This window comes from Pongo abelii, chromosome 12 (genome assembly GCF_028885655.2).
Source record: "Pongo abelii isolate AG06213 chromosome 12, NHGRI_mPonAbe1-v2.0_pri, whole genome shotgun sequence".
Classification (NCBI taxonomy): Eukaryota; Metazoa; Chordata; class Mammalia; order Primates; family Hominidae; genus Pongo; species Pongo abelii.
The window spans coordinates 24,893,820-25,035,099 of NC_071997.2; the positions used below are offsets into that span (position 1 = coordinate 24,893,820).

The 141,280-nt window shown below is 47.3% G+C and overlaps 5 protein-coding genes across 11 annotated transcripts; 3 read left to right on the top strand and 2 right to left on the bottom strand.

Moving 5' to 3' along the window:
- Positions 1 to 4,350: 4,350 nt before the first annotated feature.
- TMEM127 (transmembrane protein 127) lies at positions 4,351 to 18,736 on the bottom strand. Of its 2 annotated transcripts, none has more exons than XM_063713323.1 (3): positions 18,616 to 18,736; positions 7,540 to 7,704; positions 4,351 to 6,822 (listed from the first exon to the last, which is right to left on the bottom strand). In XM_063713323.1, exons 2-3 carry the CDS (start codon positions 7,694 to 7,696, stop codon positions 6,515 to 6,517), a joined length of 465 nt encoding a protein of 154 aa, XP_063569393.1. In that variant the 5' UTR covers positions 7,697 to 7,704; positions 18,616 to 18,736; the 3' UTR covers positions 4,351 to 6,514. The 2 variants fall into 2 exon arrangements, with proteins under 2 accessions (XP_063569393.1, XP_063569392.1); XM_063713322.1 differs by lacking the exon at positions 18,616 to 18,736 and adding an exon at positions 17,881 to 18,124.
- Positions 18,737 to 18,787: 51 nt separating this feature from the next.
- On the top strand, positions 18,788 to 25,137 carry CIAO1 (cytosolic iron-sulfur assembly component 1). The gene is made up of 7 exons (XM_024242576.3): positions 18,788 to 19,234; positions 20,061 to 20,209; positions 20,365 to 20,476; positions 20,576 to 20,664; positions 21,193 to 21,394; positions 22,013 to 22,100; positions 23,863 to 25,137. The coding sequence occupies exons 1-7, from the start codon at positions 19,096 to 19,098 to the stop codon at positions 24,101 to 24,103; spliced, it is 1,020 nt and encodes a 339-aa protein (XP_024098344.1). The 5' UTR covers positions 18,788 to 19,095; the 3' UTR covers positions 24,104 to 25,137.
- Positions 25,138 to 28,076: 2,939 nt separating this feature from the next.
- SNRNP200 (small nuclear ribonucleoprotein U5 subunit 200) lies at positions 28,077 to 58,520 on the bottom strand. The gene is given in 45 exon segments (NM_001131084.2): positions 28,077 to 28,502; positions 28,604 to 28,696; positions 29,930 to 30,011; positions 30,107 to 30,267; positions 30,565 to 30,741; positions 30,833 to 30,976; positions 31,263 to 31,384; positions 31,573 to 31,737; positions 31,835 to 32,024; positions 32,477 to 32,585; positions 34,839 to 34,947; positions 36,204 to 36,355; positions 36,538 to 36,716; positions 36,815 to 37,006; positions 37,360 to 37,587; positions 38,178 to 38,338; positions 39,311 to 39,484; positions 39,688 to 39,877; positions 40,006 to 40,160; positions 40,440 to 40,558; positions 40,864 to 40,970; positions 41,661 to 41,744; positions 42,035 to 42,115; positions 42,222 to 42,374; positions 42,793 to 42,990; positions 43,322 to 43,510; positions 43,678 to 43,809; positions 44,398 to 44,508; positions 44,757 to 44,906; positions 45,981 to 46,104; positions 46,325 to 46,518; positions 48,499 to 48,669; positions 49,548 to 49,703; positions 49,945 to 50,082; positions 50,375 to 50,548; positions 50,649 to 50,732; positions 51,293 to 51,429; positions 51,611 to 51,710; positions 51,823 to 51,975; positions 52,335 to 52,433; positions 53,989 to 54,044; positions 54,515 to 54,707; positions 56,149 to 56,320; positions 57,695 to 57,858; positions 58,382 to 58,520. Coding segments are annotated over 45 exon segments (6,411 nt in total). The 5' UTR covers positions 58,427 to 58,520; the 3' UTR covers positions 28,077 to 28,358.
- A 20,147-nt stretch (positions 58,521 to 78,667) lies between these two features.
- Positions 78,668 to 83,375, top strand: ITPRIPL1 (ITPRIP like 1). Of its 2 annotated transcripts, none has more exons than XM_009236183.4 (2): positions 78,668 to 78,765; positions 79,558 to 83,375. In XM_009236183.4, the coding sequence occupies exons 1-2, from the start codon at positions 78,756 to 78,758 to the stop codon at positions 81,213 to 81,215; spliced, it is 1,668 nt and encodes a 555-aa protein (XP_009234458.3). In that variant the 5' UTR covers positions 78,668 to 78,755; the 3' UTR covers positions 81,216 to 83,375. The 2 variants fall into 2 exon arrangements, with proteins under 2 accessions (XP_009234458.3, XP_054403116.1); XM_054547141.2 differs by lacking the exon at positions 78,668 to 78,765 and adding an exon at positions 79,011 to 79,224.
- A 5,265-nt stretch (positions 83,376 to 88,640) lies between these two features.
- On the top strand, positions 88,641 to 126,734 carry NCAPH (non-SMC condensin I complex subunit H). Of its 5 annotated transcripts, none has more exons than XM_024242552.3 (18): positions 88,641 to 88,754; positions 94,588 to 94,840; positions 94,994 to 95,084; positions 95,711 to 95,803; positions 96,121 to 96,259; positions 97,048 to 97,172; positions 104,692 to 104,881; positions 106,171 to 106,262; positions 107,043 to 107,248; positions 111,880 to 112,028; positions 112,979 to 113,085; positions 113,424 to 113,546; positions 117,276 to 117,386; positions 118,775 to 118,864; positions 120,140 to 120,256; positions 121,853 to 121,944; positions 122,309 to 122,384; positions 126,188 to 126,734. In XM_024242552.3, exons 1-18 carry the CDS (start codon positions 88,736 to 88,738, stop codon positions 126,245 to 126,247), a joined length of 2,133 nt encoding a protein of 710 aa, XP_024098320.2. In that variant the 5' UTR covers positions 88,641 to 88,735; the 3' UTR covers positions 126,248 to 126,734. The 5 variants fall into 5 exon arrangements, with proteins under 5 accessions (XP_024098320.2, XP_024098318.2, XP_063569394.1 ...); XM_024242550.2 differs by having other exon boundaries at positions 88,642 to 88,754; positions 94,621 to 94,840; positions 118,682 to 118,864; XM_063713324.1 differs by having other exon boundaries at positions 88,642 to 88,754; positions 94,621 to 94,840.
- Positions 126,735 to 141,280: the final 14,546 nt, after the last annotated feature.

Here is a 141,280-nt window from a genome sequence, read left to right on the forward strand (position 1 = left end):
AGGGCAAGGGTCATATGTGTTAGAACCTCTGCATCCCCCACAGGGCACTTGTGTTCAGTGTATTTGCTGAATGAATGTCACATAAAAAAGCATGACCCGGCCGAGTGTGGTGCCTCATGCCTGTAATCCCAGCTTTTTGGGAGGCCAAGGCAGGCAGATCACCTGAGGTCAGGAGTTCAAGACCAGCTTGGCAAACATGATGAAACCCCATTCTCTACTAAAAAATACAAAAATTAGCCAGGCGTGGTGGTGTGCGCCTGTAATTCCAGCTACTCAGGAGGCTGAGGCAGGGGAATTGCTTGAACCCAGAGGTGGAGGTTGCAGTGAGCCAAGATCGCACCACCGCACTCCAGCACTCCAGAGTGCACTCTGTCCACTCGCAACAGAGTGAGACTCCGTCTTAAAAAAAAATAAAAACAACAACACATGACTCCTGGCCTAATGGACTGATAAGGTAAACAAGAAGAAAGACACAGGCCTGTACACATAATAGAAATTGGGTGTGTACCAGCCTGGGCAACATGGCAAGGCTCTGTCTCTGCAAGAAATAAATTAGCCAGAGGTAGTGGCTCACACCTGCAGTCCCAGCCACTCAGGTGGCTAAGGTGGGAGGATCACTTGAGCCTGGGAGGTTGAGGCTGCAGTGAGCCATGATTGCAGCACTACACTCCAGCCTCCAGACAGAGCAAGATCCTGTCGAAGAAAAAAAAGAAAAAAGAAAAGAAAAGAAAGAAGGAACGAAGGAAGAGAGGGAAAGAAAGGAAAAAGAAAAAGAGAGAGAGAGAAAGAAAAAAAAAGAAAAGAAAGAAAAAAAGGAAAGAAATTGCAAGTGTGTACATGCAAGCAAATTTCCCATACCCTGTTAGAATATGAGGAAGCAAACAGATGGAAAGAATCAATAAGGGGGCAGGGCGCAGTGGCTCACCCCTGTAACCCCAGCACTTTGGGAGGCCGAGGCGGGCGGATCACCTGAGGTCAGGAATTTGAGACCAGCCTGGCCAACATGGCGAAACCCCATCTCTACTAAAAATACAAAAATTAGCTGGGCATGGTGGTGCATGCCTGTAATCCTAACTACTTGGGAGGCTGAGGTTGGAGAATTATTTGAATCGGGGAGGTGGAGGTTGCAGTGAGCCGAGATCTTGCCACTGCACTCCAGCCTGAGCAACAAAGTGAGACTCCATCTCAAAAAATAAATAAATAAGTAAAAATGAATGAGATATTCTTCCTTTATTAAAATAAAACCCATCCACCACCCCAAGATTATTCCAGAAAGAAACTCTCCACCAATAGTGGTGGCACTAGACATATACTGAGAGACCCCCAAAAGGGAAGTGAAGCCAAGGGGGCGTCTGGGGCTACATGGTCTATCTCACCACACAGGGAGGCCCTTTACAAGGCTAGCTGCCATTTTCTACCAAGACAGAAGGACAGGAACCTTCCAAACAGGGCAGCCTGCAGGCCCTGCACCTTCAGGCCCCATTCTCAAACACCCGTACAACCCCTTAAGCCAGACGGACTCACAGCTGTCTCTGGAAAGTTCTTCGTTACCTGACTCTTTAGACACAGGGTTGGCTGGAGGGGCCTCTCCCTCACCTTGAACATCTTATGAAGCCCCTTGCCACCACCGTGTTGCCGTCCCAGTCAGCTGAAGGGGCTGGCCAGTCCCGCATAAACCCTCCAGCTCTGAGATCAGCCAATCTTCCCTGGACACTGCTCTCACCCCCAGCAAAAAAGCCAAGAATTTTCCCTAAAGCTTATGGTGAGGAACCGGTTTTTTTTGTTTTTGTTTGTGTGTGTGTGTGTGTGTGTGTGTGTGTGTGTGTGTGAGAGAGAGACGGAGGCTCACTCTGTCAGGATGGAGTGCAGTGGCACGATCTCAGCTCACTGCAACCTCTGCCTCCCGGGTTCAAGTGATTCTCCTGCCTCAGCCTCCCGAGTAGCTGGGACTACAGGCACCCGCCACCACGCCTGATTAATTTTTGTATTTTTAGTAGAGATGGGGCTTCACCATGTTGGCCAGAATGGTCTCGATCTCCTGACCTTGTGATCTGCCCACCTCGGCCTCCCAAAGTGCTGGGATTACAGGCGTGAGCCACTGCGCCCGGCCAGAACTGAGCTTAATTCTCAAACCAGTGACCCTAATAAAGCGTCTTCGTTTCAGGTGGGCTCATTCAAAACGACATTTTCAGGCTCGGTGCAGTGGCTCACGCCTGTAATCCCAACCGTTTGGGAAGGGAGGCAGGATTGCCTGAAGCCAGTAGTTTGAGACCACCCCGGGCAACATGGTGAGACTCTGTCTCTACCCACCCCCACAAAAAAACATTTTCTCTTCTCCACAAACCTCCTGCCTCCCATTAAAATGTCACTCTCCCAAAAAAATGCAGAGGAAGAGGTAAGATTGCAGGCTATTTGAAAACAGGGGCATGAAGTTTGTCAGTTCCCTTGTGTCTCCCCACAGCATCTGTGTTCCATTAGTGTAGTGGCTGAGAGCGTGGATATTTCAGGCGAGATGCCAGCTGAAGATTCTCTAGTCATCTTGGGAAAGCCGCCCTGCCCCAGATGCACCACCTCTTCCTGTGTCCCAGGGTCCTATCCTTGCGGCCCTTCACATCCCAGGGCTTCTCGTGTGCGGGCCCCTCTTCGCCTGTGCAGTTGATGCCACCTTCCAGCTGCCATGTGACAGGTGGGCAGAGACTGGGGCTCCCACATTCCCAACTCCAGCACCTGGCTGAGACACTGGGCCCCGGGATTGACTGTGACCGCCCTCTTCCCCTTTGGCAGGTCCTGTCTCCCAATTCCGACACCCTCACTTAAGGCCAGGCAGACCCCTTCCTACGGTCACCAGTCATTAAAATAAGGCTGCATCCCTCCCTTCCCTTCTCAAAATCCTTCCAGGGCTGCTTCTGCTGTTAGTGCCTTAAATGAGCACCCTCACCTTTCTAACCTCGGCTCTTACCACGTCCTGGCCATCAGTGTGCTTTTGCTCTTGCCATTCTCTCAGCAGGAGTGTCCCTACCCCAGTTCACTCCCACATCAAGTGTGGCTCAAGCTGCATCCTCCAGGAAGCCTTTCATTATCACTCAGGTCAGAACTGGCTCCCTTCTGGGCACAGGACTTTTCCGAGCCGGCCGCGCACTTCACTCTGCCTTTCTGTGGACAAGTCCATCTCCTGAACTAAGGACATAAAATCCTTGCAGACAGGGTCCTGTCAGTCACTGTATATTTCATGGTGCCTAATGGTGCTTTTTCTGGACATGAAATGAGAGAGAACACACTCCCAGCTTCCAAGAAAGATGTGTATTCTCCCTAACAACAACAAAAGAGACCTAAATGGGGTGCTCCCTGAAGACAGCCCTCACCTCTTTTACCGTGATGCACACTCGGGGCTGGGTGTAGGCTGTGTGACCGAATGTATGAAGGAAGAAGGAATGGAGAGAATGTGGGTAATCAAGGCCTGGCACTGCCCTACAGGAGGCTTACAGGTCACACTCCCAGAACTGTCTCTATCTCCATGCCTCTCCTAGTAAGATTCATTGCCTATGATTTCAAAGAAAGTGCAGTTTCTAGGGAGTGAAGGAAAATGTGAAATACAGAAAATAAAGAGAGAAAACACACAAATTATTAAATAAAATTTAAAAAATAGAGGGAAAAAAAGTGTAGTTTGTTCTGCAAGCCACAGCCCAAAGAAGTCTATTTCCTCCCACAGGATGGCTAGAGTTCAGGAGCGGCATTCTCTTCTATAGCTCACCAGAGGACGCAGCCTGAAGAGCTCAGGGTTTGAAGGTTGGGCCTTGGGTGGGAGTCAGCTACTATTTCTAGCTGTTCTAGAAAGACCTAGAAACTTCCTGGGTGAAAACAGGATTAGGAAGCTCTGGGGGTGAAAATGCCATGCACGGAGCTGGCCCATGCCAAGTCCCTTCTAACTATTTTAAATTACATCTTTGGCCAGGCACGGTGGTTCATGCCTGTAATCCCAGCACTTTGAGAGGCCGAGGTGGGTGGATAACCTGAGGTTAGGAGTTCCAGACCAGCTTGGCCAACATGGTGAAACCCTGTCTCTACTAAAAATACAAAACAATTATCCGGGCATAGTGGCGCATGCCTGTAATCCCAGCTACTCAGGAGGCTGAGGCAGGAGAATTGCTTGAACCCAGGAGGCAGAGGTTGCAGTGAGCTGAGATCATGCCACTACACTCCAGCCTGGGTGACAGAGCGAGACTCTTGTCTCAAAAAAAAAGAAAAAGAAAAAAAATTACAACCTCATCAACGTCTCCTGCTTCTCTGAGATGAAGGGAACAAACCAAATCAGGAAAGTTGTGACAGAAAAATGACAGGCAGCCATTGTCATTTCCATTCCTATTCGTGGTTTCTGGTTTTTTTGGTTTTGTTTTCCTTTTTAATTTTTTTCTAGAAAAAAAAACACAACCAGGGGAATTTATATGACAAACTATCAGTGTCAGGATGGCAGAGGGAAAGAGAAAGAAGAGGAAGGCCAGAGACATGGGGAGTGAATAAAAAGTGGGTTCCGGATCGTGCGGAACAGTCCACAGGGTCATGTACAGGTCCTCAGGAGATGACCAGTCCCTTTGGCATGCATGTCCGGTGCCTGGTCTTGTGGTCTGCCTGCTCAGACACCCAAGGGCAGAGAGAGCTGGCCACAAGTAAACCTGCCAACGACAAACTCGGGACTTAACAGAAAGACTTAGTTCAGCTCCTTGGCTTTGTGCTCAGGCATCACATAGCAGGCAGCCAGCAGCCTTTCTTGCCTGAGAGAAGAGTCCAGAAGAGCAGGAGAGTCACCTTTGAACACACTCTGGCATCACAGCAGTGAACTACAAGCAGCCACCGGCTCATGTGCAGATGTGGCCCTCACCACCCACGCAGGCATCTGTCCGGACATCCCCAGTCAATCTGGCCAAAGGATGGGACATGACAGTCCCTTTCTAGCCACAGCTTCGTAGTGTTGTCCATTCTCCAGTCTTGCTCAAACTATCTATCACCTTAAAGGTTGGAAGAGATTGGAATCCATTTCCTTTTCACCTCAGCAATGGACACTGATTCCCAAGAAGCAAGTAACTTAACAAGGACAGGTTGGCCATCTGGATCTACACTGAAGGTCTTTCAAGTTTCATCCACTCAATGCCCAGATCTCAGGGCGGAAAATTCAGCCAGACCCAGAGCAAACAGGGTGGCCAGAGTGATGGCTGAGCAAGAAAGTCCCAGCAGCACACTGCAAGACCAGAGTACATTCAAGAGGGGAGAGGGCATGCTGCAGGCTGGAGTCCCGAGTCAGAGTCTAGGGCAGCACTGGGTCTGAAGGACACAGCCCGGCCTGCTGGGCTGACAGGGTGGGTCTGACGCCTCACATGATGGGGCCCCACTGGTTGTATTCCTATGTGGGGGTTGGTGGGTTCCTGCCCTGTTGTGGCCCCTGTTCCTAAACTGAGGCCAGGTTCCATCTCAGTGCCGCAGTCCTGAGGAGCACCACGCTGGCCCGCCAGCCAGGCCACAGTCCTCAGCCCCTCTGGGTTCCACGAGAAGGCCCCAGGGAGTCACTGTCACTGGGAGGGAAGGGGCCAGGGAAGGGAGGCCGCATTCTACTGGGAGACTCAGGGAGGGACTACCATGGGCTTGGAAGGAGCTACAGCCCCAAATATTGCAGAGCCAAAAGGAATGGGATACATGTCTAAAAAGTGACAATAGTCTTGTCCCTATTTTAAAAACAGAATATTGTTGCTGTTGCCTGGTTTCGTTTTTTTCCTTTTAAAACCACTCACATTTAAAAGGTGAAGGGCTGGGAGACGTAGTCCCCTTCACTCTGGTCCTTGATAGGCACCAGGGGGCCTCAGTCTCACGCTGGCTCCTGCTCTCCTTGCCTGGGCTGCAGCCACATGAAGCAAGGGCAGAGAGGGTAGCAACTGCTCTGCCTTCCCAACAGCGATTCCCTCTCCCCATAAAACCAGGGCACACGTGAGGAGAAGTCCAAAGAGTAAAGTGCACAGAACTCCCCGGAGCAGGTGGCCTGGGGGCGGATCACTCCGAGAAGGAAGGGGTCTGGGGGGCGTCAGCCCAGAGCTACAGCTGTGGAGCAAACACTGATCCCTGTGAAGTGAGCCTGCAGGGCACAGTCCCCCTTCCCTTGGGCCCTTTGACACTTCTTTCTGGGACTGTCCACTCTCAGCAGCTCTTCAAGGAAAGTCTCGGTCCCAAAGATATGGCCCATGCTGGAGGAAACTTGGATGACCTTCCCTGGCTGGTAATGACTCGTGAACGTGAAGGGGCAGGATGTGGCAGGAGGGAAAGAGTACATTATAGAAAACCAGTGGACCTCCGGTTCTGAGAGCAGGGATACATGGATGACCCTAAAGGCAGAGTCTCTCCTGGGGAAGGTTTGGAGAAGATGGTCAGGATCCTACCAGTGAGGCCTGCTGGGGAAAGGAGCTCCTCTGGGTGCGAGAGGAGCTGCAGAGTTGAGGGAGGGGCTGCCGAGGAAGAGAGCCCAAGGCTGGCATTAGGGTGTGTAGGCAGGGGGTGGCTGGAACTGGTTGATGACCTCATATTCCGCCGGGTAGGGCTCGTTCTCCTCCATCTCTGAGAGCAGCTCCAGTGCCTGCTCCTCTTCCTCTGTGGGGTAGTGGCGCAGGAGGTTGGCTGCCGTGGCCAGGATTGAGGCTCCACCAGCTCCTGCCACCAGGTAGAAGCTAACGGCGAAGGTGACATAGACCTGGGATCCATGGTACTTCTTATGCTGCTGCTGCTGGGCCAGGATGAGTTCAGAAGCCCAATAAGAAAAGCCAATGACGGTGGCACACTGCAGGACTAGGGGACAGAGGGACAGCATAGAAGGAGAATTAGTGAGCACTCCACAGCTAGGATGCTTGAGGACCCAATCACAGCCTCTCCACCCAAACCCCATTCTCAGAGAACCTGCCTGGCCCCAGACTCTGCAAGGAGGAGCTCTCTTGGCCATGGGATTCCTGGCCTGAGGTTGGGGACAGCAGTCTGACCTGATCTAGGCCAGTCAGATTCTGTCTGTCTTAAGGAGCAAATAGGGTCACGCAGCTTGGGAGCTGGAGTAGGCACACCACAATTCAAACCAACACAGCAGTGCAGGCATGAGGGAGGAGAGCAGCTACATACAAGAAAAGGCGGGTCTGTAGGAAAGCAGGAAGGTGGAAAGGAGAGAATCCGACCAGGAGCTCCAGGGGAGACACAGGAGACTGCCTGGTTCCTTCTTCACTCGTGTCAGGTCTGAGCTTCAAATGCCATTTTAGAGAGCTGTGAGCTTCCTTGTGGAATTTCTAGCAACATTTCCCCTCTACAGCTGGGCTGAGTGGGTTTGTGATCCTGGCAAGTTAGCAGCTAGACTGGAGCAGGCTGCTGACACCCTGACACTCTGGGAAAGACTGGAGCTTGGCACATGAGCTCCTGGAAGAGTGTCTGCTCGGAGAAACCAGAGCCCCCACCGACAACTCAGACAGGATGCCCCCGCCCTGTAGCAGTTCCTCCCCGACTCTGAGCAGGCTCACGGCTTACCCGTGAGGATATGGGCGAAGGCATAGCGACGAGTGATCTTCAGGGCGGGATGCTTGGGCCCAAAGACATCCAGAAGGAAAGCGGAGAGACTACACAGGATGCCCAGGAAACAGAAGGCGGCGATGACCCGCAGGAGCAGCACTGTCTGGGGATTCATGCAGAAATCTGTAGGGGGAGAACCAAATTTTCAGGGCCCCAAGTAACACCTGGTGTAGGAAGTTCCCACCTAGAAGGAGTTTGATTCCCCTCCACCACAGTCCTGGGAGCCAGGGCAGTTCTGGAGGACACTGTCTTAGCCCCTGCTCCTGCGTGGTCTGCAGGGGAGCTGAAACAAATTCCACATTAGCAAACAGAAGCCCTCTGGGCCACTGCTCTCCTGTACCTCAAGTCCTTCTCTTCCAACAAGACTAGCCTAAGTGCAGGATTCTACTTCATTGTGTACACCATGCCCTTCTAACCATTTTTAAAGACACTGACAATTAACCTGACATGTTAATGCATTCTGCTAAAGGATACTTTGAGCTGGCAGGAAAAGCCTGACTTTGGAGCTGAGACAGCCAGAGAGGCTAAGACCATACAGGTCAATTAATGCTGATTCTCCATTTACTCACTCATTCATTCCCTTTTTGTTCCAAAAAGAAGTTGAACTTGAAGATACTATGCTAAGTGAAATCAACCAAATGTAGGACAAATATTTTATAATTCCACTCATATGAGATACCTAGAATAGTCAATTTATAGAGACAGAAAATATAATGGTGGTTGCCAGCAGGTAGGGAGAGGGGAGAACAGGAAGTTATCATTTAATGTGCACAGAGGTTCAGTTTGAAATGATGATAAAGTTTTGGAAACAGACAGTCATGTGCTTAATATCAATGAACTCAACACTTAAAATGGTTATTAATATTTTGGGTGGCTGAGGCAGGAGGATTGCTTGAGGCCAAGAGTTTGAGATCAGCCTGGGTAACATAGTGAGACCCGGTCTCTTTGAGGAAAAAAAAAAAATTAGCTGGGCATGGTGGCGCATGCCTATAGTTTTAGCTCCTTAGGAGGCTGAGGCAAGAGGACTGCTTGCGCCCAGGAGTTACTGTAAGCTATAATCACACCACTGCACTCCAGCCTGGATGACAGAGAGAGATCCTGTCTCTTAAAAAAACAAAATATTGGCCAGGCTTGGTAGCTCACGCCTGTAATCCCAGTACTTTGGGAGGCCGAGGTGGGCAGATCACGAGGTCAGAAGATCGAGACCATCTTGGCTAACATGGTGAAAACCCCGTCCCTACCAAAAATATAAAAATTAGCCAGGTGTGGTGGCACGCGCCTGTAGTCCCAGCTACTCGGGAGGCTGAGGCAGGAGAATCGCTTGAACCTGGGAGGTGGAGGTTGCAGTGAGCTGAGATTGCACCTCTGCACTCCAGCCTGGTGACAGAGTGAGACTCTGTCTCAAAAAAAGAAAACAAAAATGTTGGCAGGGCACAGTGGCTCACACCTGTAATCCCAACACTTTGGGAGGCCAAGGCGGGTGGAACACTTGAGGTCAGGAGTTTGAGACCAGCCTGACCAACATGGTGAAACCCTGTCTCTACTAAAAATACAAAATTAGCCAGGCGTGGTGGTGCATGCCTGTGATCCCAGCTACTTGGGAGGCTGAGGCAGGAGAATCACTTGAACCTGGGAGGTGGAGGTTGCGGTGAGCCGAGATTGCGCCTTCACACTCCAGCGTGGGCAACAAGAGAGAAACTCCGTCTCAAAAAAAAAAAAAAAAAAGTTAAAATGCTAAGTTTTATGTTATGTATATTTTACCACAATAAAAAAAAAAAAAAAAGTAAAATAAAGAAAAGAGGAAGAAAGAAATTGCGGCAGTTTAGAGAAATGTGCAGCTACAAGATAGTATTACATAGATTAGGAAAGTTGGTAGACTATATCATCACATTTAGTTTAGCTCCTGCCCTGAACTCTACAAGAACAAAAGAATGATTTTAAAAGGCAACCCACACAAAAAGAAAGAGAGGTATAAAACAAGGTTCCAAAAACTGGAAAGTAAAGGGAAATGGACCTACCTAAAAGGGACTCAGCAGACTCGGCAGAGCTGGGGACAAGCTATCAACAGGAAAAGCTAGGAAGCCACCACATTTATACCGCAAAAGCCCCAGAAGCCTTGGACAGTGCCAACGTGCACACGTCAAGGGCATGAATGAAGGAAAAGGAAGAGGCTGAAAGAAAAGACACAGCACTCAAGGGGTTCCTGGGGGTCATGGTGCAGGGAGAGCCCATGACAACAACCACACAGCAGACACACAGAGCAACCTGTATTTCCCTCCAGTACATTAGCCATTCTTTAAAAAAACATTTCAACTAGACGACACTGCCAGGCGCAGTGGCTCACCTGAGGTCAGGAGTTCGAGACCAGCGTGGCCAACATGGTGAAACCCCGTCTCTACTAAAAACATAAAAATTAGCCGGGCGTGGTGGCGTGCGCCTGTAATCCCAGCTACTCGGGGGGCTGAGGAAGGAGAATCGCTTGAACCCTGGAGACGGAGGTTGCAGTGAGCCGACATCGTGTCACTGCACTCCAGCCTGGTGACAGAGTGAGACTACATCTCAAAAACAAAAAACAAAACAAAACAAAAAAACAAAAAACTAGACGACACTGTCTGTCTCCTTTGATAACTATGCAAACTGCAAAAGCTCCCAGAAGCATAGGGTGGAATAAAGGCGGAACCAAAAAGAAACCAGGCCATCATTAAGTGTTTTAAGCTTTAATAAAAAGTAGAAATGGGGTCGGGCATGGTGGCTCATGCCTGTAATCCCAGCACTTTGGGAGGCCAAGGTGGGTGGATCGCCTGAGGTCAGGAGTTTGAGACCAGCCTGACCAATATGGTGAAACTCTGTCTCTACTAAAAATTTAAAAAATTAGCCAGGTGTGGTGGCGTGCACCTGTAGTCCCAGCTACTCAGGAGGCTGAGACAGGAGAACTGCTTCAACCTGGGAGGTGGAGGGTACAGTGAGCCAAGATCACACCACTGCACTCCAGCCTTGGTGACAGAGTGACTCCGCCTCAAAAAAAAAAGTAGGAAATGGGCCTTAACTTCCTCTCCTTCTTCTGTTACAGCCACTGGCAAGTTCTTCTTTTATTTAGGCCATGGGTCACCAAGTGATTTAGGAAAATTTGGAAAGGGCTGGCAAGACTCAGGCTATATAGCGTCCTTTCCTGAACTTGATCTCAGGCTGAGAGGGTGTGGGGTGTGATCATCAATCTCTAGGGCATACCCACATCACTGGGGCACTGGCTGAAAGCGTGTTCCCAGGTCCCCAGAGAGTCCGAGTTCTAGGTCTGGAGCAGGGCCTAGGAATCTGGATTTTACCAAGCAGCCCAGGTAATCCCCATGCAGGTGATCCAAGCCCCACACTTCAAGTAACACTGGTTCCAGACCTCAGAGGAAGGGGGACTGATGGGGGAAAGTCCAAGAACCTGGGGAGGGGACCTAAACCCAGCAAAGCTGACTCAGCCCAACAGAGCCAGCATCACAGGCTCTGGGTAGAGAGAAGCCCTGGGCCTCTGGGATTGAGCACGCATACCCTGCCTCAGGCTCAGAGTTCGCCCGGCAGAGGCTGGCTGGGCCCAGACAAGGCTCATACACCTCTGTCTGGCTTTGGGTCACCCACGAAGCAGCCCTCAGAGCTATCTGTCATGATCTCTTGTCTGCTGACCATCTGTTTTGGGCCCAAGCATCCAGCCTGGGTAACTGTCTACTGCCAGAAAGCCTGCCTGTGTATGAGCCCTGCTAGCAACTGGGACCAGCCTTTATTGAACCCAGCCCTGCAGAGCCGTAGTGCATGGGGCCTCACTGAAAGAAAAGCTCTAGGAGACGGGCTATCTCCTGGCTTTATTTTAAATCTTATTAAAAGCTAAGAGAGTTCTTCTTGGGGTCCACATGGCATGTGGCAGGGATGGGGCAGTGTTCTTATAGTGCTTCCAAGAATAACCTGCCAGAGGTCACATGCCACTCTGCAGCAGGCCGTGTCAGATTCCACTCACATTACTAATGAGGCCAGGCACTTGGAGTAAGAAAAGTAATACGTGGGGGCTTCAAGGAGCCTGTATTGTTTCTTTGGCTGGATGGTGAGCACAAGGATGTTCATTTGATTATCCTTAAAAATGTACATCCATGACATATACTCCTATTGTCTTATGTTTCATTATACATGAGTTTTAGTAGTAAGGAGACATGCACATGATAAAAAGCTTCCGAGAGGACGTCCCTCCCCTTGCGGATGTCCACCTGCTCCTCTCCAAAGGCAAATATTGTTGGAGGGGCCTTGTATACCCCTCCTGGAACAGCCTGTGCACACAGATGGGTCAAGTGCCCCCCTGGGGGATTTACCACACAGCTCAGATGAAGAGTCGGGGGCTCCAGAAGGTGAAGTGGCTTCCTCCAGGCCACACGCTGCAGAGCTAGATTCCAAACCATGATCAGGCTCCCCTACACTGTGCTGCTCGGAATCACCAAGTACCAGAGTCGGCCACTGTATTTTTCCCTGGAGATAATCAATCAATTCCTAAAGAGTTGTGCGTGAATGAGGGGTCAGAAGCTAACAGAAATAGTGTTGGAGCCATCCTCAGAGCCAGCTGCTAAGCTCACTAGAGGAACAGCTTGAAGCAATGAAATCTCTCAAAGAAGCAAAAAAGGTCTGGGTCATTAAGTCCTCACATGGGGAATTATTGGGCAAAACCTGCCAGGCTTGGTGTCTAAGCTCCTGCAGCACTGCAACCATCAGAGCCTGCTCTAGGAAGTGGTCAGGACACCAGAAAGGCTTGGGACCTGGGGCCGAATCCTAGCTCTAGCAGAGACGGTGTTACTTTGAGCAAGTCCCTTGAGTGCACTGGACCTCTGTTCTCTCATCTATCAAATGAAAACAATAACATCTGCCCCACCCACCACCAGGGCATGCTGGGTCAGCTGACACCATGCCCATGAAAGAGCAGCCACGTGTACTGTTATTAACCCGAGGCTGTTTCAGCTGGGCCGGTGTGTCACCTCAGCATGCCTTTCCTTCTTCTACTAAGACTTCCTTGACCACACATGTCAGCCCGTGTGGACCAAAGCCTACTAAAGCCAGACTAATGGCCTACCCTACAAGTGTGACAATATGATAGAGAGAAGAGACTTTTGACTAAAACTCCAACAGGTTTTGTTTCAATGTAACTGCCTTTCTCCACTCCAAAGCTGTGAGTAAACCCTCAGGGTTAGTGAGAAAACCAAATATGAACTTCCCTTTGGGTAACATTAACAGATACCCCAGGGGCCTAACCCATGTAACAGGTGGGTTTTCCTCAGAGGGTCTCAGAGCACACTGGAAGAACAGGCTGTTATCCTAGACAGGCTTGGAGCCCAGCTCAGAGGCTCTTCTGGAGTCAGTATCTCAATGTCTTTCTCTCCTCCCTTCCTAGACATCAGTACAGCAGGGAAGGCAACAAGCACCTGCTCCCATGAGGGGATTGCTAAAGAAAACCCCTGAAGGTTATGTATGTAGGATTTTATTCGAGAGAGAAATGGCAAGGCAGGACCCTAACTTGAAATTCAAGCCAGTGGTGTAGTCCACGATGCCCTGGCTAGACACAGAACACCTCCTACCCTCCAGCTGTGCTGTGGCCTGTTTATTTTGGTAAACACTGCTTGGTGGTGCCCTCTAGTCATCAGGGAAGTAGGCAGCTGTAATAGGATCCCATGGAACTGACTTTGCTCAAGGTCACTGGTGAGTCACCGGGCTAGATTTGTTTTGAAGGTCCTGCCTCTTCCTGTCTATCTGCCCATTGCTCTAACCACTCCTGACCCAAACAGTCTGCAGGCAGAAAGGCTTAAAGGGACTTCTGTCCCACCCCGCCTCCCTCCTTGCTGGAGTCCCTGTGAATTAGAGACACTTCCCCAATGCCCCAATCCCTCTTTATGCATCTGTGCAACCTGCTCAGCCTCTCCTCACTGTGACCTTTTTAGCTTCCAGACAGGCCTGTGACACAGGCCTCTTAACAGAGCCCTCTAGTGCCCAGCCAGGTTATCCCACAGATACCAACAGGCCTCGCAGGACCTGGGAGTGTCAGCTGTCCCAGTCACCACCTGTCAGGCACACAGGCTCTCCCTGAAAGGCCCCTGATCTTCCAGTGGCTGCTGTCAATTGTGATTCACCTGACTTCTACTCCCCAACTTCCTCATTCTCCAAAGATGCTTCCTGGGGCTGTTGCCAGTGCCCTTTGGTGGCCACACTTGAGAAGCAGAAAGGCTCAGAAGAAATGACTATCTGCGGCCCCTCTTTCTGGGGCCTAGAGGTGTGAGTCTATCTCCACCCAGGGCCAGGTTGAGAGGTGTGTGAGAAGCAGGCACCGCTTGCAGGGGCAGTGGAGAATACCCAGGATGAGGTTTTTTTTTTTTTTTTTTGAGAGAAAGGGTCTCACTCTGTCACCCAGGCTGGAGTGCAGAGGCACGATGATAGTTCACTGCAGCCTCGAACTCCCGGACTCAAGTGATCCTGCTGGCCTCCTGCTTCAGCCTCCCAAAGTGCTGAGACTATAGGAGTGAACCACCACACCCAGCCCAGGACTCCAAAGCTGGGGTCTTTAGAGCCAGCTTTCATTGGCTAAAGCCTCTGAAGCTTTGTGAATGACAATGGGAGTGGCTTTGCCCTCGGATCACCAACTAAAGCTTCAACACTGAGGTGATGAAGTTATGACAAAAAGCACAGCTTTGGCTGGGCTTATGATAAAACTCAACTAGAATAGGAAAGTGATAAGCCTCAGGCAGCTTTGATGGGAAATAAACTCGGAGCTCGCTAAGGTGTTGCGGTAAGAGTATGGACTTTGGAGTCAATGTCCACTCGGATTAGCTGAGCAAACTACCTAGCTTCCCTGAGCTGCGACCTTTGTGAAGTGGGGCTGATAACAGTACCTACCAAATAAAGATACTGTTTAGGAGGAAAAAAGCAGGCATGGGGTATGCTTAGCATAATGTCAAAATGTGGCACTCAGGCAGGGGCTGAGAAATGGTAAGGCTGCTCCAGGGCCTGCTGGCTGCCCGACTCCCATCACCTGCAGAGACCTGGCAGGGTCTGTTCTCCCTCTGGAAGTATCTATATGTGGCCAGGAGTGGTGGCTCATGCCTGTAATCTCAGCACTTTAGGAAGCCAAGGTGGGTGGATCACTTGAGGTCGCAGTTTGAGATCAGCCTGGTCAACAAGGTGAAACCTCATCTCTATGAAAAGTACAAAAATTAGCCGGGCATGGTGGAGCACCTGTAATTCCAGCTACTCGTGAGGCTGAGATAGGAGAATTGCTTGAACCCGGGAGACGGAGGTTGCAGTGAGCTGAGATGGCGCCGCTGCTCTCCAGCCTGGGTGACAAAGCAAGACTCTGCCTCATAAAAAAAAAAAAACTCTATAGCACCACATCTGTGCTTGACAGCTCTGCTCCCTCTTGAGATGTGGAATACTCCAGGCTCCCAGGTCAGGACATCTGTTAGGCCCTGAGGATCAGCACAGTCACACAGGATACTACATGTCTGGGGGCCCACTGGGTACCAAAAAACCAGTAGGTACAGAGAAAAGGGAGAGAAGATGCAATCAAGGACCTCCTGATTCCTTACTGATTCTTCTGTGATAGCTCATGAGGCACCACTGCCAACTCTCCTATTAATGGGCACAAAGTGCTCTTAGGAGATGGCCACAGGCAAGCAAGTAGAAATTATACACGGGTTAAGATCTCTAAATATGTGAGCAAATGTAATGTAAAGGTTAAGAAAATATGCTTTGCAAAAGACAAAACGGAGCCTGAATAATTTCTTTCTTTTTTCTTTTTTTTTTTTTTTTTGAGATGGAGTCTCACTCTGTAGCCCAGGCTGGAGTGCAGTAGTGTGATCTGGGCTCACTGCAACCTCACCTCCAAGGTTCAAGCGATTCTCCTGCCTCAGCCTCCTGGGTAATTGAGACACCAGCCACCAGGCCTGGCTAATTTTTGTATTTTTAGTTGAGATGGGGTTTCACCATGTTGGCCAGGCTGATCTTGAACTCCTGACCTCAGGTGATCCATCCGCCTTGGCCTCCCAAAGTACTGGGATTACAGGTGTGAGCCTCCATGTCTGGCCTGGCCTGAATAATTTCTTAGAAAGGGTAAATACACATGTGAACAAAGAACAACGTGCACCAAGAATTTACTTTTTTTTTTTTTTTTTTTTTGAGATGGAGTCTTGCTCTGCTCTGTTGCCCAGGCTGGAGTGCAGTGGTGTGATCTCGGGCTCACTGCAACTCCTCCGCTTCCTGGGTTCAAGCGATTCTCCTGCCTCAGCCTTCAGAGTATCTGGGACTAACAGGCGTGTGCCACCACACCCAGCTAATTTTTGTATTTTTAGTAGAGACAGGGTTTCTTTCACCATGCCAGGCTGGTCTCCAACTCTTGACCTCAGGCAATCCACCCGCCTCGGCCTCCCAAAGTGCTGGGATCAGAAGTGTGAGCCACTGCTCCTGGCCATCTTTTTTTTTTTTTTTTTTTTGAGATGGAGTTTCACTCTTGTTGCCCAGGCTGGAGCGCGATGGCGCGATCTCAGCTCACTGCAACCTCTGCCTCCCGAGTTCAAGCGATTCTCCTGCTTCAGCCTCCCGAGCAGCTGGGATTACAGATGCCTGCCACCACGCCCGGCTCAAAAATTTACTTTTATTTTTAACATGCCTTCGACAAGGATGCACACCAAAGTGAAATAATTATGAGATTGTTCCTTATGACAGCTGAAGTAAAACAAAGGATAAAAACCATAAATGACACAGCATCATTTTATATTGGCATCAACAGATGTGGGGTAGTCCCAGCTCTGCCACCCACAACTGGGTAGCCTCGGGGAGATCCTTCATTTTTCTGAGCCACAGCTAAGCACACCCCATGCGGTGCTAGACTTCAGAGATCTAGCTTTCTAGATCTGATGGGTCTAGTGGTGGGAAGGTGGTATGTGTGCTTCAAAGAAAGCAAGTACACGGCAATGTGCTAAAAGAAAAACCACCAAGACTCACTCAAGCTTAATGCTCTTTGTGCCATTAGCAACATGACAGAGAAAAGGCTGCATATAAGGCCTCTGTCATGTTCATAACTTTGGCTTTAATGAGCCAACCCAGCAAAGAGTACCATTAAGGTGAAATCTGGAAACAACCAGTTGTCCCCAACCTTCTACAAAATCACCCTACAGCTTCTAAAACTCAAGAGAGATGCAAAACAGTAAGAGAACACTCAGAGAAAGGCAACATTTGGCCACAAGGATGAGGCTTTTCAGCCTAGACCTGCAGAAGCAGAGTATGGTCCGACGCACAGCGGGGAACTTGGACCTTTTCACCAAATCCCAGTGCCTGAATTCTTCAGGAGGTAACACGCAGATATCTAACAGGAAGTGCTTCTGATAGGCGGTGCAGTAAACATCTGGAATGCATAACAGCCAGGGAATAGCACAGAGAGGATAGCACAGAGAGGATATAAGACCTTCAAGATGGCTCAAAAGACCTTGGGGCTGATGAACTATGCTGTTACTAAGAACTGTTTGGGGTACATTGATCATTGTTAGGATAAAAAGCAGGTGATACAGTCCAGTCCTGTCCTCACATTTCACAATTTTTACTGGAGACAAGACTGGGCAGAATAAACTATGGGGCCCATAGGACCCTCCCCATAGTCTGCTGTCTATCTGACCGGAAAGCATGATGATGAACAAAGCAACCTTGCCTCTGTCAGGCACACTTATAATGGTTCCAAGAGCCACTTTCCGACTGTTGTACTGCAGGTAGCAATGGAACGGTCTTACGATTACCTAAAATGCCACAGATTCCCTTCTTCTCTAATACGCATCCAATTACCATAGAACTCTAAGATATCTTTTAAAACCTAGTCATATTAAAAGTTCCTTTTTCTCCATTAATCAGTCTGCCCCAAAGAAGCTTTTCTATATCTCACAGGCTCCTTAGAAGGGGCCAGCTAACTGTGATACCTAGCACCCTTATCTTTTCTCGATACACAGCGTCCTTCCTCCAGCAGAATCCTAAAATAGCAGCAGTCCGGATTAACATGGCTGTGAGGAGTAGGTGCTTAGCTGAATAACATCAGAATTAATGAGGGGCCGGACCCCAAACAGAGCCACCTGCTGGGCATGAACACCAGGCAGTTATGGGGCCGTTTCCTTCAACCAAGTGTCTGGTCCCTGGCTATCTCTGCTTCAGCCAGAACACATTCTGTCCCTCACCCAGGCCTTAAGGGCCAGCGTGCCAGAACACATTCTGTCCCTCACCCAGGCCTTAAGGGCCAGCGTGCAGCACCCTCACCTTTCAGCAGGTCCGGGTGCACATAGCCCAACACGTCGGAGACCCCCAGCTCCTGGCGCGAACAGGTGCCTCCGTGGATGTGCAACCAGGCAGGCTCGGCGAGGGCAGTGCACAGCGCCGTGATAGACAGGGCGCCAGGCAGGGCCGAGGCCAGGCTACGCTCCGGCTGCTTGGGCAGAGCGCTGCCTCCCGGGCTCCTCCGCCGGCGCCCGCCGGGCAGCCCTGCGCCTCCGGGGGCGTACATGCCCGGGGCCGCCCGCCGTCGCTCCGCAGTCGCTGCTGGTCGCCGCCGACCTCCGCGGGGCGCGCAGAGCCTGACAGTCCGGTGGAGGATAGCAACGCTCCGGGTTCGCTGCAGGTGAGGTCGGCACTGGGCTGTCAGGGTTGACACCAGAGGATAGCGGGGTGGGACCCAGGGCTGACGGAGACGGGGAGGGCTGCGGGGATTCGGGGGGCGGAGACAGGAGACTCCGGAATGGGACTGCGGGACGACAACCGGAGAGGGCCAGGGGCCAAATGGGGTCTGGGCAGACTCGAGTTGGGGGCGGAGGGATCGGGCGGGGATCGGCTACTGCTAGAGCAAAGACCCGGAGTCAGGGTCTCGGCCAGAGGATGCCGAGAGGCGGAGGACCGGGCTGGGCCGCGGGGATCGGGGACCCGTGATCTGGGACCGGCGGTTTGGGGTGCGACCTGTGCGCAGAAAAGACCCTCCCCACGCCGCCCATTGTTCCTCACCAGTCAGCAGGCCCCAGGGCTGGGATGGTGCCGCTCAGCCCAGTCACGGGTTTCTCGGCTGCCGGGGGCCGAGCGTTCCCAGGCCCCAATCCCGCAACGCCCGGACAGACCCGGGTCCGAGGCACTTCCGGCTTCCTCCTCCTCTGCCTCCGCCTCCTCCGGCTCCCCGCCCCATCCCCCGCGAGCGACACAGCCGCGCGCGTCACGGCTCTGCGCAGGGCCTCACGGGACTGGTAGTTCGAGGCGGTCCCGCGATGCTTTCCCTGCCGAGGTGAGGGGAGCGACTACAACTCCCAGAGGGTATCGCGGCCGCAGCAGTGGGCAGTTGAGTTCCCAGGGCGACCCAGGTCCTCCGGCGGAAGAGGGAGCCTCTGTCGGCCGCGGTACCCTGGAGTGGGCGGTACGCAGACGCGCACGGTGAGACCCGCTGTCTGCGCAGGGGACCCTGCCCGCCCCCACCTCCCCCTGCGTCGGGCCGCCATGAAGGACTCGCTGGTGCTGCTGGGCCGTGTGCCGGCGCACCCGGACTCCCGCTGCTGGTTCCTAGCCTGGAACCCCACGGGGACCCTGCTGGCCTCGTGCGGCGGCGACCGGAGAATCCGCATCTGGGGCACGGAGGGTAAGGCCCAGCCTGGCTGCGCGGCCCTCGGCGCTGAGGGCTCAGTCTGCGCGTAGTGCGGGCGCTTAGCCTGCAGGGGAGGCTGAACCTGTTCCTGGCGGAGGGAGAGTCGGATGTTAGCCACCCCGAGAAGGGCTTTACAGGCAAAGAAGTCTGCGACTATTGGGAGGAAAAACGTCAGCAGACAAGCTGAAATGTCAAGGGAATTGTGTTAGCTGCTGAGGCAGGAAAATGGGAAAAGAGAGGTGTTAGGAAAGTGGCCTTCAGAGTAACTTGCGACTGGATTGTCACATTTTATCCCGAGGGCATTGGGGAACCGATAGCAATTTTAGATGAGATTTGTTTTAGAAAGATGCCTCCAGAGGTTGGGCGCGATGGCTCACGCCTGTAATCCTAGCAGTTTGGGAAGCAGAGGCGGGTAGATCACCTGAGGTCAAGAGGTCGAGACCAGCCTGGCCAACATGGTGAAACCCCGTCTCTACTAAAAATACAAAATTAGCTGGGCGTGGTGGCAGGCACCGGTAATCCCAGCTACTCGGGAGGCTGAGGCAGGAGAATCCCTTGAACCCAGGAGGCAAAGGTTGCAGTGAGCCGAGATTGTGCCACTGCACCCCAGCCTGGGCATCAGAGCAAAAACTCCGTCCCAAAAAAAAAAAAAAAAAAAAAAGCCCCAGAGGAAGTAGATTCAGTTGCATCTTTGTAAAAGCTGTGAAATACACTCCCTGAGCTTTCCCCCACTAGCTTGACTCCAGCGCTAGCCCCCGATATTGAATGGCTTCATGGTGCTGCACCCAGCTCCAGAGCCTGGCCTGCACTCCGCCTTTAGGTGACAGCTGGATCTGCAAGTCTGTCCTTTCTGAAGGCCACCAGCGCACCGTGCGGAAGGTAGCCTGGTCCCCCTGCGGTAATTACCTGGCCTCTGCCAGCTTTGATGCTACCACTTGCATTTGGAAGAAGAACCAGGATGACTTTGAGGTACCCAGGCTGGTTGGGACCAGAATTATTGCCTGTTTCCTCCCCAGGGCTGGTTCAGGAACCTGAGCCAGCCTGTGCCAGTTGGGCTGTACCCATGGGAAGGGCCTTAGGGGTGTTCGCTGCTGTTAATTCTCATTTTCCTTCCCCTTTCACAGTGTGTAACCACTCTCGAGGGCCATGAAAATGAGGTCAAGTCAGTGGCTTGGGCCCCATCTGGCAACCTCCTGGCCACTTGCAGCCGAGATAAGAGCGTTTGGGTCTGGGAAGGTGAGTCCAGGTCCCTCCAGGTGGATTGGGAACCACCTGACAGCCCCCTCTGTGTCCCTGACAGGGTCAGCTCTTGGGTCGCCTTTTTCTCTCCCACAGTTGATGAAGAGGATGAGTATGAATGTGTCAGTGTTCTCAACTCCCACACACAGGATGTCAAGCATGTGGTTTGGCACCCAAGTCAGGAGGTAAGAGTCAGGCAGGGTCTCTTGTGGGAAGGGCTGTAGTGTGCAGGCTTGTGCCCAGCCTTCCTCTGCTTTTCAGCCTTAATCTAGCTTTTATGGAGACCTCCATCTGTGAACAAAAAACATTAGTCCCTTTATAAAAATAGATCCGGCTGGATGTGGTGGCTCACACCTATAATCTCAGCACTTTGGGAGGCCATGGTGGGTGGATCATCTGAGGTCAGGAGTTCGAGACCAGCCTGGCCAATGTGGTGAAACTCCGTCTCTACTAAAAATACAAAATTAGCCGGGCATGGTGGCACATGCCTGTAATCCCAGCTATTCGGGAGGCTGCGGCAGGAGAATCACTTGAACCCAGGAGACGAGGGTTACAGTGAGCCGAGATCGTGCTATTGCACTCCAGCCTGGGCAACAAGAGCAAACTTCGTCTCAAATAAATAATAAAATAAAAGCAGATCCCTGGGACTGATCTGTCCTTTACTTCCTGGGCCACACAGACACATGTTAGGTTTCCTTTCCCTCTTCCCCCAGCTCTTAGCTTCTGCCAGCTACGATGACACAGTGAAGCTGTACCGGGAGGAAGAGGATGACTGGGTATGCTGTGCCACCCTTGAGGGCCATGAATCCACTGTGTGGAGCTTGGCCTTTGACCCAAGTGGCCAGCGCCTGGCGTCTTGTAGTGATGACCGTACTGTGCGCATCTGGCGTCAGTATCTACCAGGCAATGAACAAGGTGAGGTCCGTTAGTAGAGCTAAAGAAGACCCATCTCTCAAGGGGTTCACAGTCTGCTAAGACACGTACATGAGTCAGAGCAAATGGGGGTAAAAGGTAAGATGTGCCACAAGAGGGGTCTGGATAGAATGCTGGAAGAATCAGGAAAGCTTTGTACAATGGGCCGTTTCATCTGAATTTAAAAGGGTATGTAGGATTTTAACATGAGAATTTCATGTGAGAATTCAAGTGAAAACTCAACAGTGTGAGTAAAGATAACAATGGCGGGAATGCTTAGACTTACGTGAGGGGTGGTAATTCATTTAAATGGGGCATAGGACATCTAGGGTTTGGAGAGGAATAAAGTGGGTTGGGTCAGCTGGTAGGTGGCCTTTACAGGCATGCAAAGTAGTTACATACAGTCTGCAACAGAACAGGGACGTTTCCTTCTCAGAATTCTGCTTGAGAAAGGCCAGTCTGGCTGTAGTGTGTAAGGCAGGTCAGCGGGGATGGGGACACGAATGGAGACGCGGACTCATAATCAGTTGAAGATGAGGGTGAGGGAAGGTATGTTAGGTTCTCCTTTGAGGTGCCCAGGACATAGGAACGTCTTAAGGGTAAGAGAAGTCTGTCTTGCAGGGGTGGCATGCAGCGGCTCTGACCCCAGTTGGAAATGTATCTGTACTTTGTCTGGCTTCCACTCAAGGACCATTTATGACATTGCTTGGTAAGACTCCATCCCCCACCCCCATCCCATCCTCATAAATCAGGGATTTTAGAGAAGGCATGCCCTATGCAGTCCTCTGCAACCCTGGGGGAGTGCTTGGGAATTGAGGGCAGCCACCCCCATTCCTTATCAGGCCTGACTCTACCATGCTGGTTTACAGCTGGCCGGGCTGGCATTCACAGGAGCAGAGAACAGTCCTAGGCTGTGAGGGCAGCACCAGCGCTAGGGGTTCACACAGCTTGTGCTGTCCAGAAGTTATTATTGAATCTGTGCATTCATGGCTGAGGTTTTTTTTTGGTTTTTTTTTTTGAGAGAGTCTCACTCTGCAGCCCAGGCTGGAGTGCAGTGGCGTGATCTCAGCTCACTGCAAGCTCCGCCTCCCAGGTTCACGCCATTCTCCTGCCTCAGCCTCCCAAGTAGCTGGGATTACAGGTGCCCACCACCACGCCTGGCTAATTTTTTGTATTTTTAGTAGAGACGGGTTTTCACCGTGTTAGCCAGGATGGTCTCGATCTCCTGACCTCGTGATCGGCCCACCTTGGCCTCCCAAAGTGCTGGGATTACAGGCGTGAGCCACCACACCTGGCAGTGGCTGGGGTTTTTATGGGTAACACTGACTCTGCCCTTGTGGTAGCTGGAAAAGCTGCACCGTTCATATAGGAGAGTAGGTCAGAGGGTAGTTCTGGCCCTGAGAATTGATCCCTAGGAAATCCAAAACAGTGAAAAAAACTGAGCACTTAAGCTTGCTTTATATTAGCAAACATTTGGGAATCACCTATTCAGCAACAGTGAACTTAAGTAAATTATGGTAGAACTCAGCTTGTTATATCACTGTTTAAAGAAAGGGGTTAAGAATACTTTATGATGGGGCCGGGCACAGTGGCTCACGCCTGTAATCCCAACACTTTGGGAGGCCGAGGTGAGCGAATCATGAGGTCAGGAGTTCAAGACCAGCCTGACCAACATGGTGAAACCCCGTCTCTACTAAAAATACAAAAATTAGCTGGGTGTGGTGGTGCGCGCCCAATCCCAGCTACTCAGGCTGAAGCAGGAGAATCGCTTGAACCCGGGAGGCAGAGGTTGCAGTGAGCCGAGATTGCGCCACTGCACTCCAGCCTGGTGATAGAGCGAGACTCCGTCTAAAGAAAAGAAAAGAAAAAAAAAAAGAATACTTTATGATGGCCGGGCCCAGTGGCTCATGCCTGTAATCCCAGCACTTTGGGAGGCTGAGGCGGGTGGATCACTTGAGGTCTGGAGTTTGAGACCAGCCTGTCCAACATGATGAAACCCTGTCTCTACTGAAAATACAAAAATTAGCCGGGCATGGTGGCACATGCCTGTAGTCCCAGCTACTCAGGAGGCTGAGGCAGGAGAATCGCTTGAACCTGGGAGGGGGAGGTTGCAGTGAGCCAAGATCGTGCCACTACACTCCAGCCTGGGCGACACAGCGAGACTCCATCTCAAAAAAAAAAAAAAAAAAATACTTTATGACATGGGAAACTGCTTATGCCAAGTGAGGAAAGTGCAGTTCATAATTGCATGTCGTTTTTTAGGATAATCATAGTAGGGGAAAGAACTAGATTGCAGCATCTGAAGATGTAAGTGGGTGATATTTGTGACTCCTTATTAGTTAAGGAAACATTTTAATAAGAGGTTTTTAGCTGAGGCCTGAAGTTAGGGAAGAGAACAGGCCAGGAACTATGGAACAGGTCTTTCTGGCCTAATTAGTCAGGTATACCCGCTGATGTCACTTTCCTTCCAGGTGTCAGCTGACAGGGGCTCTGGCCACAGCTTGTGGGGATGACGCGATCCGCGTGTTTCAGGAGGATCCCAACTCAGATCCACAGCAGCCCACCTTCTCCCTGACAGCCCACTTGCATCAGGCCCATTCCCAGGATGTCAACTGTGTGGCCTGGAACCCCAAGGAGCCAGGGCTACTGGCCTCCTGCAGTGACGATGGGGAGGTGGCCTTCTGGAAGTATCAGCGGCCTGAAGGCCTCTGAGCTACCTCAACTTTGAACAGAGTAATGACTCCCCAGAAAACGTTGTAAGACTTTACCAGCCCCTGAGAGGACCAGGAGGAGCGTCCTTGACCCTCATTTAACTGGCTCACTTCTCTTCAGGCTTGAGCTTCATGTAACTGGCTCACTTTTCTACATCCTTGAGCTTCATGTAACTGGCTCACTTCTCTTCAGGCTTGACCCTCATGTAACTGGCTCCCTTCTCTTCAGGCTTGACCCTCATGTAACTGGCTCCCTTCTCGTCAGGCTTGACCCTCATGTAACTGGCTCCCTTCTCTTCAGGCTTGACCCTCATGTAACTGGCTCCCTTCTCTTCAGGCTTGACCCTCATGTAACTGGCTCCCTTCTCTTCAGGCTTGACCCTCATGTAACTGGCTCCCTTCTCGTCAGGCTTGACCCTCATGTAACTGGCTCCCTTCTCGTCAGGCTTGACCCTCATGTAACTGGCTCCCTTCTCGTCAGGCTTGACCCTCATGTAACTGGCTCCCTTCTCGTCAGGCTTGACCCTCATGTAACTGGCTCCCTTCTCGTCAGGCTTGACCCTCATGTAACTGGCTCCCTTCTCTTCAGGCTTGACCCTCATGTAACTGGCTCCCTTCTCTTCAGGCTTGACCCTCATGTAACTGGCTCCCTTCTCTTCAGGCTTGACCCTCATGTAACTGGCTCCCTTCTCTTCAGGCTTGACCCTCATGTAACTGGCTCCCTTCTCGTCAGGCTTGGGTAGAAGTGCGGAGCCACAGAATTGCTCTCCTTCCCCTCCTTTGACGCGAGGCCTTCAGTAAAGAGCTACGGAACAGCAGTACATTGTTATACCACAGATTTTTCTTGCATTAGGGCACAGTGTTAAATTTTTTGGAGGTAAATATACTACTTATAATCACTATATATAGTAGGAAGGCGGTATGTGTCTCAGGCCTTTCTGAAGTTGCAAGACTTAAAGAAATAATCCATCTGCATCCCAAGTCCTATTTTATAAGGATATTCATAAAAATTCCATGGTGAATCCTTGTCTGAAATAGGTCCTGCCTTCCCCGTTTCTGTGTAAGTCTTTGCATTTAAGACATCCAATCAATAATGAAGGAAATTTTTTTCTGAATGTAGGTTTGAGTGAGGGGCACCTCTGCTTTCCCTTAGAAACCCTCATATAACTCCTGCACCGTTATGCTGTGATGGCAACTGGGGATAGAAGAAAAAGGGGAAAGACAGGAACCCTAAAAGGGGGAGTTATTACTGGCCACAAGCCCTATATTCTCAACAGGGATGCAAATTGGTTCTTCAATAAGGATAAAAAAAAAATCAGTTGTTTGTGGCCCTCCTAAGGCCCACAGCACATATAGTGTGGCTGTGATATTCCATTTTCAGGGCAGGGAGTGATCAGGAAGAAGGCTCCCTAGGGGACTGGCGATGAAAACCAGTTGAGAAACACTGCCATCAGCAGGCAGTTTCAGGCTCACTCAAGTTGTCTCTTGACAGTCACTTCTAAATGGGTTCTAATGTGACAGTGGCCTCCAAAACTACAGCCTTCCCTGAAGTTTAAGCTGTGACCTTAGATTTTAGAAAGACAGTGGGGCGGTACCTAGAGTAGTGGTTCTCAAAGAATGCAGTCTGCAGATCCTGGGAGTCCGAAGACCCTTTCAGGGAGGATCTGTGAGGTCAACTGTTGGCACTGCGGCATGAATCAAGGTGGTGGCAGCAAACTTGTAGTAGTTTTGACATGTCCTTGATAGAACAGATAGCAATCGTTAACTATTAAATGTTGACCTAGCCAGCGCAGTGGCTCACGCCTGTAATCCCAGCACTTTGGGAGGCTGAGGCGGGCGGATCACCTGAGGTCGGGAGTTCGAGGCCAGCCTGACCAACATGGAGAAACGTCTCTACTAAAAATACAAAATTAGCTGGGCATGGTGGTGCATGCCTGTAATTCCAGCTACTCAGGAGGCTGAGGCAAGAGAATCGCTTGAATCTGGTAGGTGGAGGTTGCAGTGAGCCGAGATCACACCATTGCACTCCAGCCTGAGCAACAAGAGTGAAACCCTGTCTCAAAAAAAAAAAAAAAAAAAAAAGTTGACCTTGAGAACTTATAATATTCTGAGAAAATTGGAAGCATGCATAAAGCCACTCTGCTGTGCACTGAAGTATGGGTGCCTTGAGGAAAAGCAGTTATACAGTTGAGTTGCAAGCCGAATTGGCTGTGTTCAAGGCATGCCCTTTAGAGTTGAAAAGAACTAGCAGATTGTGGTATTTAGACTTGAATATTTGGCTGTTATTTTCTGGAAAATGAATGAGCCTCTCACTTCAAGGGAAACAACTGATAGTGTTGCCAGTGATAAAGCTTTCAAGCAAAAATTAGAATTTCTGAAAATCTGTATTCCACCATCTTTATTGTTGGGGATGTTAACAAATGTGATTTACATAATGAAATGCATTTCCTTTGGAAGAATTCAGTGAACCATTTTTCCAAGTGACCAGTACGTGATGTTACAAAATCATGCATGGCTCAAAGATTCATTCAAAAGTGTAAGACAGGCCAGTGGATTTTAATGTATTAACAATATAAGAGTGCATTAAGTTTTCAGAGTCCACGTTGCCTTTAAGAAACTACGACTTGTAGTAAGCCGGGCGTGGTGGCTCATGCCTGTAATCCCAGCATTTTGGGAGGCCAAGGTGGGTGGATCACAAGGTCAGGAGTTCAAGACCAGCCTGGCCAATATGGTGAAAGCCCGTCTCTACTAAAATTACAAAAATTAGCTGGGTGTGGTGGCAGGTCACTTGTAGTCCCAGCTACTCGGGAGGCTGAGGCAGGAGAATAGCTTGAACTCGGGAGGTGGAGGTTGCAGTGAGCCGAGATCGTGCAACTGGACTCCAGCCTGGGCGACAGAGCGAGACTCCAAAAAAAAAAAAAAAAAAAATCACTTGTAGTCTTGGTGTGGTATCGAAGAATAGCCACAATTAGCTGAGAAGGCTATTTTAAAAACTTTTCCAACTGCATATCTGTGTGAAGTCAGCTTACTTCAACAAAAAACAGTTTGGATGTAGAAGCAGCTGTAAGAATTCAATTGTTTCTTATTATAACAAGATACTAAAGAGATTGTAAAATGCCACCCTTCTCCTTGGATTGTTTTGGAAGTTATTCTTCTTCATAAAAAATGTTAACGTGGGCTGGGCATGGTGGCTCATGCCTGTAATCCCAGCACTTTGGGAGGCTGAGGTGGGCAGATCACTTGAGCTCAGGAATTGAAGATCAGCCTGGGCAACATGGCTAAACTCTGTCTCTATTAAAAAAAAAAAGTTAACATGATTTAAAAGTGCATTAACCTTAACCTAGATAATAAAAGCTTTTTGGGGCAACCTCCAGAACTGTGAAAAATAAATTTGTTATTTAAAAAGAAAAAAAAAAAAAACCTCTTTGCGTTTCTTAGTTTTTAGTAGCGTAAAGAGGTCCTAAGACCAAATCATTTGAAAACTGCTACCCTGAGGAAACTGCCCTTCAGAATCATCTTTCAATTTTGTGTCCATTTAATCTAAAGAACAGAAGGTAAGAATTTGAAGATAGTCGGAAGATCTGGATTAGAAAACCTGTTTATTAAGACTGGGTCACATCCAGCTAGTACATTTCAGTGCCCTTTCTGGTGCTGCCTCCCAGGAGCAGACACTGCAGATTTCAGAACCCCCATCAAGAGAAACCCCTAACCTGTGATCTAGCTTCCGAGGCTCAGTGTTGGTTCTTGTGGTAGTGCTGATGTGTGGGTACCACTGAGGCCAGGCCACAGTCGCATATTCCCTCCTCTGGGCTGACTCACAAGGCTACAGGGGACAGCACACCTAAAGAGCAGGTCTGTCCTCCAGACGTACTCATTACAAGCAAGTTCCTAGCAAAAAAAAAACCAGATTTTTATGGCCATGCCCTCAGGTTGGAGAAAGAAAACTTTTAATTTGGAATCACTGCAAAGACAAATGGTTTCTACAAATTATTTTATTAGAATGTCAGACTCAAAAGAATTACCAGGAACATGCCTGAAAAATGCTATATATGATTTATGCTTGACCCATGACACCTGCTGTCACTGGATCCAGAGTGAGCAAGGGAAAGGAAGTGGAGGTGGGCGGGGAAAGCACCAGCCCTGGCTGGCTAGACCTGAGGCCCACAGACCTGGTCCCTACAACCAGGATCCCTACAATGTACACATTCCTAATTCAGGCTCAACTCTCCTTTACCCAAAAGTAAATGCCTCAGGACTCAATCCGAATCACTGTCCGTCTCAGCTTCTTTCACATCCACGCTGAATTTGTACTCCTGGTCACATCCCATGTAAGCGTCACTCATGAAGTACAGTGTGTAGTTGTGGGCACCAGTGGCTGGGGCCACGAAGTCCAACTTCACCTAGAAAGAGCAGGCAGAAATCAGGATGAGCATGGACACAGGAAGCATTCTCACCCTTCCCCCATGCCAGAACAAATGCTGGGGCCAGTGGACACACTCACCTTGGCCTTCTGCTGCAAGGTCAGCCTCTTGATAGAGATGAGGCTATTGGACTTGGCGTCTCCAATCACCACCCACCAGCCCTCTTCACGTTTCTGCAGTGATCCAAAACCAAGAATTTCAGCATGTAAAACTTGATGACCATAGGCAACCATGAAAATGGTACAATTACAAAAGAAAGATAACAAAGATCAGATAGCTTTCCAAAGTTTCGTCCCAAAATACAATTAGATATAACATTTTAATACTATCAAAAGTTGTCTCAAACAGACTTAATTTTTTAAGTAGATGAACTCATTTGTAGGTTCTGGCTCATTTCCTTGTGCCAAGGTACCTTCTCCCACTTAGTACCTGCCACTAAGTCCAAGGTACTACTATTAGCGGTCTAGTCTTTGGGGCCTAGTAGCTTTGAGTTCCTTAGAGATACTTTTAAGTACAAGGCAAATCTGCCAGATAAGAAAAAGCTTAACACAGAGCTGAATGTGCACAGAGATATCCACAGCAGGCCTTGCAGCCCTGTCTACGGGCCGCCCCACTGTCACAAAGACCAGTGAGTAAAAGCAGTCTTTACTCAGAGCCGGTGAAACAATTAGTTTACAGAATTAAACATGACAGTATCTGGTTTCTGCTGTCTCAATTATTTTCCCATATAAAGAGAACCAGAATTTCTTTCTGGTGGTAAAAAACCAAGCACCCAGAAGCACAGTAAGTGGCAGTGAGAAAAAAGAAGAAACAACCAGGAAAGCCCAAGTGTCCTGCAGCCATGGGAGTTAAAGACAAATGCATCTTAAATAGTCAGAGAGATGGACAATACTACACAACTGACAGGTTTAACAATGACCAGTCATCTAAATTTTTTTTTTTTTTTTTTGAGACGAAGTCTCACATTCGCCTGGGCTGGTGTGCAGTGGGGCGATCTCAGCTCACTGCAGCCTCCATCTCCCGGGTTCAAGCAGTTCTGCCTCAACCTCCCGAGTAGCTGGGACTACAGGTGCCCACCACCACACACGGCTGATTTTTGTATTTTTAGTAGAGACAGGGTTTCACTGTTGGCCAGGCTGGTCTCGAACTCCTGACCTCATGATCTGCCCGCCTCGGCCTCCCAAAGTGCTGGGATTACAGGCGTGAGCCACTGCGCCCAGCCCTAAATTATTTAAGCAGAAACAAACAGAAAAAAAACCCCATAGCCTCAAGATTAATTCTCAGCCTTGTGAGCTCATTATCAGTCTAAAGTTCCCCTCCTTCAGGGACAGTGTGCCCTTGTACCAAGCACCTAGCCAGTGGATAGGGTGAGTTGACACCTAGCCAAGCCAGCTACCAGGACGCACCTGCGGGAAGAGAGGCGCAATGACAGGGCCTGTGACTTCCTCCTCTCGCTCCAGCTGCACCAGCACCACAACTGGCCCACCACTGCAGGGGGAGAGGAGGGGCGCACATCAGTGATGGGGCAGTGGGCTCACAGCATACTATCATGCTGTGCCCAACAGGCACCACCTCTGGCTCACCTGCGGATGCTGTCCTTATCTACCACCTCATAAGACAGTTCGATATTAGGGTAGCGGTTACAAAAGCGAGCCACATCTGCAATCTGGCTGTCAGTCAGCTGAAGCAATGCGTTCCGTTCTTCATCCTCCATCTCCATGATGTCGAAAACACTCTCTACTCCCTGCAGTGAGTATTCAGACATCAGGAAAGACAGAACACAGGCCAACAGCAAATGACAAAGGCAGCAAAGAGCTGCTAATTTTACCTCCTACACTATCAAGTCATCTAGATAAAACAGCTGCAGAAAGAACACGGCCCACAGCTGGCAGCCTCTCTAGCATCTCAACAGGGAGCACCTTCGGAGGAACCATAACTAAAAGTTTAACTTACTGAGACTCACCTCCCGCAACCCACCCTCGGTCCACAACACTAGGCTCTCAGGCTCACCCACCTGACCCTCTAGGCTGACCCAGCTCACCTTGTCTGTGCAACGTTTGATATGCTCAGAGGTGAAGTGTGGCAGTTGCTTCAGGTATGAGTCCTTGGACCACATGGCTTGGGTGACCATCTGGGCCAGTTCCATAGCTGCCAGAGCAGGGCTAAGCCACCCATTGCTGGAGAGGACATCCACGCAGGCCTGGATAAGCCGGATTGCCTGAACAGGAAAAGGCGTACAAAAGTGGGCGGAGTTGGAGCTGAGATGTTTAGAGCACCACTGGCCCCTCTGCCCCACACCCACACTCTACCTTACTAAGGATTTCCTCCGTATCTGACTGCAACTCAGCACTCAGCTGCATGCGGGACAAGTGAGCCTGCAGGAGCAGGTTGGTCTTGACGTGCGGATCATTGAACTTAGGGTTATTCAGCTTGTGGGGGACCTTCTGAGCCAACTACAAAGTGGAAGAAAAATAGCTGGTGATGAACAGGTGACCCTGCCTGAGACCAGCTCAGGCCAAAGCACCACGTGGCCCAGGCTCACACAGCCCTTCAACACCCTGAGGCACGTGGGTGGTAATGGGATGGAGATGGGTGTGAGGGAGGTATGGAGGGGGAGGACATATGGCGGGGATCGGGGGATGCGTATGGGGGTGTTGGTGGCAAGGATGCCATGTGCTCTGGGCACACAGGCCGAGTTTGTTGTTCCCAGGATGTTCTCCTGAAGTCTGCTGTCCTCACCTGCCTCAGGAGGTTGTCTTCATGGTGCCGGATGGGAATGTTCTCATACTCTGCTGCATTGGAGATGATCTCAATAAGCCCTCGCACCTTGGTCTTGGCATTGAGGGACATGCTGAAGAGCTCTGACAGAAAAAGGAAATGAGAGAGAAGCTAAAAGCAGGCAGAGAAGGAGCAGAACTGCCTGGGCTCCCCTGCTGTCCCCTGCAGTGTCATCCCGCTGACAAACACGGGCGCACCTCTCATCCCAGTGGGCTCCTGACCCGTGTGAGAAGGCTCCCACAGACAGGACACGGGCCATGCTGGGCCTCACCAATGGTGGTGTAGTTGATGTAATAGTAGGCGGCGATCATGCCTAGGTTCAGAGGCGCCACGTCCATCTCGTCCTCGATGCTGATGCACTTGGACTGCTCCAGGTCACTCAGGGTCTGCTCCACCAGCTCTGACAAGTGGTCCGACAAGTGACGATGGGAGATGCCTATGGAGGTGAGAGGTGAGTGGGGAGCCTCGAGAAGATGCCCAGCAAAGACTGTGAGAACCACCAAAGGATCACGTGTGCTCCCAAGCCCACTGACCCTGCAGGTTGTAGTAATTGGGGTTCTGTGTCATGCGGCGGTACAGAAAGGTCCAGGTGAGGTAGTCCACAGCATCCTGCTTGTTCTCAATGGTCTTGGTGACGATCTCAGCATTGAAGTGGTCATGCATACAGTGGTCCAGGTGAGATTCTACTGGCAATGGCTCATATAAGAACTTCTTGAAGAAATCCTGTGGGTTGGAGAGGGAGAAGGAGTAATAAAGAATTAGTGACAACACGGTCACAAAGGGCCAAGGGCAAATCAACAGGGCATGGTCCCTGTGTGAGACCTAACTAATACCAAAATGGAAGAAGCCACACATTTAGAAAGTGCATCACTGGTGACAATATGCAGTGGGAATAGAGGTACAGCAAGTCACGAGGGCAGATCAGTGAGCAGCCCAATGAGGAAGGAGGGAACCAAGTAGAGGGTGAAGACCTCAACACGTGGAGCCAACGGCAGCAGCAAAAGCAAAAGGCAGCAAAATTCCACGTGGGTGGCAGGCTCGTTACAAAAGAATTGTGTAAATAAGAGAGGCAGAAGTTAAGAGACTAAAGTTACTGAAGACATCCATCAAAAGAAAGATTAAAGAATCCATTCTGAGGCTCCGGATCCAAGAGGCTGCATGAGTCCAGGACTGACCTTCTTGGAGCCCTGACACATGATGACACAACGCCCCTCATCGTCCTGCAAAGGGCGGTTGGCGTGGCCCACCATCTGAAGCACGTCGTAGATGGGGTAATCCACATAGCTGGTGACAGAAGCAGGGAAAGAAGGAAAAGCCACCTCAACACAGAGACCATGCTCAGGAGGCCCAACTCCCTTCGCCAAGTAAGAGTAAAACGTAAATACGGGGAGACACGGTCAAATCACAGCACGACTCTGTTTATGAATCTCTGCACTTAGAACTAGCTTCACTGGCTGGCCTGTACATCATTTTAGTATTCAGTGTAAGGGCCATGAATTCGCTGCTCAAGTGCCATGAACCAAGCTACAAAACTATCTAATGCCAAAACCAAAATAACTCCCTATTCGAGGATCAAATATGTAAGTCAAACTTCCCAAACTTTTCTCCTTTAATTAAAAAAAATTGTTGTTTTTGTTTTTTGATACAGGGTCTTGCTCTGCTGTCCATAATGGAGTGCAGTGGCACAGCCACGGCTCACTGCAGCCTTGACCTCCTAGGCTCAAGTGATCCTCTCACTTCAGCCTCCAGAGCAGGTGGGACTACAGGTGCATACCACCACATTTTCCAAACTTCATAGCTGTGTATCTCATGAGTCATCAAGTCACCTGACTTTAACGCTACCTAGAAGCAGGTTCAAACATTAAAAATGAACCCGTAAATAAAATTCATTTCAAACTAATCTGCATTTCAGGAAAAAGTTATTAAGCGCTGGGCCAGGCACCATAAACTCACGCCTATAATCCCAGCACTTTGGGAGGCTGAGGTGGGTGGATCACTTGAGCTCAGGAGTTCAAGACCAGCCTGGGCAACATGGTGAAAACCCATCTGTACAAAAAAAAAAGGCAAAAATTAGCTGGGAGTGGTGGCACATGCTGGTAGTCCCAGCTACTTGGGAGATTGAGGCAGGATGATTGCTTGAGCCTGGGAGGCAGAGGCTGTAGTGGGCTGAGATCATACCACTGCATTCCAGCCTAAATGACAGAACAAGATTGTCTTAAAAAAAAAATTATGCAGGCTTTTTTCTGAGAATGATTGACTCTTCTTTTTTTTTTTTTTTTTTGAGATGGAGTCTCGCTCTGTTGCTCAGGCTGGAGTGCAGCGGCGCAATCTCGGCTCACTGCAACCTCCGCCTCCCGGGTTCAAGCGATTCTCCTGCCTCAGCCTCCCAAGCAGCTGGGATTACAGGCGCATGCCACCACACCAGGCTAATTTTTGTATTTTTAGTAGAGACAGGGTTTCACCATGTTGGTCAGACTGGTCTCGAACTCCTGACCTTGTGATCCACCCGCCTTGGCCTCCCAAAGTGCTTGGATTACAGGCATGAGCCACCACACCTGGCGTGGTTTTTTTTTTTTTTTTTTTTTTTTTTTTTTGAGATGGGATACCACTCTGTTGCCCAGACTGGAGTGCAATGGCGCGATCTTGGCTCACTGCAACCTCTGCCTCCCGGGTTCAAGTGATTCTCCAACCTCAGCCTCCCGAGTGGCTTGAATTACAGGCGAGTGGCTTGAATTACAGGCACCTGACATTAAGCCCGGCTAATTTTTGTATTTTTGTAGAGACGGGGTTTCGTCATGTTGGCCAGGCTGGTCTTGAACTCCTGACATCAGGTGATCTGCCCACCTTGCCCTCCCAAAGTGCTGGGATTACAGGTGTGAGCCACCACACCCAGCTTTTTTTTTTTTTTTGAGTTGGAGTCTCACTCTGTTGCCCAGGCTAGAGTGCAATGGTAGGATCTCAGCTCACTGTAGCCTCTGCCTCCCAGGTTCAACTGATTCTCCTGCCTCAGCCTCCCGAGTAGCTGGGATTACAGGTGCCTGCCACCACACTCAGCTAATTTTTGTATTTTTAGTAGAGACGGGGGTTTCACCATGTTAGCCACACTGGTCTTGAACTCCTGACCTCAAGTGATCCGCCCGCCTCAGCCTCCCAAAGTGCCGGGATTACAGGCGTGAGCCACTGCGCTCAGCACTCCTCTAGCTTCTTACTTGTCACTATATAGGTGTATGACCTCGACCAAGTCACTTTTCCTAATCTACAAGATATTTGAGGTTAATGACATAACGTCAAACATTCCTCCTGGCTCTAACTTCCTACCTCTCCCAGCTGCTGAATAAGGAAGCACAATGACTAAAAAGCAAATGTGAGCCTAGGTATTGAGACACAAAACTCTCAAACACTTGGCTCTGGTGGCATCTCAGCTGTTGACTTCCCTAACACCTTTTCTTCATCCTAGCTTACTTTCTGTGTATCTGCAGACTCACATTCATTTTAGGAAGGAGGTCTGTGCTAACACAGAGCACCAGTTGTACTCACGCGTGGATCTTGCCATTGTAGTACTGGGTGTCCATGATGATTACCAGGTGGGCAGCCACGTTCATGCCCCAGCAGAGACTCCGAGAAGCCACCACCACCTGGATAGCCCCTGAGCAGTAGAGGGGAGAGGAAGGCTGAGGGCAGGGGTCTCTGGGTGAAGAAGGCTCACTGCCTCATGGGCAGGCCGTGGCTTACCCTGTGCTATGTTTCAGAACTCACAGCAAGGCTGGCTAGGAGCAAGGTTTAACATGAATGAGAGCTAACACATTGCTATGAGGTAGCTCCATGCTACTGGTGCCTTGCTCTGGGACTATCCAGGAGAAAACAAGTCATCATAGAACAGAACCCAAAGCCCAGGAACACCAAGGCAAAACTACTGCTGATGGACTGCTCCTCTGACCAGGAAGTGCTAACACTCATGCAGCCATGGGCTGGCTCAGCCGTGCCAGCAAAACGGAGATCACTCTAAGCATGCCCCAAACAGGCAGATTCAAGGGCCAAAGAGTGACAGGAAGTGATTCTGGCAGAAGGATCTTCAATGAGGCTCCAATAAACAGCATTAAAACGTAAATCTTTGCACAAAATGCCACAGGGCAACAAGGGACAGTGGCCAGCAAGAGTGAGCTCAAGGCAGAATCAGAGCTCTCCTCTGTGCTAATCTCTAAAGTCTAACTATCTTGGTGAGATGGTTTGGATCTGTGTCTCCACCAAATCTCGTCAAACTGTAGTCTCCAGTGTTGGAGGAAGGGCCTGGTGGGAGATGACTGGCTCATGGGGGCAGAGTTCTCATGAATGGTTTAGCACCACCCACCCTTGGTACTGTCTAATGAGTGAGTTCTCACAAGATCTGGTTGTTCAAAAGTGTGTAGCACCTCCCCACTCACTCTCTCAGTCCTGGCTCCTGCCATATAAGATGCCTGCTTCCCCTCTGCCTTCCCTGAGGCCTTCCCAGAAGCAGATAACACCATGGTTCATGTACAGGCTCCAGAACTGTGAGTCAATTAAACCTCCTTTCTTTATAAATGACCCAGTATCAGGTATTTCTTTATAGCAATACAAGAATGGATGAATACACTTGGGGAGTCTGGTATCCATGGAGAATCAGTGGTCTGGTGGCCAAAGGTCCTGGACTCTAGAAAACCAGGTTCTGAAATAGCACAACCTGATGTGTCTGCCTGTTTTCTCACCTGGCAAGTAGGGTTAGTGTTTGTCTCACCTGTCTCACGAGGTTCTTGGGAGGATCAAATGAGTTAACAGCCAAGAGTCTTAAACAGTATTTTGAAAATGTCTAGTATGCTGTAGAGAAAACACTGCCACTCACACCCCTCAAGTCTAGCACCACCACTTGGTGATACCCTGACTTACCTGAGCTGAACAGCTGCTCCACCAGCCGTCGCTCCATGGGGCTGAGCCCCTCATGCAGGTAGCCCACCCCATTTAGCAGTGTTTCCTTGAGCGTGCTGTCACTTAGCTTCTCCAGGTACGGAATCAGATCCTTCTCGGTGCAGTGCAAGAACCTGTGCGGTACAGGCACTGGCTCAGCTCAGAGTGGTCCAATTCCTGGCAGACACCTTGCCAGCTGTGCAGAACCTGGCCCCGAGCAACATGGGCTAACCCCACCCTCATAAAGAGGACACCCTTGGAGTAGGCCAGCCTCACTTAACCTAACCCCAATCCCCGGAAGCCAGGCCCCGCCCACCTCTGCCGTTGGATGTCTGCCGCACAGGTGGTGAGGATGTCAATGGCAGTGAGGCGGGTCTGCTTGCGAGACGGGACAAAGACAATGACAGGCTTCTTGGGCGAGTGCTTGGTGATAGCATGGTACACAGGCTTGGCCATGGAGAGCAGGCGGGTTTGTGTATGGCTGATGTTGAAGCCCTGGCGACCGGGGAGAAGAAAAGACACCAAGGTTATCAGACCTGGGTCACTCAGGATCTATGTGAGACCCCACAGACGGATGAGGAGAGGGGTCCTACCTGGATGTGCAGCTCCAAGGGGACGGGACGCACATTGGGATGGAAGTTGAAGGTGGAGGTGGCACTGCAGCCCAGCCAGTGGGCCACATCCTTGGCATTGGAGAGCGAAGAGCTGAGTGCCACAATGCGAATGGGCCGCTCAATCTGGGAGGAGATGTATCGCATTCGGGAGCAGATGACTTCTAAGACAGGCTGGAAAGAGGGAGGGAGGGAGGGTCACTGCAGGCCGAGGCTCCCATCCTCTGCCTGGAGATCCCCTTTGTGAATAGCCCAACAGCCTCAAAATGACCTCATTCTTCCTTCTAACTAGGAGCTCTCATGTCTTTGGTTCTACCTCCTCCACAGCAGCCAACCTCCACTAAATAATACTGTTTTCCTAAAGTACTACCAAAAAAGTTAACATTGTCCCTTTGGAATAGGGCAGCAGGCAGAATCCTCTGGGGAGAAGCCCCGAGGCTCCGTCCTCAGACCCAAACATTAGGCCCAATGCCAAGGTCACTTGGTCAGTCCCAGTCCCTCATCTGTGCTGCAAGGTCACCCCATACCCCATTCTCGCCCCCGATAAGGTGGACCTCATCCACCACGAAGAGGTTGATGTTCTGCACGTTCTTGCGCTGCTTCCATCGCCGGGAAAGTATGTCCCACTTCTCAGGGGTGCTGATGATAATGTTCCCTTTGCCCAGCAGCTTCAGGTCTGTGCTGGTCTCGCCTGTCAGGAGTACCACCTTCTTGTTGAGCCTGTCCTGGAACTTCTCATACCAGTCCATGTATACCTGGCAGGCAGAGGAAGGAGGCAGAACGATACTAGGTCATACCAGGCATCTTTCACTTATGTGAGGAAAACCTGAGATGCCAAACAGAGAGACCTGTTGACCTGCAGATCTCAAGCTACGTTCTAATCCCATAGCAGCCTCTATGCGATGTGATGGGGCAGCTTTTTCTTTTTTTTTTCTTTTGAGATGAAGTCTCGCTCTTGTTGCCCAGGCTGCAGTGCAGTGGTGCGATCCTGACTCACTGCAACCTCCGCCTCCTGGGTTCAAGCGATTCTCCTGCCTCAGCCTTCCAAGTAGCTGGGATTACAGCGCACGCCACCACGCCCAGCTAATTTTTGTATTTTTAGTAGAGACAGGGTCACCATGTTGACCAGGCTGGTCTCGAACTCCTGATCTCAGATCTGCCCGCCTCGGCCTCCCAAAGTGCTGGGATTACAGGCGTGAGCCACCACGCTTGGCTGGGGCGGCTTTTCTTTAATACACAAACTGAGGAAACGACCCTGCAAATTTCAGGGCTTAGAAAGCTGTTACACGGAATCACAGGTGAAATGCTTCTTGGGAAATTCACATGACACAGCACCATGTCATACCTGCTCTGCCAGGGCCTCCATGGGGGTGATGTACACACAGCGCCCCTCCGAGCTCTGTAGCAGCATCCGCAGGATGGCAAACTCTGCACAAATGGTCTTCCCGCTGCCCGTGGGGGCCCCCACAAACACGTTGTCGTCACTGTTGTACACAGTGTTAAACACTGGAAACCAACAGAAAGAAGCAGTGTGAGTATCAAGAAGGAAGAAGAGACAGACTGGGACATGGATCACTTGTCAAAACAAAGGACAACATAAGAAATGAAGTCAGGAAGTTCTGGAGTGCAGACAGAGGAGCTAAGGCATCTGAGCTTCTAAATCCAGGCTGGCCCTACTGTACCCCCTCACCTGCTCCCACTTAACAGTTAAAGGGGAAGAGGCCAAGATCAAGAGCCCAGGTCCCCTGGAGATGTGTGGGATGACAACAAAAGCAAAGCAAAAGAAGCCACACGTTCTTCTTTGCTTCTCAGGGACTAGGATGCGGGACAGAAAGGAACTGGATCCCTTTCTCTGCCCCTTCAACACTCTCCTGCGCTTCCTAGAAATAGCCTAAGGTAGAAAGTAAGAGGCTTAGCCCTGGCATCAAGAATGAATTAAAATCCAAGTTCTACTATTTATCAGTTGGTTCAACTAGGGCACCCTCTGTGCCTCAGTTCCTCACCTATAAAATGGAACACTAATGGCAGTATCTCCAATAGAGATTCCTTTTAGGCTTGATGGGAGGAATAAGAGAGAAAACACCGGTGATGTACTCAGCCAAGGACTGAGAAAACAGTGCCTGCTCTGTGAATGTCCCCGTTATTTATCATGATGTGGGGGAGGAGGCCTCAATGCCACCCCATGGTTCTGGTTCAAAACTTGAGCGCCAGGGGCAGGCCTCTAAGCCTCCTGGGCCCGAGAAATGACCATGCCATGTAAGGCCGTGCTCTACTGCCCCTCCACAGTGACACATGCAGAGCAGCAAAGCAACCAAAGGCTTCTGACAAAGGAAGAAGTCCTGGTGGGTCCCAGGGGTCACACTGAGGACCTCCCAGGCCTACCAAGTGCCTGAGCACCCCCACTCCCTTGCCTCCCACAGAACACATCTGTCTCCCGGTGACTTCAAAAGCCTGCAAAGGAGGGATGGAAACACTTACCCTGGGTCTGGATGGGATTGAAGAAAGGAAATTTATCTTGGTAAAGACTCTCAAAGGCACTGTTTCTCAGAGCAGACACGGGCAAGGGCTGCAGGTCCAAAAGTTCGGTTGGAGGTGGGTACTTCTCCGGCAAGATCAGGTGCCGGAAGGAGACAGGCAGCTGGGTCTCGCAAGCTGCCAGAAAAGAAACAGGAAGGATATAAGCACTGCTCTCTTTACCTCACTGGCCTCTAGATCCCCTCCATGAACACTGGAAACCTAGGCAGCATATGTATCACTCTGTCCCCAGCAAAGGCAAGCCCGGGACAAAGTGCAAGACATTCTTCTACTGTCCTTGGAGGGACTGTTCCTGGGGACTCTGGAGAGGAGACACTCACAGAGCCAGCGGTCAGACACCACTCGGATGAAGTACTGAGGGGGCAGCGGTTCAAAGACAGGCACGAAGAACGTAATGAGGTGCTCGTCCTGGGCGTACTTGGCCTTGAGGAGAAAATACTCATGGTGCAGAATCACCTCGCTGTCCACGTCCTCCACCAGAATCCAGAAAGCCTCGGATGAACCATGCACCTGCCAACAGGAGCAAGGGTAAAAGGAATGTGAGTCAACGTAGACTGAGCGCCTCCAATCCATCTCCTCTGCCTAGCAACGTAGACTGAGAACCTCCAATCCAGCACCTCTGCCCAGCAAAGCCTCACCTTTTCATCCCACTGGAAGTCCGGCGTGATGGTCAGCTCCACCTTCAGGGTGGAGCGTGTGATAGGCTGCAGGTGCACTGACAACTCCAACTTGGGAAACAGATGGACATATTTGTGGATGGTCTTCCCCATCTTTGGCATGCGGATAAGCTCCCCTACAAGGAAATGAGAGTACTGAGGCTGCAGCCCAGCCTGCCTACTATACTGCAAACTGGGCCTGAGGGCCACTGTGGGAAAGGGGTAGGGTCTTCCCTTTATGGTCAGTGGAGCTCAGGATTCCAAGTCCCCAGACCAAGGGCGAGCCTGTACTTCAGTGGGACTTGGAGAGTGAACACAGGATACTAATGCACAGGCCTAGGAACAGGAAGACTACATAGGCAAACTGGGAGAGACACCCAAGGCAGTGAGGACAAGGGTGAGAGCATCCCACACACCAATCTCATTATGATTCAGGTCGTACAGACGCTCAAAGGGGAAATTCTTCTTTTCAATCTTCTTCACTACTTCCTCAGGGAGTTTCCGGAACTGGCGCAGAGGACACATGGACTGCCACCTATCCAGGAAGGAGGCAAAGCTGTTGGTCCCTTCTGCAGGGATGTGACAAACCACCCACTTCATGGCTTCCAATAGTTTAGCAGTGACTACACAAAACACAGTCATTAAAGGCAGACACTGACACTGTGCCAGCCCTGGCCTCCACCACAGAGGGCCTTCCCTCTTCTCAATGTGCACCAAGGTTCAGGTCATACTTCCGATGTCAGGTCTGGAGATCAGATGCACCCTGAGGCTTTCCCATCAGACCCTTGGGTTGGGGACCCCCACTCATGGTGACCAGCATCCAGCTCACTGGGTCCTTACATGCGTTTGTCGATCATCTTGCAGAGGTTCAGGGTCTTGTCTGTAAGCTGTGCCCAACCTCGGTTCAGGACAATTTCAAATATCGCTCGCATCAACCGGCCAGCCGACTAGGCAAAGAAGCAGCATTCCCACTGTTAAGTCTCGACTATCCCCAGGCCTCATGAGCCACTCTACACACGGTTTCATTACCTCCAGCTCTGACACAACCACCCACCTCAACTCAAAGGCAAAGTCCCCTCTGTCTTTAGGCCTTTCTCCGTTCCATATAGTAGATGCTTGCCGAATGGGGAACAATTAGAAGAGTGCGGCTCAAGGTCACTGCACAACATTTTAACCTAACATTCACTGCATGATTTTAAAGCTTTTGACTCATTTAGCATTTAGAGTTCTAGGAAGAGTTGAGGGTACCAGTGACCTGTTCTTAGAGGTAAAGATGAAGAGCAGTTAATAAAACCCTGTGCCATTTTTGGATTTATTTATGAGCTGTGCAGCAACAGTGGGAAATCACTTCGCTGCTGGGAAGGAGACACTGCGTGCTGTGGCTCTTCCTGTCTCTCTGAGGGCCTGTAGAGCCTCGAAGCATTCCCTCTTCAGGTCTTACCCTTCCCACATGCTCAAGATGTGTACTACAGAGTGGCTGTACCACCCATGCACCAACCAACTACCCGGCAAGAGCAGAACTAAGCACTCCTCCCATCTCACTAGGGTCGGGTCTCCTTTCCCCAGGATGCACACAGCACACAGGGATTGAACTGTTCAGGCCCCTTCTCACAGCTGCCATACAACTCCGCCCTCACCTGTGTGACATACACCATGTCAGCCATCAGTGCAAAGCCCTCCAATTTCAGCTGTGAGATGAAGGCTTGCAGAAGAACGTTGATCTATAAAGAAGCAAAATCAGCCAGCAGGAGACCAATCACTGAACAGTCCAAGAAAGGGAATTACATTTCTGCTCTAAGCATCCAGGCCAGGTGAGATTTTCTACAGGTCTTGATTTACAAATACTAAATAATTGTTATTTCATATAAAAACAACATGCGAGAAGGCTGCAAAAACTAGGAGGACTGAGCAGGAAACCACGCATGAACCCAAATTCAAGGTTCATCTTTTAGAAGATTATGAAAACCACTTAATCCTCATGCTGATCAAAGCAAAGAGGAGAGGAGCTCACCTTGGCACTGGGTTCCTCAATGCTCTCCTTTACAGGGATGGGCACCCTCTCCAGCAACTTCTGCAGCTCTAGCTTCTCCTCCTGCCACGAGGAAAAGGTCAAGGGAAAGCCTTGTGGCCGAGAAGGGACCCCATTCAGTGACTTGGTGAGCACCAACTCCCCACCCCATCGTGCTGCATAGGCTCACCTCTCTCACTGTGATGTTCTTGAACTCAGAGGACAACGAGAAGACCCTGAAAAGCTCAATCTCACTCAGGGTGGGCTTCAGCAGCTGGTTGTAAGTCTGCACTGTATCATTGGTGATGTAGTAGTGGCTGGCTATACGGCCCAGTTCTGTCACCTGGAGAGAAGGTAGACTCAATCCAGTGCCGATTATTAATGAGCTCCAACCTCTAACTGTGGACCATAAGTTATTGTCCTATAGGTTTTTTGTACTTTTTTTTGGTAAAGTATATGACCCAATGTCATTATTGTCCTAATAGGACAACTGGATGAAGTCACAGCAGTGCAAGTGCCAGGTCCAGGCACATGAAGAAAAACAGCACAATAAGCTGACCCATAGTGAAATGATGTCTGCACGGACAAGACAGCTGAATTATCCACCTCAAGTGGTGGGAAAAGCTACCCATTTTTCTGCTGTTTTAAGCAACAGGTGATTAGATAGGCAGTACTCACATCAAGAGAGCAATCTGAAAAATTTTCTCCTAGGCCGACAACTTTTGCTGAGACCTTTGCCTCAAAACCGTCACCCCACGCACCTGGAAGTTGCCCGTCTTCTTGTCATACTTGACCAGATTGTTCTTGTCCAGCATCAGGGCAGCTGTGTGAACCAGATCTAGTCGGCGCTGGTCCAGCAGGGGATCTCCCTTGAGGTCATCATGAGAGATGCCATAGAGGGTTGGGGAGCGCAGCATTCGGATATACAGGTAGGCATAGCCCAGCCAGTTTACCGCATCCTACGAGACACAGCTCATGGTTGTTAGCATGGAGAAACTCTTGATGTCCAAATGAAAGGCTCTCATGAATTGCTTAGAAATTAATCCCCAACGACAAGGATGCATATTACATCATATTCTGAATGTTTTTAGCATTTCATTATTAAAAAGATCTAAGCGTCTTCTAAGATCTTGGTAACAAGGGGAACTATCTGCCAGACCCAAGATGTGGGTGCAGGGATGGAGGGCCTCAGACGCTGCTGGCCCGCAGCACAATAGGGACCGACCCACTCCTGGTGCCTTGGTGTCTGCAGAGAAAGCACGAAGCACAACAGGTAGAGTCCTCCCCTACCTTGGCATTCTGGACATTTCCTAGCACGATTTCTGCGTTGAGCATGTCAGGAAGCTTTGAAACCATCTGGCTTTCAATAGGAAGTTGTTGATTGAGGAGGGACAGGTAGTATTGTAGCTCCCCATGAGATGTGATGAGTATGCCTTCGCCCTTGGTGTCATACTGGGGTCTTCCGGCACGTCCCAGCATCTAGATCAGACACGGCGAACCAAGAATGCTATGGCAAGAGAATGTCTGATTTTGATGCAGGGATCTACATTACAGAACTAGGCCTCTGATCGGCTAGCTTTCCAGCATCCCTGCATTTCAGGCAAGGATACTGATCCCCACTGAGAATAAACTCAAAGGCTCTGTACCTGCAGAATGTCCAGTGCTCCCAGTTCTGTCCAACGCCCCTTCTCTGGACTGTACACCTGGGTGCCTTTGATGATGACTGTATGTGCAGGGAGATTCACACCCCAAGCTAGAGTTGCTGTGGAAACTAAAACCTACAGAGGCAAAACAAGGTAATGAGGAGAACAGATGCCACCACCAGGGGTTAATATCCCTGGCTTCTCTAGGCAGTTGGCCTCAGAGCTTCTATCAGGACTAGCCTGTAGGGCGCGTGGGGTCCCAGTACTTGTCAATGTGACACCAGAATAAAGAGGAAAGGTTTCCTTGGGTTCCTCATCTATTCAGGAATGAACATTTCAAGGTTCCAGAGGCACAAGTGCAGACTTGTATTAAACAACCTTAAAGTTACTAGAAAAGGTAAAACAGAGGCTATCTGGAAAGAGGGAACGACAAGGGCACGCATGCCCCCATGAGACACTCTGGAGCTATCTGAAGTCACCAAAGTGCTTACTTCACTATGCTTCTCAGACTGTCCTAAACTCACTCATCTTCCCTCACGCAAGGTGTGAAGAGTTGGGAGAGTAGCATAAGGTTCTATTTATTGTATCCACCACAACCCTCTGACCTGGGCTAGCTGGGCCAGAAGCAATAAAGTACCAGGAGCAAACATGGCACAACCTTGACATTGCCTGTCTTCTGAAGTATGTCCCACCTGCTCCTCCAAACGCTTTGCACCCCCTCACCTGAATATGTTTATCAGCAAAAAGATCCTCCACGAGTGTTCGGTCAACCCTGGTCATGCCTGCATGATGAATAGCAAAGCCATAAGGCAGAAGATCCTTCAGCTCTAGGTTCTGTGGAACAAAGAACCGGGGATGAGGTGAGCCTTCCTGTAGGACTCATCCAAGGACTAAGGAAATCTCTTCCCATGAGACCCTGCCCCTTAACTATTATGTGGAATAGTAATAATCACATCCAGACAATCAACCTTAACCCATGGGAAAAAACAATATCACAGTACAGTCCTAGAGGAGCTGTCTGGGGCCTCAGATGGACACAGCTGCCAGGTAGGAATGAGAGAACCCAGCCGGCCCCTCCTCACCTTGCACTGCTCAGCTTCTGTTCGCAGGACTTCCGTGGAGGCTGAGCCCTCCCTCAGAAACAGACCCAGAGTATCCTTTTCTAGGCACATGTCCCGGATGGCCCTGGCTGTCTTTCCAGTCTCCTTCCGGGAGTGGACAAACACCAGCACCTAAGGAGAAGCCACAGTTTGCCAGAGTCACGAGATACTCACAGCCCCAGGGCACCTGCAGCAGGAAGCAGAAGTTGCACCATCACCACCAGAAGCCAAGGTCCCAGAGAGGGGCAAGGGCAGGAATGTGTGCAGGCTCAGAGGAAGCCTAAACACGGCTGGAAAGACTTTAAGGGAATGCACCCACCAAGTTCACAGTCCTGGAGCTGAGAAATTAAACCAACTTCAACATCCTATCTTGAACAGCAACTTTAAATGGACTACGACTACAAATTCAGGCCTCTCAACTCAGAATTTATGTTCAAGCACCTAACAAGAGTCAAAGCTGCATGTAAATGTGTCTGCAAAATAACAGCTAAAACATTACACTACTTATAAAAGGATTTAGGAAATAAGTCTGAGACTAGTACAGTGTTGTAGGAAATGAAGTCTTCCTAGTATTTAGTGCCAAGAAAAGATCTGTCTCTTCATATAAATTCATATGCTTTTCATCAGACAAAAAGAAATACAAAACCAGTCACTTTTCCTTATTTTTTGTTAGTTAACATTGCTCAACTCAACTTTCAATTTAAAAATTCTATCACACTGTCTAGTAAAATGCCCTCTTCACTAGTTTTTCATTTTCCTCTTTTTATTGTCTCGCATTTTTAGTGTAAGCGACCCCAAATCTTTTATGGAGGGACCCTGGATAATGTGAATGCACAAAACGATTATCTGGGACTGGGGATTGCTTGCTGGGGGGGATTTTTGATTCTCCAAACTCTCTAATAGTTGTAGGGCTCTTCATGTTACCTATTTCATCTGGACTGAGTTTTGCTAGTTAATTGGTAGTTGTTGGAGAACTGGTCCATTTCTTCTGAATTTTTAAAGTTATGAGCATAAAATTACTCATAGTATTCCCTTATTATCCTTCCAGTGGCTATAGGTTCTGTAGTAATATCCCATTTCATAGCTGATATTGGTGATTTATGTTGTGTCTTCTCTCTTTTAATTTCTGTCAATCTTCCCCAATTATTGGTGAATCAAACATTCGAAAGAATGGGGTTCGAGAGTAACCATAAACCATGGGCAAACCTGATTTTTTCCAGCATGTTCCATGATTTTTTCATAGACGATTTCATTCATGATCTGGAAACGCTTGATAGCTTTTTTCTCTGTGATACCCACATATGTCTGTTCCAGAGGCACTGGACGGAAGCTAGAAGTTCAACAGTTAGACAAATGAGGCTTTGGCAGAAAATACTGCGGGAATAAACAGTCTTTTTCATTGCCCCAAGAGCAATATTCCTCCATTATGATTTACACCACATCAAAACCCAAAGGCCCTTCTAAAACCCAACCCAGTAGCACTCCTTGGAAAAGGGGAAGGACAGCAGGATGGTCACCTTGGCAGAACTTTGCCCAGTCTTTTCTGATACCTGTTGTCAAAGTAAAAAAGACCCTTGGCAGGGTCAACACGTAGAAAGGTGGCTACATCTTCATAGTTGGGTAGGGTGGCACTGAGACCAATGAGTCGGACATCCTCTTGGGTCATCTCAATGTTTCGGATGGCCCTGGCCACCAAAGCTTCTAAGACAGGACCTCTGTCATCGTGGAGAAGATGAATCTCATCCTACAGAATTGGAGGACAGCAATTACCTCTAGCACTAGAGATACGTAGTCCCTTTTCCTGGAATTGTCCCATATTGTAGGCATATAACCTAATATGCCTAAGAATAAAGACAAGGGATCCCAAGCCAGAGATGCCCAAAGGATGGAGACAATATTTACCATGAAATACTCCAGAAAGTAACAGACTCTGACCATAAGTTGCTTTGGTACAGTTCAGTAACATACTTTGTATGAAGAAATTCTGAAACTCAGATAAATGAGTTTATAACTTTACTTAAAGGAAAACTTCTTTATGAAAAAGGATATAAATATGATCTGATCAGAAGCTTCACCTCTGGCAGTTAATAGTTCCCCAGAACAAAAGCTATCATGCATCAAATGATGAGTTTGAATAGTCTAAAGCAGTGCATCTCAAATTTTATTAAGTATCCCAAAGCCAGGGGATGTTGTTAAAATGCAGATTGTATTCAGCAGGTGTGGGGTAAGGCCACAAATCCTGCATTTCTAACAAGCTCCTATTCCATGCTGCTGCTGCTACGACCCCCACCATGGATCAGGCTTCAAGTAGCAAAGCTCTAAAGCAGGGGCCAGAAACGTTTTTTTTAAAAAGTCAGATGCTCCATCTCAAAAAAAAAAAAAAAAAAAAAGCCTGGTGCAGTGGCTCATGCCTGTAATCCCAGCACTTTGGGAGGCCGAGGTAGGTGGATCACCCAAGGCCAGGAGTTCGAGACCAGCCTGGCCATCAGATTGGCGAAACCCCGTCTCTACTAAAAATACAAAAAATTAGCTGGGCATGGTGGCGGGCAACTGTAATCCCAGCTAGTCGGGAGACTGAGGCAGGAGAACTGCTTGAACCCAGGAGGCGGAGGCTGTAGTTAGCTGAGATTGCACCATTGCACCCCAGCCTGGGCAACAAGAGCAAAACTCCATCTAAAAAAAAAAGGCCAGATAGTCAGTATTTCAGGCTTTGGGCCATGCAGCCCCTATTGCAAATACTCAGCTCTGCCATTGCAGCCAAAAGCAGCTGTAAACAATACATAAACAAATGGGTGTAACTATGTTCCAACAGAACAAAGCCTGTAGCCACAGACCGCCAACCCCTGCTCCAGAACACTGAAAACCAACACGTGAAGTCTCCTCTCTTGCTTTTCCCAGACTACTTAAACCATACTCAGACTTAGTCACTAATCTCTGGAAGTTTCTGTGTATATGGAATACAATATCCTGATTCCTCACTCATTCCCTCAGAGAATGGATTCTTTTACTTATAAAGCCCTTCATGATGTTGGATATGATGGTTTTTTGTCTATCTGTTTACATTTGTTTCAAAATATTTCAGACATCGCTTCTTGGCCTTTTGGCTAAGATCAAGTGTAGTAAAATATTTCAGACATAAAAAAATATATAAAGAATAACATGGCAGGCTGGGCGCAGTGGCTCACGCTTGTAATCCCAGAACTTTGGGAGGCTGACGTGAGCAGGTCACGAGGTCAGGAGTTCGAGACCAGCCTGGCCAACACAGTGAAACCCAGTCACTACTAAAAATATAAAAATTAGCTGGGCATGGTGGCAGGCGCCTGTAATCCCAGCTACTGGGGAGGCTGAGGCAGGAGAATCGCTTGAACTCGGGAGGCAGAGGCTGCAGTGAGCCGAGATCGTGCCACTGTACTCAGCCTGGGCGACAGAGCTAGACTCCGTATCAAACAAACAAACAAATAAATAAATAAATAAATAACATGGCAAACACAAGCTGACAATAGCTGTCATTATAATGTTTTGGATGGCCCTGGCCACCAAAGCTTCTAAGACAGGACCTCTGTCATCGTGGAGAAGATGGATCTCATCCTACGGAATTGGAGGACTAGTCATTACGAAGGCTAGTGCCTACAGAAAAGGCAGCAAAGAAACATTTCGCATGAAAACCCAGCAAACCCGCCCTGACACAACTAGCCTCTATATTCTACGAGTGCTCCCAACTCACCAGAATGATGAGCCGCACCAGCTGGGTGTAGGTGCGCTCGCCACCCTTGCGGGTGATGATGTCCCACTTCTCGGGGGTGCAGACGATGATCTGAGTGGCACTGATCTCTTCTTTGCACAGCTGGTGGTCCCCAGTCAGTTCAGCAACAGTGATGCCATAAGTGGCCAGGCGCTGTGGGAGGAAAACTACATTAGGCAGGAATGCTTGAAGAAGCCTGGACACCATGATTTCTGTTTGGGCAATTGGAGTGTAGGGCATTGGGAGCAGGCATCAACCCATCAGGTGAATACAAGGCGAATCAGATCTTATGAACATATCTTCCTCAAACAAATCCAAATTTAACTCAGGCAAATAAAGCAGACAAAAGATCTCTGGGGGCCAGGCACGGTGGCTCATGCCTGTAATCCTAGCACTTTCAGAGGCCAACGCAGGCAGAATGCTTGAGTCCAGGAGTTCTAGACCATGGTGAAACCCTCTCTCTACAAAAAATATAAAAATTAGCTAACGTAGTAGTACATGTCTATAATCACAGCTACCAGGGAGGCTGACGTGGGAGGATCACTTGAGCCTGGGAAGTTAAGGCTGCAGTGAGCCATGATTGTGCCATTGCACTCCAGCTTGGGCGACAGCGAGACCCTGTCTCAAAAAAAAAAGATCTCTGGGAACTGTGTACACAAGAGGAAGAAATGGCAACTTGTAGATAACAAGACCCACAATAACACCACTAGGTGTATTATCATCCACATCCATTTGATGTTTCATAATACTTCAATAACACAAATGATACCAACTGCAGAAAATTGCCATGGAGAGGATGAAAGAAAGATGCTAACCCTTGTAAAAGATGGCTCAGGACATTCTTACTTCAGAAACTCTGTACCTGAGTTAAGTTCCATCTTGGAAATGGGGAGAGAAAAATAAAAAATAAAAACAATCCCAGGAGGCACTCCAGAGATGCCCTAATACAAGAAGCGGTGAGGTCCAAGCCTGTCCACAACACTTTGATAGCTGCACCCAGTATCCTCTGGAGGAAAGTTCTACTCCCTCACCTTTCCAAAGCTGCCCACCATCTCCTGCACCAAGGAGCGCATGGGGGCAATGTAGATTATCTTGAAGTCATCCACATTGATGGTGCCATCCATGTTTATGTGTTTCCCGATCTCTCGGAGCATGCACATCAGGGCCACGTTGGTCTTCCCGGCACCCTACGGGAGAGGTCAGGGATGAGAACGCCTATTCACCTGGTTATTCTCACTGCCCTAACTTCCATGGGCTTATTTCCCAAATAGAGAATAGAGCTTGTCCTGGGCACTTTATCCTACTATTTAACCTCTCTTCCATCAAAGGGCAAAGAATTAGGGGGTAGGGGTGGAGATAAAAAACAGTCTTGCAACGGAAACTCCACACCATATTCTACAAGAAAAAAGCAGGCAGGGTGGCACTTACAGTAGGAGCACACAGCAGCAGATTCTCATCCGTCTCAAGGGCAGCACGGTAGAGCTTACTCTGGATCCGATTCAGTGTTTTGAAGCCCTCAAACCCAGCCTGGGCATACTTTGGCAGCTTTTCCACTGGAAGCAGTTGCTAGAAGAAAAGAAGTGCTATCAATATCATGTTGGCAGCATCCTTGAGCAGACTGTTATTGTGGGATTGCCAGGATTTTGTTCTCTGGCAATCTCTTTGCATAACTCTCCATTAAAGGTCAGTCCAGAGATCAATATTGTCCCCTGGGCTCAAAATCAGAATGGGAAAATTCTGTTGCAGCTTTCAGCCCTGAAATAAACCATATATGAAACAAGGCTACATTCTGGTCAATGGTTGAAATCCAAACCAGGAGGTGAACTGAGCAGAGAACTGAGGAAAGCAATTCACTTACCTCTTCTGAGCCAAAGGGCTTGGGCTTCAGAGCAGGCACATGCACCTCTTCATAGCCCTTACGCTGGCGACGGAAGGATCCATCAGGAAGCTGACAGCGTTTATTGGCCATAAAGTGGCTCCCTTGGGTAAAAACCAGGTCCTCCAAGTCCAGAACCTGCCGTGGAGCCAGTGCCTGGGAATGTGAAAGACAAAAACGCAAAGGAAGTAAGCAAGCCGAGCAAGTGAGTTTTCCGTCCATCAAGGCCTGGAAAATAAATCACCCTGGATCCTACCTCTCCACCCTGGTCAAGATCCATGGTTTCCAGATCTGTGTCCATTCGAGACTGACGCACTCGCTCTCTCCGGGACCTTTCCTCCTATAGTGGGCAAAGATAAAAATCACAGAAACAATTCATCAGTATCATAGGTTCTTGTCCTTTTCTGTCCCTGCTTAGCTAATACTTGAGTCACAGGTGCTGACCAGTAAGTCGTCAAACAGAAGGACAATGCTTTACATGGGGACCACCAGAATGATCAAAGAAAACAAACACTTTTAAAGGGGCAATGCGCAGTACAGGGATGCCACAAATAGACGTTCTATAATTAAGTACCAAGGGCTACCCCTGAGGGGTAGAAGTTTGGGTTCCATTAAGCAAGTACATGTGTTCTGTTACTCTATTTTAGTAAACGCCATGTATTTACTGTGTAAATAAACAATAAAGGTCCCCACAGTGCTGGTGAAAGACAGCAGCAGGTCACTGGTCTCATGACCAAACCAATGTGGATGTGTTGATTCTAACCTGTATGCACTGATAAACCCCAAAGAATTTAGAGAAATTACTTTTTCAACTTCCACTTTTAACATGAATTTAGCTGCATGCTGCAATCTTCTAGCCACCATTAGCTCAGAAGACAGATAAACCAACCCAGTCCTTACTCGGATCAGATCCTCCTTCTCGGTTTCATGAAGCTGGTAGAGGAACTTGGATAGCTCTGGGTCAGCTTCCATCTTTCCCATAATCCTTTCCTTTTCAGCTTCACTTTGTGCACTGGCCAGCAAGGTACAGTATAAAACTACCCACAACAAAAGGAACAAAGGAAAAGTGAGGAGGAGGAAATAAGGCAAAAAGCCATCCTCAGGGTAGAAAGAAGAAAACTAAAAGAAACAAGCACTTAGGCTGTGAAAACAACAGAATCTCTGTCACACATGCACACACGTGTACTCACTCTGCAGAAGACCCCACCATATACTCACTCATCATCCTGTGCTGCCGCAGCACTTTAATGAAATCAAAAGTGTTGAAACCAAGCAGCAGAACCAGCTGATTCTCACATTCCCGATCGTCACTGGCCGTCTGCAGAGAGAAGGCAACACCACCATTAAGGACAAAGCCATCTGCCACTTCATATGCTGTCCCCATGTGCTAAGATACACTAAATACACAACTATTGTCATCTTGGCCATACCTTCAAAATCTCCAATACTTCATCTGCCTTCTTCTGCGACACAATGGCATCATCATAGAAACGACTGAGCTGCCGCTGTAGCCAAAATGCATCAATATCCCGAGGGTGCAAATCCTTCTTCTTGGAACTCATCAGTTCACCTGAGGCTACGAGCTATAAAAGTAACCAGGCATTTAGCTCACCAGGTCTCTGCCAGCCTCGATCACTTTGCCACCACTCTGCAACCAAGTTCTACTTCACGCCACAGCCCACCTTCTTGTGAGGACTTTCCAGAGGGAAAAACTCTGGAATATTGAGTTCAGAAGCACACCAGACTAAGATTTCATCAACATACATCTTTGGGAAGGAAGAAAACCAACCGAAATCTTAAGGAACTCTAGACACTAAGTGTTTATTATAGTTCACTCCAGCAAAAGGTGGCTCAATAAATGTAACAGGACCTAGGCATGGGGAAGAAGCACTAACACCCAAAAGTAACCTTGTAGCAATGAGAAAGAGCAAACTGAACTTACATTAGCCGAGAGGGTGCAGCGCACAACAGCCTCGTCCCCTTCCATGTCATCATCAGATGCCTCTTCTCGAACCTCCCCGTACACATCTTCATCACCTTCCTGTGGAAATGGCCCCAACTCAACCATGATCTGGAGCTGATCCTACATCAGCACAGAACCTCTCCCTCAAGTCACCCTAAATTAGCTCAATGGGTAGAGAAATGGCTTTGGGGTGAAACCGAGAGCCTACTGGAAGCCTTATTCCAGTGGACATAGAATGACTGCTTAGCATGACTTATTAGATGCATCTACTTTCTATTTCTCACCTTAGGCTGCTACAATGGCAATCAACTGGATCATAGCCTCTCTCTAATACACACACAATCAACACTCAAAAACAGTGATCAGCTAAGGAGAGAAGAGCTATACAGAGGCATGCCTGGGAAAGCAGGTGGCGACTCAGGAATGAAGAGACCACACTTAGCCTGCTCACCACTCTATTTACTCATATACTGCACATTAGGCGTACTTGGCATAGTGTCAGTCAAAGCAGGTACTTCAATAATGAGCACTGTTAAATGAATGAACTGCTAAAAGCAAAGCAGTTTGTGGCTACTTAAAATCATCAAATCCTATTAACTATAGGAAGAGGCTTAGCAATCACCTATTGAAATGGCCTCATTTTATAGAAGAAGAAACTGAGGCAAGATGACCTGCCAAGATACAGGACTCAAATTCAGAAGTCTTGGCTCCTAGTCCTCTGACTCTCCCCGTGCGGCCCCTTCTTCCAGCCTTGGTATATATATACCGGGGCTCCATTTTTGCTTTCAGGAGCCACATCTACTCACTGAGAAGTCTAAGACACTCTGTAATTTTTTCAAAGTACCCCACTTATTCCTATTTAGTTATATTCAAGGAATTCTATTAGACAGTTAACATTAACCCCAGTGACTTAACCATGTACGAACTATGTCTGTGCTCTAGGGCAAATGTGCAATCTTTTGGTCGGACACAGTAATGAAAAATGGGAAAATATTGTAATAAGGTTAAAATGCAGTAAAACATAGCAGATACATTCTCAATGAAAGTATTCACTGTACTTTATCTTTTTTCTTTCTTTTTGCTGATCCACTTGGTATATTTTAAATAATTATATTGCGGCCGGGCACGGTGGCTCACTCCTGTAATCCCAGCACTTTGGGACGCCGAGGGGGGGCGGATCACCTGAGGTCAGGAGATCAAGACCATCCTGGCTAACACGGTGAAACCCCGTCTCTACTAAAAATATAAAAAATTAGCTGGGCATGGTGGCGGGCGCCTGTAGTCCCAGCTGCTTGGGAGGCTGAGGCAGGAGAATGGCGTGAACCTGGGAGGCAGAGCTTGCAGTGAGCCGAGATCACACCACTGTGCTCCAGCGTGGGTGACAGAGAAGACTCCGTCTCAAAAAAAAAAATTATATTGCTTTATATTTGTTAAATTTGCGATAGCAAAGTTAAGAGATAACTGCATTTTTTTTTAAGCAAAAGAACATATAATGCCCAAGTCTGAAACCCACACAACACCATAAAATTTATCTGGTTTAAACTAGGGAGCTTCTTTACACTAGAAGGGGTCCCTTTACCTTAATCAACTTCAAAAACAAGAACGGACTGGGTCTGTTTGCTTTATCACTCACCTCCTCATCAGACTCAAACTGCACATTCACACCATATGTCTCATCAATGTTGTCATCTGAAACAATGAAGGATTAGAAAAAGAGGGCAGTGAATGGCTAGTAAAACAACGCACTCTGGAGCCGATGTCCTCCCCAACTACCTCTCCTCAGGAAAGATCTAAGTGCTAAGGACACATACGGACACTTAGATGATCAACATGAGAGAGCCACCTATGCAGCCACTGCCAAGACCTTCTCCACCTGCTAGGCTTGGAGTCAGCCCAGCTCTGCTTGCTCAACCACTTGAGTCCCCAAGGCTCTGCCCACATTTTCTCATATTCCACACAATAAAAGGGTCTCAGAGTAAGGAACAGCTGCTGGAATCTAGGGATTCTGGTGTCCATCAATTGTAACTCTTCAAAAAACACAGAACAGATTATGGGAACTCACTGACATTAAGGTTTTTAAATGAATGATGCTAAAAGATGCATGTTTAGGGGTCAACAACAACCAGTGAACATGATCAGGACATAAAGAGCTCACTTACCCATATTTTGGATTTCCTTATCTCCACCATAGTCTGTGATCTTTTTGCCCAGGTTCACTAGCACATGGTATCTGGTATCATCTGTTTGACCCAGCAGCAGGTCAATCTCCTTTCGCCTTTCCTTGTCCCGCAGCTTTTCATTCTTTAGAACAGCTAGAACTTCATCAGCTGCCCCACAAAGGATATCACGTGGCTGGTGGCAAGAAACAACCAACCAATATTGAGAACGATGACAGGCAAAACATCACCAACCAGGTGTATGTGGTGGCAGGATGTGAAGAGCCACGCCTCTTCAAAACCTGCCGCATACTAGGCTCTGACCTTTCTCATTAATGCTGATTTAAAATGCCACAACTAAAGGAAGACTTGTCTGTTTTTAAAAAGATTAGCTAGGTGGCCTCAAGCAGCAGGACACAGCTTCCGCTTCCACAACAGCTTGCCACGTCTCCAGGTGGTAGTCACTTGGCAGACCTCCTCTAGCTTGCCACACTTTTGTAATTCTTTGTCCTCACTTCCTCTAGCACCCACCTCAACAGAGCTCCTCAGACTCATAATGGTCCCCAATCTAATAACATATGTGTAATGGTTAGGAACATAGATTCCAGAGATAAACTATCTGGATCATATCTTGGCTCTGCCAAATACTACTTCTGTGATTTGGGAAAATTACTTAACTATTCTTGCCTCACATCTCTCTTCTATAAAATGGAAAATGAATATTAACAGCACCTATTCATGGAGTTATGTGGGGTGGGGGGAAGACACATGCTGTTCACACAAATCAAGTGTTCAGTAAATATAAGCCACTTCTGCCAACCAGTACAGCCCACAAGAGGATCCAGAGAAAAGGTTCAGTCTCCCAGCTGTGACCCTCTCCCTTTCTGACACATGGTCTCATCCTCTGGCCACCTCACTCTGAGGTATAGAAATAAAGCAAACTCGTTTTTTTCTATACTCTCACAACAATTAACACAGAAGGCTTCTGTGACAATTCCTCCCCACCAGCAACCAATCCAAAAATTGTGCAGTGGACACAAGCTGGGGGTCCTCAAATTCAATTCCGTTCCAACACTAACTACATGGAGATAGCGTCAGATCCCACAGGCTGAGACTCAGCCCCACAAGCCTGCCTCTCACTTCATGATGCCAGTCACAAGCACAGGTTGTTTGACCTGTGCTTCTCACTATACAGCTATAAATCCAGGTTTCCACAATCCCCTTTTGGGGTTCAACTAATTTGCTAGAGCAAATCAGGGAAACACTTATTTTTACTATAAGGCATATTACAAAAGATGCAACAGATGGAAGAGGTACACAGGGCAGGCATGTGGGAAGGGGTGTGGCGCTACCAGGCCCTCTCAGGCGCACCACCCTCCAGAAACCTCCATGTGTGCAGCTATCCGCAAACTCTCTAAACCTAGTCCTTTTGGGGTTCTTATGGAGGCTTCATTATGTAGGCATGATTGATTAAATGACCAGCCTCCATTCTGAACTACCTAGGTGCTGCCAGCCATCAGTCAACTCATCAGCATACAAAAAGATACTTATCACTTCGAAGATTCCCAGGATCTTAGAAGCTGTATGCCAGAAAATGAAATAAAGACCTAATATATATTTCACAATATCACACTCACCTGGTCCCCAAGAGCAGCCTGGATGAAGCTGAGTAGCACCTCATAGGTCTCCCGGGTCTCTTTAGTTTTGGGCTTGTAGATGATGCCCACCATCTCATCAATGCCCTCCGACAGCAGAGTATAACCCTTCATCTTGTTGATGTCATGCCGGTCCTCATCACGCTTTCTTCGCCTTATGGACATGCAATGTGATACTGAATGGCAGAACCTTTCGTCCCTGAGGGAAGACTGGATCAAGCCCACCCTCCTCTCCTCAGCTTCATGGCAAGAAGTTAATATCTGAAAACAGGTACCTGAGCCTCAGCAAATGATTCCATTTGGTCTTAATCACATGTAGGAGTATTTCTTCATGGGACACAGTGACAGAAAGAAAAATTCCCTATCATCTTCTCACTAGATGCACTAAACGTTACAATGAAATATGTTTCTCATTTAAAAAGTACAACCCTTCGGCCAGGTGCAGTGGTTCACGCCTGTAATCCCAACATTTTGGGAGGCCAAGGCAGGCAGATCACCTGAAGCCAGGAGTTCAAGACCAACCTGGCCAACATGGAGAAACCCTGTATCTACTAAAAACACAAAAATTAGCCGGGCACAGTGGCGAGTGCCTGTAATCCCAGCTACTCAGGAGGCTGAGGCAGGAGAATTGCTTGAACCCGGGAGGTGGAGGTTGCCGTGAGCAGAGATCACGCCACTGCACTCCAGCCTGGGTGACAGAGTGAGATTCCGTCTCAAAAAAAAAAAAAAAAAATACAACCCTTATACGTTGTATGAGACTATTATATAATAGGATTTTGACTAGTTTTTCACCTCTCAAATGCATTTTCCTTTTCTAGCTAGAGAAACAAGCTCCAACAGAATCTACTGCCGTTGACTATCAACAAACTATAACAAAACTGGAAAAGAAGATATAGCACAAAGTGGAGATAATGTATTAACTCATTTCAAACATAACTACTTTAATCAAACTAAGCCTAGGAATTTTGGAAACTTCATCATAGGAAAGGGAGCAAGACACCAAGATATTCAAGATCAAAAGATAATGGTGAGGTAAATTTAAGTTTTGAAATATATCCCCAAGAAATCTTAAAAAAAAAAAAGAAAGGAAAAAAATGCAAACTAAGAAAGAAACCTGTCTTTCATACTACAGATGCTTAAATTAGGTTGTAACAACAAAATAGGTAGGAAGTGGACAAGAGTAAAGGGAAAAAGTAGGGGTAGGAAGTTAGTAATGGAAAAAAAAGGAAAAAGAATTACTAGGACATAGGAATAGCAAGGGTCTTGAAAATACCCTGAAGAAAATTAAGATCTGTCTATGGACCAGAAACACACATGTAAGAAAAAGGTACCAACAAGTTATTTTCCACTTGAGATGCACTTGTTAAGGCCAAAAAATCTTTAAACTCTCCTGGTCTGTTTTTACCTTCACTAAATTGTTTTAATGCCACTGATCTTACACCAAGCATTCCAGCAAAAATGCTGCTTGAATGTTAAAGGGAAGAGACTTTGGATCTGAAGGAAAAAATAGTATCCCCTTGGCACTCACTTGGCTCTTCTTTCCTCCTGCATCTGCGGTTTGGTCCGTTGAGCCTTGTCTCCCATACGGGTGCCCTCCAGCTTCCCAACAAGGGACAGCACCTCTCCTGTGGGTTCATCCCGGCGGGTCCGGTCAATGAGAGAACGGTCAGCTTGGAGCACAAGATTCGAGTTCTGGAAAGATCAAAACATTATTGAAGCTTTGACATGAGCAGGGCCAATTCCTACTATCATAGTTACCCCAGCTGATGGAAAAATCGTAGTAACTAGTTGCTTATAATCACTAATCGTAATAAAAATATATTTTCCTTAAGAATTGCGTAGTATAACGCTGTGCAGAAGCATACAGCTGAATAAGTCTTATGGGCTGTCGAATCAGCTAAACAATTCTTGTTCCTAACAGTGCTCATCATAACCCACACCTGCGAAAAGTGGTGAGTCGGTTGGGAGTGACGTGTGGAAGGGGGCGGGCTTAGCGTTGAAGGGACTCGAGAAACTCTTCCTAGAGAGATCTTAGCACTCCCCAGACCCCAGTAGGTTATTCACGTCATCGTATAGCCCCCACCTTCACCCCGATTCCATCTCCCCTCCATTTTCGTGGCTCTCCTGTAGGCCTTCAGACTGAAACTCCCTTTTTCAGCCTCCCCCTCCCCATTGGACTCCTGAGCCTAGAATCCTCCCCCGAGCCCAAACGCACCGCCTTGTACTCGTATTGCAGACTACGCGCGGTTACATCCGCCATGGCCGCGGCTGCTCGGAGGCTTCAGACCTCCACGCCTCCCTACCGCAAGCTGCAAACGGTCGCAGATCTCCGCTCCCGCCGCGCCGGAACGACGCAGGAAAGACGCACTGGGGAAGGAAAAGAAACGGGTTCCCTTCCGCTTCCGGGTCGCGCCCCAGAAGTGCGGGGCAGGGCGTGTCCGGGGCGTGTCCCTGTCCTGTGCGGGCGACTTTCCGCAGTCTTCTGAGCGGGATGTGTGGGCCTGGTGCGTCTGCGTCCCCGAATCCGTAGACCCCCGCACTCTGGTTCCGGCCGCCCGCTGGCACTAAGGACCCAGGGCCCGTGCTCTCCCCGACCTCAGTCTCCAGCCCCCGGCACCCCTCACATCATAACGAATGCACGGCTGCTTCGCCCCTGTCCTGTCCCAAGACCTTTCCTTCCGGTTCCTTCCTCTTTGGCAACAGTCCCATGAGGTAGGCAGGAAAAGAGGGGCTGAAAACCCCATTTCCGTTTGAGGTAACTAAAGTACCCAGCGAGCAAGGTGACTTGCGCGTGTGTGTCTGTGTTTGTGTGTTTTAATGATTGGCGCCTTGCTTTGGGTTTCTCTTCTGTGTTCAACAATTGAAAAAGAAAGCTACTATCCCCCACCCATCCCACCTAAACCTGTGCCCCCAAGACCCTCGTTTTCACCCAGCTGAACGAACAGGGCCGGGGCACCCATTTGCTCCCAGTTGTCGGTAACATTCTATGGTAGGGCCCTCTCTGCCGTCCAGGGAAACCGGTGAAGGCAGGGCCAAATCCTTGGTGACAATGACTTAATTTCTTCCCCAGCTACAAAGTCTTCCCTGTCCCACATTCCCCACCACTTCTCGCCGGTAGAATGGCGCCGTATGGCTGAAGGTGACCTCCCTCCTCACTTACAGCATGTTTGCTTTTGAGAAGATGAATGAACAGGAGGATGGGTGTTAAGCCAAAGGAATTCATCCTCAATAGTAGTCCCATAGACCAGATTTGTTCTGTGGTGGTATCGTGTTTGGCTCACTGTTGGCTCCTTCTTTAAAAATTGGGATAATTCATGCAAACTCTGGCTCTCCCCCATCAGTTGAGACACTAGGAAATCAGCCACGTTAACACCCACACTGCTGCATGGCATTACCTGCTGCTGGTCAGCAGCTGCCAAGGTCAGAGAATAGACAAGTCCTTCCCACTGCTCCTGTTTTCTCATGCCTACCCGTCTCCTTATTTTTACTTGCCCAGCTCCTGTAGGCATGGAGTTTGTTGCTTTAGTGGGTGTTTTTTTTTTTTTTTCTTCTTTTTTAGTATCTTAACTCATCTTCCCAAGGGACAGTCGAGGCCTCGTAGCTCTGCTCCTCAGTGGCTGTGTGACTTTGAAGTAGCTAGCTACCTGGCCTCTCGGTGAGCACCATTTTCCTCATCCTTAAAATTGAGGCAATTGGCTGGACACAGTGGCTCACGCCTGTAATCCCAGCACTCTGGGAGGCCAAGGCAGGCGGATCACTTGAGGTCAGGAGTTTGAGACCAGCCTGGCCCACATGGTGAAACCCTGTCACTACTAAAAATACAAAAATTAGCCAGGCGTGGTAGTGGTGCCTGTAATCCCAGCCACTCAGGAGGCTGAGATTCAAGGAGAATCACTTGAACCTGGGAGGTGGAGGTTGCAGTGACCCGAGATCAAACACTGCACTCCAGCCTGGACGACAGAGTGAGACTCTGTCTCAAAAAAAAAAAAAATCGAGGCAATAAAACCTTCCTCCCATTGTGATTAAATGGGATAGTGTGTTTAAAAGCACCTAGCAAAGTGCCTGACTCAAGGTGGGGTTCACTGAAAGTTATTGAAATCTAAATCCTTAAGGCTGACTTTTATTCCATGATGGGGCTGTGGCCCACCCACCTGACATGAAAGGGTCTCAAAGGTATTTCGGGGATTCCACTCTGTTTCTGTAGAAGGAGCATTCATGTTCACAGATGCAGCTGGGCTGTGGGCAAACCTGTGAAGCAAGAAAAAAGGAAACTTTCCCCATCTTTTCTTTTCCTCTCTAATCAGGCTCTACCAAATGTAAATCCTGCATTTAGTCATTCAGATGGACTTGTAAGTTTCCACAGTATGTTAGAACTGGAAGGAGCCTTAGAGATGGAGTAGTCTGGTTCCCTTATTTTCCACATGAGGAGACTGCAGCCCTGGAACAATCATCACACTAAAATATAAATAAGGAAGAAAATAATTATGATTTTGAAAAGAAAACAACAGGCTGGGTGTGGTGGCTCATGCCTATAATCCCAGCACTTTAGGAGGCTGAGGAAAGAAGATTGCTTGAGGCCAGGAGTTTGAGACCAGCTTGGGTAACATAGTGAGGCCTTGTTTCTACAAAAAATTAAAAAGTAGCCAGGCCTGGTAGTGTGTGCCTGTAGTCCCAACAACTTGAAAGGCCGAGGCAGGAGGATTGCTTGAGCCCAGGACTTCAAGGCTGCAGTTAGCTAGGATTGTGCCACTGCACTCCAGCCTGACCCACATAGCAAGACTCTTCCCTCAAAAAATAAAAACAATTTTTAAATTAAAAAGATAGAAAAGAAAAATGACAGCCGTGCTTCCTCACTCTGGGGAAGGGGCTCAGGGAAACTTCCTGGGCCAACTTGTTGAAAATGGAGGAAGGGGTCTAGTGAAGACAAGTCAAAGGAGTCACTGCCCCACATGAGAAAGGAAAGAGGAGCTGGGGTTAGACTGGGATGTAGAAAAGGGAAGAGAAAAGTCTTCAGGAAGCAAGAGAGGCCCAGGAAAATGACAGCCAGGACCTAAAGGAGCCAGAAGCAAAGAGAAATTTATTTTACTTTTTTTTTTTTTTTTTTTTTTTTGAGATGGGGGAATCTCACTGTGTTGCTCAGGCTGGAGTGCAGTGGCACGATCATGGCTCACTGCAGCCTCAGTCTCTTCAGGCTCAGGTGATCCTTCTTCTTCAGCCTCCCAAGTAGCTGGGACTACAGGCACACACCACACCCAGCTAATTTTTTGTATTGTTAGTAGAGACGGGGTTTTGGCATGTTGCCTAGGCTGCTCTCGAACTCCTGGGGTCAAGCGATCCACCCACCTCAGCCTCCCAAAGTGTTGGGATTACAGGCTGAGCCACCTTTCCTGGTCTGGGCAAAGAATTTGAACAGACGTTTCTCCAGAGAAAATATACACGTGGCCAATAAGCACATGAAAAAATGCTCAACAGCCATGCGTGGTGGTTCACACCCGTAACCCTAGCACTTTGGGAGGCTGAGGCGGGTGGATCACGAGGTCAGGAGTTTGAGACCAGCCTGGCCAACATGATGAAACCCTGTCCCTACTAAAAATACAAACATCAGCTGGGTGTGGTGGCATGAGCCTGTAGTCCTAGCCACTCGGGAGGCTGAGGCAGGAGAATCACTTGAACCCGGGAGGCGGAGGTTGCAGTGAGCTGAGAGCATGCCATTGCACTCCAGCCTGGGCAAAAAGAGTGAAACTCTATCTCAAACTAAATAAATAAATAAAAATAAAAATTAGCTGGGCATGGTGGCACATGCCTGTAATCTCGGCCACTCGGGAGGCTGAAGCAGGAGAGTCGCTTGAACCTGGGAGGCAGAGGTTGCGGTGAGCCAAGATTGTGCCATTACACTCCAGCCTGAGTGACAGTGCGATACTCCTTCTCAAAAAAAAAAAAAAGAAAAAGAAAGTTAAACATAGAGTTACCCTATGACCCAGCGATTCTGCTCCTAGGAATCTACCCAACGGAACTGAAAACATGTCTACGCAAACATTTGTACACAAATGTCCATAGCAGCACTACTCACAATACCCAAAATATTGCAACAACCCTAATGTTCATCAGCTGATGATGGATAAGCAGAATGTGCTATTTCTATACAATACAATATATTATTCAATCACAAAAAGCAGTGAAGTACTGCTGCGTGCCACAACATGAATGAATCTCAAAAACATATTAAGGCCAGGGACAGTGGCTCACGCCTGTAATCCCAGCACTTTGGGAGGCTGAGATGGGCAGATCACTTGAGGTCAGGAGTTCAAGACCAGCCTGGCCAACATGGTGAAATCTGTCTCTATTTTTTGTTTTTTTATTTTTTGAGATGGAGTCTTGCTCTGTCGCCCAGGCTGGAGTGCAGTGGCTTGATCTTGGCTCACTGCAACCTCCACCTCCTGGGTTCAAGCGATTCTCCTGCCTCAGTCTCCTCAGTAGCTGGGATTATAGGTGCACGCCACCACACCCAGCTAATTTTTGTATTTTTAGTAGAGACGGAGTTTCACCATGTTGGCCAGGCTGGTCTCGAACTCCCGACCTCAGGTGATCCACCCACCTTGGCCTTCCAAAGTGCTGGGATCACTGGCGTGAGCCACCAAGCCCACCCCCCGTCTCTATTAAAATACAAAAATTAGCCAGGTGTGGTGGTGTGCGCCTGTAGTCCCAACTACTTGGGAGGCTGAGGCAGGAGAATTACTTGAACCTGGGAGGTGAAGGTTGCAGTGAGCCGGGATCCTGCCACTGCACTCAAACCTGGGCGACAGAGTGAGACTCTGTCTCGAAAAATATATATACATATATTAAATTAAGTCCTGGTGCAGTTGCTCACACCTGTAATCCCAGCACTTTGGGAGGCTGAGGCTGGAGGATTGCTTGAGGCCAAGAGTTTGAGACCAACCTGGGCAACATACAGAGATCCCCGTCTCTACAAAAAAAAAAAAAAAATTAATTAGTTGGGCATAGTGGTGCACACCTGTAGCCCCAGCTACTCAGGAAGCTGAGGTGGAAGGATTGCAAGCCCCAGAGTTTGAGGCTGTGGTGAGCTATGATCTCGCCACTGCACTCCAGCCTGGGGCAAAGAGGGAGACCCTGTCTCAAAAAACAAAAACAAGTTTTTAGAAACCATATTAAATGAAAGAAGCCAGTCACAAAAGACCACATATTATGTGATTCCACATATATGAAATGTCCAAGGTAGGCAAGTCTATAGAAACAGAAAGTAGTGCTTGCCTAGGGTAGGAGGTTGAGGAGGAGAGAGAGGGAATAACTACAAATGGGAACAAGTTTTCTTATTGGGGTGATGAAGATGTTCTAAAATTACACGATGGGGATTGGTGGACAACTCTGAATATATGTTAAAAACCACTGAACAGTACATTTGTTTATTTATTTATTTAGAAACAGGGTCTCACTCTTGCCCAGGCTGGAGTACACTGGCACAATCCCAACTCACTACATCCTCAAACTCCTAGACTCAAGTGATCCTCCTGCTTCAGCCTCCCAAGTAGCTGAGACTACAGGCATACACCACCATGCCTGGCTAATTTTTTTTTTTTTTTTTTTGGTAGAAACAGGGTATTGCTATGTTGCCCTGGCTGGTCTCAAACTCCTGGCCTTAAGTGATCCTCCCGCCTTGGCCTCCCAAAGTGCTGGGATTACAGGCATGAGCCACTGTACCCAGCCCAAACAGTACATTTTAAATGAAAGAATTCTTAGGCCGGGCGCAGTGGCTCACACCTGTAATCCCAGCACTATGGGAGGCCAAGGTGGGTGGATCACGGGGTCAGGAGATCGAGACTATCCTGGCCAACATGGTGGAACCCCGTCTCTACTAAATATACAAAAAAATTAGCTGGGTGTGGTGGCACGTGCCTGTAATCCCAGCTACTCAGGAGGCTGAGGCAGGAGAATCGCTTGAACCTGGGAGTCAGAGGTTGCAGTAAGCTGAGATCGTGCCACTGCACTCCAGCCTGGCAAGAGTGAGATTACGTCTCAAAAAATAAATAAATAAACGAAAGAATTTTATAGTTTATAGCTTTTATCTCTCTAAAGTTGTTTTTAGACAATTTTTTAAAACAGGGTCTGCCTGTGTTGCCTAGGCTGGAATGCAGTGACACAGTCTCAGCTCACTGTAGCCTTGACCTCTTCTGGGCTCAAACCATCCTCCCACCTCAGCCTCCTGAGTAGCTGGGACTACAGGCATGCACCACCAGACCCAGCTAATTTTTGTATTTTTGGTAGAGATGGGATTTCGCTGTGTTACGCAGACTGGTCTTGAACTCCTGGCCTCAAGCAGTCTTCCCACCTCCGCCTCTCAGAGTGCTGGATTACAGGTGTGAGCCACCATGCCCGGCCTGTTTTTAGACAATTTTTAATAGAGGATTATCCTCAGGAAGCTAAAGGACTGGGGGCACCCTGGCAGTTACAGACCCCAGGGATGGCATTAGTTACCAAGATGGGCTCAGAGCAAGGGCCTTTAGCTTCATTTCAGTCCATGTGCTGTCTCTCTCCAAAGATGACCTTCTGAATTCACTACTCCCCAGCCCCAGGCCTGCACAGGTTACCCAGACTTCTGCCTGTGTCCTGCATTTCTGTATCTAAAGACCTGTCACTTCATTTAATTACATCTCAGATATTTGTATGTGCTCTGTGAGCACTTTTAGGGACTCAAAGAAAGACAAGGCATAGATAAGACCCTTAAGTTAATGTCTCACAGGAGAAGTAAAACTACAAATATGGTGGTGCACACCTGTGAGGCAGAGGCAGAGGCAGGAGGATTGCTTGAGCCCAGGAGTTCCAGGCTATAGTGCAGTATGATCATGCCTGTGAGTAGCCACTGCGCTCCAGCCTGGGCAACGTAACAAGAACTACATCTCTGAAAAAGAAAAAAAGAAGAAAAAGAAAAAGAAAAAGCAGAATGCAGTCAGTGCCACAAGGGGGCACTGTGGGAAATCACTTCTGACTTAGGAGAGCCTGTGAGGCTTTATAGCTGTAATGCAAAGGGTGGCTAAGGATTTCCGTAGAGGCAGGAGGTGGGGGATTTCAAAGGGACAGAGAAAAAGAAGAAGCATGAAGGCGGGAAGACAGAGGTGTATCTTGGGTACTGTTAAGAGCTCCATTAAGCTGACTTCAGGGCAAATGTAAAGAATGAAACAATGTGATGAGAGAGAGAGAGAGTCTGTAATCTCTCCATTAAAAAAAAATGCCATTGTGAAGAGTTTTTCCTTTATTTAGGAAACAACAGGAAGCCATAGCATGTTTCTTGTCTGGGAAGTTTTATTTGTTTTTCACATCTTCATAGCATGTATTTAATTAGACAGAAGAACACTTAGATTAAGCAAAAATTTAGTGTATATGTGACAAGCATTTGTAAAGTTCCACTTTAGCATACATTAACTCATTGAATCTCCATCCAGCCCTGTGAAATATATTGATGTCCCCCATTTTACCAATGAAGAAATCAAGGCCCCAAGAAGGTATTTGACTTGTCTGGCCTCATCTGCTGCAAAGCCAGGCCTTCTGTTTTCACCCCCTATGCACAGGGGCGTCCTCACAGAGCTGAGCTTCAGGAAGGTGATTCTCACAGTGCTGGGTGTGGAGTCCTAATTAAGGAAAAGGAGTCAGGCTGGCAGGACCAAAGGAAAGCAAAAAGAGAAAGCAGATAAGCCATGAGTCTGCCACTGCACTCAGCCTATCTGGTGTGTTTCTAAACAGGCTTGTTCCCTCCCAGGTCTTCACTTTAGGAGGCAATGGTCTTTTTTAACCAAGAGGCAGTTTCATGAGGTGGTTAAAAGTATAGACTCTTCTGCTAGACCATCTGGGTTCAAATCCCAGCTTCACCCCTTACTACCTGTGTGATCTTAGGCCTGTTTTTAGCTACTCTGGGCCTAACAGGGATAGTTTTACCTATGCCATAGGGTTGTCTGGCACGTAGAACTATGCCAGGAAATAGCAAGTGTAAGGTTTTATCCAACAGCACTGTTTCATAAAAACATTTCTAAACACTCTGTGTTTGGAGGCAATTTTATGACTCACAAAGGAAAACTGCCTCATTCTTGGTCATATCTATCCTTTTTTATCCCAAATGATCTTACCCAATCTGATGGCCCTTCCACCCAGTAAACTTGGTTCTGAATGACTGTTGACTGTTTCCCAAACTCCAGGCCTCATGCAGAGATAACAGGTTGCCAGCACTGGGTATATTCAATAACATGACTAGGTTGGGTGGCTGTTCCCAGAATGCTGTCAGCTGGCCTCAAGTGATCTACCTGCCTTGGCTCCCAAAGTGCTGGGATTATAGGTGTGAGCCACCACGCCCAGCCACCACCAACTTTTTAATAAGCCAGTAAGGCTGGGCATAGTGGCTCATTCCTGTAATTTCAGAACTTTGGGAGGCTAAGGCAGGAGGATTGCTTGAGCCCAGAAATTTGAGACCGCCTGGGCAACATAGTGAGACCCTGCCTCTAAAAAACAGTTTTAAAAAAATAAGCCAACAGACGTGGATACAGTGCCCTCCATGCACTGGTGACTGTGCCTATTGTGAAGAGGGTCACCAAGCATAAGCTCTTCTTGGAGGCAGACACAGGCAACTGAGGGCAGGTTTAGTGAAAGCCTCAAGTGCGAATTCCTGCCAGAGCCCAACACAGGATGGGCAATCTTTGAGCTGATGGTGTTATCCTCAGTTCTCCATGCATTGTGCCTGGCACCCCACAGTTGCCTCTCATAATAGACATCTGCACTCTTCAGACAGATGACAAGTTGCCTGCCCTTCCAACAGTGGCACAGTCTAGTGGCATTGCTTCTGGCCTTAGCCAGTGCTGCAGCATTGGGGCAATAAATATTTTGTTGCATTTCACCCTGATTATTAAATGAGTGGGATTCTTTTTGAGATGGGATCTGGCTCTGTTGTCCAGGCTGGAGTGCAGTGGTGCAATCATAGCTCACTGTAACCTCAAATTCCTGGGCTCCAGTGATCTTCCCACCTCAGCCTCCATAGCCTGTAGCTGAGACTACAGGCACATGCCACCATGCCAGGCTAATTTGTTGTTTTTGTTTGTTTGTTTGTAGAGATAGGGTCTTGCTTTGCTGCCCAGGCTGGTCTTGAACTCCTGGCTTCAAGCGATCCTCCCACCTTGGCCTCCCAAAGCACTGGGATTACAAGCCTGAGCCACCATGCCTGGCCTGAATGAGTATTTTTAAAAATGAAAATTGGTGATATTAGTGAAAAAGCAAAGGTTTTATAATTTACTATAGTTGGAAGTCAAAAAGCAGGCCAAAAGTAACAAACCTTTGCCACACTAGTTGGGGCTCATTGGACTTAAGCCAATCCCTAATGTATTCGGTTGGAGAGTAAAATGAGAGTATGAACAAATGATTTGGAAATGTCATTGAAGAAAATATCTAAAAGGCAAGATGTAATTAGATATTCTATATATATATATATATATATATTTTTTTTTTTTTTTTTGTCTCAGGACAAAAGAAACTTAAGGGATCCCTTCTCCTTTATAGTGTTTAAGTTCTTTTTTTTTGACAGAGTCTGGCTCTGGCACCCAGGCTGGAGTGCAGTGGCACAATCTTGGCTCACTGCAATCTCTGCCTCCTGGGTTCAAGCAATTCTCCTGCCTCAGCCTCCCGAGTAGCTGGGATTACAGGCATGGGCCACCATGCCCAGCTGATTTTTGTATTTTTAGTAGAGACGAGGTTTCACCATGTTGGCCAGGCTGGTCTCAAACTCCTGACTTTCAAGTGATCCGCCTGCCTTGGCCTCCCAAAGTGCTGGGATTACAGGCGTGAGCCACCATGCCCGGCTATGTTTAAGTTCTTATTCAACTAATACATGTCACTTTTTGTACATGTTCAGGAGTGTGATGTAGTCAGAACTGCCTTAATTTCTTTGACCAACTCGAATGGTTATATAATTATTGGCATTGGTTGAGTTTATTATGTGCCAGGCATTTATCCTATTTTATTCTTCAGCACCGTCTGAGGTCAGTGTTGGGAAAGGCAATCTGCATGGTCCAGAGCATGCCTGCATGCTCTTGCTGGGTGTGCCAGGAATGCAAGGCCCTGGCCACACTTTCCTAGGCCTTTTCCCAGAGCTGTATGTGTAGCGGGCAACCTTGAGGGATAAGGTAATGTCTTCCATCAGGACAAAGAGAAGAATGGCCATGAAATAGGTAGTTTCCCTGAAATCAGAATTCCTTGTCTGCAATGCAAACCATTCCATGCATAGCATCCACCTGGGCCTCTCCATGTTGCCCCTGTGGGACTTGAGAGAGCAAGGAGAATTGACACAAACAGGATGCTAGTGCTGATTGTTGTGCCATGAGTCATAAATTATTCTGTCTCTGACCCAGGAGTCTTGTGTCTTCTGCCAGCATCCATGAAACAGCAACAGTAACTATCTTTTATGTAGGGTAAAATTCCAGACTTTTGACAGTTTGTATGGAGAGGATTTAATGTTGTCATAACTATGGGGCAGCAAGCCTTGCAGCCACAGCCAAAAGGCAACATGATTGTGGGTGCTGAGTCACTGGGTCCCTAAAACTGAGACAAATGGCATCAGCAATGAGGATATAAAGGTTCCAGTGGACCGAAAGCACTGGAACGTGCAAAATCTTTTTTATTGGAACAGAGCTGCTCTCCCCCTTTGTGCGAGTGATTCTTTGGACCCCTCCCCAACCTCAGCTATGTTAAGGAAAAAGCTGAGTATGCTGGGGAACTTCACGGAAGGGGCTTTGTTACAGGAACCCAAGTCACCATCCTCCCCGGTCCTGTGGCAGGAAGCGGTGTTAGGCGCAGCTGGAGTGGTTTTAGAGCAGCCTGAAATAAAAGACACTCAGTCCCTCAGGGCCAGAATCAGAGGAGGCTGTGGCCAGAAAAATCCCAGCTACTGGATGGGCCTGAGGACAAAGCCTAGGCAGGCAAACACAGCCAGAAACTAAAGGGCACCACAAACAGGAAATCTGATGCCGGCAACATAAAGGGGTCACCACCTCAGTAGAAGCAGGGACCAGAGCCCTTCAAGAGTGAATGGATGAACACACAGATCCTCCACCCCCTCCTCATCCACATGGAGGGATCTCCACTCCCTCTACAACTCAGGGCCCCAAATTCTACCTGGTTTCTGTGGAAGCAAGTCCTCATGCATCTAGTTTTAGTCCCTGGAGAGCTGGTCTCTTGGCCCCTGGATAAGGTGAAAACCTGGTAGGCACTAGAAGAGACTGCCCTTCCCTTGTTCCCCGCTATTTGTCCTTCCCATTCCCACTTAGTTCCTTTGTCTTTTCTCCATTCTACATGCTCTGTCTCAGTGTAGGACTAAAATATATATTGTTATTAGTTACAGGGTTATTGATTGAGTAAAGTTTTGGTTTCTAAACTTGTTCTTAAAATGCAGTTGCATTGAACATTTGATTTGCCTTTATTATTATTATTATTATTATTATTATTAAGACAAAGTCTCACTCTAACCCCGGCTGGAGTGCAGTGATGTGATCATAGCTCATTGCAACCTCCAACTTCAACTCCTGGGCTCAGGTGAGCCTCCTGCCTCAGCCTCCCAAGTGGCTAGGACCACAGGCACTCGCCACCATGTCCAGTTAATTTTTTTAATTTTTACTTTTGTAGAGATGTGGGGGAGCGGGGGTCTGGCTATGTTATCCAGGCTGGTCTCGAGCTCCTGGGCTCAAACTATCCTCTGGCCTCAGCTTCCCAAAGTGATGGGATTGCAGGTGCAAGCCACCCTTCTGACTTGTCTTCCTTCAGAAAACACTGAATTGCTTGGTACTGTCTGGGTCTCCAGTACTTTATCTATAAATAGGGATAATGTTGAAAAGACCAAATGAGTTAATACACATAAAACACCTACAATGGTGACTGCTGTTGTTGCCCTTCATTGAGGTGTGATCTGTGATGTAGTTTCCCCATCCTAGAACATCCCCAGCACATGTCATATACAGTTGGGCAACATCCCATGGGAAAGCCAAAGAGATAGGAAGCAATACCAATGCAGCAAAGAGATAGGGAAAGCAAGCAAACAGCAGAGTGCCTACCACCCAAGGACCTCATGAAACTCCTGGGGGCCCTCCCCAATTGCTTCTCTCTCTCATCTCCCTCTACCAGGGGCAACCGCTGTCTTAACTTTTATGTTAGTCATTCTCATGCTTTATGGTTTTGCTATCTATGTATGAAATCGGAACAATAGACCAGCCTAGCCAACATGGTGAAACTCCAGCTCTACCAAAAAAACCACAAAAATTAGCTGGGCATGGTGGCACGCGCCTGTAATCCCAGCTACTTGGGAGGCTGAGGCACAAGAATCGCTTGAACCCAGAGTCAGAGGTTGCAGTGAGCTGAGATGGCACCACTACACTCCAGCCTGGGTGACAGAGTAAGACTGTGTCTCAAAAAAAGAAAAAAAGAAATCTGAACAATATATTGCTCAGTTTTGAAAAAGTTAGTAGCAAGCACAAACTCAGCAAAAAAAGGGCTATATGGCCCCATTATATGGAGGCCCAGGAGAGGAGATGACACAGAGTTCTGCACTGGAAGCTGGCCTCAGCATCCCTGAGAGCCTGTGGGGGTCACTCTGGCTGTGAGAAGGCGAAGCCACAAAGCAGTTCCCAGAGGCACAAAGGTCAAGGCAGTCTGGCATTGGCAGCATTGTGGTATAGACCAGGACAGTTTTTTGGGAAGGAGCACAAGGAAGATACTTGCTTCTGTTTGAGACTGAGTTTGGCTCTTGTCATCCAAACTGGAGTGCAGTGGTGTGATCTTGGCTCACTGAAACTTCCGCCTCCCAGGTTCAAATGATTCTCCTGCCTCAGCCTCCTGAGTAGCTGAAATTACAGGCACCCACCACCACGCCCAACTAATTTTTGTATTTTTAGTAGAGACAGGGTTTTGCCATGTTGGCCAGGCTGATCTTGAACTCCTGACCTCAGGTGATCCGCCCACCTCAGCCTCCCAAAGTGCTGGGGATTACAGGCGTGAGCCACCGTGCCCAGCTAGATATTTGTTTTTAAACCTGGCATGGCCCAAATTGTCTTTATTCTACTCTCACACGTGTTTGATACTTCGGCTGAGTATAAAATTCTGGACTGGATACTATTTTCCTTCAAAATTGTAAAGGCATTTCTCCTTCCTTTTTTTTTTTTTTTTGAGATGTTGTTTTGCTCTTGTTGCCCAGGCTGGAGTGCATGGTATGATCTCGGCTCACTGCAACCTCTGCCTCCCGGGTTCAAGCAAGTATCCTGCCTCAGCCTCCCAAGTAGCTGGGATTACAAGCATGCATCCCCACACCCAGCTAATTTTGAATTTTTAGTAGAGACAGGATTTCACCATGTTGGCCAACCTGGTCTCAAACTCCTGGCCTCAGGTGATCCACTGCCTCGGCCTCCCAAAGTGCTGGGATTACAAGCATTTTGCTTTCATCTTATTCTAGTGCTGTATTTAAAAATCTGGGTTGGCAGGGCACTGTGGCTCACACCTGTAATCCCACCACTTTGGGAGGCCAAGGCCGGCGAATCACTTGAGCTCAGGAGTTCAAGACCAGCCTGGCCAAGATGGTGAAATCCTATTTCTACTAAAAATACAAAAATTAGCTCAGCGTGGTGGTACGCGCCTGTAATCCCAGCAGGTTGCAGTGAGCCAAGATCATGCCACTGCACTCCAGCCTAGGCTGGACCTGTTTGAGACCCTGTCTCAAACAAACAAAAAAAAGAGAGAGAGAGAGAGAGAAAGAAATCTGACACCATTTGTCCTGATCCTGTGTATGTGATCTGCATTTTTTTGTCTCCAGAAACTTGTGGAATCCTGTTTGACCTGAGTGCTCTAACATTTCATAATGAAGTGACTAAGTGTGAGTTTACTCTCATCCATGGGCTGGGCACTTAGTTTCAATCTGGAAATGTCTTTCCTTTATAGGATGCTTGCTTTATTATTTCTTTGACAAGATTTCTTCCTCTCCATTTCCCATGTTCCTTCTGGGGCCACTAATCATGGAATGTTAGACCTACTGGGTTGGTCCTTGGCAATTTTCTTGACTCTTTCCAGCTCTTTACATTTCTACTCTAATTTTGGGAGACTTCCTCAATTTTAGCTTTCAGTTTCTGTATGGAGTTTTTCATATTTATTATCAAGTTTTTAATTTCCAAGAACTGTTTCCGGACTCTCATTGTATTGGGTCCAAATACATCTTTCATAGTTATAAAACATTCAAATAAATATTTGTTGGGACTGAGCATGGTGGCCCACACCTGTAATCCTAGCACTTTGAGAGGCTGAGGCAGGAGGATTGCTTGAGCCTAGGAGTTTGAGACCAGCCTGGGCAATATGGCAAAACCCTGTCGCTACCAAAAATACAAAAATTAGTTGCATGGTGGAAAGCATCTTTAATCACAGCTACCTGGGAGGCTGAGGTGGGAGGATGGCTTGAGCCCAGGAAGTGGCAGTTACAGTGAGCTGAGGTCACACCACTGTACTCCAGCATAGGTGACAGACTCAGACCCTTTTTCAAATAAATAAATAAATATTTGTTGAATGGAATGAACAAGTGACTGGGACAGATGGTAGACAGAATCTACTTACATCTTTCAAATCCCTATTTAATCAAGAGCACCTATGTTTTATTCTCCCAACAGTACAAGTGCTACATTGAGAAGAGAAAAACTATAAAGAAATATACGGTAAGCAAATAATACACATAGATATGCTATTCAGATTTTTTTTTCCTTTTTGTAGAGAACGGGGTCTTGCTATGTTGCCCAGGCAGGTCTCAAACTCCTGAGTTCAAGCTATTTTCCCACCTCTGCCTCCTTAAGTGTTGGGATTACAGTGTGAGCCACCGTGCCCAGTGCTATTCTTTTTTTTTTTTTTTTCTGAGACAAAGTCTTGCTCTTTTGCCCAGACTGGAGTGTAGTGTCACAATCTCAGCTCACTGCAACCTCCGCCTCCTGGGTTCAAGTGATTCTTCTGCCTCAGCCTCCTCAGTAGCTGGGATTACAGGCACCCACCACTACACCCAGCTTATTTTTGTATTTTTAGTAGAGATGGGGTTTCACCATGTTGGCCAGGCTGGTCTTGAACTCCTGAGCTCAGGCAGTCCGCCCAACTCGGCCTCCCTTAGTGCTGGGATTACAAGCATGAGCCACCGCACCCGGCCCAGATTTATTAAGCAATAGTGGTGCATTTCATGCACAGGTAGCAGCTAGTCTACTAATAATTCTCCTCCACAAATCATTGGGAAAAAGGCGGCAATTTTCTACTTTTCCTTTATGTTCAGAAGCATCGGCAATATACAACTCAATGTCCACACAGGTCTTTGTTACACAGCATGAGTCACAAAATGTTTGCCACCAGAGCAGGATAAGTTTTTGAGCTTGTAATAGCAAGAAACTGGTTTGAAGAAAATCTTGCAGTTATAAAATAAAGTGATTTTTTTGAAATGTGTTGTTGAGAGAAGTGATTTGTCATGTAGTTATTTATTGTATCAGTTATTTTGCCTGGTTACCCTGATCTCCCACCTCTAACCTCAAAACTAAACATTTTATTTGAGATCTGTTTATTTGCTTATCTGATTCTTGGCCATATATCTAATTTCTACATCCTCTTGGTCAGAATTTCGTGTGCATCTTAAGCTTGCTTCCCGTAAGTTATCCCCAACTGCCAAACATCTTATACAAAAAGAAGGTACAGTCTCTATCCCACCGCAAACGCTCTCCTATTTCTCATAGCTGGATCATCCTGTCACTCACTCATTTCATAACACTTAGCACTTGCACACCAGGAATTAAGCTAGGTCTAATTTTGGTCTTTGCCCTTAAGGATCCCAGTGTGATGCTGTAAGGACCCAGTGAACACTGTTGAGCCCAAGAGCGAGGTGACTAATCCGTGAGCCAGGTGCTCTAAATATACAGTAAAGGGCCATTTAATTTTCGCACCAACCTTAAAAGAGAAGGACTTTTATCATCATGTTTGCCAGATGAGGAAGCTGAGGCTCAGGGAGGTTCGGAACCTTGCCGGACCGAGTTGGCAGGAGGCGAGACGAGGTTCTAAGCCCGGCTCCCAGAGCTCTTTCTCCCACATCAAGCTGCGTCCACGCGGTTAGGTAGCATCGCTTGGGCCTTGGGGATGTGCAGCGGCAAAGGAGAGCTTTTTCCCGTCCGCTCTGGGAAGAGCGCCCAGGTGAAAGGGGTTGTGGGTCCCGGCATGCGGCACTACGCTCCCCGTCCCCCGCCTCGTCTTCTGCTCGGCCCGTGGGGCTTCCGCCGCCCTGGGCTTGCAGCTGGGACTCATTTCCAGATCGGTCGAAAGCAGGTCTTCCTTCTAGGGACCGGTAGCTCAGAGGAAGGACCGGCGGCAACCGCTGCCCCTCCGAAACTGCGTCTCCTTTTTCATTCTGAAATGAAATTTGTAGTTCGTTAAAACGGGGCTCGCCAGCACGATTTACAAACAAGACGAGCGCTTGCTGCAATCACATGAGGAGAAAAGGAAAGGACTAATTCATAGTGCGGTCACTAGAGCTTCGATGTGCCCAGGCGAGCGCCCGCCGAGCGCCAGCAGGAACAGCGCACTGCGGACGCTGCAGGGAGTGTGGCCCCCCCAGCAGGCGCGTGCACAGGCTCGCACTCTGGAGGGCCGCGCATCTCAGCCGTGCGCCGGATCCTTGCCACCCCAAACTCCGGCACCTAACAACGCGTCCCGGGGGTGGACCCGCGGCTGCTCTTGGAGGCGGCGGAAAAGGCGCGTCCGCGGCTTGGGGGACAGAGGCGGGGTCGGGGGCAAAGGGAGGCGGCTCCTGGGGCCTAGAAAGCTGGCGAGGAGGAGGAACCTCCCCCCACCTCCACTCCCAGCTCTGCGAACCGTGAAGACACTGCCCCGGCGCAAAGCGTCTCTAGCCGTCCTAGGCGCACCTGTTTCTGTAGAAAACGTGTTTTGTGCTCACGAGGCACAGGAGGGAGGGCTTTGGGCACACAGCCCATTCATACGGTGGACACTGCATGTTTATTTGTGTGAAAAGAATACCTCCTTATTGCTAGACACCTGCAATCAATCCCTCCACCCTCAGAAGATCACTGTAAACATTTAGGGATCCACCCTTTGAAACTTTTCCGAGGCATGTGATGCACAGACACATAATGGGAGTAAGCCATAGCATGTTCTTTTTTTTTTTTTTTTAATCCTTTTTTTGAGTTTTATTCTGTTGCCCAGGCTGGAGTGCAGTGGTGCGATCTCAGCTCACTGCAACCTCCACCTCCAGGATTCAAGCGATTCTCCTGCCTCAGCCTCCTGAGTAGCTGGGATCACAGGCATGCACCACCACGCCCAGCTAATTTTTTTTTTTTTTTTTGTATTGTTAGTAGAGACGGGGTTTCACCATGTTGGCCAGGCTGGTCTCGAACTCCTGACCTCAGATGATCTGCCTGCCTCGGCCTCCCAGAGTGCTGGGATTACAGGCGTGAGCCATCGCGCCCATCCAGCAACCACTTTTAAAACAAATCCTTAACCATGAACATACATTTTTAAGCACATGGTTTTACAGATGCTGGTGAAAATGGGGAGAAAAGGGAATTCTGATATGCTGTTGGGTAAACTAGCACAGCTGCTATGGAGAATAACATGGAGGTTCCTCAGAAAACTACAAGTAGAACTACTCACATGATCTAGCAATCCCATTACTTAAAATCTATCCAAAGGAAAGGAAATCATTATATCAAAGAGACATCTGCACCCTCATGTTTATAGCTGCACTATTCAGAATAGCCAATATGGAATTGACCTATGTGTCCAACAACAGATGAATGAATAAGGAAAATGTGGTATATGTATACAATGGAATGCTATTCGGCCATTAAAAAAAAAAACAAAAAACAATGAAATCCTGTCATTTGCAGCAACTTGGATGGAATTGGAGGATATTAAGTGAAATAAGCCAGGCACAGAAAGATAAACACCACATGTTCTCAGTCACATGTGGAACCTAGAAAAAGTTGATCTAATAGAAGTAAAAGGTAGAACAGAGGATGCTAGAGGCTGGGAAGGGGAGGGGAAGGTGGCGATAGGGAGGGATTTGTTAAAGGATTCAAGATTATAGCCAGATGGGAGGACTAAGTACCAGGGTTTCACACCACTGGAGGGTGACTACAGTTAACAATAATAGACCAGGCGTGGTGGCTCATGCCTGTAATCCCAGCACTTTGGGAGGCCAAGGTGGGCAGATTGCTTGAGCTCAGGAGCTCGAAAACATGGTGAAACCCCCACTCTACTAAAATACAAAAAATTTGCCGGGCTTGGTGGTGTGTGCCTGTAATCCCAGCTATTTGGGAGGCTGAGGCAGGAGAATTGCTTGACCCAGGAGGTGGAGGTTGCAGTGAGCTGAGATGGCTCCATTGCACTCCAGCCTGGGTGACAGAGCAAGACTCCATCACACACACACACAAAATAATAATAGTAATAATATATAGTTTCAAATAGCTAGAGGGAGGATTGAACCTTCCCAACACAAAGAAATGATAAATGTTTGAGATGATGGATATGCTAATTACCCTAATGTGAAATTATACATCTTATGTATGAAACATGACTGTGCACCCTATGAATATGTACAATTATTATTTGTTAATTAAAATAATACAACTTTAAAACACATGGTCTTAAACATTATTGTTTTTGCACACTCTGAAGCATATATTTTGCATCCTGACATCATGTCATAAGTGAAAAGATAACAGAGACTTTCATTATTACTGCTCCAAACGCATGAATGCTCAATAACCTGTGATCTATTTTTCATAATTCACGTTTATAAAAAGTAACTTTGGAACTTCAGTCATTGTCAGCTAGCAGACAGTTTTTCCTGCTCCACAATTAAATAAGTCAGTATTTTTGGAAGTATTGTACAAGTTGTTTGGGAGCTCCCTACACATTGCCACTGGATAAGAAGACCTGAAACCCAGCCGTGTGTGATGGCTCACACGTATAATCCCAGCACTTTGGGAGGCCAAGGTGGGCGGATCACCTGAGGTCAGGAGTTCGAGACCAGCATGGCTAACATGGTGAAACCCCGTCTCTACTAAAAATACAAAAATTAGATGGCCATGGTGGCGTACACCTGTGGTCCCAGCTACTCAGTAGGCTGAGGCAGGAGAATCACTGGAACCTGGGGTGGGGAGGCTGCAGTGAGCCGAGATGGCGCCACTGCACTCCAGCCTGGGTGACAGAGCGAAACTCTTTCTCAAAAACAAACAAACAAATAAAAACCCTGAAACTTGTCTTTCAGCAGAGGGATTTTAGTGAGTTAGTATCAAGGGGTCATCACTTCCTTTTCTCCTTGGATAGCTGACACAAGACAAGAAGACTAAGGGCTCTTTCTGATATCTGAAGATCCCTTTCAGGAAACCCATTCTGTTGGTGTTTCTTAAGGTGTGATAAAGCTTGTCCAGCCTCCACACTGTATAAAGTTCTCCTTTATATACCCATGTATCAGCAGAGCTGCCCTGTAGGTAGCATTCTTACTCCCACGTGGCCAGTGAGTAGCAAGCAAGGCCCCAAGTAAGGTCTTTGGGTGCTGTCTGTTCTTACACGAGAGTCACTTAGATATAAGAAAGGGGTTGGGGAAAGACGCCTGAGTCTGGGCGTGGGCTGGGAGGGAAGCACATTTAGGGTGCTGAAACCACATCTTATTTCCTGTGCCATTTTGCTCAGTGCCAGCCCGAAGTGAGAATGGCTTTTCTCGGTCAATTCCTAGTTTTGCCACTATCATCCTTACACCCGAATCCTAGTAAGTCTGTTCTCCACTGAACTGAGCTGAGTGCAGCTGACAGCAGGCACAGCGGTGCCCCATTTGCCACCCCAGGGAGGCCAAGCAGCGGCGAGTGTGTGGCCACGGCCCCTCCACTCTCCCAGCAAACCCACGGAGGCCTCGGTGCAGACAGAGACCCGGTGTGCGGAGCCCGCTGCCCCTGCACGCTGGGCCACGGGGGTTTGGGCGGGGAGGAGCTTGTACTGGGTGGGCGGGGAGGAGCCCGGACGGCGGGAGCGGCTGCGGCGCGCGCCCGCCCTCGGAGCCGCGTGCTGGGGGTCGTAGGGGCCCACCGCGCTCAGCCAGACGTTCAGATGCTCGGACAAACATGGTCTATAACTCAGGAAAGGGGAGCAGGGCCACTCCCGCGGGCGGCCCCAGCGATGAACCGGACGCCCCCACCCTGCCGGGAAAAAGGCAGTGGCGGTCAGGCCGCGCTGTCTCTTTAAGACCGTGTTCCTACTAACACTGACGGTGAGTAACCCGGCCCTGGGTCCCGGGAGACATCCCGAGGTGGAATGGGCCCTTGGCCTCCTACGGATAGGCGGGTGAGAGTACAAATCTCTGGGCGTGGAATTTGGGGAAGTTATGAATGGGGGGAGGGGCGGGTTCCGATTTGAGCCAAAGCCCCCGGGTACCTTGTACATTTTAACAGGGCTCCTGGAGAGGGCGGGGAGACGAAGCAAGGCCAAGTTCCAAAAGGAGGAGAGTCCCAGCTGGCTTCAACGTCCACAAGGCATAGTCCTTCATGAATGTTGGTAAGCGCGGTAGCTTGTGAATTACGGTGAATGGCAGAAGCTCGGGCTTCACGGGTGGGTGGGGAGGCAGTGGAACTGACCACTGCCGGCTGTCAGGTAGGCCTTGGGCACCCGGTTCTGCAGACAGTTTTCTGAACTAAGAAGTGAAGCTAGCCTGCCCACACACGGGGTATCCACTAGCCCCTCAGGAGCAGAGAGGGCACCGTAGCAAGCAGCTGGTGGCACTGTGCCTCCCTTGCGCTCCCTGGGCAGAGAGGGAGAGGCTGAGTGATGAGGCTCACTTCATTCTGGGTGAGCAGAATGAAGACTGTGAAGTCACAGAGGAAGTGGAATGCTACAACTGGCTGCCGGGGCAGAGGAAAGGTGTCACCCAGGCAGGCTCAGGGCTTTCTGGCTATGAAAAGGAGCCTCTGGGATCACCAGGGCATATCTGGTGCCCATGGTTGACTGATGAGTCGGGTGAGGCCACCCTACCACAAGGGTCCCCCTCCCCATCCTACACAGGAATGAAAACAGTCCCATGTCCACTTTCTGGAAGCCTAAATACCACCCACACCATGTGGAAGGAAAGCAGGAGAGAGACTGAGTGGCACATCCTGTCGCCCTCTTTTCTCTCAAACCTCCTCCCAGGCCAACCAGCCTTGCTGTGTCCAAGCCAAGCTCTGTGGGCTTTCTGTTCCTCCTGGGTAGCTGATTTTCAGAATTTGGGGTACCAGGGCTTTGGGGAATGTGAGCTAGAGAGCAGATGAATCTAAAAGATGACCACTGACTCCTACTCTCCTACTTCTCCAGATGCAGAGGCCTCCATGGCTGTGATAAGCCTGCTGTTCTTGGCAGTGATGTATGTTGTTCACCACCCTCTGATGGTCAGTGATCGGATGGACCTGGACACATTAGCCAGGAGTCGGCAGCTGGAGAAGCGAATGAGCGAGGAAATGCGCCTGCTAGAGATGGAGTTTGAAGAGAGAAAGCGAGCGGCTGAGCAGAGGCAGAAGGCAGAGAACTTCTGGACAGGAGACACATCCAGCGACCAGTTAGTGCTGGGGAAGAAAGACATGGGGTGGCCGTTCCAGGCCAATGGCCAGGAGGGGCCTCTGGGCTGGATGCTGGGAAACCTGTGGAACACTGGCCTTTTTTGTCTTTTTCTCGTCTTTGAGCTCCTGCGACAGAACATGCAGCATGAGCCGGCCTTTGATTCCAGCAGTGAGGAAGAGGAGGAGGAAGTCTGTGTTGTCCCTGTCACCTCTTACAACTGGCTTACTGACTTCCCCTCCCAGGAGGCCCTGGACTCCTTTTACAAACACTATGTCCAAAATGCCATCCGTGACCTGCCTTGCACCTGTGAGTTTGTGGAGAGTTTTGTGGATGATCTCATTGAGGCCTGTCGGGTGCTCAGCCGCCAAGAGGCTCACCCACAATTGGAAGACTGCCTGGGCATCGGGGCTGCCTTTGAGAAATGGGGAACCCTCCATGAGACCCAGAAATTTGATATCCTGGTGCCCATTGTCCCCCCACAGGGCACCATGTTTGTCCTGGAGATGAGGGACCCGGCCCTGGGCCACCGCTGTGGCTGTGTGCTGGTGGAGTCAGAATGTGTGTGCAAGCGTGAGAAACTCCTAGGGGACGTGCTGTGCCTGGTGCACCACCACAGGGACCCCTCGGCAGTCTTAGGAAAGTGTAGCAGCTCCATCAAGGCAGCTCTCTGCACTGGCTTCCACCTAGATGTGTGCAAGACTGTGCAGTGGTTCCGGAACATGATGGGCAATGCCTGGGCCCTTGTGGCCCACAAGTATGACTTTAAACTCAGTCTCCCACCGTCTACCACCTCCTGCAAGCTCAGGCTGGACTATCGCTCAGGCCGCTTTCTCTCAATCCACTTGGTCCTGGGGGTGCAACGAGAAGACACCTTGGTCTACCTGGTGAGTCAGGCTCCTGACCAGGAGCAGCTCACCAGTGTGGACTGGCCTGAGTCCTTTGTGGCCTGTGAGCACTTGTTCCTGAAGCTGGTGGGGCGCTTTGCCCCCGAGAACACCTGTCACCTCAAGTGCCTCCAGATCATTTTAAGTCTCTGGCAGCATCAGAGCTTACCCCACGGAGCATCCCGCCCCATCCTGACTTCTTACCACTTTAAAACTGCTCTCATGCACCTCTTGCTACGGCTGCCCCTCACAGACTGGGCCCACAACATGCTCTCTCAGCGGCTCCAGGACATTCTCTGGTTCTTGGGCCGTGGCCTCCAGCAAAGGTCCCTCCATCATTTTCTCATTGGTAACACTTTTCTGCCCCTGACCATCCCGATCCCTAAGACATTTAGGAATGCTGAGCCTGTCAATCTCTTCCAACACCTGGTGCTCAACCCCAAGGCACATTCACAGGCAGTGGAAGAGTTCCAAAACCTTCTGACCCAGGTGAAGACTCTGCCTCGTGCCCCACTGGCTGCAGCACCTTGATGTAAAGACCATTTAAAAAAAACAGAGGAAGATATTTCTAATTCCTTGGGCTACAAAAGTGTTTATTTTTCAGATATATCAGTGGTATATGTGACCTTCACCTTGCCAGTGGGGGTTATGATGAGACACCTTAAGGAGTGTGTGAGGTGGTCATGAGGATGGGCCTAATGACCCTGCAGGGCCTAGTCAAGGATGGGTCATCTGAGGTTTTCTTCTGCTAACTTTCATCATGACCCAAAGAAGGTCCAGGGAAACGGATGTTATGGGAGGATCTTGCTGCTAAGGAGGTGAGATCCAGAGGGGTTACTGTGAAGTTATGTGTTTGTATCAACACTGGAAGTGAGAGAACCAGAGAATACCTTCATTCCAGCTTATTCCTTTTTGTGATTGACTTCCAGTATGTTCCTTGTGAATTGGTTTCCTTGTTGAACTGTTAGCTTAATTCTCATCCAAGCTGGTGGCACTCCATTTTATCCCAAATACTGTGATGGGCAACTTCTCATATTTTAGGATTAATTTTTCAAACCTTCACTATTTTGAAAATATAACCAAGGCCGGGCGCGGTGGCTCATGCCTGTTAATCCCAGCACTTTGGGAGGTTGAGGTGGGTGTATCGCCTGAGTTCAGGAGTTCAAGACTACCCCAGGCAACATGGTGAAACCCCGTCTCTGCTAAAATACAAAAAATTAGCTGGGCATGGTGGCGCACACCTGTAGTCCCAGCTACTTGGGAGGCCGAGGCATGAGAATCACTTAAGCCCCAGTGGTGGAGGCTGCAGTGAGCCAAGATCGCACCAGTACACTTCAGCTTGGGCTACAGAGTGAGAATCTGTCTCAAAAAAAAAATATATAGATAGATAGATAGATAGATAGATAGATAACCAAGATGTTTACATTCTATTTTCTTAATTTAGCCCTATTTTCATATGACAATAGAGTTGTTTTTATGCATTTGAAAAAACTACCTAATTTATTCGCATTGATTCACAAATATTAAGTCAATAGTAACCTGTCTCATAATTGAGGTAATGTATTTACTATAATAATGAAATGGCTAACATCTGATGACCTTTTTAGTGCCTGGAGGCAACATTATAAAGGCTTTTACAAGGACAATCTTTTTGGGGGCTCTTGTGGGGAGCCACTTGTTAAGTGTAAAGAAGGTTTAGCTGCCATGTTTAGCTGTGCTTTTTCTGTCTGGTCATGCCTCCTTTGTATTTTTTTTTTTTTTTTTCCAAAAATGACAAAGGGATTACTTGAACTGTGTTTGTGGTTTTGAAAGAGGGGTCATCACAATCCAGGCTCATTGCCAGGTTTGTATAGGAAAGGATTGGGAAGCAGTCCAACTCTAAAATTGTGATTCTAGGGATATAATTGGTGTATTTTTCCCTTTTTTCAAAACCATGGGATGCTAAGGAGGAGTGTTAAGAAATGCAACTATAGTTATGGGTGTGGTTGTTTTGGAAACGCCAATGCTGTTCTATCTGCACTGCCAAGAAGATCTGCTGGGGAGGGTAACCTTTCCCCACTGAACTTGACCTCAGCAGGGATCAGATGCTGGCCATTATGGGCTTCAGTCATAGAATACACACCTTCTCCTCCAGCAAAAATAAATTAAAAATGTCCCAAAGCCTGGTGCAGTGGCTCACACCTGTAATCCCAGCACTCTGGGAGGCTGAGGTGGGCAGATCACTTGAGCCCAGGAGTTCAAGACCAGCCTGGGCAACATGTTGCAATCCCGTCTCTACAAAAAATTAGCTGGGCATGGTGGCGTACACCTGTGGTCCCTGCTACTCTGGAGGTTGAGGCGGAAAGACTGCTTGAGCCCAGGAGTTCAAGGCTGTAGTGAGCTATGATAGTGTCACTGTGCTCCAGCGACCCTGGGCAAAAAAGTGAGACCATGTCTCACTCAAAAAAAAAAAAAAAAAAAAGTTTCCCAGAAGCTGATGCCAGTCAATAGTTGGGGCTCCCAGTGCACAATAGCTACTGTGTTCCTATGTTGCCTGCATCTGTCAGGTACTGCTTTCAATGCAAGATGCAATCATGGTTGGTTCCCTGCTGGTGGGATTTTGGTGTTTTAGCAACATCCATATACTTTTTGTTTAGAAAATTATTTGCTGATGTTTTAAGTTAAAGTCAATAAAGGAGGCTATTTTCTGTATACATTGGAATCTATGCAGTAACACACTCAGCAGATCAGCATTCTCACATGCCTGTTCCCAAGAAGTTCATGTTACCCTGATAGCTCCATTCGGTACATCCTGGTATTTCTCAATGTACTTGGAACTAGTCTGCCTTGTGGTTTCCCAGTGGCATGGCCAGTAGCCAGAAAAGAATAAGCAACATCTAGGTGATTAATTTTCATGGTGCCCAAACCAAAATATCAGCCAAATTAGAAGATCTTAGTGGTTGCAAACAACGTGCATAAACTCTAAAAGTCTTCTCAGGTAGAAAGAAGGTGGTATGATTTCTAGGAGTTCATGGTTGTTTCTAGTCTAATAGATAAAAAAGAAAATAAAGGCCGGGCATGGTGGCTCATGCCTGTAATCCCAGCACTTTGGGAGGCCGAGGTGGGCGGATCACTTGAGGTCAAGAGTTTGAAATCACCTGGCCAACATGGCGGAACTGCGTCTCTACTAAAAATTTAAAGAAACTAGCTGGGTGTGGTGGCGCACGCCTGTAATCCCAGCTACTCAGGAGGCTAAGGCAGGAGAATCACTTGAACCCGGGAGGCATAGGTTGCAGTGAGCCGAGATCGCGCCACTGCACTCCAGCCTGGGTGACAGAGCTAGACTGTTGCAAAAAAAAAAAAAAAGAAAAAGAAAAAAAGAAAAAGAAAACATAAAGTTATGAGAGTGGGCAGATGATTACAAAGGGAGCAGTCAGCAAAACTTGGGTGGAGCAGAGGGTGCAAGAAAGAGTATTAAAAAAAAGAAAAAACACAAAAAAACAAGTAGTAATGGAAAGAACAGACCTGTAGTGCTCTGGGAATACTTTTACAATTAAAGAGGAAACCTCTCCAGATAGGAAGCTAAGCTTTATTCTAAAACAAAACCTGGCTAGCCCCCAGGATACAACAGCAGTTATAGTAATGGGAATGCTTAATGTTCACTGAGCTTTGCCAGTGTTCAGGACACTGTTCTGATGGCTTTACATCTGGTAACTCATTTAATCTTCATACTATAACCCCATGAAGTGGGCCCTTCATCCCGTCCATTTTACATGTGAGGAAACTGAGGCGCAGAAAGCGTATGCAACTTCCCCAAGGTCACGTAGCTAGTGGCAGAGCCTGGAAGAAACTATCTGCCATTGCATCCTTTCAGCTTGGTCTTGGAAATAAAACAAGATGTAAGAGTTAAAGGGCTTTGAAAAGCAAAAAGCACTATATTTTAAAAGATGGTATGTTACTGTTTAGAAATTCTAGAAGACAGAAATTATTGGTTCTTAGCCCAGTCTTAAGGAGATCAGGAATTTCGTATCACATGCAAAAATTAAAGGCATTTGCGCCGGGCGCAGTGGCTCACGCCTGTAATTCCAACACTTTGGGAGGCTGAGGTGGACGGATCACCTGAGGTTGAAAGTTCGAGACTAGCCTGACCAACATGGAGAAACCTTGTCTCTACTAAAAATACAAAATTAGCTGGGCATGATGGTGCATGCCTGTAATCCCAGCTACTCGGGAGGCTGATGCAGGAGAATCACTTCAACCCAGGAGGCAGAGGCTGTGGTGAGCCGAGATGGCGCCATTACACTCCAACCTGGGCAAAAAAAGTAAAATTCCATCTCAAAAAAAAAAAAAAAAAAAAGGCATTTGCTTAGAGGCCAAAATGAATGCAAAGCCATTTCAACTACATGCCTACTGAGTCCCAGTGACTTGATGGTTTCTATCACAGACTACATCATTATATAAGCCAGCTGCAGGCTGGAAAGTCAGGGCAAATTTGAAGCCAAAAGATTGCTTGTTCAGGTAGCCAATGGATAACACTATTGTTTCTCACCTAAACTAAGGCAGTTTCGCATTTATTTGGGGAAAGTGGAATCTCCATGAAGAGTGAAATGGGGTGGGGAAGGGAGACGACACGAGCTCTGCTTTTCTGGCAGCCTAGGATTAGTGGAGGAACCTTAACTACTTTACTTTTGCATAGAGATATTGAGCTTTGTACACCACTGATATCAGTGATAAATCATTCACTCTTCTTTATTTATTATTTTTTTGAGATGGAATCTTGCTCTGTCGCCCAGGCTAGAGTGCAGTAGCACAATCTTGGCTCGCTGCAAGCTCTGCCTCCCGGGTTCATGCCATTCTCCTGCCTCAACCTCCTGAGTAGCTGGGACTACAAGCACACGCCACCACGCCAGGCAAATTATTATTATTATTATTTTTTTTTTTGTATTTTTAGTAGAGATAGGGTTTCACTGTGTTAGCCAGGATGGTCTCGATTTCCTGACCTTGTGATCTGCCCGCCTCGGCCTCCCAAAGTGCTGGGATTACAGGCTTGAGCCACTGCGCCCAGCCAAATCATTCACTCTTTTGGCGCCCTTCATAGCCCTAAAAACAAAACAAAGATGGCATTCAGAGCAGGAGGTGAAAGACCTGCCCGCATAAGGCAGCCCTGGCCCAGAGAGACACTGGGCATGGAGCTGGCTTTGCCTTCCCGCACGTGAAGCTGGAAGCAGCTCAGGTGGCTCCATTATTCCCACAGAACAGCCTAAAGGCTTACCTAGTGGGTCACTTAGTAGCTTTCCTCCCCCAGGGCTTCCAAGCTGTTCTTCAGAGGCTCCTGATTCAGTGTATCACCTCCTAACCCTGGCTGCTGTTATGTACACATGGAATCCAGAGGATCACACTTGTCCCAATGTCCTCCCTCAGATGCATTCAGCAGAGAGAACAAGTGAGGGCGATGACAGGGACCCTAGCATATACTGAGCAAGTCCAGTGCGAGGATACTGCCTTCCCCATTTTATAGATGGGGAAGAAAATGGGGCCCAGAGAGGTTAATGTGCCCAACCCCGGATTTAAAATTGTCTTCCAGCTGTACTCATTGAATACATATTTAAGTACTTGCTATATCCAGGGCCAGCACCAGGCCATGGGAAAACCACAGTGAGCAGATATGGCTTCATCCTCATGGAGCTGACGGTCTATGTAGGAGACAGACATGAAATAGTCACCCTAGTGCATGGAAAATTGCAGCTGTGACAAGTTCTCCTGAAGCCTCCAGTATGGAGAGTTGTGTGTATCAGGGAAGGTCTCCTTGAGGAACCTGAGGGGAATAGAAACCTAACTGGAGCTACGGGGGTGAAGACGGGGATGAAGAGGATCCTAGCTAGAGGAGTGTGTGTGTGCAGAGGCCTGGGGGTAGGAGCAGGTGTGATGAGAGTAATCTGAAAAAAGGCCAGGGCAGCTGGAGGGCAGGGAGCAAGGGCAGCAAGGTCCCTGAGGAGGCTGGAGAGGCTGTAGGGGTGGGGAGGCAGGCAGGAAGACCCTTCCAGGGCCTTGTAGGACGCTTAGAGGTTCCCAGGGTGGTGGAACCCCTGAAGTGTTATACTTCCAGGAGGAAGTGGTGGGGGACAAGTGGGAGTGACAGCTCAGATTTGGACTCCGCATACACTACTACTCAGGGCCTGAGAGGGGGCCAGAGCAGGCCAGTGAGAAGGTAATGTGGATGGAAAGAGAAAGGCAGGATTGGCGATTTTTAGGAGGTGAAAATAGCTTGCTTGATGATGGATTGTGTGGGGAGAGAAAGGGAGGGAGTCCCCCAGGATGACTCCTGGGTGCTGATTTGGGTTCTTGGGTGGCTGATGGTATCATTTGCTGAGATAAAAAGTGTCAACCTGTTTTCTCTAACCCACACAGCCTTACACTCTGAAGATCTGAAGGTGGTCACTAGAAGAACAAGTTTATACAAACAACAGATAGGCTTAAAAAGTGGTTTTCAGCCCGGCGCAGTGGCTCATGCCTATAATCTCAACATTTTGAGAGGCCAAGGCGGGGGACCTGAGGTCAGGAGTTCGAGACCAGCCTGACCAACATAGTGAAACCCCATCTCTACTAAAAATACAAAAATTAGCTGGGTGTGGTGGCGGGCGCCTGTAATCCCAGCTATTCAGGAGGCTGAGGCAGGAGAATAGCTTGAACCTGGGAGGTGGAGGTTGCAGTGAGCTGAGATCGTGCCATTGCACTCCAGCCTGGGCAACAAAGCAAGACTCTGTCTCAAAAAAAAAAAAAAAAAAAAAGTGGTTTTCAACAAAGGGTGGCACTTTTTGATTGCCAAAATGAGTGACAGCACTGATGGCATTTAGTGGGCAAATGGTGTCACGGAGGCTTAAGAGCCCACAAAGAGGGCAAACATCCTATCATGCCAAGAATTGTTTCACCCTGAATGCCAACAGTGTCCTTGAAGAGAAACACTATAAAAGATGCCAGATATGAGAGTTACAAGAAATTCTAGGATGTGCTAGGGATATTCCAGGGAATCACCCTGGCCTTTACTCCAATAATTCAATCCTTAGGGTTAGATGAAACTTGAGGGGACAGATGGCATTTTATGCTTATTTCGCTTTTTCGACCTTTATTTTTTATTTTTATTTTTGAAGGGTGGGGGGTGTTTCCAGGAAGCTATTCACAAGAATCTGAATAAAACGATGGCCTTCATCTTATACTACATTTTATACTATATTAAATGTACATTTTGTACTATATTAAATGTATGTATAGCATTTTTGCATCAGTTCTTCCCCACCTGGACCGCTCCTCATTCCCACGTAGGCTCCTGCTCCCCTCTGTCCCTCTTCCCCGAGGTTTTCAGGGTTTTGCTGCCCACACAGCACAGATCTCTATGGGAAATAAATCTCGTTTTCTCGATCATCTGCCTCCCCATTATAAAGTAAATTCCACGGGCTGAGCGCGGTGGCTCACGCCTGTAATCCCAGCACTTCGGGAGGCCGAGGTGGGCGGATCACCTGAGGTCAGGAGTTCGAGACCAGCCTGGCCAACATGGTGAAAACCGCCCCCTCGCCCCGTCTCTACTAAAAACACAAAAATTGGCCGGGCGTGGTGGCAGGCGCCTGTAATCCCAGCTACTCGGGAGGCTGAGGCAGGAGAATCGCTTTAACCCAGGAGGCGGAGGTTGCAGTGAGCCGAGATCGCGCCACTGCACTCCAGCCTGGGGTACAAGAGCTAGACTTCGTCTCAAAAAAAAAAGAAAGAAAGTAAATTCCACGAAAGACGAACCTTGCTCGCCCTGCTCGACGCTGGGTCCCCAAGCCCAGTCCTGCACCTAGTGCTCGAAAGGAGGGGATTTTCATACTATTTCAGGGGGTCCACCGACCCCAAGAAGCCCAATCTGACGGAGTCCTCAACCCAGAACTCCTCATTCTTGCCGCCACCCGCGGAGGCCCGAAGTGGTCTGCGCAGGCGCGCTGCTGGCCCCGCCCGCCGGCGACGTCACGCGGCCGTTACGACGCTCAGGCGTCTCGACGCGCGCGATTTAAAACCAGCTCAGGAGACGCCAAGGCAAGATGGGACCTCCTGGCCCAGGTGAGCTGGGCAGTCGGGAGGGGCGGCGGGAAGGGCCGCGAGCGAAGCAGTACTTCGGGCGGGCAGGGCTGGCGGGCTGGCCTGGGCGGGGAGAGAGGATATGCTCAGCCCGGGTCTTGGCCCTGCGGCCGACAGCTGAGGCCGGTGCGGGGGGAGAGGAGGGGAGAGGAGGGCCGGCGCGGGGCGGGCGGACCTTGTGCGCTCAGCCAATCAGAAAGCGGCTTCGGCCGGTGTCGGAGCGCGCGCGGGCCCGGTCTCACACTCCTCAGTTCCAGGGCTGGTGGTGGGGCGGCGTCCTCCCTGGGCTCCCGAAGCGTGCTCGGTGTCTCTCCATTAAAATGGTGGTTTTCCTGGAATAGACGTTATTTTCAGGGCTTTGGAAGCGATGTGGTTACCGCTGTATGGTTAGCATGCATGCATTTATTTTTGCATCTATTCAGAAGTACTGAGCTCTCCCGTTGGGCGAACAAAACTGATAATATCTCTATACTGTTGGAGTTGGGGAGACAGTAAACAAAAGAAATAATTACACATGAAGTTGAGTGCTGTGACTGAGTATAGCGGAGTGGGGGTGGCTCCGCTAGGGGTTCAGGGAAGATCTTTAGGCAGATACTAGGGAACGTGTTTCAGGCAGAAGGAGCAAGTACAAAAATGAGGCAGGGAAGAGCCTGGCCTGGCCTAGGACCTGACCAGAACATTGTGACCAAGCTTAGTGAGGCCTGACACGTAGGCAGGGTCTGGAGGCCTTGGGTAAGAGATTTGGAAATTGAGTTACATTTTGGACATGGTATGTGTGACTTACCAGAGAGAGACTCAGGTGAAGGGATCTATAATCACTTAAATGAGAATTTGGCTCTCAGGGGAGTTATATGGACCACTCAGGGAATTGACCCATGGATTGAGAAATAAATTTGGATACCATTATCATATAGACCATTAGACCATAAAACCATGGGAACAGGTGAGAACACTAGGAAGGCCCTGCACATCTAGGACCAACATTTAGAAGCTGGATAGAGAAGGATGAGCTGGAAAAACTCAAAAGACAGTGGTATAGGAAGAAGCCAAGAGTGTTTCAACAAGGAAGGGACTGTCAGCTGTTTCAAATGCTGCTGGATTCCAAGAGAAAGGCCAGAAAATGACCATAGGGTTTAGGCAACATGGAAGTTGTAGATGATCACGAAAAGATAGTTCTCATGAAGTTGGAATAGGAACCAGACCAGAGTGGGTTTAAAAATGAGTGGGAAATGAGGAAGTAGACATAGGAAGTGTCTTTGAGCTCAGTAACCATCGGTTGAATGAATGAATGCATAATATCAAAGGCAAGGAGAGAAACCACGGAAAGAAGATTTGGAGAATTAAAGCATGCCTCTAATTCCAAGTTTAGTTTCTCTCTTAGACAAGGTTCTCCTTCAGTGCTTCCTATTTCTGTTAAGGTATCCTCTCCAAAGGTCCAGCTTCCTTCCTTAGCCTGTAGCCTACTGTGCTCACATCCAAATACTGTCCTCACAAGTCCTCTTGATTCCGTTTCTAAAAATGTCTCTGTCTCTTGCCTCCTCCCTTCCTATTTTTACTTTGTTTTTTTTTTGTTTTTTTTTTTTGAGACGGAGTCTCGCTCTATCGCCCAGGCTGGAGTGCAGTGGCGCAATCTCGGCCCACTGCAAGCTCCGCCTCCCGGGTTCACGCTATTCTCCTGCCTCAGCCTCCCGAGTAGCTGGGCCTACAGGCTCCTGCCACCACACCCAGCTAATTTTTTGTATTTTTAGTAGGGATGGGGTTTCACTGTGTTAGTCAGGGTGGTCTCGATCTCCTGACCTTGTGATCTGCCCGCCTCAGCCTCCCAAAGTGCTGGGATTACAGGCATGAGCCACCGCGCCCGGCCTATTATTTTTTAGAGACAGAGTCTTGCTGTGTTGCCCAGGTTGGAGTGCGTGGCTATTGACAGGTGCTGTCCTAGCTCACTGCAGCCTTGCTGAGCGCAAGCAAGCTCAGCCTCCTGAGTAGCTGGAACCACAGATGCCTGGCAAAGTACCCCACTTCTCAATACCACCTATATCTTTCTAATTCACTCTCTGGTTCCCTGACTCCAACAACCGTTTTTTTTTGTTGTTGTTGTTTTTTTTTTTGAGACAGAGTCTCGCTCTGTCCCCCAGGCTGGAGTGCAGTGGCTTGATTCTGGCTCACCGCAACCTCTGCCTCCTAGGCTCAAGCAATTCTCCTGCCTCAGCCTACCGAGTAGCTGGGATTACAGACATGCGCCACTACACCTTGCTAATTTTTGTATTTTTAGTAGAGACGGGGTTTTGCCTTGTTGGCCAGGCTGGTCTCGAACTCCTGACCTCAAGTGATCCTCCCACCTTGGCCTCCAAAGTGCTAGGATTACAGGCATGAGCCACTGCGCCCAGCCTTGTTTTTACTTCCTATTTTACTGAAAAAAAAAAAAAAACAAACAAACAAAAAGGAACATCCCCAAGTCTGGCGTTGCACCTGCTCCCTGCCTGCATCTGTGCCTGTGCCTCTGTCTTTTCTCCTGTTGCTGAGGATGGGCTTTCTGTGCTCTCTACAAAGGCAACCCCTTTACCTGCTTGAGTACATTGTTCAGCAAATTTTACCTTTTATGTTGGATGGTCACTGTGATAGGCTGAATAACACTTGCCCTAAAGGTGTCCAGAACCTGTGAATATGTTATCTTACATGGTGAAAGGGACTTTGCACATGTGATTAAGTTAAGGCTGTTGAGAAGACTATCACGGATCATGTGGGTGGGCCCAGTTTAATCACGGTGGTCCTTGTAAGAGGAAGGTCGTCGGGGCAGAGTGAGAGCAGATGTGATGACAGAACAAGAGGTTAGAGTGATGGGGGGACAGTGAGCCAAGGAATGTAGGCAGCTCTGAAGCTGCAAAAGGCAAGGAACAGATCCTCCCCTCAAAGCCTCCAGAATGAATGTAACCCTCCACAACTGCAAGAGAACACATACACGTGTGGTTTTGTTTTTGTTTTTGTTTTTTGAGACGGAGTCCCATTCTGTCACCCAGGCTGAAGTGCAGTGGCGCGATCTCGACTCACACACAGCAAGCTCCACCTCTTGGGTTCATGCCATTCTTCTGCCTCAGCCTTCCGAGTAGCTGGGACTACAGGCACCCGCCACTGCGCCCGGCTCATTTTTTGTATTTTTAGTAGAGATGGGGTTTCACCGTGTTGGCCAGGATGGTCTCGATCTCCTGACCTCATGATCTGCTCGCCTCGGCCTCCCAAAGTGCTGGGATTACAGGCGTGAGCCACTGCGCCCAGCCACATGTGTGTTTAAGCCACTAGGTTTGTGGTCATTTGTGACAGCAGCCATAGAAAACTAATGCAATCTCTTTGCTTCATTCTTTCTACCATGCTGAGGTTTTTGTTTGTTTGTTTGTTTTGTTTTTTTGTCTTAAAAATTCCTCACTTTCCTTTCAACTCTCACCTTCTCATTTATCTCCCCCCTTTTACAGTAGAAGTCCTTGGGCTGGGCGTGGTGGCTCACGCCTGTAATCCCAGCACTCTGGGAAGCCAAGACAGGCAGATCACGAGGTCAGGAGTTCGAGACCAGCCTGGCTAACAGTGTGAAACCCCGTCTCTACTAAAAATACAAAAAATTAGCTGGGCATGGTGGCGGGCGCCTGTAGTCCCAGCTACTCAGGAGGCTGAGGCAGGAGAATCGCTTGAACCTGGGAGGCGGAGTTGCAATGAGCTGAGATCCTGCCACTGCACTCCAGCCTGGGCGACAAAGCAAGATTCAGTCCCAAAAAAAAAAAAAAAAAATCCTTGAACACCTTGTCATCGTTTGCTGTCTCCAGTTTCTCTTCTCCCATCTTCACTTGAACCACTCCAGTTCAGCTTTCTCCCTTACTACTCTAGGAAAACTGTTTTTGTCAAGATCACTAGTAACCCTAGGTTCTAAATCCAATGATCAGTTCTCAGTCATCTTCTACATAGTTTATCACATCCTCCTCCCCTAAAAATACTTTCTTCACCTGGCTTTTAGAATGCCACATTCTCCTGATTTTCTCCCACCTCACTAGTTGCACATTTCCCAGCTCTTTTGCTGGTTTCTCCTTCTTTATTTTTATTTATTTATTTTTTTTTGTGACAGAGTCTCACTCTGTTGCCCAGGCTAGAGTGTAGTGGCGCCATCTCGGCTCACTACAGCCTCCACCTCCCAGGTTCAAGCGATTTTCCTGCCTCAGCCTCCCAAGTAGCTGAGATTACAGGCGCCCACCACCACGCTCAGCTAATTTTTGTATTTTTAGTAGAGACAAGGTTTCACCATGTTGGCCGGGCTGGTCTCGAACTCCTGACCTCATGTGATCTGCCTGCCTCAGCCTCCCAAAGTGCTTTCCTGCTCTTTAAACCTTTACAGTGTTCCTCTACTCAGTTATTTAGTGATCTCATCTAGTATTATGGCTCTGAATACCCTCTACAAGTGATGACTTCCCAGTGTGTGTATCTCATCTGGAACTTTCCCTAAATTCTGGGATTAGATACCTACCTGTCTAACCCAGTTGGATGACTGATACTAATAAGCATCTTTTTTTTTTTTTTTTTTTTTTTGAGACGGAGTTTCACTCTTGTTGCCTGGGTTGGAGTGCAATGGCACAATCTTGGCTCAGTGCAACCTCTGTCTCCCGGGTTCAAGCGATTATCTCACCTCAGCCTCCTGAGTAGCTGGGATTACAGGCGCCCGCCCCCACGCCCAGCTAACTTTTGTATTTTTAGTAGAGACGGGGTTTCACCATATTGGCCAGCTGGTCTCTAACTCCTGACCTCAGGTGATCCACCCACCTCGGCCTCCCAAAGTGCTGGGATTATAGGCATGAGCCGCCGTGCCCGGTAGCCCAGGCTGTTTCTTAACTCCTGGCCTCAAGGGATCCTCCCACCTCCGCCACCCAAAGGGTAAGATTACAGGGATGAGCTACCGTGTCCAGCCTTTTTTTTTTTTTTTTTTTTTTTTTTGGTTATCTTTTAAGTTAAGAGACTGAGCTAGTTTTCTTGAAAACTGTCCTGCATTCTAGATTTGTCTGAGTGTTTCCTTGTGATATCATTTAACTTGTTCCTCGACCCCTTGTATTTCTTATAAACCAGAAGTTAAAGATCTAAAGTTCTTTGGTTAAATTTAGGTTAAACATGTTTGGTGGAAATATTTCCTGGGTGATGCTATGAATTTCACATTGTGTCACATGAAGAGATGAGTAACTTTTAGATTGATTTTTAGTGAGGCTACATATGACTGGTTAATGTGGTGACTGGTAGAGTTTTTATTGTAAAAGACATTTTTACCTTTGTAGTTAGCAAATAATCTGGATGATTCTTTGGAACATTCTATTTGTTTTACATGTTTATGTTGTTTTTTCTCTGTCTGTTTGCCAAGATATGGAGGAGCTGGGATTAGAGCCCAGCCTGTCTGACTCTATAGGCCATACCTCACCCTTGTCTCAGCATCTGTCTCTCCCTTGTCTTACCTGGCATGATGGGTTGTATATGTCTGTTGTCCAGTTTGTGAGCTTATCAGAGGCAGCAACATTATATCATCCATTTTTATATCCGTGCAGTACTTAAATTCACAATAGCTGCAGAGTGGATATTTGTCCCAGATTAGCAAAGAAGCATCAGAAACCTATGGCCTCCCCCCTGCACCTCCAAGAAACCCAAACTCTAGAGGTTCTAGCCATTAAGTATTAGAGTTGGAGAAGATCTCAGTGGACAGTGTGTGGTGAACCTCCACCCCTGTGACAGGCTCAAGTCTTCTTTGGATATAGGAAATGTTCTCTTGAAGGTTTCTTGAGCAAGAATTTTGTTCCAGCACTGCCAGCCACAATGAATAACTCTTCTTCAGAGACGCGAGGACACCCCCACAGTGCCTCCTCTCCTTCAGAGCGGGTATTCCCGATGCCCCTGCCCAGGAAGGCGCCTCTCAATATTCCTGGCACCCCAGTCCTCGAAGACTTTCCTCAGAATGACGATGAGAAGGAGCGGCTGCAGCGGAGGCGCTCAAGGGTCTTTGATTTGCAGTTCAGCACTGACTCACCTCGCTTATTGGCCTCCCCCTCCAGCAGGTGAGGGGCTCCTGGGCTGGTTCTTCTTGAGGCGGCTGCCTTGATGTGGGCTGCGTAGGTCCAGGCATCTCCACAAAACTTCAGGGGTCTAGGTTTTGAAAATTTAAACTCTCATGGATTCTTGCCAGTTGTTTGTTTTTGTTTTCCATTTAGGAGTATTGACGTTTCAGCTACTATCCCCAAGTTTACAAACACACAGATTACGGAACATTACTCCACCTGTATCAAACTGTCCACTGAAAATGTGAGTATCTGCTGGTTTATTATTGAAGATGTGATCCCTTGATCACAGGGGAAATCCAGCTATCTTGTTTCTGTAGATAATGCACAATCAATGATGATAATTCTCCAGTGAGTCATCTTAGTGCTGGTGGTTTCCACCAGTAATGCTGGTGGTTTTACTGTTTCCTCTGGACCCATGGTGCACCTCCTGAGAGGCTGCCAGCTATCCGCCGTGTATCTAGAAAGGCAGCATGGCGCATGAGTTAATAGTAGAGTTCTGGAGCTAGCCTGAGTTGGAGGCTACATGCCTCTAAGCTGTGTGTGAGCCACCCAACCATTTTGCTTCCGTGTCCTTCTCTGGAGAATGGGGGTAGTGCCTGCCTCATGAAGTTGTTTGGAGCATGCAGTGCTTAGAGCAGGGCCTGCACACACTGAGCATTCAGGAATTTTGTGCCATCATTCCCTAGCCTTGAACATGAGGACATGCCTGTGAGGATTTGGCTCTTGACAAGTGTTTTTGGGAAGAGAGATCAGTGACAATATGTGGGTATTCCTATGTAAAGACTTAGCTTCCTCTGTTAAAAGCAGCATTATTTACATGAGCCTAGGCTATAAATAACAATCCTTTCTGCAATTTTCTGTTTTCAGAAAATCACTACCAAGAATGCTTTTGGTTTGCACTTGATCGATTTTATGTCAGAGATTCTTAAACAGAAAGACACTGAACCAACCAACTTTAAAGTAAGAATGATGTCCACTTTCTCTTGCATCTGAATTAAATGATGATGATTTCTACTACTTGGCATAACACAGTTGAATTCTGCAAATACATGAGAGACTTCTCATTTAGATGTTATGTTAGTTAATTTACTCTCATTTCCTAAACTGATGAAATACAGAGAAAATATATATTCTGTTTATTCCCTGTCAGTCATAGAGGGATCTTTGTCATTGCTTCCTTGGGGCAAATAAATATTTTGTGAAGCTTGCTGTGTTTTACCTGTTCAGAAGTTCTTTTTTGTGCATCTTTGTGAGTGCAGCTCTGATTGTTTGACTAGGTGGCTGCGGGTACTCTGGATGCCAGCACCAAGATATATGCCGTGCGCGTGGATGCCGTCCATGCTGATGTATACAGAGTCCTTGGGGGGCTGGGCAAAGATGCACCGTCTTTGGAAGAAGTGGAAGGCCATGTTGCTGGTAGGTGGGTAGGGATCTGGATTTAAGTGGCTCTTTTTAGGGCATACCAGGTAGTTACTTGAGTAATATACTAGAAGAAGGTCACAAGAAATCAGTGATCTCATTTTATTGAAGACAGGGCATTTTTAGAACCATATACGGTCTTACATGAGAAGATACTCAAACACTAAAGTTATATTTCCTTGAAAAAGAGAAGGGCCTTATAAAAGCGTTTATATTTTATTTAGGCTAGGTTGTGTAAACATCACCAAGTAAGGAACTTCTGATCTGGGAGTCTTTGGAAATGGACTTGCGTGAGAAGCCAAATCTAATAGTTTGGTTTCTCCATAAGTTGCAGATTAAATATGCCTGATGTTTTGAGAGAACTGCATGTTTTTTGTTTGGTTGGGGTTAGAGTTTTTTTTTTTTGAAACGAGGCTCACTTTGTCACCCAGGCTGGTGTGCAGTGGTGTGATCTTGGCTCACGGCAGCCTCTGGCTCCCAAGTTCAAGTGATCCTCCTGCCTCACCACTCCAAGTAGCTGGGACTACAGGTCTGCATCTCCATGTCTGGCTAATTTTTGTACCGTTTTGTAGAGACGGGGTTTTGTCATGTTGGCCAGGCTGGTCTTAAATTCCTGAGTTCAAGCGATCTGTCTGCCTCAGCCTCCAAAAGTGCTAGGATTACAGGCATGAGCCACCACACCCGGCCTCACATGTTTAAATTACGACAGTTTTGAAGAACTTGAGTTAGTTCATCACATGCTTCAAAGCAGCCCTTGCAGTACGCAATTGTATTTCTCCTTTTAGATGGAAGTGCTACTGAAATGGGAACAACCAAAAAGGCTCCAAAGCCAAAGAAGAAGCACTTACGCAGAACCATTGAGCAGAACATAAACAACCTTAATGTCTCTGAAGCAGATCGCAAGTGTGAGGTGAGGAACTGTATGCGCAGTGTGGTTTCTGACTAATTCAGAACCTTAGGGGCTGAGACTTGGCAGGGCTAAGGCTGCCTTGCTGGTGTGTGCCTGTTTAAGCCTCAAGGGAGTAAAACATTCAGCTGATATCTCTGCATTATCATCTTTTAGCTTGATAGTAAAGACTAAAAGTAAGTCCCTCAGTGTTTCAGAATGATTGAGAAGGAAGAGACTGCAAATTGCTGAGAAATGTAATTGATAAAAAATTAATTTTATTTCCTGGTAAATGTAGCAGTGGTTACGTTAGCTAACATTTAATGTACACATAGTGAGCACCATGTGCTTCCTTAAACCTGTAACCTGTATTAACTCATTTAATCCTCACAACATTCTTGTATCATTTTAGGAAGAGGTAACTGAGGCACAATGACTTGCCCAAAACGACACATCTAGTAAGTGAGCTAGAAGTTGAAGCTAAGTGGTCTAACCCCAGAATCCTAGCTTTAAATCATCCATCTAGCAAATCCTAAGCAATCTGCTTAAACAAATGGTACTGGAGGCCTCATCTATAATTAGCACAGTTAATTTAAAGCAAACAGGTGTTACTACAATTTTATTTTTTAATTCTGCCATTAAAAACATTGTTTCAGTGAACATTCTAATACATATTATCTTTGCACTCGTATGGGAGAATATCTGTAAGAAAATTCTGAGACATGGATTTTAAGTTGCCCTCAAAAAAGGTACTAATTTACTCTCCCACCAGCAATAGACTAGATTACTTCTCTCTCTTACCTCCACAACATTCATAAATGGTAATTAAGGTCACAAAACTGGAATTGGTCACCAAGGAAATGAATGTATGTGGGAAAAAGACTGGGAGTTCCTTTTCCCCAATCTTAGGAGTTCAGAGAGCTGAAGAACATCCAGTAGGTAGGAGGAAAACCAGAAGAGCGTGGTATCCAAATGAGAATATTTTAGGGAGTGGGGAATGATCAACCATGCCAAATGTGGCAACCTGAGGCCACTAATAGCTTGGAGTGGGGGCCCCTCTGGTACTCAAGCTCAGACCTCCAGGGAAGGGCTTGGCTGATGCTAGTGTCCCTGAGTTTGAGGGAGGGGATTGTGTGCCCAGGACCCAGACCCTGGAGCGGGGGCATGCTGGCTGGTGCTGGTGTCTCAATAAGGCTGGTTCTATGAGTGTGAAAATCTGCCAGTGGGGTTTAGCTGCTGCTACAAATGGGCTCTGCTGCAGCCGGGGTGGAACACTGCTGGGTGACGCTCTCCTAACATGCAGCCTGCAGAAAGGAGCAAGTGCCTTCTCTCCCTTGGAGCCTGTAGTCTCCCTCTAGTGCCCCTTCTTGGTAGAGCCTAACAGGGAACTGCTGGCAAAGCTGAATGTCCCAGATCCCGCATCACAGCCAAGGAGAGAGGGTAGGCTTAGAGCTGAGAGGCAGTAGTTTAGTAACTGGGACATGGTGAAGTGTCATGAGGATTACTGACAAAAGACTCTGGGGTGGGGAAAGAGATATATAGAGAGAAAGTGAAAACAAATATGCAAAATGCTACCCATTGGGGAATCTGAGTAGAAGCTTTACAGAGATTCATATTACTGTTTCAACATTCTTGTGGATCTGAAATTTTTTTATGATAAATGGGAGGAAAGGACTGAAAACACTTGAATATAGGTAGTTGTTTTGAAGAGTTTTGCTATAATTTGGAGCAGAGTACTGGGATAGCAAATGGAGGGAAAAGTAAGGCCAAGAGTTTCAATTTTGTTTTTGAATGGGAGAAATGACAGCATATTTTGTTGATGACAGCAGTCTAGTTCGGAGAAGGGATTATTGATGATGCAGCAGAAAGGAGAATTGCCAGGGTGATGTCCTTGCGCAGGTGAGAGGAAGGGAATGGACAGCACAGGTTGGGCTCGGCTGACAGGGGTGTTGTTTGGGTGCACTCATGGGGGAGCCTTCTGGATACTGTCTTAAAACAGGAAGCCAGGTCATCAGCTTACAGTGAGGATAGGGGAGGAAGGCACTGGGGGCGTGAGGAGGGGAAAGGGTAGGAAAGAGTCCTCTAGGAGGTGGGCGAGTACATGAACTAGGGAGATATGGTGTGACTGTCAGACAACTTAAGGTCTACTTGAGGGTGGTGGCAGATGGATATAAAGTGAGGTCAGTCAGCATGATTTTGTGTCTTTGTCCAGCCGTGAATAGCTGTGTGGGTACAATCATGGAGTAGGCAGAAAGTTGGGTTTAATATAGGATCCTGTTGAGCTGAGTGAATGGACACAGCTGGAAAGGGACACTGGAGGAGGCGAGTGCATGTGTAAAGGTGTGGTTGCATTCACTGCTTAGGGAATTTTACCTCGGAAGAGAGGGGAATGAGGGGCAGTGGAAAGTAATATAATCAGTAGATTGTAGGCCTGGTGGGGTCAAAGACTTCATGGTGCTGGGGACAAGAAGGGGTGAGCTGGAAATGTAGGAGGTGGTTGCCAGAGACGGGCCCTTAGAATTGAGCGTATGGAGAGGTTGCAGTCATGGTTAATGACTCAACTCAGAGTAGGCAAGGGAAGAAATGGCGGAGGCGAGGTAGGGGTCTTACTAGGCTGTGTTGGTGTCTTACTTGGCTGTCTTGGAGTCCTGGGTTTCTTAGGATGAAGGAGACCATTGAAGGAGAGGATATCAACCAAGAGACAGTGTACTGGATGGATCAACATGGATATTGAAATCAATAAGAGCTACACCAGGAATAAATTTGGAGACTAATAATGAGCCATAAACTAATACTAAGATCTTCCGAGAAGAAGGACAGGTTGTGACCTGGGGATTGGAAGATGACTGCAACACAGATGGGCAGACAGTGGCAAAGGCTGATGTTGTACTCAGAGCTGGGGCATTAGAAATTGGGAGGGGGGATAGTTGGATGCTGCAATCACCTGGCCCACCTGTAGGCCACTGGTTTGAGGGCTGTGAAGAGAAAGCAGCCATTGCAGAGGCCCGCAGGGGAAGCATATCCTCAGGCTGGCACCATGTCTCAATTGGAGCAGTGCCCCTCAGCCTGTTTTTTATCACTTTTGCCCCTTCAGACCCATTTAGACATTTTGTGCCTACTCCTTCCCCTTGAAATGAAATACTAAGGAATAAGATTTTGTCAGATAGGGTAGAGGTTTGGATAGGCAAACATTATTGTAATATCTAAGATTTTTTCCACCTTGCCTCTAGGAAACAGTTTTCACCCCTTGAGAGTGAAATGAGAACACCATTGAGAATACATAAATTAGAATAAGTAGGTGGAGATAATCCTCAGGAACTAAGTGGGCAATAGAGAGAATTTTGCTGATGACTGAGTCTAGAGGGCCCTGAGGAAACACCAGTTTTTGAGGAGTGAGAGATGGGGGCTGTGGTGGGGTGGGAGGTGGCATCAGAGTTCTGTAGATCTTAGAGTCCAAGAAATGTAGAATTGTGGGTGTCTTGGGTCTTTTTGTGTAATTAATAAATAAGCCAGATAAAGGGCAACAGTGAGATGAATGCCAGTGTTCTTATAGCAGATGGTAGTGGTAAGACTGAGTGTGCAAGGGGCTAGGGAGCTGGGGCATTGCCATGCCCATGCTGAGTGGTGAGGTGAGCGGGGCATTGCTGTGCACGGGCGGGGAGGGGCCAGAGGAAGGAGAATCACTGAGAATGAGGCCTAAGAGGGAGGGGAGAGGCGAGAGTGGCTGGCTCTTGTGGGGAGAGGGAGTTGTATTTTTTCCCTTACGTGTGTGTCAGCGTTAACTGTGGGTGATGTGTGTAGCATATCACCATGTTTAAAGACCTTGACACAGACCAGGTGTGGTGCTTAGCTCTGTGACCTGGGAAGAGGTGTGAATCTCACTGTCATATACCATCAAAAACGGGGAATGCTGGCCCCACCCACATCTCGGTTTTATATTAGTGAATCCATTTATGTCAAGGTCTCTCTCTTTTTTTTTTTTTTGAGATAGAGTCTTGCTCCGTCACCCAGGCTGGAGTGCAGTGGCGCTATCTCAGCTCACTGCAAGCTCCACCTCCCGGGTTCACGCCATTCTCCTGCCTCAGCCTCCCGAGTAGCTGGGACTACAGGCACCCGCCACCATGCCCGGCTAATTTTTTGTATTTTTAGTAGAGATGGGGTTTCACCGTGTTAGCCAGGATGGTCTTGATCTCCTGACCTTGTGATCTGCCACCCGCCTTGGCCTCCCAAAGTGCTGGGATTACAGGTGTGAGTCAGCGCACCCGGCCTATGTCAAGGTCTTTAAACATGGTGATATGCTACACACATCTGAAGCGGTATTATTTATTAGTCATAGGGATCCAGAAAGCCCTTTCTACCTTCCCTTCCCTCCCCCAATTCTCCTTGTTTTTTCCCCTTCCCAGATAATCTGGAATTTATCTTACTGTCATTCTTTTTTTTTTTGGAGACAGGGTCTCGCTCTGTGGCCCAGGCTAGAGTACAGTGGCATGATCTTGGCTCACTGCAACCTCTGCCTCCCCGGTTCAAACGATTCTCGTGCCTCAGCCTCCCATGTAGCTGGGACACACCACCACGCCCAGCTAAGTTTTTTTGTATTTTTAGTAGAGATGGGGTTTCACCATGGTGACCAGGCTAGTCTCGAACTCCTGATCTCAAGTGATCTGCCCACTGGTGCTCCCAAAGTGCTGGGATTACAGACGTGAGCCACCGCTCCTGGCCCTTACTGTCATTCTTGCTTTTGATTCTATGGTGAAATGTTCAAATCAATCAGGGATTATTAAGTACAGGATGTTTGGAAATTCTGTTTTGTAGTTGTCATCTTTCTTACCAGATAATCTCAATTCTGGGAGCCTGAGGAAAACGGACTATTTCCCAGGCCTGCATTAGCTTTTCCCATGGTTATAAAGACAAAAGGAGAGAGCAGCAAGTAGGGCTGATTTCTCTAAGCCTGATATTGACAGGCTATGGTATGTTTATGCCAAGTGAAATGAATACTGTCATGAAGAAATGCCAAAATACTCCAATCCTGGAAAGCTTTTTTTGCTCTGTAAGTTGCTGTAAACTTGTAATCATCAAGAGTATGGAAGATAAAAAAGAGGGATGGATTGTCACAAACAGAATTTAAAGCTTCAACTGTTTATTAAACTCTCATTTTCTTTTCTTTTTTTTTTTTTAAGATGGAGTCTCACTCTGTTGCCCAGGCTGGATTGCAATGGTTCAATCTTGGCTCACTGCAACCTCCACCTCCTGGGTTCAAGCAATTCTCCTGCTTCAGCCACCCAAGTAGCTGGGGTTACAGACGTGCACCACCACGCCTGGCTAATTTTTTTATTTTTAGTAGAGATGGGGTTTTGCCATGTTGGCCATGCTGGTCTCAAACTCCTGACCTCAAGTGATCTGCCTGCCTCGGCCTCCAAGTACACCTGGGATTACAGTTGTAAACTCTCATTTTCTTAGAGATCAGAAAGCAAATGTTTGGGTGTGTCTAGTTGAGAGCACTTCTTTATATATGAGCCGATCTCTTTTGGACACAGCTCTTTGGTATGTGCAGAACATTTGCTGTCATAGAGGATTCAAACCTGATTATGCTTCAGTTCTTTATGCCAGGAGAATACAGGTAGATGAATGCAAGGAAGGTCAAGGCACATACTATAGGAAACCAGAGTTGGTAGGGCTCAGAGTTTATGGAAGAAGCAAGACTTGAACTGGGCCGTGAAGGAAGGCTAGGTGTCTGTCAGGTAGGCATTGCCAGGGAGGTGATTCTAAGCAGAGGTGTAAAAGCAAAAGCCATAGCACAGGAAGGTTCTGATTAGGAAGCTGGAGAGTATACGAGTTTGGCTAGCGCCAAGGATTTGCTTTTAGAAATCACCTAAAGAGATCTTGAACTTTATCATTCAGTCTATTCTAAGGCCTTTTATTGTGGTCCTTCCTTACTGTGGACCCTTGTTTCAGAAGGTTTCATCTACTCAAACTACACGGTCAGCCATAATTCATTGTCCCATTGAATTGCTTGGGGATATAAATCCCTCTGTTGTCACACATGATATAATTCTAGACACAAGTGAGGAACATTGTCGTAGTGCTTTCAGCTTTAATGTGGGTCAGTGTACAATTTCCATGTTGGCTCTGAAGTGCTGAGTATACTTCTGTTAACTACTTACCCAAGACTTTTAGGGGTGCAAGCCTCCAGGTGGGAAACCATTACTCTGGATAGCATTTGAGAAGGGAATAGGAGTAATGGCACTGGTATTTTTAGGATGGGAATTGGGAGAGGCCAGAGATAAGGGTCATATTGCTGGCTCTGGAGATGGAAAGATGCACTGGGAGGAAACCGACTTGGTCGTGTGGCTGCCTGAGGGCTAAGGGGACGGGAGAATGTGGAGATGATGAATGTGCTGCTCTGGGACAAAGAATGGTGAGATGGGTTTATGGTATGGCAGGACTGAACCTCAGTTCTGATAAGCTTGGACTCCAAGCTAAGGGGGCTAGGGAGGCATATCTGTGTTGTCCTATCCAAGCCCCTCTCTCTCCGTAGTAGCCACATTCTGAGGCATCAGGAAGACCTGTGAACCCCATACCCAACCGTATCTCCTGTCTCAAGGTCACCTGCAGAGTCCCAGGGGGCTTCTAGCCTCTTGCTGCACATGTGTGTGGTTCACCCTGTCCCTGTTCTTATGCCCAGTGCCTGTTTTTGCCTTTGGGTTTGGTGTCATATGGCCATGCCACTCCTGCTCCTGACCCAGCCTTAGGGACCTTCTTAAAACCTCTCTCAGGTTTTACCCAGCCAGCTAGCCCTACTGACTCTGTCCTTTGCCTGGATATCTTGGGTATGTTCTTCCAAACTTTAGAAGATATTTCTGTTCAGAGGAACAATAGAACCCTGTGACTAGCCCTATCATACAGGCTTTTTAAGCCAATGGAATTTGTTAGTGACTTATAGAAGGAGACCAGCAGCAAGGATACACGTCCAGATGTATTATAAAAAAGCCATTTGACACAGTGTACACTTGCCACCACATACTGTCTTCTGGAGCGGTATATGTTTATCCCCTGACTATAACCAGCCTTTCTTTTGAACCGGGATTTTATCTGATCAGTTAGAAAGCCACTTTTGTTGGGTGCGGTGGTTCACAACTGTAGTCCCAGTACTTTGGGAGGCCAAAGTGGGTGGATCACTTAAGGTCAGGAGTTTGAGACCAGCCTGGCCAACATGGTGAAACCCCGTCTCTACTAAAAATACAAAAATTAGCCTGGTGTAGTGGTGCATACCTGTAGTCCCAGCTACTTCGGAGGCTGAGGCCCAAAAATCGCTTGAGCCTGGGAGGCAGAGGTTGCAGTGAGCCAAGATCACGCCACTGCACTCCAGCCTGGGCGGCAGAGTAAGACTCCATCTCAAAAAAAAAAAAAACCGCTTTTGACCATGAGTGGAGATATTTCAGTCCAGTGTATATACCTGCTAATGAGCGGGGCCAAATGCATGAGAGTTTATCTTTCCCTTGGCTACATGCCATAAATCTTCAGTTTCTTCTGTCTCTCTGTTCAGATTGATCCCATGTTTCAGAAGACAGCAGCCTCATTTGATGAGTGCAGCACAGCAGGGGTGTTTCTGTCCACTCTCCACTGCCAGGACTACAGAAGTGAACTGCTGTTTCCCTCTGATGTCCAGACTCTCTCCACGGGAGAACCTCTGGAGTTGCCAGAGTTAGGTTGTGTAGAAATGACAGATTTAAAAGGTAAGTACAAGTGATGCCTTTCACCAGAGCATTTCAGTCATTGGGGAATTTTTTTACATAACCATGGGGTACAATAAACCCATCATGCTCTTATGTTGCTTAAATTACCCAGAAGTTTCCTCTGGAATGCCAAATTGTGTATCCTTTTGGGAGTACCTTGCAACCCACTAACTTTTGTCTTCTCTGCGGCATGGAGTCTAAAACAGTAAACCATTGCCTCTTGGTCTTGATGTGCCCTGTACCTTAGGTGCCCACTGTTTGCAGTCAGCTCTCCAAGTCACATTTTGGAGACCTGGATTCCTCCTGGAGTGTCAGAGTTTGTTCTTGGGAAGGGGACTTAGAGAGACCTTTGCCTAGCCAGAGAGGCTTTGTCTTTATTTGCTCCCCATCCAGGGGGCCCTGAGGAGAAGAGAGCATTGTGAATTGTTTTGAGACTCCTCTGCAGCAGTCTAAGAACTGATCTCTCCTATTATCAGTCCCCTATACTGGCTTGACAGAGATTTTAGCATCCCTCGCATTTACGCCTCCACGCCTGAGTTGGGGATTCTCCTCGGGATGTTGTAATGAGGTGCCAGCAGGTAGGGAGGCCAGGTGCGTGCAGTGCAGTAGCTACACTTGGGGTCCCAGAAGAGCTGCCCCCTCCTGCAGATTTCCACTGCAGTGTTCGTACTCTCACTGATCTTCATCTCAAGTGCAGTCATTTTTACGTGTTGAATGAAATTAATACTCCCCCCCCAGGCTGGGCAGTTGTTACAGCTCCCATTCTTGTCATTTCTATTCTTGCCTCAATTTTGTTTAGTATAGTTTTTGTGCTAACAATATTTTCCAAGTTTGTGCTCTCATTTGGGGCTCTAATCCCCTGAAGTAAGTCTTCTCTAGTTTGGGACTAAAAATAAGTTAAAGTACCATTACATGATTGCCTATGCACTTAGTGTATTTTTAAGACGAAGCGTTTGATTTCCCAGCTATATAGCATAGGTCACAGAATTCATTTTAGAATCGAATGTCTGTGCTTTAGGTTTCTCCTCTAGTATTTTACTAATTTGTGCGATGACAGTGCATAGCCTCACTCCAGCGTGGGTGTGGCCGATGCATCTGCTTGCCCCCAGAAGAGTCAGGGACGCAGATTGGCAGCCAGCCAGCCACTGGTGATACTTGAGCCTTTGCTGGAAGACAATGAGGTAACTGTGCCTCTCGTCTCTCGTCCCACTCAGTATCATTCTGAAGGGAGTAAGGAATGCACTTGACCCACTTTTAATCTCTCTTTGTGATCTTGCCATCCTCTCTAGCGCCCTTGCAGCAGTGTGCAGAAGATCGCCAGATCTGCCCTTCCCTGGCCGGGTTCCAGTTTACTCAATGGGACAGTGAAACACATAATGAGGTGTGGTCAACTTTTAGTGGCTCATGGTTTCAGTTAGTTGGCTCAAGAGTGGTCCTGCCCAATGGGAACCAAAACTGTGGCATCATCTTTATTTAGCCAGGAGTACAGAAAATATTTCCTTTGGCACTTCTGTAGGGACAAAAACCCTGAGGGAGGAGGGGTAGGGTTGTGAACCCCAGCAGGACTATTCTAGAGGTAAGTGAGTTACGGGATCAGCTTATGTTCTCTCTTCTGCTATCCTAGGGTAAGGCGGCCCTGGCATTAATCAGTGAACATTTATAATTAGATTTACTCTTGAATGTGGTTATCCCAGTGGCCTCGAATCTCTTAGGCTGCTGTCAAGCTTGAGGAATTTCCTGCTCTTTGGGGTTGAGTCCCTTGGCACAGAGTTTCCTGAGAAATTGTCATGTGTAGAGCTTTCCTCTGTGTATTTTTAGCATGGCCCCCTTTAGCCTACTTACTACAATTTCCAAAATAAATGGTCTCCATGGAAAACTGTTTTCTGCAAACATGTAGTTAATGGGTACAGAATCCTGTTTCATGTTTTACAAAATGTGCCTGACAACAATGCAGCTTCCTCCTGTGCTGCACAATATAAACTTCCCCCTCACTGTACTATCGTGAGAGTCCTGGCCCAGGCAGGCAGGGGATGGGGAAGGGTGGCTCAGGGGAAGGAGAAGGCTGGAAACTGAAATTTAAGGGTGAGAAGGCTGTCCCTCCAGTGGTGATTTGAGGTGGTTATAGGAATGAGAATTACAGAACCCTCTTTTGTCCCTCCAGTCTGTGTCGGCCCTGGTAGACAAGTTTAAGAAGAATGACCAGGTATTTGACATCAATGCCGAAGTTGAGGAGAGTGACTGTGGAGACTTCCCTGATGGGTCCCTGGGGGACGACTTTGATGCCAACAATGAACCTGACCACACCGCAGTTGGGGATCATGAAGAGTTCAGGAGCTGGAAGGAGCCCTGCCAGGTTCAGAGCTGCCAGTAAGGCTCTCAGAGTCACAGAAAGTGTTTCTATAGCAGTTTTTCATTGGTTCTTTTTTCTTTTTCTTTTTTTCTAATTAAAAAAAATTTTCTTTCTTTTTTTTTTTTTTCCCCCAAAAATAGAGACGGGCATCGCACTGCATTGCTCAGGCTGGTCTTGAACTCTTGGGGCTCAAGCAATCCTCCTGCTTTGGCCTCCCAAGGTGCCAGGATTTCAGGTGTGAGCCACCATGCCTGGGCACTATCAGTTCTTAACAGATTTCCTGCTGGGGTGATTGAATTTGATGTCTGATTGGCTAGGCTGGTGTGCTGTGTCATACACATCAGCTGAGCTTTTCAGCTGAGCCTTTCTGACTCAGAGGAATCACACCTGGCTTTGAATGTCGGCTTAGCCACTTTGGTTATAAAACTGACATTGCAGGAGTTTGTAAGGATTAGAACAATGTAAAGCGTTTGGAACAAAGCACCTGGGATCTAGTAATTACGTCACTGTGGCTATTGTTACCACATGCATTTTGGTAGCAGAGAGCATGCTCCCTTTGTACACATTGCTTATAGTGTGGCTGTTGGTGACTCTAAGCCACCAATTTACCACCTGAAAGGTAAGCAAGTGGGGGTTAGGCAGTGTTGGGTTACCAAATGGGCAGACTGGGGACAAGCAAGGCAGGGAAAACAAAACCAACCAATAAATTGAGAATATTTGGAGGAGAAGAAGAAGAATTGGTTTAGTAATTTAAATTTTTGATTACCCTAGTAAACATCATAAAAATAATCAGAACTTGGTTGGCCTTTATGTACTTCATAGGTTAGTATTTTAATTCTAAATATGATTTGGAAGCAGGGTCTCACAACCCTTTAGTGTCATGGTCCTGTAAAGGTCTTGAATTAGCCTGGGGGTAGGAGATTTCATGAGATTAGAGTGAACAGTCCCTCTGTTAACTCCTATGTCTATAACAGCGCTTTGCAGAACTGGGATTGGGGACAGCCAAGCTGGTTTTGAGTAAAACCTTAGAAGTTGCTTAGTATAATTTCCCACCATGACAAAAATCTCTTCAAGAGCCCTGCTCAGATGTCTTTCCTAAGCTCCTTTTGTCTGCCCTTGTGGGAAACGATTAGGCTGATAATGTCTTTTAAAGACGTTATCAAGGTGCCACTGCCCATCCAGGCCCCGTAGCACCCTGCTCTCCGGAATTGTTCTGTTCGCATGGCTGCAATTTTGCCCCATTCTCATCCTGTCTTTTTTGTTTTTTGTTTTTTGTTTTTTGAGACAGAGTCTCACTCTGTCGCCCAGGCTGGAGTGCAGTAGCGCGATCTCTGCTCACTGCAAGCTCTGCCTCCCAGGTTCACGCCATTCTCCTGCCTCAGCCTCCCGAGTAGCTGGGACTACAGGCACCCGCCACCATGCCTGGCTAATTTTTTTATTAGAGACGGGGTTTCACCGTGTTAGCCAGGATGGTCTCAATCTCCTGACCTCGTGATCCGCCCGCCTCGGCCTCCCAAAGTGCTGGGATTACAGGCGTGAGCCACTGCACCTGGCCATCCTGTCTTCTAAGAAGGGAGAAATGATAGGTTGATGGGATGAACTCTTAAAAACATTTTCAAATGTCAGAGAAAAGCTATCACTTTCCTTAAACAGTGAGGTGACATCTGAGGGACTGACAATAACAAAGGGCTTCTATGACTTTTATTTGGTTTCTGGAAGATGTTTTCTGCTGGTTATTTTGAACAAATGTCTCCACTTCTCTCCCTTATTCCAAACAGCACAAAATCTTAGACTCTATCCTACCTAGTACATTAGGGGTGGGAGGCTGCGGTTCTAGTCTCAAGTTTTACCCATCCTTAAATCCCCTCCCCTTGCCACATCGCTGGCCTTTCCTGGGAATTCAGTGAGTGTTTGATCTGGAGTAGATCTGATCTTGCTGTTACTAGCCCTGAGATGTGGGGCAATGTTATCACCTTTTGCGGTCTTTGTTTTCTCATCCCTAAAATGCAAGGTTGGGACCAGGTGATAATAACAATATCTGATATTTATTGAGCTCCTTATTCTTTGTGCAAGATGCTGCACCAGGTGCCTTATGTCTGTTATTTCACATAATTTACATAATATCTAAAATTAATTATTTTATTGCAGCAACCCTATAATTAGGTCCTATTATCCTCATTTTACAGCTGAGGAAACAGGCTCAGAGAGTCTAATGGGGTGGAGCTGGTTGCCACCCAGCACCTTTGACCAGTCCTGCCCACATATAGTGAACTTTGGATGCCCACATATAGTGAGTTTTGGATGGCAGGCTCCAGTCCACACCACCTGAGCATCTCAGTGGGTAGAGGGGGCCAGACATCACGTTACCATCCCCGGGTGATTGTGTTCTGCACCCAGGGTTGAAAACCATTGTACTCTACTGAGAGGTCTTCGGGGGCCTCTGGATGAAGGTGGGGTGGGGCAATGCTGAGTGATAAATACCAGTGTTGTGTAGATGCCTCATGTTATTGGTCTCTGCATGGCAGCACACTGACAACTGCAAGCATAAAAGGTGGAGCTCTGTGCACATGCATTGGTAAGGACTGGTCTGCGAAAGTGCTTGATGTCTAAGAGTGAGCTCCCTCCCTTTGTGCAGCAGCAACAGCAGCCCAAGAACACTTGGAGCCAAGTGTTCTCTGGCCAACCCTTCTGTAGTACCAGCGTACTTATATAAGGCAGTCACTGTGGTTAATGACCTAGTCGGAGGTCAAAGCCCAGAACACAGCCTACTTAATGCATGTGAGAATGAAACATTTGGCTGCATGCTGCCTATGTGCTGAGCCAGCTGGGAGGAGCCAGTGTTAGGACAGTGGATTAAACCACAGCTAAATTGAAGGAGGGACCCTGTGATATTATGGGGAGGGGATAGAAGAAATACAGAGTTTTCCTGGAGGGACCGGAGATGTTTGAAGTGGGCGGCCTTGAAAAATGGATAAACTATTTTGGACTATAGGTGGATTCATTTAGTTGTTGAGTGGTGAAATTGGGACTGGTAGGATGCCTGTGACATAACATTGTATGTTGAAAGAATTATTGGATTACTACATTTCAAAAATCCTGCAAAGCCTCTGTCCAGCTCCATCACCAGAATCAGGAATGGGAGCCACTCTTCCTAATGGAAGAATATCCATCAGAATGGAGTGGGGATGCTGTTGGAACTTCTTCTCCCTCTGGAGTTCACAGCACAGTGCATTTGTTACTTAATAACATGCTAGGTATCAGATTCTGTTACAGCACTAGGCCATACAGACTAGAAATGTGATTTTTTATTGTGTATTTTATTTTTTTAATTAGGTTTTAATTACACAATTAAAATTTTTTTAAATTCTGTATATAAAGACAAAATCCCCTTTTAAAAGCCTTTTTAGCTTATTCCATATGGCTTATATAAATGGGAATTATAGGTATGCTCAATACAAATACAAGGCCATTCTTCTGAAACTTCTTTGTTACCTTACCTTCAGAGGGCGGTACAGCAGCACCAGCGTCCTTTCTGACATGTCAGAGCCCTTTAGGAGAAAGCTTGTACCTTGTGGAAAGAGTGAAAAATGGCTGGGCATGGTGTAATCCTGACACGCTTGTAATCCTAGCACTTTGGGAGGCTGAGGCAGGAGGATTGCTTGAGGCTAGGAGTTCAAGACCAACCTGACCAACATAGTGAGACCCCATCTCTATTTTTTAAAAATGTAGAAGGAGTAAAAAACCAAACCGAAACTGCCATGCTGCACTGACCACTTAGACACTTTACACACGGCAAAGAATAAAGCTGGATGACCTAACAGATTATAAGGGGGGCCTCCAAAGCGTTAGAGGAACTAAATAATTAGACAAACTTTTTTTTCACTTTTAGTAGGAACTATAGCAGTATCTTTTGGAGCCCTCATTTACAGAAGGATGGTGACGAATGAGGGATTTGTCATCTTGTGTGGCAAGAAGCATGTGTGTGGAAAGACCCTGAGGCTGGGATTAAGGGACTTGTGTCCAGCTCCCAGCTCCGGCATTTTACTAGCTGTGGATTCTTACCCAAAGGAATTCTCTTTTTTTTTTGAGACGGATTCTCACTCTGTCACCCAGGCTGGAGTGCAGTGGTGCGATCTTGGCTCACTGCAAGCTCCGCCTCCTGGGTTCACGCCATTCTCCTGCCTCAGCCTCCCGAGTAGCTGGGACTACAGGTGCCCGCCACCATGCCTGGCTAATTTTTTGTATTTTTAGTAGAGACGGGGTTTCACTGTGTTAGCCAGGATGGTCTCGATCTCCTGACATCGTGATCCGCCTGCCTCGGCCTCCCAAAGTGCTGGGATTACAAGCGTGAGCCACCGCGCCCAGCCAAAAGAATTCTCTTTACTTTTGTCATCTTGTCTCTCAAATTAGGTAGACTAGCATTTTATGGTGCACTTTGAAACTTCCAGAGTGCTTGTATAGATATGATTATATTGTTATAAAATTAAGGGAAGCAAAAGTACTTAAGAAGTAAAAGGAATTATTAATAATGAAGTATTTGTATTGGACTCACAGAAATGCAGCTCGTTTGTGGACATATGCTTCATATGTAAATGCAGCATTATAATATATGTATTGTACATGTACAAATATTTCATGTGTGTTACAGGGAAGATATGATTTCCCTTGGGGATGGAGACATCAGGACCATGTGCCCCCTTCTGTCTATGAAACCTGGAGAATATTCTTATTTCAGTCCTCGGACCATGTCGATGTGGGCTGGCCCGGATCACTGGCGCTTTAGGCCTCGACGCAAACGTATGTAATTCTAGGTGGAATTTTAAGAAAAGAAATAGTGTAGATGACCAGCCAGTCAGCAGTTAGCCAAGGAAGAGAAATGCCAGTCACAGCCCTGTTGTGTCTCTTAATAAGCCGAGGAAGCATACAGATGAGCCAGCTTCCTGGTTGGTCAGTTTGCCTGGCCTGGGATGAAGGGACAGTGAAAATGGAAGCCTCTGAGTGAGGAGAGTGAGTACTGGAGTCAGGAGAACTGGGCTCCCAGCCTCACACTGCTCCCTAGTATCCACATGACTTCACTCAGTGGCCATGGGTGGGCATGACCCCTGGGCACTAGAGGCTACACAGGAGCTACTGCACATGTTGGCATTCTGTAGAACTCCAAAGGGCTGTGCTGACCTTATGTGTTTTGCATTGTCTCTTTGAAAGAAAGGGATAAGCATCTGTTGTTTTATGTTTTGTTTTGCTTTTGAGACAGGGTTTCACACTGTTACCCAGGCTGAAGTGCAGTGGTGAATCATGGCTTACTGCAGCCTTGACCTCCTGGGCTTAAGCGTCCTCCCACCTCAGCCTTCTGAGTAGCTGGGACTGCAGGGGCATGCCAGCATGCTCAGTTAATTTTTAAATTTTCCGTAGTGATGGGATCCCGCTTTGTTGCCTAGGCCAGTCTCGACTCCTGGCCTCAAGTGATCCTCCTGCCTTAACCTCCCAAAGTGTTGGGATTACAGGCATGAGCCACTGCACCTGGCCAAGCATATGTTTCTGATGTGTTTTCTTAGCCAAAACACAAATTAATAAGTTTAGGATGAAAAGAGGGTGTGTGATTGAGCACTCCTACTGTTGTGATGCTCAGACACGATGCCGCCTTGTGGTTTTGATAAGCCTTGATAAGGCTGTCAGCAGATCTTGTGAAATGAGTAAATATTTTAGGCCACAGAAGTGAAGTGCTGACGTCTGTGTTCACTCTGCAGAAGATGCTCCCTCCCAATCAGAAAACAAAAAGAAGAGTACAAAGAAAGATTTTGAAATTGACTTTGAAGATGATATTGACTTTGATGTATATTTTAGGAAAACAAAGGTTTGTACTGAATTTATTAGGATTGTGCTCACTCGTTTTTCCCTTTCAGATGTGATTTTTTAAAATTCCGTATAAATTTAACTGTTAGAGCAAACAGATGGTTTCATTCTTCCTTGTTCCCTAAAGGCACTATTAAGAAATAGTCCTAAACTCAGTGGCAGAAAGAATCAAATTTAGAATAAAAAGAATAATGCTAGCAAAATCACTTTTTTACATAGAACTGTGAGACTGATGGTAGACTCATGCTGCCCAAACCCTTCCCAAACTGCTTTAAAAAAAATAAGATGTTTTGCCCATTGTTAAAATGCCTAAAACACTTTTTTAAAAAAAATTAATAGGCTGCTACTATTCTGACCAAGTCCACTTTGGAGAACCAGAATTGGAGAGCTACCACCCTTCCTACAGATTTCAACTACGATGTCGACGCTCTGGTCCAGCTTCACCTCAAACCAGGCACCAGGGTAAGCCTATTTCTTGGTTCCTTTAAGCACGCAAGGTATCAAGTGGCTGATAGTATGACAGTTAGGCAGTGCCTTTGAGGAAAGGGGAGAACGTGAGGAGCAGTATGTGTTAGCCAGAGCGTGTTGCCAGGAAATCAAATAGACAAGGCAAAGAAAGCTAAAAGGAAAGGCTTATATGATGGACACACAGTAAACACTTGGAAATACTTTACCTGGCAAGAATGCTGGATACTGAAGCCTCCATGCTGAAATTCAGGGGGGCAGTGAGTGTAGTCTTTTGGTGAAGTTTCAACAGTTTTTAAGTTATTTCTTGATTCCTTTGCTTTCTCCTTTTTTTTTTTTTTTTTTTTGACAGAGTTTCGATTTTGTTGCCCCAGGCTAGAGTGCAATGGCGCAATCTTGGCTCACTGCAACCTCTCCCTCCTGGGTTCAAGCAATTCTCCTGCCTCAGCCTCCCAAGTAACTGGGATTACAGGTGCATGCCACCATGCCCGGTGAATTTTTTGTATTTTTAATAGGGACAGGGTTTTACCATGTTGGCCAGGCTAGTCTCGAACTGCTGACCTCAGGCGATCCACCCGCCTCAGCCTCCCAAAGTGCCGGGATTATAGGTGTGAGCCACCGTGCCCAGCTGATTCCTTGGCTTTCTCATTGAAGCTGTGGATTTACTCACCAATTGCTTTATACAGTGAGGTTGCCTTACTCATGATCCAAGTCGAAGTGAGCCCAAGGTGACACATGGGCTCACATCCTTGGGAAGTCTCCTAGGGCTCTACAGGCTGCCGGGGCTCCTTCTGAGATTGTCACATGGAGCCTTCTGAATTACCTAGTGTTGCACCCTGATTACTGCCTCCTTCATTTGCGTGGGGCTCTTCTCACATGTCCCCGCTGACAGGGTAAGCAGTGGTTCGTGTAAACCATTCCATTCACATCCTCTGCTTACTTGCATTACTGGTTCTCCTACTCTCATGGAGTGTATTAACACTTTATACTTTCCTCTTTATTTTGCCTGTTTTTCCACAAGATTTTAATGAGATATATATATATGTGTGTGTGTATATATATATATATATATATTTTTTTTTTTTTCCTGAATTGACTGATATTACACATTCTATTTGTTTTTTTGTATTTATTTTTTTTAGAGACAGGGTCTTCTTGCTCTGTTGCCCAGGCCATAGTCCAGTGGTGCAATTGGAGCTCATTGTAACTTTGAACTCCTGGATTCAAGCAGTCCTCCTGCCTCAGCCTCCCAAAGTACAGGGATTACAGGTGTGAGCCGCTACACCTGGCCTCACATTCTATTTTTGTAAACTAATCAAGATATGTTTTTCTTTCTGATCAATATTGTTTACTTCAATAGAAATACTTTTTTTTTAGTCCTAGCTACTTGGGGGCCTGAGGCTATAGTAAGCTATGATCATGCCAGTGCACTCCAGCCTGGGGGACAAAGTGAGGCCTCATCTCAGAAAAGCAGAACAAAAAAAAATTTGTGATTCATGAGAGGGGGTCAAAATATCAACATTAACAGGAGTTTGGAAGAAGTTGATTCTGACTCTTATGGATGATTTTGAGGGCTTCAAGACTTCAGTGGAGGCCAGTCACGATGGCTCACGCCTGTAATCCTAGCACTTTGGGAGGCCAAGGTGGGTGGATCGCTTGAGGCCAGGAGTTTGAGACCAGCCTGGGCAACATGGCGAAACCCCATCTCTACTAAAAATACAAAAATTAGCCAGGCATGGTAGTGCAGGCCTGTAGTCCTGGCTACTCAGGAGGGTGAGGCACGAGAATCATTGGAACCCAAGAGGTGGAGGTTGCAGTGAACTGAGATTACACCACTGCACTCCAGCCTGGGTGACAGAGCAAGACTCTGTCTCAAAAATACTTCAGTGGAGGAAGTCACTGCAGATGTGGTATGCAGATGTGGTGGAAATAGCAAAGAACTAGAATGAGAAATGGAGCCTGATGATGTGACTACATTGGTACGATACCCTGATAAAACTTGAATGGATGAGAAGTTGTTTCTTATGGATGAGCAAAGAACATTTTCTTGAGATGGAATTTACTCCTGGTGAAGATGCTGTGAACATTGTTGAAATGACAAAAGATTTAGAATGTTACATAGTCTTAGTTGATATAGCAGTGGCAGGGTTTGAGAAGATTGACTTTGAATCTGAAAGAAGCTCTGCTATGGGTAAATGCTATCAAACAGCATTGTATGCTTCAGAGAAATCTTTAGTGACAGGAAGAGTTGACTGATGCAGCAAACTTCATTGTTGTCTTATTTTAAGAAATTGTCGCAGCCACCCCATCCTTCAGCAACCACCACCCACCCTGACAGTCAGTAGCCATCAACATTGAGGCAAGACCCTTTAACAGCAAAAATATTACAACTCACTGAAGGCTGATATGATCATTATAATTTTTTAGCAATGAAATATTTTTAATTAAGGTATGTAAATTGTTTTTTAGACATATACTGTTGCACACTTAATAGACTCCAGCATAGTGTAAGCATAACTTTTAAATTTGTGTGACTGGAAGTGCCTGTATTAAACACTGGACATTTGGCTGGGGACACCTGAGAGTGTGCCCAGAGGAGAGTATTCTAAATGAAGAGGCAGTTAGAAGTTGTGTCATATGAAGAACAGTGGAAGAAAATGGGGCGTTTCTTAACTCAAGTATTTATTGTTTAGTAGTAGTTTTGGATTTGTTACAAGCACATTGTGGGTTTATTTGAGTTGTTTTTGAAGCACAGAATTATCTTAAAATATTCAGTGTGCTCTTGTAAACTGTGCACACCTCCAGTCACATTTCTCCTACTTCAGAGATTTATATATCAAGTAGAAATCACTGGTCTAAGGAAGGACCTGCAAATATTTGAAAGACTGTGGTCCGTAGGACTCCTAAAAAGTCCGTAGGTACTCCATGAGGCTCTGGAATACAGAATGAGGATGATGGATGTAATTAGAGGGAAGAGCTGGATGTCTCTCCTTGTTGCCTTGTAGGGAACAGTGGTTTCCACTCAGGAATGAGACAGGCTGTTAATTAAGGTAATGGGTTTTCCTTTTTTTTTTTTTTTTTTTTTTTAAAAACAGGGTCTCAGGCTGGAGTGCAGTGGTATGAGTATGGCTCAGTGCAGCCTCAACCCCTGGGCTCAAATGATCCTCCTGCCTCAGCCTCCTGAGTAGCTGAGACCACAGGCACACAGCACCATGCCATCTTTTTTGTAGAGATGGGGTCTCACTGTGTTGCCCAACGCTAGTCTCAAAATTCCTAGGCTCAAGCAGTCCTCCCACCTTAGCCTCTCAAAGTGCTGGGATTACAGGTGTGAGTCACCATGCCTGGCTGGTAATGGGTTTTCTATCAAAATTGTTCAAGTGCAACAAGGTGACTTTCAGAAAGCTGGAGGGTAGATTTTCCAACTTTTGTTTTTAGTGAAGGAACCCTTTTTCAGGTAAAACTGTGCAGAAGGCCTAATTGCCAGTCACACAGAAATAGAGCTGCTCTGGTTTATTTGGGATTGGTAGAGACGCTGAGCCTTGCTACTCCAGGTTTGCACTGTGCAGTGGAAAAGTCTGTTAGACTTAGATGACTTGTGAGGGCCCTTCTGACTCTAAAATTGTATAATTCTAGGAGGAGATTGGGCATAGAAATTAAGATTTACTTCCCTAACCTAGTTCAGTAGCTTTTAACAAAATAGCTTTCTGCATTTATTCTTTCCTTTAGTTACTTAAGATGGCCCAGGGCCGTAGGGCAGAGACTGAGCATTATGAAGAAATTGAAGACTATGATTACAACAACCCTAATGATACCTCCAACTTTTGCCCTGGATTACAGGTAAAGGGGGGAAAGGGGCTCTGTCCTCTGTTCTAAGCCAGGGAGTCATTTTTCTCTGCTTCTCATGTCCCCATTTTATATGGCAGGAGACTGTTGGAAATTTTGAATCCAGTGGAGGTTTTCTGGGTAAAGGGTCTGCCTTCCACCCAGTGCAGGGAGCTGAGCAGAGTCAAGGAAACAGCCTCACCCTTGGCCTGCCTTACTTCACATCTTACATGCAGGAAGCAAATGGCCACACTCAAGTGAATGTGTTGACATGTGGATGGGTGTTTAGCCTCTGCTACAAAGTACTAATCTTGGCTGTTGTGGGATTTCAAAGGCATATAAACACTTTGTCCTCTTATGAGCTAATATTTTGGCCAGGTAGACAAAACACATAGACATGTGAAGGTGGCGTGATCTGGTGTGGCAAAAAATAAGTCTTCAGGGTGTGTCTCAAATGACCAGGTTTCTAGCTCTGAATGTAGTTCTCATATTGCAAGCTTGCTGTGAACTTGTACAAGCCACCCCCCATCTTTAGATCATGGTTTAGACTAAATAATTTCCATATCCCTTCTCTGAGTCTACTGATGAGATGGCTAATACAGGTAACAGAAACTGGAAAAATAGGCTTCATCTGTGTCCCTGTATGTGGAAAGGGGGGAAAGAACTGGAAAAAAAAATGTATTCACCTTATTTTCTTACTTAGGAAGAGAGTTAGGCTGTTATATTTTAGTGAAAATCCAGACTGACCTCTTGACCAGTGCTTCTCAAACTTTAACTTACATACAAATCACCCAGGGAGCCTATTTAAAGACTGATTCCTGACCTGTGTCCCCCCACCCCACCCCCTGCCCGAAGATACTGATACATTCACTCTGGATGTGATCCCAAAAATGACTTTCTCACCTGCTTCTGGGTGGTACGCCTGCTACTGACCAGATGGCCCCAGGAATCTCCTGTGCTTTCCTTGGGTGATATGTGCAGTTCATATCTCCGGTATTTGAGGAATGTTTCTGTGAAATGAAATCCTAAATTAGTTAGAAGCTGAAGGGGGGACATAGTGGCAATTATGATTATTGAATTCCTTTTAACTCCTGCTCAAAAGGTCTTAGGTTGATAACAGACACCTCTCTAATAGGGTTTATGTGAAACAGGATGATAACTAGAGGCACCTAGAAGTTCATCGCAGTGTAACTCACTGAGTGAACTATCAGATGGTCTCTTCTTGCTTTGCAAACACGGAGTCTCTTTCAAGGGTGTTTCTAAGCTCCTCTGCAGCTTCCACCAAACTCGAAGAGCTGTTTCTTGCCCAGGCTGCTGACAGTGATGATGAAGATTTGGATGACTTATTTGTGGGACCAGTTGGGAACTCTGACCTCTCACCTTATCCTTGCCATCCACCTAAGACAGCACAACAGAATGGTGACACTCCGGAAGCCCAAGGATTAGACATCACAACATATGGGGAGTCAAACCTGGTAGCTGAGCCTCAGAAGGTACGGATGAAAGAGCTGAGAATTACATTGTTTGCCTGAAATCTATTTAATTGTCTCTTATATGAGAGTCACGTCAATCTGAGCTTGATTTCTTTTCTTCTCAATTTTAACCTGTTGCTCTCCAAGTTTTAAATAGGGTTGTGGGAGTGAGCTGATGCTAATTAGGTTTGTGTGGAACTGACCATCTCTCCAAAGACCTTGATAAGACATGTAACTAGGGAGGAACTGGTCACCCAAATAAGGCATATGAATGAAGGCTGCAGGCAGAGAATATAAATTTATATGCTAATTCAGCAAGGCTATCTAGCTGTATGGCTCTGAAAAATCTTGGCCAAATTCAGTTTGTATTAAATTATCATGTATTAAACATTTATCTCTTCCATACCAGGTGGCAGGCTTTATGCTTGCCTTTATATTTGATTCATTTATCTCTTTTCCACTGGAATTCCAGTTAGCCTTAATGTAGATTGCACTTGATTGAAAAGAAATTAGATTTGATATGAGAGACTCTTATTTTAGTGTCCAAAGAGAGCTCTGGGCTGGGCGTGGTGGCTCACGCCTGTAATCCCAGCACTTTGGGAGGCCAAGGCGGGCAGATCACCTGGGGTCAAGAATTTGAGGCCGGGCGCGGTGGCTCACGCCTGTAATCCCAGCACTTTGGGAGGCCAAGGCGGGCAGATCACGATGTCAGAGTTCGAGACCAGCCTGGCCAACATGGTGAAACCCCGTCTTTAATAAAAATACAAAAATTAGCTGGGCATGGTGGCAGGTGCCTGTAATCCCAGCTATTCTAGAGGCTGAGGCAGGAGAGTCATTTGAACCCGGGAGGCAGAGGTTGCAGTAAGCTGAGATCGTGCTATTGCACTTCAGCCTGGGCAACAGGTAGAGACTCCGTCTCAAAAAAAAAAAAAAAAAGAGTTTGAGACCAGCGTGGCCAAAATGGTGAAATACCATCTCTACTAAAAATACAAAAATTAGCCAGGTGCCTGTAATCCCAGCTCCTTGGGAGGCTGAGGCCAGAGAATCGCTTGAACCCAGGAGGCGGAGGTTGCAGTGAGCTGAGATTGCACCATTGCAATCCAGCCTGGGTGACAAGAGCGAAACTCCGTCTCAAAAAAAAAAAAAAAATACAAACAAAAAAAACAGAGCTCTGTGTCTCCTTGGTTGAAACTGGATTCCTTCTTTAGTTGAACTCCAGACCTTTGTTTTTACAGTGAATTATGGTAAAAGTTTCTTTATTCTGCTTAGTTTTACTTTGTCATATACCTATTTCAGGTAAATAAAATTGAAATTCACTATGCCAAGACTGCCAAAAAGATGGACATGAAGAAGCTGAAGCAGAGCATGTGGAGTCTGCTGACAGCGCTCTCCGGAAAGGAGGCAGATGCAGAGGTCAGATGCTCTGCCTGTTCTCTAGGTGCCCAGCATGCGGGAGGGGAGTGGTTGATGTCTACAGCTGAAGACACCTCGATTTGGGCAATGCCTCCAATACAGAAATGTTCGTTCAAAAATACAAGGAGCTGGGCATGGTGGCTCACACGTGTAATCCCAGCATTTTGGGAGGCGGAAGTGGGAGGATCACTTGAGCCCAGGAGTTTGAGGTTACAGTGAGCTATGATATGATCGTACCACTGCACTCCAGTCTGGGCAACAGAGAGAGATCCTGTATCTTGAAAAAGAAAACAAAAATAAAAGGAAGACATCATGCTTCTAAGAGAGAAATGAACCAAGTATACAAATAGGCAGGTCACACAGACTGTGATACAAATAGCAAACTAGTGTGTAAGGTGTGATTCAGCCTTGCTGGTAATCAAAAAAGACAAATGAAACAATCTTGATGCTACTTTAAAACAGCAGCAATTTTAGTAATTAAACTATTTTCCATTACTGAGGAGGAAAATTTGGAGTACTTATTCACTGCTGGTAGTAATTTAAGTTGCTATATGCTATGAAATGTTTAAACCTTTTGATCTAATAATTCTGATTTCAGGAATGTATTCTCAGTAGGAAGATAGTGGAAAAGTAATTATTATACTGTCAGATTCTACTTCTCCTTCAGAACAAGCTGAAACCTTGATTAACTTGGTCCACCTCAATGAAAGGAAGTCTCAGTTAATTAGAATCCTTCTCTCTTTCTGACTCCTTCTGCTCAGGTAATATTCTGAGTTTAGATCTTCTGTAGCTGAGAAATGAAAACTCGTAAGTTGATTGAGGGCCCTGAGCTGGGTATCAGAGAAAGCTCTTCAGTCATATTTGTAAAGTTTTATCAACTAGAACAGAATGGGATGCAAGTGTGTGTCTTTGTCTTAAGTGGAAAGTTTGAGTTTACTTTTAAATATGAATTTTGTGCTGCCCTTAGCAGTGTAGTCCAGTTGGAGCTATAAATAATCATGGCTTTGGCTAGGCACAGTGGCTCATGTCTGTAATCCCAGCACTTTGGGAGGCCGAGGTGGGTGGATCATGAGGTCAGGTGTTCAATACAAGCCTGGCCAACATGGTGAAACCCCATCTCTACTACAAAATACAAAAAATTAGCTGGGCGTGGTGGTGGGCGCCTGTAATCCCAGCTACTTGGGAGGCTGAGGCAGGAGAATTGCCTAAACCCGGGAGGTGGAGCTTGCAGTGAGCCAAGATTGCACCACTGCACTCCAGCCTGGTGACAGAGCGAGACTCCATCTCAAAAAAAAAAAACATGCTTTTTATTACTGCTTTGTTTTCTTGTTTGTTTTCGGGGCACCCTAGGACACCTTTTGCAGTGTGTCCTTTACCAGGGTGATGCTGGCTATTGACATCCATGTTCACCACAATGTCATTAGAGCAGAGCTGAGGCACTGGTTCCCTTCGTATATCCTTTTTCTTCAAAATAACTAAAAAATTTGTTTTCATTTCATTTAGGTATAGACTTTTTGGTGATACAACTTTATTTTTGTTGCCCTTTCAAAAGTGCACTAGCCCTAACTGTCCGATGTATAAATGTACTTCTGTTAGGCAAACCACAGGGAAGCTGGAAAAGAAGGGGCCCTGGCAGAAGTGGCTGACGAGAAGATGCTCAGCAGGCTCACGAAGGACCTGCAGAGGAGGTGCGGGCTGGCAGGCGTGGGGGCTTTGTTGGGGCTCACCTTCTCTCTGAGCTGTCCGCGTGGCGGGCCTTCCACACACAACCTGTTTCCTATGACACTTATAGTGGCTGTTCTGTTTTCTCTCTGTGTTGATAGATAATACAGACCAACTTTAAAAAAGGCGTTTTTCTGTGTCAGTGGTCAGAGTGTAACAGGAGATATTTTATCTCAAATAAGAAACTAGAAAAATCTGCTTATAAAATGCATCTGAAAGATTTGTTTCTCATTAGTTTAGTCATTGCATGTGTGTATTATTCATCCTTGATGAACAAGCTTTTGTTCTAACAGTTGGCAGTGACCTAAATACTTGCTCCTTTCTTTCCAGCCTGCCCCCCGTCATGGCTCAGAACCTCTCCATACCTCTGGCTTTTGCCTGTCTCCTACATTTAGCCAATGAAAAGGTAGGTAATTAAGGTAAGCATGGGAGTATTAGAGTATTCCCTGTTTATGTCAACTCATTTAGCTTTGTATTTGATCTTTCATGGGCTAACATAGGATTTCTTAAATACAGTGAATTATGTAGTACCTTCAACCCAAATGATTAGCCAGGCATCTAGAAGTAACTTAGGAAAAAGCCATCAGGTTTGATTAGCAATGAAAATAGCACAGAGGACCCAAATAGTAAGATTTTAGATGATGGAATTGTGATCGGTGAGTTCCCCAACCTAAGAACACAATGTGCTTTTACGTCACTGGGTGTCAAAGACTTTAAAGGCCAAAGCCTAGTAGTACCAAAGTCAAGACATATGGGAGACATGGCAGAGAGAAGAGGAGAGAGATGAGGATGAAAAGAAAACAGTTGCAGAAAGAGAAGAGTACTAAAATACGGAGGTAACAGTCAGAAAAGTCGAGCTGTGTGTCACAAGGAAGGAGAATCCTGAAGTGCCAGCTGGGTCAGCGTGGCAGACTCCTGTGCCAGGCCAGCCAACAGCTGCATAGCCATGGGACAGCTGTGGAAAGAGCAGAGGAGGGTACCCATCTTCTCAGGAGCCGAGTGGTACTACCCAGGGATACCACAGAGAGGGCAGCCAGCAGCAAGCCCACACATTTGAGCATCGCTGAACACTTGGTATCCATTAGGGTCCCCAGCCAGCTGATGCACAGCCCAGCCTTTGGCACCTGCAGTGGAGGGCTATGGGCTGGGTCATGGCGTGTGCAGCAAGCACCATCCTGGGGCTGGGGCACCATGGCCATGGTGTGCACCAACACTGTCAACTCTCCAGGAGGAGGGGGTGGGCACTGGAGTGCAGTTACTGTCTGAACGCCGAAGTGTGGTTTTGGAGGGTGATTACGGGAATGGAATGGTAGCAAAAATGGGGTGCTGGTGGAAGCATCCAGGATTTCCTACATGCCAACATGTGACCTCTGGCCTCCTAATGAAATCAGGAGCAGTGAGGATTGGCTCCATTTTCCAGGTCTGACTCTGCTTTGGAGAGAAGTTGCCCTGGCCTGTGTGGCACAGCCATCAGCCAATCCCAATGACCTACCACTGGAAGTCAGAGACCAATTTTTCTCTTGTCAATACCTTGCTTAGCCCACAACCTCATGAAGAAGAAGAAACTGTCCAGTTAGCAGAAGCTAGTTTTGATTCTGGGTGGGGAACAGGTGTAGAAGAGCCACTGGGCCAGGACCAAGTGCTGTATGTATCCAACTACTGTGCTGACCATTGGGCTTGTAACCACCAGTCTGGGTGTTCAAACCTGAGGCCTAAGCAAAAGAGCCCAGTGTAGTTCCCAAGAAGGAATGATTGTGCATCAGAGCCCTTGGGAATGGTTTTAACCCAGGAATGCTGAACTTGCATGGCTGCTGTTGGGGGGCAGTAAGGCGGTGACCAGTGACTGCGGAGAGAGGACATGCCCTGTTCACAAGCCTGTGAAGGCAGACATGCCTGTGGTTATGGGAGGTGGTAGTTCCTATACCTGACACATCCTAAAGCATCTGATGTCACATGCAAACTATATGAAGAGAGAATGACTAAGAAAATAAAAAATTAAAAAATATATTATTATCGTTGTTCTGACAAGAAATCTACAAGTGGCTCTGCTGAGGAGATACCATCTGAGGTGGATGGTGTGCAGGCCATCCATCTCTGACTTGAGAAGTGTCGGGGGAGGCCTGGAATCTCATTTGCACACCATCCTGGTGGAAATAGGTGCTGGTGACTCTCCCACATGGGTGCTGGTCTCCTAGCACACCAGGCTCCTAGGCTGGCCTCCAAAGCTCAGAAAACCTTCTGAGTCCAATTTAAGAGTGTTACTGCTTTCACTCATCAGCCCCAGCCTGAAGGTCAGAGTGCTTCTCTGGGTTGTGTGTCTCCACAGAAACCTGACTTGAGAGAGCGGCTTCATGGCCCTCACTTGTTTCTTAAGGAGTCAGGCCAGGCCAACACTGCTAAGAAATATTAGTGATTCTGTGGCTTCACTGAGGTCGTGCTGCTCCGACTGCAGCTCTGCACCCCTGCTCTCAGTGGCAGCGCAGACTTCTTCATTTTGCTGTGATCAAGTCTCTTTTTAAGGGTCCCAGAGCTCTTGATGTTTGAAGAATGGGGGGTGGCTACAGCCCATGACTTGTTGGGCTGAGCACCAAGGCCATTACTGGGGCCTGGCTTTGGGCTGTTTGAGAAAACTGGGCTTGTAACATTAGCCACAACAGTTACCGTGATAATCTACAGGGATCTGTGATAACTCAGAGCTTAGAGCCACCAAGAGAAATATTTTCAACGCTTCACAGCAGAACTTGACCCTCCTCTTGGATTTCTTTCTCTCCATCTTTCACTCCCGTCTGGAGTCTGTTCCTCCACCACTGTGATAACAATCTCCCCTCACATAGCCAGGCAGTGTGTGGGGCTTAGGAGCCGGTGATGGACGTGAGGCCCTCTGCCTTCATGGCGCTGCATGTTAGCAGTGTGCGACTACCAGAACCTGAGCTGCAGAAAACCCGCGAGGTGTGACTTGAGCGCTCTGTCTTTAGTGGCAAGGAAAGGTGCGAGTGGCTTTTGAGCCCTGGCACATCCCATCTGCCTCCAATGCAGAGCCAGGGCAGGCTGGTTGTGGTGAAGTTCATCAGGAAAGGTGTCTCATAGCTGCTTAGTCCTGAGGGAAACACTGCCTGGGGTTGGGGAAGAGCTGGGAGGTAGGTAGGGAAAGACCTGTGCAGAGACTGGCAGGAGGGCACTGCTGTCAGGAACTAATGGAGGGATGGGGCAGTGGGGTAGTTGAGGGGTGCCTGGAGGAGATGTGCATGGATGGGGTTAATACAGTAGTCCCCCTGTTTCCAGGGATGGGGCAGTGGGGCAGTTGGGGGTGCCTGGAGGAGGCATGCATGGTTGGGGTTAACACAGTAGCCCCCTGTTTCCACAATTTCACTTTCCATGGTTTCAGTGATCCACAGTCACCCATGGTCTGAAAATACTAAGTGGAAATCCAGAAATAAACAGTTCATAAGTTTTAAGTTGCAACTGTTCTGAGTAGTGTGATGAAATGTCACCATGTCCCGCTCCATCCTGCCCCAGATCTGAACCGTCCCTGTGTCCACCAGATCCACACTGCAGACATGGCTCTCCCATTAGTCACTTGGTAGCCATCTCAGTTCCCAGGTCGACTGTTGTGGTACTGCAGTGCTTGTGTTCCATTCCCTCTTATTTGACTTAATTTTTCTATTTTATCATTAGTTATTGTTAATCTCTTACTGTGCCTAATTTATAAATGAAACTTGATCATAAGTATGTATGTATAGGAAAAAACAAGGTATGTTTGTGTATACATATATATGAAAATCATATATGTGTATTTGATTTGGTACTATATGAGTTCAGGCATCCACCGGGGGCCTTGGAACACCCCTCGAGGATAAGAGGGGACGACTGACTATATGTATGTGTTGTGGCTCCTGATGTGACCTCCCATCTGCCTCCATTAGCATCTTCAGGGCAGACGGCTCAGCTCTTAGGCCCTTTATAGGGGGTGGGTTGCAGGAACCAGAGCCAGAGAAGGATTTCTTTTTGCTTTTTTACCTAAGTCATTTTGTTATAACAAGGATTGGGGATCAGTTTTTTCATGCAAATTATACTTAACTATGAAACAGTTTTTCTTATAACCATGGGACAAACTTCTTTGTAGTCATTACCTTGTGACTGTGATTGGAATTTATGATTTTTTTTATTCTCAGTATACCAAAGTCCATGCATGTTTTGGTCTTCCCTCAGAATCTAAAACTGGAAGGAACAGAGGACCTCTCTGATGTTCTTGTGAGACAAAGAGATTGAGTTCACTATGGAGAAGTCAGCAGCAGGAGGCCCATCACTTACTCAGTTGCCAGGACATCTCCAGTCTGGGTGGAAGAAGATGCCATGGGCTTATACCCAGGCTGTAGCCAACTACCAACGTGCCTGTTTATTTGTTGCTCTTTCCTTCTCTCCGTCATAGTCTGGGTGCCAGCGCCCTGAAGCTCTGTGCTCGACTGATTAAACTTTACTGCCCTATGGTGAGCATCTAGGAGAGGGGAGGGCAGAGGGGGTGAGGGTACTATTCTGGATTGAGAAAACCTATATCCATTCTTTATATCAATGTATAGTTTTAGTCTCCTAAATTGATCTGTTATTTTCCAAACTATTCTCCTGTAGAAGATTTTCCAGTGGGCACTTAATGTTGCCCTTGAAGAACTTACTAATCCATCCATGTACATAAAATACATCATATGTACACTTATAAATGTATATAGAATGCTCAAAAATAAAATTCTTAATAATATAACTGGCAAAATATTTGAGTGTTCACTAGATGAGTATCAGACCTAGTCCTTACCCTTGAGGGGGATGCAGTCCTGGTAGTTATCCAGGATACCCACATGTCAGTATAAGGCAGAAGATGCCTAAGGGCCAAGATGGTTTGCGTCGGAGGAGAATGGAAGAGAGAGATCACTGACTGGACATTCAGATGCAAGACTGGGTCCTGCTTAAATCCCAGGATTCTGCTGGAGGGAGCTGATAGTGATACTTGTCCCTTCTGTCCATTGCTTCGTGTAGCCTTTTCAGCATCCCTAGGAGAAACTTACTATTGTGACTCTCATGTTGGAGGAGGAAACAGACACCCAAGGTAGAGGAACTTGCAAAAGGGCAGCCGGCAAACTGTCAGGGGTGGCCTGAGCCTGGCAATCTGCCTCCAGAGTCTGCTCTCAGCCATTGTGCTATGTGCTACCTGGATGGGTCATACAGGCTCAGCAGTGGGTGGAGAGCAGTACTCAGATTTGTCCATCTCCACGGAATGCAGCACACCCACAAATGTACAAGTTCTTCCCCTAACCTCAGAGGAATAGGGGAATTAACTTTGCTTGCAATTTGGAACAATATTATAGATGTTGATCCAAGTAGTTCTGTTACTGGCTGGTCCTGGATCTCTGCCAGAACACCCGTCATCATTGACTGGCTAAATAGAGATCTTGGATATAGGCCAGAAGCAGTGAAGTATATAATTGGAAATTGCTCCTGATAATAACTTGCTTCTTAGCCAAAAACCACACAAAACAAAAATAATCCCCTCCCCACAGGAATATGCTTTCCAAATTGTGTCCAAAACATTACCTGCTCTGTTGTATTGAGAGAGTTAGAGACTTAAGAGCATGCTTAGAAAAAGCAGTGGTGCCACAGGTGAGAATCCACACTCTGTCTTGCTGGGGCTGAAGCCTCCATCACTTTCCCAGGCCAGGTTAGTGCTGGGCTTCTTGCTCTCCTATTCCTGAGAGTAGAACTGGCTAAGCCCATTCCTTCCCTCAGTCAGCCCCACTTCTCTATAGTGGGTCCTGAGGGGGGGAGCTGAATTACCAGTAAAACTAGAAAGATTGGGACCAAGTGCAGTGGCCCACACCTGTAAATCCTAGTGCTTTGAAAGGAAGAGGCAGGAGGATTGCTTGAAGTCAGGAGTTCAAGACCAACCTGGGCAAAATAGATCCCCATCTTTAAAAAAAAGTTTAAAAATTAGCCAGGCACGGAGGTGTGTGTCTGTAATCCCAGCTACTCAGAAGGCTGAGGTGGGATAATCACTTGAGCCCAGGAGTTTGAGGCTGCAGTGAGCTATGATCACACTACTGCATTCCAGCCAGGTCAACAGAGTCAGATCCTATCTCTTAAAAACAAAAAACTGGTGAGTTCAATACCAACTTCTACAATGAAATCCCCTTCCCCCCACAACCCTGCTTCTCCTAAGTTTCCCTCATTACATGGTTGCTGTGGGCTATGTGTGCTGTGGTCTGAATGTTTGTGTCTAAAATTCATAGTTGAAATCCCCTAGTATGTTGGTATTAAGAGGTGGGGCCTTTGGGAGGTGAGTAGGTTATGAGGGCAGATCCCTCATGAATGGGATTAGTGCTCTTATAAAAGAGGCCTGAGGAAGCTTGTTCGTTCCTCTTGCCCTTCTGCCGTGTAAGGATGCAATGAGAAGGCACCATCTGTGAGCAAGGAGCCCCTCACCAGACACCAGATCTGCTGGCGCCTTGATCTTGGACTTCTCAGCCTCTAGAACTGTGAACAATAAATCTATTGTTTATAAATTAAGCAGTCTAAGTCATTTTGTTATAGCAGCCCAAATTGACTAAGACAGTGGGTATGCAAGATAAGTTTATTTTATATAAAATACTTTGGGAAGTAGGTGTTCCAGGACTGGTGTGACAGTTCCATGAAATTATGAAAGACTGGGGATCCTTCCAGCTCATCCGTCTGTTTCAGTGTGGCTGCTGGAATCCAGCCATCACATCCATAGTCTAAGCAGCAGGATGAAGGACTGGGGGAAAAGAGAACTGCTGCTCCCTGTTAAATCGGTTTCTTGGGGGTTGATATGAATATTTGCCACCTCAGGGTGCCACAAAGGTCCCCACCAGCAAGAAGGCTCCCACCAGATGTGGACTCAACCTGGGACTTCGCAGCCTCCATAACTGTAATAAATTCCTTTGTCAGTTACCCAGTTTCAGGTATTCTGTTATAGGTAACAGAAAACAAACTAATAGAAGTGGTAATGTGTCCAGCTAAAAATTTGGGTTCTGTTAAGGTTAAAAGAAAATTTGAGGTAGCTAGCAGTATCTGCCTCAGATGCTGAGAAGCCTCCTGAGATAAGAGCATATACCATGTCCATAACTGAAGTTTTAACATTCTCTGCCAAACAGAACCAGAGTTGAAGGGCAGGAGAATTTGCAAGATAGAATTTGCAATTTGCAAGAGAGAATTGCAGTTTGCAAGAGAGAATTGCAATTTGCAAGAGAGAATTATGGGGCCCTGAGAGAATACATCCAAAGGAAGAGGGAACCAGGCATTACAAATTGAATTGAACAAGGACAGATATCTGAAGGGGGTTTGTAGTTCCCAGTAAAGTATGGTACAGCTAGGTTCACTTCCGTGGCCAGACCACCCTATAGTGTGTGATCCCCCTGGGGAGCAAGAGGCTGCAGGTAACACTTTGGTGCCCTAGCAGTTCTGCTGTGGTGCAGCTATAGCGGATCACAGGCAGAGTGGGGCGTTGTTCCCCTTCTTAGCACAGGATACTGGGCCATTTCAACACCACAAGGATTTGCAGCATCTGTGGCAACCAGTCTGGTGTCCTGCGTTCATGGTGGCTGAAGCCAAGCTGCTCAGCACTGAGGCAGCAAGCCATGATCTAGGTCTGCGAGTAGAATTCTCAGTTTTGGTTCATTTAAAAATGTTTTTTGGGGGAAGTGGGGATCGTTCATGGGTACCAAATAAAAAAAATGAATAAGACCTACTATTTGATAGCACAATAGGGTGACTATAGTCAATAATAACAATTGTATATTTTAAAATAATGTAATTGAAAAGAGTAAATGCCTGAGGGGATGGATACCCCATTCTCTGTGATGTGCTTATTTCACATTGCATGCCTGTATCAAAATATCTCATGTACCCCATAAATATATGCACCTACTATGTACCCACAACAATTTAAAAAATAAGAAATTTTTAAAAATTGTCTTTATTTTGCCTTCCTTTTTTTTTTTTTTTTTTTTTTTTTTTGAGATGGAGTCTCGCTCTGTCTCCCAGGCTGCAGTGCAGTGGTGCAGTCTCAGCTCACTGCAAGCTCTGCCTCCCAGGTTCATGCCATTTTCCTGCCTCAGCCTCCCAAGTAGCTGGGACTACAGGCGCCTGCCACCACACCTGGCTAATTTTTTTGTATTTTTAGTAGAGACAGGGTTTCACCGTGTTAGCCAGGATGGTCTCGATCTCCTGACCTCGTGATCTGCCCGCCTCGGCCTCCCAAAGTGCTGGGATTACAGGCTGCCTTCATTTTTGAAGGATAGCTTTACTGGATGTAGAATGCTTGGTTGATAGGTTTTTTCCTTTGGCATTTGACTGTCTTCCAATGTCTTCTGGCTTCCATAGTTTCTGAAGAAAGGTAGGCATATACTCATCACTATTCCTTTGTATGTAATTGCTGTTTTTTTTTTCTCAGACTGCTTTCAAGATCTTTTCTATATCTTTGGCTTTCATCAGTTTAACTATCACATATCTAGGGGTAATTCTCTTTGTGTTTATTTACTTAGGATTTCCTGAGCTGCTTAGATCAGAAAATTAATACAGTGAGTTCTCATGGTAGCCATGTTCTATAAAGTCTCCGCAAGCACAGAATTAGCAAATGCTGAACCATTGCTCCTAGGTGACATACAGGGTTAGCTTCCTGTGAGCCTCTGGTCAAAACATTTTCATCAACTGGTTAACACATAACCTTGTTTTATGTCTGCTCCTATTTAAAGACATTTAATATATCTTACAAATTACAGGCAGTATTTATTAAAATAAAACACTAGCCAAGAAGGATTTAACATTTTCCTGACCGTGGGTAACATGACTGCAAATTTATTTGGCTTCTATCCTCACAAGAGTACTGTCCACTTAAAAAAAAAATCATCTCATGAATCCACAAATTTAGCTGCTTTTTCGTTCCATCCCATAGCTACATCATACACTGTAGATGTCATAATACTTTAGCATTTTCTAGAATGGCTTCATGTAGTATAGACTGGCGAATTTCCTCCTTTGTACTGTACTGTTGGTTCATTAACATTGAACTCATAGCTAACAGCACTTTGAATCATGCCTGAATGAAGCTTATGTAACACACCTTTCATCACAACCTTCTTGCACTTAGCAGTACTTAAATGGGTGATCTACCCACCTCGGCCTCCCAGAGTGCTGGGATTACAGGCGTGGGCCACTGCTCCTAGCCTGGACTACTTCATATTACCCCACAGATCTTGGAGTTTCTATTTTTGCATATATGTGACAACTTTATTGAGATATTATTCATATATCATACAATTCACCCATTTAAAGCCAGCACTTCAGCAGTACACTTAGGAGCCATTTTAATCAGCAAAATCACCAACAAAAAGAACCAAAATGGCTGGGCATGGTGACTCACGCCTGTAATCCCAACACTTTCCGAGGCTGAGGTGGGCAGATCACTTGAGCCCAGGAGTTCAAGACCAGCCTGGGCAACATGGCAAAACCCTGTCTCTACAAAAAAATACAAAAATGTGCTGAGTGTAGTGGTGTTGTGCTTGTGGTCCCAGCTACTCACAGGGCTGAGGTGGGAGAATCATTTGAGCCCAGGAAGTCAAGGCTGCAGTGAGCCATGGTCGCACCACTATACTCCAGCCTGGGTGACAGAGCGAGAGACCTCATCTCAAAAAACAAAAAAACACCAAAATGTGAAAAATATGCCACTAAAGAGACCCCAAAAGGCCACTTGTTTACAGTATGAAAGCTGAAACAAGAAGGCAGAGTGTCGCCTTGTTCAGCCTCAGATGGGAATATGTACACTGGGCAACTCAAAGTTATTGCCACTCTACGTACATTCACAAATATCTGAAATGGCTGTGAGTTGATTTGGGGGTTACAAATTTTAGCAAATAGGTGAATTTGCAAATATGGAACCCGTGAATAACAAGGATTGACTATTTTCCACCAAATTTTGGAAGATTTCAGCCATTAGTATTTTTTTCTTCCTCTTTCTACCCTCTCCTGCTGTTCAGTTACATGTATACTGGACAACTTCATTTTTTAAAATTTTATTTTATTTTATTTTATTTTAAGACAGAGTCTCACTCTGTCACCCCAGGCTGGAGGGCAGTGGTGCGATCTCAGCTCACTTCAACCTCCACCTCCTGGGTTCAAGCGATTCTCCTGCCTCAGCCTCCAGAGTAGCTGGGATTACAGGTATGCTCTACCATGCCCAGCTAATTTTCGTATTTTTAGTACAGATGGGGTTTCACCATTATTGGTCAGGCTGGTCTCGAACTCCTGACCTCAAGTGATCTACCCACCTCAGCCTCCCAAAGTTCTGGGATTACAGGCTTGAGCCACTGCTGCCAGCCTGGACTACTTCATATTACCCCACAGATCTTGGAGTTTCTATTTTTGCATGTATATGACAAATTTATTTAGATATTATTCATATACAATTCACCCATTTAAAGTATATGATTCTGTGGTTTTTAGTATATTCACAGGGTTATGCAACTATCACCAACTATCACCAAAATTATTTTTTTTAAATTTATCTTTGTTATGGGGGGAGGGGGTCTCCCTATGTTGCCCAGGCTGGTCTCAATCCTCATGCTTTCAGCCTCCTGAAATGTGGGGACTCCAGATGGGAGCCACTGTGCCTGGCCCCCTGTGCCTGGCCCCCAAATCAATTTTTTTTTCTTTTTTTTTTTTTTTGAGACACAGTCTTGCTCTGTTGCCAGGCTGGAGTGCAGTGGTGCAATCTCGGCTCACTGTAACCTCTGCCTCCCAGGTTCAAGCGATTCTCCTGTCTCAGCCTCCCAAGTAGTTGGGACTACAGGCACGTGCCACCACACCCAGCTAATTTTTGTATTTTTAGTAGAGACAGTTTCACCATGTTGGCCAGGATGGTCTTGATCTCTTGAGCTCGTGATCCGACCACCTCAGCCTCCCAAAGTGCTGGGATTACAGGTGTGAGCCACTGCGCCTGGCCCCAAATCAATTTTAGAGCATGTTCATCACCCCCTACAAGAAACTCTGTATCCCCTGGCCCCCTTCTCCTCATACATAGGCAACCACTAACCTACTTTCTGTCTCTAGAGATTTGACTCATCTGGACATTTCATTAAATGGAATCATAATACAATATGTGATATTTTGTGGCTGGCTTCTTTCACTTAGCATAATGTTTTCAAGATTCATCCATGTTGTAGCACATTTTGGTACTTCATTCCTTTTTATGACCAAATAGTACAACATCTCGTGGTGCTGTAGTTTGGATAGAGACTGTTTGGCCCCACTGTGTCTCATGTTGAAATTTGATCCCTGGTGTTGGAGGTGGGGCCTGGTGGGAGGTGTTTGGATCATGGGGTCAGATTCCTCATGAATGGCTTGGTGCCATCATTACAGTAATGAGTGAGTTAGTTCCCATGAGAGCTGGTTGTTAAAAGAGCCTGGTACCTCCCTCCTCTTTCTCTTGCTTCTGTGCTCGCGCCATGTGATCTCTGCACACAGCAGCTCCCCTTCATCTTCCGGCATGAGTGGAAGCAGCCTGAGGCCTCACTAGAAGCAGATGCTGGCGCCATGCTTCCTTTACAGCCAGCAGAAATGTGGGCCAAGTAAACCCCTTTCCTTTATAAGTTACCCAGCCTCAGGTGTTCCTTTATAGCAACACAAATGACTCAGATATATGGATAGACCACATTTTGTTTATCTGTCCATTCATTGCTGAACTTGAGTTGTTTCTACTTTTTTTGGCTATTGCAAATAATGTGCTATAAAATTAACGCACAAATTGTGTGGATTTTTTTCAATTCGTTTGTATACATAATCAGGAATGGAATGTTCGGGTCATATGGTAACTAAGTTTAATCTTCTGAAGAATTGCTAAGCTATTTTTGAAAGCAGCTGCCCCATTTTACATTCCTACCAGAAGTTCCCATTTCACCACATCCTTGCCAATACTTGCTACTGTCCACATTTTTTTTTTTTTTATTATGGCCATCCTAGTGGGTGTGAAGTGGCATCTTATTATGGTTTTGATATGCATTTCCCTGAAGACTAATATATACTCATTTTTCTTTAATATTTTTCTTTCTGTTGTTCAGATTAGATAATTTCCATTAATTTCTCTTTAATTCACCGATTCCTGTCTCTGCCATCTTCAATCTGCTCTTGAGCTCTGATATTGTTTGAATGTTTGTGTCCCCAGCAAAATTCATATGTTCAAACCTAATCCCCAGTGCAATAGCATTAAGAGGTGGGGACTTGGCCAGGTGCAGTGGCTCACGCCTATAATCCCAGCACTTTGGGAGGCTGAGGTGGGTAGATCACTAGGACAGGAGATCGAGACCGTCCTGGCTAACACAGTGAAACCCCATCTCTACTAAAAATACAAAAAAAAAAAAAAATTAGCCTGGCGTGGTGGCACCTGTAGTCCCAGCTACTCGGGAGGCTGAGGCAGGAGAATGGTGTGAACCTGGAGGCGGAGCATGCAGTGAGCCAAGATTGCACCACTGCACTCCAGCCTGGGCGACAAAGCGAGACTCTGTCTCAAAAAAAAAAAAAAAAAAAGAGGTGGGGACTTTAAGCAGTATTTAGGTCATAAGGGTGGAGCCCTCATGAATGGGTTCAAGGCCCTTATAAAAGAGGCCTGAGGGAGCTTGTTTGCCTCTTCCACCATGTGAGGTTGCAGCAAGAAGGAACAATCTATGATGTAGAGAGTGGGCCCTCACCAGACACCCAATCTGCTGGTGCCTTGCTCTCAGACTTCCCAGCCTCTAGAACTGCAATACATTCTACTGCAATATATGTCTGTTCTTTAGAAGCTTACCCAGTCTATAGAATTTGGTTACAGCAACCCAAACAGAATGAGACAAGCCTATATAGCACAATTTTTATTTCAATTAAATAGTTTTCAGCTATAGGATTTCCTTTTTGTTTTTTTAGACAGAGTCTTGCTCTGTTGCCCAGGTTGTAGTGCGGTGATGCAATCTCAGCTCACTGCAACCTCCACCTCCCGGTTTCAAGTGATTCTCCTGCCTCAGCCTCCCAAGTAGCTGGGGTTACAGGCACACACCATCACGCCCAGCTAATTTTTGTATTTTTAGTAGAGACGAGGTTTTGCCATGTTGGCCAGGCTGGTCTCAAACTCTTGACCTCAAGTGATCTGCCCACCCCGGCCTCCCAAAGTGCTGGAATTACAGGCCTGAGCCACCTCGTCCAGCCTTTTTTTTTTAATGTAGAGACAGGGTCTTGCTCTGTTAGCTAGGTTGGAGTGCAATTGTGTGACCATAGCTCATCAAACTCCTGGGCCCAAGCAATACTCCTGCCTCAGTCTTCCTAGGAGCTACAGGAAGTAGGATTACAGGCATGTGCCACCACACCTGGCTAATTTTTTTTTGTAGAAACAGGGTTTCAGTATGTTGCCCAGGCTGGTCTTGAACTCCTAGGCTCAAGGGATCCTCCTGCCTTGGCCTCCCAAAGCTCTGGAATTACAGGCATGAGCCACCATGCCCAACCTAGGATTTCTATTTTTATTTTTATTTATGTATTTATTTTTCTGAGACAGATTCTGGTTCTGTCACCCAGGCCAGAGTGCAGTGGCATGATCTTGACTCACTACAACCTCTGCCTCCCAGGTTCAAGCAATTCTCCTGCCTCAGCCTCCCAAGAAGCTGGGATTATGGATGTGCACCACACCTGGCTAATTTTTGTATTTTTAGTAGAGATGGGGTTTTGCCATGTTGGCCAGGCTGGTCTCAAACTCCCGACCTCAGATGATCTGCTCACCTCAGCCTCCCAAAGTACTGGGATTACATTTTTATTTATTTTTTATTTTATTTTATTTATTTATTTATTTATTTTATGTTTTTTTTTTTTTTTTTTTTTTTTTTTTTGAGACAGAGTCTCTGTCGCCCAGGCTGGAGTGCAGTGGCGCGATCTCGGCTCACTGCAAGCTCCGCCTCCCGGGTTCACGCCATTCTCCTGCCTCAGCCTCTCCGAGTAGCTGGGACTACAGGCGCCCACCACCACGCCCGGCTAATTTTTTTTTGTATTTTTAGTAGAGACGGAGTTTCACCGTGGTCTCGATCTCCTGACCTCATCATCCGCCCGCCTCGGCCTCCCAAAGTGCTGGGACTACAAGCATGAGCCACCGCGCCCGGCCTTTTTTTTATTGTTTTTATTTTTATTTTGAGATTCTCCATTTCTTCATTGATTGTATATTTTCCTTCAATTATTTAAACATATTTATAATAGCTACTCGGAACTCTTTGCTAAATCAAACATCTGGGCCCGCATAGCATCAATTTCTATTTGCCCCTTTTCCTGAATAGAGACCACATTTTCCTGTTTCTTTGCATGTTTAGTAACTTTTGGTTGAACATTGGATATTGTAGATACAATGTTATAGTGACTTTGGACTCTGTCATGTTCTTCTAAAGATGCTTGGATTTTTATTCCAGTAAGCAGTTAATTGTCTGGATTCAATCTGCAAACTTCACATCCCTCACAGTGTAGTTATTGATATCTGTTCTTTTTGTGACCTGCTATTGCTTTAAGCCTGATCCCACAGGTCTTTCCTCTGCCTGCCAGATTCGGTGGCTAGCCAAGTATTTGGGCAGACATGGGGTTCATTGTGGCTGTGACTTCCTTGCTTCTAGGGATTCCCCTAATTTCCAGCCGCTCTGCCTGCTGTGTGCTCTGTCCTTAACTTCAGCTTTTTGAAACCCAAGATGCATGTGTTTGAGGCAAGGAGCATCAGACCCACAGCCCTTGTTCTGCGTAGCTGTCTTTCAAGAGAAGATTCTCTCACCAGGCCCTAAGGCGTTTGCTTCACATACGCACAGCTGAACTGTCAGTGGAGCAAAGCAGCTCATGCCCAGAACTGTGTCTTGTTGTTTGCTTGTTTTGATTTTAGTTTTAGTTTAAAACTCTTCTGAGGCAGGGTGTGGTGGCTCAGGCCTGTAATCCCAGCACTTTGGGAGGCCAAGGCAGTAGGATCACTTAAGCCCAAGAGTTTGAGACCAGCCTAGGCAACAGTGAGACCCTGTCTCTGAAAAAAAAAAAAAAAAAAAAATTAGCCAGGTGTGGTGTCACACGCCTGTGGTTCTAGCTACTTGGGAGGCTGAGGTGGAAGGATGGCTTGAGCCCAGGAGGTCAAGGCTACAGTGAGTTGCGATTGTGCCACTGCACTTCAGCCTGGGCGACAGAGCCAGACCCTGTCTCAAAAAACAAAAAACAACTTTGGCTGAGTGCAGTGGCTTACGCCTGTAATCCCAGCACTTTGGGAGCTTGAGGCCAGAGGATCACTTTGAGGCCAGAGGATCACCTGAGCCCAAAAGTTCAAGACCAGCCTGGGCATTGTGGCGAGACCTCATCTCTACAAAAAATACAAAAATTAGCCAGGCATGTTGGCATGGGCCTGTAGTCCCAGCTACTCAGGAGGCTGAGGTGGGAGAATCACCTAAGCCCAGGAGGTCGAAGCTGCAATGAGCCGTGATTGCACCAATTCATTCCAGCCTGGGCTACAGAGCAAGATCCTGTCTCGAAAAAAATAAAAAATAAATAAAACTCTTCTAGTTTCTGTCTGATTTCCAGTATCTTTAAGTTTGAGGTTTTTGTTTTGTTTTGTTTTGATTTTTTTTTTTTAAATACACAGAGTCTCTCTCTGTTGCCCAGGCTGGAGTGCAGTGGCATGATCATAGCTCATTGTAATCTTGAAACTCTGGACTCAAGTGATCTTCCTGCCTCAGCCTCTGGAGTAGCTAGGACAACAGGCATATGCCACTATGCCCAACTAATTAAAAAAAAAAAAAAGTTTTGTAGAGATGGAGTCTCTCTATGTTGCCAAGACTGGTCTCAAATTCCCAGCACCAAGGAATCCTTCTGCCTTGGCCTCCTAAAGTGTTAGGATTACAGGTGTGAGCCACCATACCTGGCCTTTAAGTATTTTTTTTAAATCCAGTATTTTACTGTTTTGAAAGCCCCCAGCTAAACTGGGGATCCGGTACCACAGTGCCTAGCAACACTGCCCTAACATGAAATAAACAGGAGCAGGATGTGGGTGTTTACACTGTGCCTTTCGTTACTTCTAACTGTGGACAGCCTGCTGCTTAGTTGTCTGACCCATGACCAGGTGTCCCTCACTGAGAAACTTGTTTATACTGGCAGACACCTTTGTGGCTCTTGTCTGACTCATGTCCAGTTTATGCCTGCCTGCCCATTGCTCTGGTGCTAGGATCCTGACCTTGTGTTCTCCCTGGCATCCCAGGGAAAACTCCGCCTGGGGTAGCCCCTGGTTCTTCAGATGGAGGGCGCAGTACACCATAATCAGAAACAAGCTCAAAGATTTATTACTTTCAGATCCTGGGCAGGGAAGGCACAGCGAGTCAGGAGGATGTCTCCTGTCCCTGGCTCACACAAAGCAGGAACAAAGGGTCAGGCAGAAAGAGAGAGAGAGAGAGAGAGAAAGGGAGAGAGAGAGAGAGAGGCAGCAACTGACAGTATGTATAAGGAGGCTCAAAAGAGCCTGGGAGTATAGATAAGGAAATAGGATGTGGGTCACCTTAAGTTCATGCACAAATGCCTGAATGGTCCATTAAACAGAAGCAGCAGGAAAAGTGGGGAGCTGCTAGGTGAGAGAGCTGCTTCTAAGTTCTTACCTCTGGTCACCTGCTTGAACCATTTGGGTGTGTTGTTCTGCTTCTAATGCCTAGGCAGCAACCTGTGCTGTGTCATTCCCATGACATTTATCACTGTTGTTTTGGGGGTTGGCATGCTCACTTAACTCCTGCCTCTACCAGATGGTCACTCTCCACCAGTTGTGTGTGTGTGTGTGTTTGTGTGTGTGTATTAGCCCTTGCGTGTATGTATTATCTTGCATTGCTGAAAAGTAATACCTGAGACTGGGTAATTTATAAAGAGGTTTAATTGGCTCATGGTTCTGCAGCCTATAGGAAGCATGGCACAGGCATCAGCTCAGCTTCTGGGGAGATCTCAGGGAACTTTTACTCACAGTGGAAGATGAAGCAGGAGCAGACATCTCACATAGCAGAGCAGGAGCAAGAGAAAGAGAGTAGGGGGCCAGGTGCAGTGGCTCACACCTGGAATCCCAGCACTTTGGGAGGCCAAGGTGGGCAGATCACTTGAGGTCAGGAGTTTGAGACCAGCCTGGCCAACATGGTTAAACCACGTCACTACAAAAAATACAAAAATTAGCTGGGTGTGGTGGTGCGCACCTGTGATCCCAGCTATTCAGGAGGCTGAGGCACGAGAATCACTTGAACCCGGAAGGTGGGGGTTGCAGTGAGTCAAGGTTGCACCACTGCACCGCAGCCTGGGTGACAGAGCGAGACCCTGTCTTTAAAAAAAAAAAGAGAGAGAGAGAGAAAGAGAGTGCCGTGGGGGGATGCCGCACACTTTTAAATGACCAGATCTCATGTGAACTCAGTCACTATTGCAACGACAGCACCAAGAAGATGGCGCTAATCCATTCATGAGAATTCTACACCATGTTCCAATCACCTTTCATCAGGCCCCATCTTCAATATTGGGGATTACAATTCAACATGAGATTAGGTGGCGTCATGTATTGAAACTGTATCAGTGTGTGATTGTATGTGTGTGTTTCCCACTGCACTCAGCATCCAAGCATGTGTTGTTGACCCCACACCATCAGGTGGCCTCCGCCAGCCCTCTCCCCTCCTGTCCACTGAGCCTCCCAGCTCTTCATCCTTCCCCTGCACACTGACCTTTTATATCTGTCCCTGGAGCAAACCATGCCCATTTCCTCTTGCTGTTCCCTCTGCATGGAATGCTGTGTTCCCAGGTTTCCATGTGTTGACTCTGGGAGAAAAGGCTACTCCAAGAAAGAGGGATCTTAAAGATTCAGCTTCCATGTTACTTCCTGGTGTGTCCTTTCCTGACCTCCCAACATATCCCCCACGTCCCTCTCACCTCAGCCTCTTTTATTGTCTCCATGCCCGTATTGCTATTGAAAATGATCTCAGTTGTTAACTCCAGAATGGCAGCTCCCTAGGGGAGGGACCCTGCCTTCCGTACCGACCGGATCTCCAGCCTCTAAAGCAATATATGGTAGGTACTCAATAAACATGTACTGAATGAGTAAGTGATTTTTTTTTTTTTTTTTTTTTGACGGAGTCTCGCTCTGTCACCCAGGCTGGAGTACAATTTCGTGATCTCGGCTCACTACAACCTCCACCTCCTGGGTTCAAGCGATTCTCCTGCCTCAGCCTTCCAAGTAGCTGGGAATACAGGTGCACGCTGCCACACCGGGCTAATTTTTTTTGTATTTTAGTAGAGACAGAATTTCACCGTGTTGCCCAGGCTGGTCTTGAACTCCTGAGCTCAGACAATCCACCCGCCTCAGCCTCCCAAAGTGCTAGGATTACAGACGTGAGCCACCGCACCTGGCCAGATCCCTTTTAAAACAAAAGACAAACTGACAATTAATCAGCGAGCAACCATAGGACACAGCGTTGGAGGTGCGGGCTAGGTACTCTTAAAATTGCCTAACAGTGCAGTGCTGGACCAGACCCCTAGCCTCTGTACGCCTCAGATTCCTCATCACCAGACAGGCATAATTATCCCTGCCTTGCTTGCTTCACAGGCCTAATATGGACCGGAGTGCTTTGGAGAAAGTTGAAACTGTACAGGTATCAAAGAATGTCTTCTAGAAGAGCTGCTTCCATAATTCTGTAGATGTATTATGCTTTTTCTTAATCCCCTGCTGAAGCAAATTGGAAGTTCATTGCTTCCTACTAGAATTTGCTACACATTTGTTTTTCTGTAAGACCAAGACCCCAGGATCCAAGACCCTCCGATTCAGGATCAGAGTCCTGTGTCTCAGCAATGAATCTGTTGGTTACGCAAAGCAGAGACTGTCTGCTCGGCTGTATGTCATGTGTGCTGGATGCACTGTGGAGGTCTGACTAGACACAAAGTGCTCCCTTCTGGGATGGATTGTCCCCAGACTCTTCTCCTTGGATTCTCCCAACAGTCCTGAGTTCACTGAATTTAATATTTTCCATAAAAATGACTTATGAAATAAAAGGTTGTGATTTCATTTGTATATCTTTGTAAGATTTCTCACACGAGCAAATCCTCAAATCAGTGGGGAAAAACCTTTGTCAGATTAAATGGAACAATATTGTATTTGTGTCTCTTTAGTGGAACTGCCAGGCAGTGACTCTGTCAATGGGTTGATATCTCAACGCTCTGTTCATTCTAGACTCAACGTCTCTGCTCATTTATGATGTTCCCACCACATCT

Bases quoted from the DNA above. Each gene is read 5' to 3' on its own strand.
- CIAO1 (XM_024242576.3), top strand. From the start codon at position 19,096: ATGAAGGACTCGCTGGTGCTGCTGGGCCGTGTGCCGGCGCACCCGGAC. The intron at 20,210-20,364 runs GTACCCAGGCTG...CCCCTTTCACAG, and splicing joins AGAACCAGGATGACTTTGAG to TGTGTAACCACTCTCGAGGG. The intron at 22,101-23,862 runs GTAAGACTCCAT...CTTTCCTTCCAG, and splicing joins ACCATTTATGACATTGCTTG to GTGTCAGCTGACAGGGGCTC.
- NCAPH (XM_024242549.3), top strand. The intron at 117,387-118,681 runs GTAAAGGGGGGA...TTTCTTGCCCAG, and splicing joins ACTTTTGCCCTGGATTACAG to GCTGCTGACAGTGATGATGA. The intron at 122,385-126,187 runs GTAGGTAATTAA...GTCTTCCCTCAG, and splicing joins TACATTTAGCCAATGAAAAG to AATCTAAAACTGGAAGGAAC.
- TMEM127 (XM_063713322.1), bottom strand. From the start codon at position 18,124: ATGTACGCCCCCGGAGGCGCAGGGCTGCCCGGCGGGCGCCGGCGGAGG. The intron at 7,705-17,880 runs GTGAGGGTGCTG...CTCCCCCTACAG, and splicing joins GCACCCGGACCTGCTGAAAG to ATTTCTGCATGAATCCCCAG. The intron at 6,823-7,539 runs GTAAGCCGTGAG...TCTGTCCCCTAG, and splicing joins CTTCGCCCATATCCTCACGG to TCCTGCAGTGTGCCACCGTC.